The sequence below is a fragment of the Spermophilus citellus genome (assembly GCF_964194105.1).
Source record: "Spermophilus citellus genome assembly, chromosome: 18".
Lineage (NCBI taxonomy): Eukaryota > Metazoa > Chordata > Mammalia > Rodentia > Sciuridae > Spermophilus > Spermophilus citellus.
Genome location: NC_138200.1, coordinates 31,921,701 through 32,065,879, shown reverse-complemented (window position 1 = coordinate 32,065,879; position 144,179 = coordinate 31,921,701).

Sequence of the window (144,179 nt, the reverse complement as noted above, 5' to 3'; positions counted from 1 at the left end):
CTTTCAGATGAAAGTGGTTTTTCTCAGGCTGTGCTTAGGGTTACTTGAATAGGAAACAAACAGTACAGACAGAACTTAGAACTACTTTATTGTGTCATGTTTCAAGGAGCTTGCACAAACCGTGTTGGATTTAGAGTTCCAAATTCATCTATCAATATAGGAGAAAACAGAGTGAAACCTAAAAATTCAAACTGTTACTGCAGAGCAATGCTTCAAGGTATAAGAACGAAATTTGGTGAGTCAAGTGGGAATGGTGTACTGATCATTACCTCCAGGTATCATCAAGATTGGGTGAAATAACATTTGCTGAGATTTCAGGAATCTCGTAGTTTTTTGGAAGCTAGGCAACCCCTTTCAGATGAAAGTGGTTTTTCTTGGGCTGTGCTTAGGGCTACTTGAATAGGAAACAAACAGTACAGACAGAACTTAGAACTGCTTTATTTTGTCAAGTTTCAAGGGGCTATTACAAACCGTGTTGGATTTAGAGTTCCAAATTCATGTATCAATATAGGAGTAAACCTAAAGATTCAAATTGTTACTGCAGAGGAATGCTTCAAGGTATAAGAACGAAATTTGGTGAGTCAAGTGGGAATGGTGTACTGATCATTACCTCCAAGTATCATCAAGATTGGGTGAAATAACATTTGCTGAGATTTCAGGAAACTCATAGTTTTTTGGAAGCTAGGCAACCCTTTCAGACGAATTTGGTTTTCATCAGTCTCTGCTTAGGGCTACTTGAATAGGAAACAAACAGTACAGACAGAACTTAGAATTGCTTTATTTTGTCAAGTTTCAAGGAGCTAGTACAAACCGTGTTGGATTTAGAGTTCCAAATTCATGTATCAATATAGGAGTAAGCCTAAAGATTCAAACTGTTACTGCAGAGGAATGCTTCAAGCTATAAGAACGAAATTTGGTGAGTCAAGTGGGAATGGTGTAGTGATCATTACCTCCAAGTATCATCAAGATTGGGTGAAATAATATTTGCTGAGATTTCAGGAAACTCATAGTTTTTTGGAAGCTAGGCAACCCCTTTCAGACGAAGGTGATTTTTCTCAGGCTGTGCTTAGGGTTACTTGAATAGGAAACAAACTGTATAGTTAGAACTTAGACCTACATTATTGTGTCAAGTTTCAAGGAGCTAGCACAAACCGTGTTGGATTTAGAGTTCCAAATTCATCTATCTATATTGGAGAAAACAGAGTAAAACCTAAAAATTTAAACTGTTACTGCAGAGGAATGCTTCAAGCTATAAGAACGAAATTTGGTGAGTCAAGTGGGAATGGTGTACTGATCATTACCTCCAGGTATCATCAAGATTGGGTGAAATAACATTTGCTGAGATTTCAGGAATCTCGTAGTTTTTTGGAAGCTAGGCAACCCCTTTCAGATGAAAGTGGTTTTTCTCAGGCTGTGCTTAGGGTTACTTGAATAGGAAACAAACAGTACAGACAGAACTTAGAACTACTTTATTGTGTCATGTTTCAAGGAGCTTGCACAAACCGTGTTGGATTTAGAGTTCCAAATTCATCTATCAATATAGGAGAAAACAGAGTGAAACCTAAAAATTCAAACTGTTACTGCAGAGCAATGCTTCAAGGTATAAGAACGAAATTTGGTGAGTCAAGTGGGAATGGTGTACTGATCATTACCTCCAGGTATCATCAAGATTGGGTGAAATAACATTTGCTGAGATTTCAGGAATCTCGTAGTTTTTTGGAAGCTAGGCAACCCCTTTCAGATGAAAGTGGTTTTTCTTGGGCTGTGCTTAGGGCTACTTGAATAGGAAACAAACAGTACAGACAGAACTTAGAACTACTTTATTGTGTCAAGTTTCAAGGAGCTTGCACAAACTGTGTTGGATTTAGAGTTCCAAATTCATCTATCAATATAGGAGAAAACAGAGTGAAACCTAAAAATTCAAACTGTTACTGCAGAGGAATGCTTCAAGCTATAAGAACGAAATTTGGTGTCAAGTGGGAATGGTGTACTGATCATTACCTCCAGGTATCATCAAGATTGGGTGAAATAACATTTGCTGAGATTTCAGGAAACTCGTAGTTTTTTGGAAGCTAGGCAACCCCTTTCAGAGGAAAGTGGTTTTTCTCTGGCTGTGCTTAGGGTTACGTGAATAGGAAACAAACAGTACAGACAGAACTTAGAGCTGCTTTATTTTGTCAAGTTTCAAGAGCTAGCACAAACCGTGTTGGATTTAGAGTTCCAAATTCATCTATCAATATAGGAGAAAACAGAGTGAAACCTAAAAATTCAAACTGTTACTGCAGAGGAATGCTCCAAGCTATAAGAACGAAATTTGGTGAGTCAAGTGGGAATGGTGTACTGATCATTACCTCCAAGTATCATCAAGATTGGGTGAAATAACATTTGCTGAGATTTCAGGAAACTCGTAGTTTTTTGGAAGCTAGGCAACCCCTTTCAGACGAATTTGTTTTTTCTCAGGCTGTGCTTAGGGTTACTTGAATAGGAAACAAACAGTACAGACAGAACTTAGAACTACTTTATTGTGTCAAGTTTCAAGGAGCTTGCACAAACCGTGTTGGATTTAGAGTTCCAAATTCATCTATCAATATAGGAGAAAACAGAGTGAAACCTAAAAATTTAAACTGTTACTGCAGAGCAATGCTTCAAGGTATAAGAACGAAATTTGGTGAGTCAAGTGGGAATGTTGTACTGATCATTACCTCCAGGTATCATCAAGATTGGGTGAAATAACATTTGCTGAGATTTCAGGAATCTCGTATTTTTTTGGAAGCTAGGCAACCCCTTTCAGATGAAAGTGGTTTTTCTTGGGCTGGGCTTAGGGCTACTTGAGTAGGAAACAAACAGTACAGACAGAACTTAGAACTACTTTATTGTGTCAAGTTTCAAGGAGCTTGCACAAACCGTGTTGGATTTAGAGTTCCAAATTCATCTATCAATATAGGAGAAAACAGAGTGAAACCTAAAAATTCAAACTGTTACTGCAGAGGAATGCTTCAAGCTATAAGAACGAAATTTGGTGTCAAGTGGGAATGGTGTACTGATCATTACCTCCAGGTATCATCAAGATTTGGTGAAATAACATTTGCTGAGATTTCAGGAAACTCGTAGTTTTTTGGAAGCTAGGCAACCCCTTTCAGAGGAAAGTGGTTTTTCTCTGGCTGTGCTTAGGGTTACGTGAATAGGAAACAAACAGTACAGACAGAACTTAGAGCTGCTTTATTTTGTCAAGTTTCAAGAGCTAGCACAAACCGTGTTGGATTTAGAGTTCCAAATTCATCTATCAATATAGGAGAAAACAGAGTGAAACCTAAAAATTCAAACTGTTACTGCAGAGGAATGCTTCAAGCTATAAGAACGAAATTTGGTGAGTCAAGTGGGAATGGTGAAATGATCATTACCTCCAAGTATCATCAAGATTGGGTGAAATAACATTTGCTGAGATTAAGGAAACTCGTAGTTTTTTGGAAGCTAGGCAACCCCTTTCAGACGAAAGTGGTTTTTCTCAGGCTGTGCTTAGGGTTACTTGAATAGGAAACAAACTGTATAGTTAGAACTTAGAACTACTTTATTGTGTCAAGTTTCAAGGAGCTAGCACAAACCGTGTTGGATTTAGAGTTCCAAATTCATCTATCAATATAGGAGAAAACAGAGTGAAACCTAAAAATTCAAACTGTTACTGCAGAGGAATGCTTCAAGCTATAAGAACGAAATTTGGTGAGTCAAGTGGGAATGGTGTACTGATCATTACCTCCAAGTATCATCAAGATTGGGTGAAATAACATTTGCTGAGATTTCAGGAAACTCGTAGTTTTTTGGAAGCTAGGCAACCCTTTCAGACGAATTTGGTTTTCATCAGTCTCTGCTTAGGGCTACTTGAATAGGAAACAAACAGTACAGACAGAACTTAGAACTGCTTTATTTTGTCAAGTTTCAAGGAGCTAGTACAAACCATGTTGGATTTAGAGTTCCAAATTCATGTATCAATATAGGAGTAAACCTAAAGATTCAAACTGTTACTGCAGAGGAATGCTTCAAGCTATAAGAACGAAATTTGGTGAGTCAAGTGGGAATGGTGTAGTGATCATTACCTCCAAGTATCATCAAGATTGGGTGAAATGATATTTGCTGAGATTTCAGGAAACTCATAGTTTTTTGGAAGCTAGGCAACCCCTTTCAGACGAAGGTGATATTTCTCAGGCTGTGCTTAGGGTTACTTGAATAGGAAACAAACTGTATAGTTAGAACTTAGAACTACATTATTGTGTCAAGTTTCAAGGAGCTAGCACAAACCGTGTTGGATTTAGAGTTCCAAATTCATCTATCAATATAGGAGAAAACAGAGTGAAACTTAAAAATTTAAACTGTTACTGCAGAGGAATGCTTCAAGCTATAAGAACGAAATTTGGTGAGTCAAGTGGGAATGGTGTACTGATCATTACCTCCAGGTATCATCAAGATTGGGTGAAATAACATTTGCTGAGATTTCAGGAATCTCGTAGTTTTTTGGAAGCTAGGCAACCCCTTTCAGATGAAAGTGGTTTTTCTCAGGCTGTGCTTAGGGTTACTTGAATAGGAAACAAACAGTACAGACAGAACTTAGAACTACTTTATTGTGTCAAGTTTCAAGGAGCTTGCAGAAACCGTGTTGGATTTAGAGTTCCAAATTCATCTATCAATATAGGAGAAAACAGAGTGAAACCTAAAAATTCAAACTGTTACTGCAGAGGAATGCTTCAAGGTATAAGAACGAAATTTGGTGAGTCAAGTGGGAATGGTGTACTGATCATTACCTCCAGGCATCATCAAGATTGGGTGAAATTACATTTGCTGAGATTTCAGGAATCTCGTAGTTTTTTGGAAGCTAGGCAACCCCTTTCAGATGAAAGTGGTTTTTCTTGGGCTGTGCTTAGGGTTACTTGAATAGGAAACAAACAGTACAGACAGAACTTAGAACTACTTTATTGTGTCAAGTTTCAAGGAGCTTGCACAAACCGTGTTGGATTTAGAGTTCCAAATTCATCTATCAATATAGGAGAAAACAGAGTGAAACCTAAAAATTCAAACTGTTACTGCAGAGGAATGCTTCAAGGTATAAGAACGAAATTTGGTGAGTCAAGTGGGAATGGTGTACTGATCATTACCTCCAGGTATCATCAAGATTGGGTGAAATAACATTTGCTGAGATTTCAGGAATCTCGTAGTTTTTTGGAAGCTAGGCAACCCCTTTCAGAGGAAAGTGGTTTTTTTCAGGCTGTGCTTAGGGTTACATGAATAGGAAACAAACAGTACAGACAGAACTTAGAGCTGCTTTATTTTGTCAAGTTTCAAGAGCTAGCACAAACCGTGTTGGATTTTGAGTTCCAAATTCATCTATCAATATAGGAGAAAACAGAGTGAAACCTAAAAATTCAAACTGTTACTGCAGAGGAATGCTTCAAGCTATAAGAACGAAATTTGGTGAGTCAAGTGGGAATGGTGTACTGATCATTACCTCCAAGTATCATCAAGATTGGGTGAAATAACATTTGCTGAGATTTCAGGAAACTCGTAGTTTTTTTTGAAGCTAGGCAACCCCTTTTTGACGAATTTGGTTTTCATCAGTCTCTGCTTAGGGCTACTTGAATAGGAAACAAACTGTATATTTAGAACTTAGAACTACTTTATTGTGTCAAGTTTCAAGGAGCTTGCACAAACCGTGTTGGATTTAGAGTTCCAAATTCATCTATCAATATAGGAGAAAACAGAGTGAAACCTAAAAATTCAAACTGTTACTGCAGAGGAATGCTTCAAGCTATAAGAACGAAATTTGGTGTCAAGTGGTTATGGTGTACTGATCATTACCTCCAGGTATCATCAAGATTGGGTGAAATAACATTTGCTGAGATTTCAGGAAACTCGTAGTTTTTTGGAAGCTAGGCAACCCCTTTCAGAGGAAAGTGGTTTTTCTCTGGCTGTGCTTAGGGTTACGTGAATAGGAAACAAACAGTACAGACAGAACTTAGAGCTGCTTTATTTTGTCAAGTTTCAAGAGCTAGCACAAACCGTGTTGGATTTAGAGTTCCAAATTCATCTATCAATATAGGAGAAAACAGAGTGAAACCTAAAAATTCAAACTGTTACTGCAGAGGAATGCTTCAAGCTATAAGAACGAAATTTGGTGAGTCAAGTGGGAATGGTGTACTGATCATTACCTCCAAGTATCATCAAGATTGGGTGAAATAACATTTGCTGAGATTTCAGGAAACTCGTAGTTTTTTGGAAGCTAGGCAACCCTTTTCAGAGGAAAGTGGTTTTTCTCAGGCTGTGCTTAGGGTTACGTGAATAGGAAACAAACAGTACAGACAGAACTTAGAGCTGCTTTATTTTGTCATGTTTCAAGAGCTAGCACAAACCATGTTGGATTTAGAGTTCCAAATTCATCTATCAATATAGGAGAAAACAGAGTGAAACCTAAAAATTCAAACTGTTACTGCAGAGGAATGCTTCAAGCTATAAGAATGAAATTTGGTGAGTCAAGTGGGAATGGTGTACTGATCATTACCTCCAAGTATCATCAAGATTGGGTGAAATAACATTTGCTGAGATTTCAGGAAACTCGTAGTTTTTTGGAAGCTAGGCAACCCCTTTCAGACGAATTTAGTTTTCATCAGTCTCTGCTTAGGGCTACTTGAATAGGAAACAAACAGTACAGACAGAACTTAGAACTGCTTTATTTTGTCAAGTTTCAAGGAGCTAGCACAAACCGTGTTGGATTTAGAGTTCCAAATTCATCTATCAATATAGGAGAAAACAGAGTGAAACCTAAAAATTCAAACTGTTACTGCAGAGGAATGCTTCAAGCTATAAGAACGAAATTTGGTGAGTCAAGTGGGAATGGTGAAATGATCATTACCTCCAAGTATCATCAAGATTGGGTGAAATAACATTTGCTGAGATTAAGGAAACTCGTAGTTTTTTGGAAGCTAGGCAACCCCTTTCAGACGAAAGTGGTTTTTCTCAGGCTGTGCTTAGGGTTACTTGAATAGGAAACAAACTGTATAGTTAGAACTTAGAACTACTTTATTGTGTCAAGTTTCAAGGAGCTAGCACAAACCGTGTTGGATTTAGAGTTCCAAATTCATCTATCAATATAGGAGAAAACAGAGTGAAACCTAAAAATTCAAACTGTTACTGCAGAGGAATGCTTCAAGCTATAAGAACGAAATTTGGTGAGTCAAGTGGGAATGGTGTACTGATCATTACCTCCAAGTATCATCAAGATTGGGTGAAATAACATTTGCTGAGATTTCAGGAAACTCGTAGTTTTTTGGAAGCTAGGCAACCCTTTCAGACGAATTTGGTTTTCATCAGTCTCTGCTTAGGGCTACTTGAATAGGAAACAAACAGTACAGACAGAACTTAGAACTGCTTTATTTTGTCAAGTTTCAAGGAGCTAGTACAAACCATGTTGGATTTAGAGTTCCAAATTCATGTATCAATATAGGAGTAAACCTAAAGATTCAAACTGTTACTGCAGAGGAATGCTTCAAGCTATAAGAACGAAATTTGGTGAGTCAAGTGGGAATGGTGTAGTGATCATTACCTCCAAGTATCATCAAGATTGGGTGAAATGATATTTGCTGAGATTTCAGGAAACTCATAGTTTTTTGGAAGCTAGGCAACCCCTTTCAGACGAAGGTGATATTTCTCAGGCTGTGCTTAGGGTTACTTGAATAGGAAACAAACTGTATAGTTAGAACTTAGAACTACATTATTGTGTCAAGTTTCAAGGAGCTAGCACAAACCGTGTTGGATTTAGAGTTCCAAATTCATCTATCAATATAGGAGAAAACAGAGTGAAACTTAAAAATTTAAACTGTTACTGCAGAGGAATGCTTCAAGCTATAAGAACGAAATTTGGTGAGTCAAGTGGGAATGGTGTACTGATCATTACCTCCAGGTATCATCAAGATTGGGTGAAATAACATTTGCTGAGATTTCAGGAATCTCGTAGTTTTTTGGAAGCTAGGCAACCCCTTTCAGATGAAAGTGGTTTTTCTCAGGCTGTGCTTAGGGTTACTTGAATAGGAAACAAACAGTACAGACAGAACTTAGAACTACTTTATTGTGTCAAGTTTCAAGGAGCTTGCAGAAACCGTGTTGGATTTAGAGTTCCAAATTCATCTATCAATATAGGAGAAAACAGAGTGAAACCTAAAAATTCAAACTGTTACTGCAGAGGAATGCTTCAAGGTATAAGAACGAAATTTGGTGAGTCAAGTGGGAATGGTGTACTGATCATTACCTCCAGGCATCATCAAGATTGGGTGAAATTACATTTGCTGAGATTTCAGGAATCTCGTAGTTTTTTGGAAGCTAGGCAACCCCTTTCAGATGAAAGTGGTTTTTCTTGGGCTGTGCTTAGGGTTACTTGAATAGGAAACAAACAGTACAGACAGAACTTAGAACTACTTTATTGTGTCAAGTTTCAAGGAGCTTGCACAAACCGTGTTGGATTTAGAGTTCCAAATTCATCTATCAATATAGGAGAAAACAGAGTGAAACCTAAAAATTCAAACTGTTACTGCAGAGGAATGCTTCAAGGTATAAGAACGAAATTTGGTGAGTCAAGTGGGAATGGTGTACTGATCATTACCTCCAGGTATCATCAAGATTGGGTGAAATAACATTTGCTGAGATTTCAGGAATCTCGTAGTTTTTTGGAAGCTAGGCAACCCCTTTCAGAGGAAAGTGGTTTTTTTCAGGCTGTGCTTAGGGTTACATGAATAGGAAACAAACAGTACAGACAGAACTTAGAGCTGCTTTATTTTGTCAAGTTTCAAGAGCTAGCACAAACCGTGTTGGATTTTGAGTTCCAAATTCATCTATCAATATAGGAGAAAACAGAGTGAAACCTAAAAATTCAAACTGTTACTGCAGAGGAATGCTTCAAGCTATAAGAACGAAATTTGGTGAGTCAAGTGGGAATGGTGTACTGATCATTACCTCCAAGTATCATCAAGATTGGGTGAAATAACATTTGCTGAGATTTCAGGAAACTCGTAGTTTTTTTTGAAGCTAGGCAACCCCTTTTTGACGAATTTGGTTTTCATCAGTCTCTGCTTAGGGCTACTTGAATAGGAAACAAACTGTATATTTAGAACTTAGAACTACTTTATTGTGTCAAGTTTCAAGGAGCTTGCACAAACCGTGTTGGATTTAGAGTTCCAAATTCATCTATCAATATAGGAGAAAACAGAGTGAAACCTAAAAATTCAAACTGTTACTGCAGAGGAATGCTTCAAGCTATAAGAACGAAATTTGGTGTCAAGTGGTTATGGTGTACTGATCATTACCTCCAGGTATCATCAAGATTGGGTGAAATAACATTTGCTGAGATTTCAGGAAACTCGTAGTTTTTTGGAAGCTAGGCAACCCCTTTCAGAGGAAAGTGGTTTTTCTCTGGCTGTGCTTAGGGTTACGTGAATAGGAAACAAACAGTACAGACAGAACTTAGAGCTGCTTTATTTTGTCAAGTTTCAAGAGCTAGCACAAACCGTGTTGGATTTAGAGTTCCAAATTCATCTATCAATATAGGAGAAAACAGAGTGAAACCTAAAAATTCAAACTGTTACTGCAGAGGAATGCTTCAAGCTATAAGAACGAAATTTGGTGAGTCAAGTGGGAATGGTGTACTGATCATTACCTCCAAGTATCATCAAGATTGGGTGAAATAACATTTGCTGAGATTTCAGGAAACTCGTAGTTTTTTGGAAGCTAGGCAACCCTTTTCAGAGGAAAGTGGTTTTTCTCAGGCTGTGCTTAGGGTTACGTGAATAGGAAACAAACAGTACAGACAGAACTTAGAGCTGCTTTATTTTGTCATGTTTCAAGAGCTAGCACAAACCATGTTGGATTTAGAGTTCCAAATTCATCTATCAATATAGGAGAAAACAGAGTGAAACCTAAAAATTCAAACTGTTACTGCAGAGGAATGCTTCAAGCTATAAGAATGAAATTTGGTGAGTCAAGTGGGAATGGTGTACTGATCATTACCTCCAAGTATCATCAAGATTGGGTGAAATAACATTTGCTGAGATTTCAGGAAACTCGTAGTTTTTTGGAAGCTAGGCAACCCCTTTCAGACGAATTTAGTTTTCATCAGTCTCTGCTTAGGGCTACTTGAATAGGAAACAAACAGTACAGACAGAACTTAGAACTGCTTTATTTTGTCAAGTTTCAAGGAGCTAGCACAAACCGTGTTGGATTTAGAGTTCCAAATTCATCTATCAATATAGGAGAAAACAGAGTGAAACCTAAAAATTCAAACTGTTACTGCAGAGGAATGCTTCAAGCTATAAGAACGAAATCTGGTGAGTCAAGTGGGAATGGTGTACTGATCATTACCTCCAAGTATCATCAAGATTGGGTGAAATAACATTTGCTGAGATTTCAGGAATCTCGTAGTTTTTTGGAAGCTAGGCAACCCCTTTCAGATGAAAGTGGTTTTTCTCAGGCTGTGCTTAGGGTTACTTGAATAGGAAACAAACAGTACAGACAGAACTTAGAACTACTTTATTGTGTCAAGTTTCAAGGAGCTTGCACAAACCGTGTTGGATTTAGAGTTCCAAATTCATCTATCAATATAGGAGAAAACAGAGTGAAACTTAAAAATTTAAACTGTTACTGCAGAGGAATGCTTCAAGCTATAAGAACGAAATTTGGTGAGTCAAGTGGGAATGGTGTACTGATCATTACCTCCAGGTATCATCAAGATTGGGTGAAATAACATTTGCTGAGATTTCAGGAAACTCGTAGATTTTGGAAGCTAGGCAACCCCTTTCAGACGAATTTGGTTTTCATCAGTCTCTGCTTAGGGCTACTTGAATAGGAAACAAACAGTACAGACAGAACTTAGAACTGCTTTATTTTGTCAAGTTTCAAGGAGCTAGCACAAACCGTGTTGGATTTAGAGTTCCAAATTCATCTATCAATATAGGAGAAAACAGAGTGAAACCTAAAAATTCAAACTGTTACTGCAGAGGAATGCTTCAAGCTATAAGAACGAAATTTGGTGAGTCAAGTGGGAATGGTGTTCTGATCATTACCTCCAAGTATCATCAAGATTGGGTGAAATAACATTTGCTGAGATTTCAGGAAACTCGTAGTTTTTTGGAAGCTAGGCAACCCATTTCAGACTAATTTGGTTTTCATCAGTCTCTGCTTAGGACTACTTGAATAGGAAACAAACAGTACAGACAGAACTTAGAACTGCTTTATTTTGTCAAGTTTCAAGGGGCTATTACAAACCGTGTTGGATTTAGAGTTCCAAATTCATGTATCAATATAGGAGTAAACCTAAAGATTCAAATTGTTACTGCAGAGGAATGCTTCAAGCTATAAGAACGAAATTTGGTGAGTCAAGTGGGAATGGTGTACTGATCATTACCTCCAGGTATCATCAAGATTGGGTGAAATAACATTTGCTGAGATTTCAGGAATCTCGTAGTTTTTTGGAAGCTAGGCAACCCTTTCAGACGAATTTGGTTTTCATCAGTCTCTGCTTAGGGCTACTTGAATAGGAAACAAACAGTACAGACAGAACTTAGAATTGCTTTATTTTGTCAAGTTTCAAGGAGCTAGTACAAACCGTGTTGGATTTAGAGTTCCAAATTCATGTATCAATATAGGAGTAAACCTAAAGATTCAAACTGTTACTGCAGAGGAATGCTTCAAGCTATAAGAACGAAATTTGGTGAGTCAAGTGGGAATGGTGTAGTGATCATTACCTCCAAGTATCATCAAGATTGGGTGAAATAATATTTGCTGAGATTTCAGGAATCTCGTAGTTTTTTGGAAGCTAGGCAACCCCTTTCAGACGAAGGTGATTTTTCTCAGGCTGTGCTTAGGGTTACTTGAATAGGAAACAAACTGTATAGTTAGAACTTAGACCTACATTATTGTGTCAAGTTTCAAGGAGCTAGCACAAACCGTGTTGGATTTAGAGTTCCAAATTCATCTATCTATATTGGAGAAAACAGAGTGAAACCTAAAAATTTAAACTGTTACTGCAGAGGAATGCTTCAAGCTATAAGAACGAAATTTGGTGAGTCAAGTGGGAATGGTGTACTGATCATTACCTCCAGGTATCATCAAGATTGGGTGAAATAACATTTGCTGAGATTTCAGGAATCTCGTAGTTTTTTGGAAGCTAGGCAACCCCTTTCAGATGAAAGTGGTTTTTCTCAGGCTGTGCTTAGGGTTACTTGAATAGGAAACAAACAGTACAGACAGAACTTAGAACTACTTTATTGTGTCAAGTTTCAAGGAGCTTGCACAAACCGTGTTGGATTTAGAGTTCCAAATTCATCTATCAATATAGGAGAAAACAGAGTGAAACCTAAAAATTCAAACTGTTACTGCAGAGCAATGCTTCAAGGTATAAGAACGAAATTTGGTGAGTCAAGTGGGAATGGTGTACTGATCATTACCTCCAGGTATCATCAAGATTGGGTGAAATAACATTTGCTGAGATTTCAGGAATCTCGTAGTTTTTTGGAAGCTAGGCAACCCCTTTCAGATGAAAGTGGTTTTTCTTGGGCTGTGCTTAGGGCTACTTGAATAGGAAACAAACAGTACAGACAGAACTTAGAACTACTTTATTGTGTCAAGTTTCAAGGAGCTTGCACAAACCGTGTTGGATTTAGAGTTCCAAATTCATCTATCAATATAGGAGAAAACAGAGTGAAACCTAAAAATTCAAACTGTTACTGCAGAGGAATGCTTCAAGCTATAAGAACGAAATTTGGTGTCAAGTGGGAATGGTGTACTGATCATTACCTCCAGGTATCATCAAGATTGGGCGAAATAACATTTGCTGAGATTTCAGGAAACTCGTAGTTTTTTGGAAGCTAGGCAACCCCTTTCAGAGGAAAGTGGTTTTTCTCTGGCTGTGCTTAGGGTTACGTGAATAGGAAACAAACAGTACAGACAGAACTTAGAGCTGCTTTATTTTGTCAAGTTTCAAGAGCTAGCACAAACCGTGTTGGATTTAGAGTTCCAAATTCATCTATCAATATAGGAGAAAACAGAGTGAAACCTAAAAATTCAAACTGTTACTGCAGAGGAATGCTCCAAGCTATAAGAACGAAATTTGGTGAGTCAAGTGGGAATGGTGTACTGATCATTACCTCCAAGTATCATCAAGATTGGGTGAAATAACATTTGCTGAGATTTCAGGAAACTCGTAGTTGTTTGGAAGCTAGGCAACCCCTTTCAGACGAATTTGGTTTTTCTCAGGCTGTGCTTAGGGTTACTTGAATAGGAAACAAACAGTACAGACAGAACTTAGAACTACTTTATTGTGTCAAGTTTCAAGGAGCTTGCACAAACCGTGTTGGATTTAGAGTTCCAAATTCATCTATCAATATAGGAGAAAACAGAGTGAAACCTAAATATTCAAACTGTTACTGCAGAGCAATGCTTCAAGGTATAAGAACGAAATTTGGTGAGTCAAGTGGGAATGTTGTACTGATCATTACCTCCAGGTATCATCAAGATTGGGTGAAATAACATTTGCTGAGATTTCAGGAATCTCGTATTTTTTTGGAAGCTAGGCAACCCCTTTCAGATGAAAGTGGTTTTTCTCTGGCTGTGCTTAGGGTTACGTGAATAGGAAACAAACAGTACAGACAGAACTTAGAGCTGCTTTATTTTGTCAAGTTTCAAGAGCTAGCACAAACCGTGTTGGATTTAGAGTTCCAAATTCATCTATCAATATAGGAGAAAACAGAGTGAAACCTAAAAATTCAAACTGTTACTGCAGAGGAATGCTTCAAGCTATAAGAACGAAATTTGGTGAGTCAAGTGGGAATGGTGAAATGATCATTACCTCCAAGTATCATCAAGATTGGGTGAAATAACATTTGCTGAGATTAAGGAAACTCGTAGTTTTTTGGAAGCTTGGCAACCCCTTTCAGACGAAAGTGGTTTTTCTCAGGCTGTGCTTAGGGTTACTTGAATAGGAAACAAACTGTATAGTTAGAACTTAGAACTACTTTATTGTGTCAAGTTTCAAGGAGCTAGCACAAACCGTGTTGGATTTAGAGTTCCAAATTCATCTATCAATATAGGAGAAAACAGAGTGAAACCTAAAAATTCAAACTGTTACTGCAGAGGAATGCTTCAAGCTATAAGAACGAAATTTGGTGAGTCAAGTGGGAATGGTGTACTGATCATTACCTCCAAGTATCATCAAGATTGGGTGAAATAACATTTGCTGAGATTTCAGGAAACTCGTAGTTTTTTGGAAGCTAGGCAACCCTTTCAGACGAATTTGGTTTTCATCAGTCTCTGCTTAGGGCTACTTGAATAGGAAACAAACAGTACAGACAGAACTTAGAACTGCTTTATTTTGTCAAGTTTCAAGGAGCTAGTACAAACCATGTTGGATTTAGAGTTCCAAATTCATGTATCAATATAGGAGTAAACCTAAAGATTCAAACTGTTACTGCAGAGGAATGCTTCAAGCTATAAGAACGAAATTTGGTGAGTCAAGTGGGAATGGTGTAGTGATCATTACCTCCAAGTATCATCAAGATTGGGTGAAATGATATTTGCTGAGATTTCAAGAAACTCATAGTTTTTTGGAAGCTAGGCAACCCCTTTCAGACGAAGGTGATATTTCTCAGGCTGTGCTTAGGGTTACTTGAATAGGAAACAAACTGTATAGTTAGAACTTAGAACTACATTATTGTGTCAAGTTTCAAGGAGCTAGCACAAACCGTGTTGGATTTAGAGTTCCAAATTCATCTATCTATATTGCAGAAAACAGAGTGAAACTTAAAAATTTAAACTGTTACTGCAGAGGAATGCTTCAAGCTATAAGAACGAAATTTGGTGAGTCAAGTGGGAATGGTGTACTGATCATTACCTCCAGGTATCATCAAGATTGGGTGAAATAACATTTGCTGAGATTTCAGGAATCTCGTAGTTTTTTGGAAGCTAGGCAACCCCTTTCAGATGAAAGTGGTTTTTCTCAGGCTGTGCTTAGGGTTACTTGAATAGGAAACAAACAGTACAGACAGAACTTAGAACTACTTTATTGTGTCAAGTTTCAAGGAGCTTGCACAAACCGTGTTGGATTTAGAGTTCCAAATTCATCTATCAATATAGGAGAAAACAGAGTGAAACCTAAAAATTCAAACTGTTACTGCAGAGGAATGCTTCAAGGTATAAGAACGAAATTTGGTGAGTCAAGTGGGAATGGTGTACTGATCATTACCTCCAGGCATCATCAAGATTGGGTGAAATTACATTTGCTGAGATTTCAGGAATCTCGTAGTTTTTTGGAAGCTAGGCAACCCCTTTCAGATGAAAGTGGTTTTTCTCGGGCTGTGCTTAGGGTTACTTGAATAGGAAACAAACAGTACAGACAGAACTTAGAACTACTTTATTGTGTCAAGTTTCAAGGAGCTTGCACAAACCGTGTTGGATTTAGAGTTCCAAATTCATCTATCAATATAGGAGAAAACAGAGTGAAACCTAAAAATTCAAACTGTTACTGCAGAGGAATGCTTCAAGGTATAAGAACGAAATTTGGTGAGTCAAGTGGGAATGGTGTACTGATCATTACCTCCAGGTATCATCAAGATTGGGTGAAATAACATTTGCTGAGATTTCAGGAATCTCGTAGTTTTTTGGAAGCTAGGCAACCCCTTTCAGAGGAAAGTGGTTTTTTTCAGGCTGTGCTTAGGGTTACATGAATAGGAAACAAACAGTACAGACAGAACTTAGAGCTGCTTTATTTTGTCAAGTTTCAAGAGCTAGCACAAACCGTGTTGGATTTTGAGTTCCAAATTCATCTATCAATATAGGAGAAAACAGAGTGAAACCTAAAAATTCAAACTGTTACTGCAGAGGAATGCTTCAAGCTATAAGAACGAAATTTGGTGAGTCAAGTGGGAATGGTGTACTGATCATTACCTCCAAGTATCATCAAGATTGGGTGAAATAACATTTGCTGAGATTTCAGGAAACTCGTAGTTTTTTTTGAAGCTAGGCAACCCCTTTTTGACGAATTTGGTTTTCATCAGTCTCTGCTTAGGGCTACTTGAATAGGAAACAAACTGTATATTTAGAACTTAGAACTACTTTATTGTGTCAAGTTTCAAGGAGCTTGCACAAACCGTGTTGGATTTAGAGTTCCAAATTCATCTATCAATATAGGAGAAAACAGAGTGAAACCTAAAAATTCAAACTGTTACTGCAGAGGAATGCTTCAAGCTATAAGAACGAAATTTGGTGTCAAGTGGTTATGGTGTACTGATCATTACCTCCAGGTATCATCAAGATTGGGTGAAATAACATTTGCTGAGATTTCAGGAAACTCGTAGTTTTTTGGAAGCTAGGCAACCCCTTTCAGAGGAAAGTGGTTTTTCTCTGGCTGTGCTTAGGGTTACGTGAATAGGAAACAAACAGTACAGACAGAACTTAGAGCTGCTTTATTTTGTCAAGTTTCAAGAGCTAGCACAAACCGTGTTGGATTTAGAGTTCCAAATTCATCTATCAATATAGGAGAAAACAGAGTGAAACCTAAAAATTCAAACTGTTACTGCAGAGGAATGCTTCAAGCTATAAGAACGAAATTTGGTGAGTCAAGTGGGAATGGTGTACTGATCATTACCTCCAAGTATCATCAAGATTGGGTGAAATAACATTTGCTGAGATTTCAGGAAACTCGTAGTTTTTTGGAAGCTAGGCAACCCCTTTCAGACGAATTTGGTTTTCATCAGTCTATGCTTAGGGCTACTTGAATAGGAAACAAACAGTACAGACAGAACTTAGAACTGCTTTATTTTGTCAAGTTTGAAGGAGCTAGCACAAACCGTGTTGGATTTAGAGTTCCAAATTCATCTATCAATATAGGAGAAAACAGAGTGAAACCTAAAAATTCAAACTGTTACTGCAGAGGAATGCTTCAAGGTATAAGAACGAAATTTGGTGAGTCAAGTGGGAATGGTGTACTGATCATTACCTCCAAGTATCATCAAGATTGGGTGAAATAACATTTGCTGAGATTTCAGGAAACTCGTAGTTTTTTGGAAGCTAGGCAACCCATTTCAGACTAATTTGGTTTTCATCAGTCTCTGCTTAGGACTACATGAATAGGAAACAAACAGTACAGACAGAACTTAGAACTGCTTTATTTTGTCAAGTTTCAAGGAGCTAGTACAAACCGTGTTGGATTTAGAGTTCCAAATTCATGTATCAATATAGGAGTAAACCTAAAGATTCAAATTGTTACTGCAGAGGAATGCTTCAAGCTATAAGAACGAAATTTGGTGAGTCAAGTGGGAATGGTGTACTGATCATTACCTCCAAGTATCATCAAGATTGGGTGAAATAACATTTGCTGAGATTTCAGGAAACTCGTAGTTTTTTGGAAGCTAGGCAACCCCTTTCAGACGAATTTGGTTTTCATCAGTCTCTGCTTAGGGCTACTTGAATAGGAAACAAACAGTACAGACAGAACTTAGAACTGCTTTATTTTGTCAAGTTTCAAGGAGCTAGTACAAACCGTGTTGGATTTAGAGTTCCAAATTCATGTATCAATATAGGAGTAAACCTAAAGATTCAAACTGTTACTGCAGAGGAATGCTTCAAGCTATAAGAACGAAATTTGGTGAGTCAAGTGGGAATGGTGTAGTGATCATTACCTCCAAGTATCATCAAGATTGGGTGAAATAATATTTGCTGAGATTTCAGGATATTCATAGTTTTTTGGAAGCTAGGCAACCCCTTTCAGACGAAGGTGATTTTTCTCATGCTGTGCTTAGGGTTACTTGAATAGGAAACAAACTGTATAGTTAGAACTTAGAACTACATTATTGTGTCAAGTTTCAAGGAGCTAGCACAAACCGTGTTGGATTTAGAGTTCCAAATTCATCTATCTATATTGGAGAAAACAGAGTGAAACCTAAAAATTTAAACTGTTACTGCAGAGGAATGCTTCAAGCTATAAGAACGAAATTTGGTGAGTCAAGTGGGAATGGTGTACTGATCATTACCTCCAGGTATCATCAAGATTGGGTGAAATAACATTTGCTGAGATTTCAGGAATCTCGTAGTTTTTTGGAAGCTAGGCAACCCCTTTCAGATGAAAGTGGTTTTTCTCAGGCTGTGCTTAGGGTTACTTGAATAGGAAACAAACAGTACAGACAGAACTTAGAACTACTTTATTGTGTCAAGTTTCAAGGAGCTTGCACAAACCGTGTTGGATTTAGAGTTCCAAATTCATCTATCAATATAGGAGAAAACAGAGTGAAACCTAAAAATTCAAACTGTTACTGCAGAGCAATGCTTCAAGGTTTAAGAACGAAATTTGGTGAGTCAAGTGGGAATGGTGTACTGATCATTACCTCCAGGTATCATCAAGATTGGGTGAAATAACATTTGCTGAGATTTCAGGAATCTCGTAGTTTTTTGGAAGCTAGGCAACCCCTTTCAGATGAAAGTGGTTTTTCTTGGGCTGTGCTTAGGGTTACTTGAATAGGAAACAAACAGTACAGACAGAACTTAGAACTACTTTATTGTGTCAAGTTTCAAGGAGCTTGCACAAACCGTGTTGGATTTAGAGTTCCAAATTCATCTATCAATATAGGAGAAAACAGAGTGAAACCTAAAAATTCAAACTGTTACTGCAGAGGAATGCTTCAAGCTATAAGAACGAAATTTGGTGTCAAGTGGGAATGGTGTACTGATCATTACCTCCAGGTATCATCAAGATTGGGTGAAATAACATTTGCTGAGATTTCAGGAAACTCGTAGTTTTTTGGAAGCTAGGCAACCCCTTTCAGAGGAAAGTGGTTTTTCTCTGGCTGTGCTTAGGGTTACGTGAATAGGAAACAAACAGTACAGACAGAACTTAGAGCTGCTTTATTTTGTCAAGTTTCAAGAGCTAGCACAAACCGTGTTGGATTTAGAGTTCCAAATTCATCTATCAATATAGGAGAAAACAGAGTGAAACCTAAAAATTCAAACTGTTACTGCAGAGGAATGCTTCAAGCTATAAGAACGAAATTTGGTGAGTCAAGTTGGAATGGTGTACTGATCATTACCTCCAAGTATCATCAAGATTGGGTGAAATAACATTTGCTGAGATTTCAGGAAACTCGTAGTTTTTTGGAAGCTAGGAAACCCCTTTCAGACGAATTTGGTTTTCATCAGTCTCTGCTTAGGGCTACGTGAATAGGAAACAAACAGTACAGACAGAACTTAGAACTGCTTTATTTTGTCAAGTTTCAAGGAGCTAGCACAAACCGTGTTGGATTTAGAGTTCCAAATTCATCTATCAATATAGGAGAAAACAGAGTGAAACCTAAAAATTCAAACTGTTACTGCAGAGGAATGCTTCAAGGTATAAGAACGAAATTTGGTGAGTCAAGTGGGAATGGTGAAATGATCATTACCTCCAAGTATCATCAAGATTGGGTGAAATAACATTTGCTGAGATTTCAGGAAACTCGTAGTTTTTTGGAAGCTAGGCAACCCATTTCAGACTAATTTGGTTTTCATCAGTCTCTGCTTAGGACTACATGAATAGGAAACAAACAGTACAGACAGAACTTAGAACTGCTTTATTTTGTCAAGTTTCAAGGAGCTAGTACAAACCGTGTTGGATTTAGAGTTCCAAATTCATGTATCAATATAGGAGTAAACCTAAAGATTCAAATTGTTACTGCAGAGGAATGCTTCAAGCTATAAGAACGAAATTTGGTGAGTCAAGTGGGAATGGTGTACTGATCATTACCTCCAAGTATCATCAAGATTGGGTGAAATAACATTTGCTGAGATTTCAGGAAACTCGTAGTTTTTTGGAAGCTAGGCAACCCCTTTCAGACGAATTTGGTTTTCATCAGTCTCTGCTTAGGGCTACTTGAATAGGAAACAAACAGTACAGACAGAACTTAGAACTGCTTTATTTTGTCAAGTTTCAAGGAGCTAGTACAAACCGTGTTGGATTTAGAGTTCCAAATTCATGTATCAATATAGGAGTAAACCTAAAGATTCAAACTGTTACTGCAGAGGAATGCTTCAAGCTATAAGAACGAAATTTGGTGAGTCAAGTGGGAATGGTGTAGTGATCATTACCTCCAAGTATCATCAAGATTGGGTGAAATAATATTTGCTGAGATTTCAGAATATTCATAGTTTTTTGGAAGCTAAGCAACCCCTTTCAGACGAAGGTGATTTTTCTCAGGCTGTGCTTAGGGTTACCTGAATAGGAAACAAACTGTATAGTTAGAACTTAGAACTACATTATTGTGTCAAGTTTCAAGGAGCTAGCACAAACCGTGTTGGACTTAGAGTTCCAAATTCATCTATCTATATTGGAGAAAACAGAGTGAAACCTAAAAATTTAAACTGTTACTGCAGAGGAATGCTTCAAGCTATAAGAACGAAATTTGGTGAGTCAAGTGGGAATGGTGTACTGATCATTACCTCCAGGTATCATCAAGATTGGGTGAAATAACATTTGCTGAGATTTCAGGAATCTCGTAGTTTTTTGGAAGCTAGGCAACCCCTTTCAGATGAAAGTGGTTTTTCTCAGGCTGTGCTTAGGGTTACTTGAATAGGAAACAAACAGTACAGACAGAACTTAGAACTACTTTATTGTGTCAAGTTTCAAGGAGCTTGCACAAACCGTGTTGGATTTAGAGTTCCAAATTCATCTATCAATATAGGAGAAAACAGAGTGAAACCTAAAAATTCAAACTGTTACTGCAGAGGAATGCTTCAAGGTATAAGAACGAAATTTGGTGAGTCAAGTGGGATGGTGTACTGATCATTACCTCCAGGTATCATCAAGATTGGGTGAAATAACATTTGCTGAGATTTCAGGAATCTCGTAGTTTTTTGGAAGCTAGGCAACCCCTTTCAGATGAAAGTGGTTTTTCTTGGGCTGTGCTTAGGGTTACTTGAATAGGAAACAAACAGTACAGACAGAACTTAGAACTACTTCATTGTGTCAAGTTTCAAGGAGCTTGCACAAACCGTGTTGGATTTAGAGTTCCAAATTCATCTATCAATATAGGAGAAAACAGAGTGAAACCTAAAAATTCAAACTGTTACTGCAGAGGAATGCTTCAAGCTATAAGAACGAAATTTGGTGAGTCAAGTGGGAATGGTGTACTGATCATTACCTCCAGGTATCATCAAGATTGGGTGAAATAACATTTGCTGAGATTTCAGGAAACTCGTAGTTTTTTGGAAGCTAGGCAACCCCTTTCAAAGGAAAGTGGTTTTTCTCTGGCTGTGCTTAGGGTTACGTGAATAGGAAACAAACAGTACAGACAGAACTTAGAGCTGCTTTATTTTGTCAAGTTTCAAGAGCTAGCACAAACCGTGTTGGATTTAGAGTTCCAAATTCATCTATCAATATAGGAGAAAACAGAGTGAAACCTAAAAATTCAAACTGTTACTGCAGAGGAATGCTTCAAGCTATAAGAACGAAATTTGGTGAGTCAAGTGGGAATGGTGTACTGATCATTACCTCCAAGTATCATCAAGATTGGGTGAAATAACATTTGCTGAGATCTCAGGAAACTCGTAGTTTTTTGGAAGCTAGGAAACCCCTTTCAGACGAATTTCGTTTTCATCAGTCCCTGCTTAGGGCTACGTGAATAGGAAACAAACAGTACAGACAGAACTTAGAACTGCTTTATTTTGTCAAGTTTCAAGGAGCTAGCACAAACCGTGTTGGATTTAGAGTTCCAAATTCATCTATCAATATAGGAGAAAACAGAGTGAAACCTAAAAATTCAAACTGTTACTGCAGAGGAATGCTTCAAGGTATAAGAACGAAATTTGGTGAGTCAAGTGGGAATGGTGAAATGATCATTACCTCCAAGTATCATCAAGATTGGGTGAAATAACATTTGCTGAGATTTCAGGAAACTCGTAGTTTTTTGGAAGCTAGGCAACCCATTTCAGACTAATTTGGTTTTCATCAGTCTCTGCTTAGGACTACATGAATAGGAAACAAACAGTACAGACAGAACTTAGAACTGCTTTATTTTGTCAAGTTTCAAGGAGCTAGTACAAACCGTGTTGGATTTAGAGTTCCAAATTCATGTATCAATATAAGAGTAAACCTAAAGATTCAAATTGTTACTGCAGAGGAATGCTTCAAGCTATAAGAACAAAATTTGGTGAGTCAAGTGGGAATGGTGTACTGATCATTACCTCCAAGTATCATCAAGATTGGGTGAAATAACATTTGCTGAGATTTCAGGAAACTCGTAGTTTTTTGGAAGCTAGGCAACCCCTTTCAGACGAATTTGGTTTTCATCAGTCTCTGCTTAGGGCTACTTGAATAGGAAACAAACAGTACAGACAGAACTTAGAACTGCTTTATTTTGTCAAGTTTCAAGGAGCTAGTACAAACCGTGTTAGATTTAGAGTTCCAAATTCATGTATCAATATAGGAGTAAACCTAAAGATTCAAACTGTTACTGCAGAGGAATGCTTCAAGCTATAAGAACGAAATTTGGTGAGTCAAGTGGGAATGGTGTAGTGATCATTACCTCCAAGTATCATCAAGATTGGGTGAAATAATATTTGCTGAGATTTCAGGATATTCATAGTTTTTTGGAAGCTAGGCAACCCCTTTCAGACGAAGGTGATTTTTCTCAGGCTGTGCTTAGGGTTACTTGAATAGGAAACAAACTGTATAGTTAGAACTTAGAACTACATTACTGTGTCAAGTTTCAAGGAGCTAGCACAAACCGTGTTGGATTTAGAGTTCCAAACTCATCTATCTATATTGGAGAAAACAGAGTGAAACCTAAAAATTTAAACTGTTACTGCAGAGGAATGCTTCAAGCTATAAGAATGAAATTTGGTGAGTCAAGTGGGAATGGTGTACTGATCATTACCTCCAGGTATCATCAAGATTGGGTGAAATAACATTTGCTGAGATTTCAGGAATCTCGTAGTTTTTTGGAAGCTAGGCAACCCCTTTCAGATGAAAGTGGTTTTTCTCAGGGTGTGCTTAGGGTTACTTGAATAGGAAACAAACAGTACAGACAGAACTTAGAACTACTTTATTGTGTCAAGTTTCAAGGAGCTTGCACAAACCGTGTTGGATTTAGAGTTCCAAATTCATCTATCAATATAGGAGAAAACAGAGTGAAACCTAAAAATTCAAACTGTTACTGCAGAGCAATGCTTCAAGGTATAAGAACGAAATTTGGTGAGTCAAGTGGGAATGGTGTACTGATCATTACCTCCAGGTATCATCAAGATTGGGTGAAATAACATTTGCTGAGATTTCAGGAATCTCGTAGTTTTTGGAAGCTAGGCAACCCCTTTCAGATGAAAGTGGTTTTTCTTGGGCTGAGCTTAGGGTTACTTGAATAGGAAACAAACAGTACAGACAGAACTTAGAACTACTTTATTGTGTCAAGGTTCAAGGAGCTTGCACAAACCGTGTTGGATTTAGAGTTCCAAATTCATCTATCAATATAGGAGAAACCAGAGTGAAACCTAAAAATTCAAACTGTTACTGCAGAGGAATGCTTCAACCTATAAGAACAAAATTTGGTGTCAAGTGGGAATGGTGTACTGATCATTACCTCCAGGTATCATCAACATTGGGTGAAATAACATTTGCTGAGATTTCAGGAAACTCGTAGTTTTTTGGAAGCTAGGCAACCCCTTTCAGAGGAAAGTGGTTTTTCTCTGGCTGTGCTTAGGGTTACGTGAATAGGAAACAAACAGTACAGACAGAACTTAGAGCTGCTTTATTTTGTCAAATTTCAAGAGCTAGCACAAACCGTGTTGGATTTAGAGTTCCAAATTCATCTATCAATATAGGAGAAAACAGAGTGAAACCTAAAAATTCAAACTGTTACTGCAGAGGAATGCTTCAAGCTATAAGAACGAAATTTGGTGAGTCAAGTGGGAATGGTGTACTGATCATTACCTCCAAGTATCATCAAGATTGGGTGAAATAACATTGGCTGAGATTTCAGGAAACTCGTAGTTTTTTGGAAGCTAGGAAACCCCTTTCAGACGAATTTGGTTTTCATCAGTCTCTGCTTAGGGCTACATGAATAGGAAACAAACAGTACAGAAAGAACTTAGAACTGCTTTATTTTGTCAAGTTTCAAGGAGCTAGCACAAACCGTGTTGGATTTAGAGTTCCAAATTCATCTATCAATATAGGAGAAAACAGAGTGAAACCTAAAAATTCAAACTGTTACTGCAGAGGAATGCTTCAAGGTATAAGAACGAAATTTGGTGAGTCAAGTGGGAATGGTGTACTGATCATTACCTCCAAGTATCATCAAGATTGGGTGAAATAACATTTGCTGAGATTTCAGGAAACTCGTAGTTTTTTGGAAGCTAGGCAACCCCTTTCAGACGAAAGTGGTTTTTCTCAGGCTGTGCTTAGGGTTACTTGAATAGGAAACAAACTGTATAGTTAGAACTTAGAACTACTTTATTGTGTCAAGTTTCAAGGAGGTAGCACAAACCGTGTTGGATTTAGAGTTCCAAATTCATCTATCAATATAGGAGAAAACAGAGTGAAACCTAAAAATTCAAACTGTTACTGCAGAGGAATGCTTCAAGCTATAAGAACGAAATTTGGTGAGTCAAGTGGGAATGGTGAAATGATCATTACCTCCAAGTATCATCAAGATTGGGTGAAATAACATTTGCTGAGATTAAGGAAACTCGTAGTTTTTTGGAAGCTAGGCAACCCCTTTCAGACGAAAGTGGTTTTTCTCAGGCTGTGCTTAGGGTTACTTGAATAGGAAACAAACTGTATAGTTAGAACTTAGAACTACTTTATTGTGTCAAGTTTCAAGGAGCTAGCACAAACCGTGTTGGATTTAGAGTTCCAAATTCATCTATCAATATAGGAGAAAACAGAGTGAAACCTAAAAATTCAAACTGTTACTGCAGAGGAATGCTTCAAGCTATAAGAACAAAATTTGGTGAGTCAAGTGGGAATGGTGTACTGATCATTACCTCCAAGTATCATCAAGATTGGGTGAAATAACATTTGCTGAGATTTCAGGAAACTCGTAGTTTTTTGGAAGCTAGGCAACCCCTTTCAGACGAATTTGGTTTTCATCAGTCTCTGCTTAGGGCTACTTGAATAGGAAACAAACAGTACAGACAGAACTTAGAACTGCTTTATTTTGTCAAGTTTCAAGGAGCTAGTACAAACCATGTTGGATTTAGAGTTCCAAATTCATGTATCAATATAGGAGTAAACCTAAAGATTCAAACTCTTACTGCAGAGGAATGCTTCAAGCTATAAGAACGAAATTTGGTGAGTCAAGTGGGAATGGTGTAGTGATCATTACCTCCAAGTATCATCAAGATTGGGTGAAATGATATTTGCTGAGATTTCAGGAAACTCATAGTTTTTTGGAAGCTAGGCAACCCCTTTCAGATGAAGGTGATTTTTCTCAGGCTGTGCTTAGGGTTACTTGAATAGGAAACAAACTGTATAGTTAGAACTTAGAACTACATTATTGTGTCAAGTTTCAAGGAGCTAGCACAAACCGTGTTGGATTTAGAGTTCCAAATTCATCTATCTATATTGCAGAAAACAGAGTGAAACTTAAAAATTCAAACTGTTACTGCAGAGGAATGCTTCAAGCTATAAGAACGAAATTTGGTGAGTCAAGTGGGAATGGTGTACTGATCATTACCTCCAGGTATCATCAAGATTGGGTGAAATAACATTTGCTGAGATTTCAGGAATCTCGTAGTTTTTTGGAAGCTAGGCAACCCCTTTCAGATGAAAGTGGTTTTTCTCAGGCTGTGCTTAGGGTTACTTGAATAGGAAACAAACTGTATAGTTAGAACTTAGAACTACTTTATTGTGTCAAGTTTCAAGGAGCTTGCACAAACCGTGTTGGATTTAGAGTTCCAAATTCATCTATCAATATAGGAGAAAACAGAGTGAAACCTAAAAATTCAAACTGTTACTGCAGAGGAATGCTTCAAGCTATAAGAACGAAATTTGGTGAGTCAAGTGGGAATGGTGTACTGATCATTACCTCCAGGTATCATCAAGATTGGGTGAAATAACATTTGCTGAGATTTCAGGAATCTCGTAGTTTTTTGGAAGCTAGGCAACCTCTTTCAGATGAAAGTGGTTTTTCTTGGGCTGTGCTTAGGGTTACTTGAATAGGAAACAAACATTACAGACAGAACTTAGAACTACTTTATTGTGTCAAGTTTCAAGGAGCTTGCACAAACCGTGTTGGATTTAGAGTTCCAAATTCATCTATCAATATAGGAGAAAACAGAGTGAAACCTAAAAATTCAAACTGTTACTGCAGAAGAATGCTTCAAGGTATAAGAACGAAATTTGGTGAGTCAAGTGGGAATGGTGTACTGATCATTACCTCCAAGTATCATCAAGATTGGGTGAAATAACATTTGCTGAGATTTCAGGAAACTCGTAGTTTTTTGGAAGCTAGGCAACCCCTTTCAGAGGAAAGCGGTTTTTTTCAGGCTGTGCTTAGGGTTACATGAATAGGAAACAAACAGTACAGAGAGAACTTAGAGCTGCTTTATTTTGTCAAGTTTCAAGAGCTAGCACAAACCGTGTTGGATTTTGAGTTCCAAATTCATCTATCAATATAGGAGAAAACAGAGTGAAACCTAAAAATTCAAACTGTTACTGCAGAGGAATGCTTCAAGCTATAAGAACGAAATTTGGTGAGTCAAGTGGGAATGGTGTACTGATCATTACCTCCAAGTATCATCAAGATTGGGTGAAATAACATTTGCTGAGATTTCAGGAAACTCGTAGTTTTTTGGAAGCTAGGCAACCCCTTTCAGACGAATTTGGTTTTCATCACTCTCTGCTTAGGGCTACTTGAATAGGAAACAAGCAGTACAGACAGAACTTAGAACTGCTTTATTTTGTCAAGTTTGAAGGAGCTAGCACAAACCGTGTTGGATTTAGAGTTCCAAATTCATCTATCAATATAGGAGAAAACAGAGTGAAACCTAAAAATTCAAACTGTTACTGCAGAGGAATGCTTCAAGCTATAAGAACGAAATTTTTTTGAGTCAAGTGGGAATGGTGAAATGATCATTACCTCCAAGTATCATCAAGATTGGGTGAAATAACATTTGCTGAGATTAAGGAAACTCGTAGTTTTTTGGAAGCTAGGCAACCCCTTTCAGACGAAAGTGGTTTTTCTCAGGCTGTGCTTAGGGTTACTTGAATAGGAAACAAACTGTATAGTTAGAACTTAGAACTACTTTATTGTGTCAAGTTTCAAGGAGCTAGCACAAACCGTGTTGGATTTAGAGTTCCAAATTCATCTATCAATATAGGAGAAAACAGAGTGAAACCTAAAAATTCAAACTGTTACTGCAGAGGAATGCTTCAAGCTATAAGAACGAAATTTGGTGAGTCAAGTGGGAATGGTGTACTGATCATTACCTCCAAGTATCATCAAGATTGGGTGAAATAACATTTGCTGAGATTTCAGGAAACTCGTAGTTTTTTGGAAGCTAGGCAACCCCTTTCAGACGAATTTGGTTTTCATAAGTCTCTGCTTAGGGCTACTTGAATAGGAAACAAACAGTACAGACAGAACTTAGAACTGCTTTATTTTGTCAAGTTTCAAGGAGCTAGTACAAACCATGTTGGATTTAGAGTTCCAAATTCATGTATCAATATAGGAGTAAACCTAAAGATTCAAACTGTTACTGCAGAGGAATGCTTCAAGCTATAAGAACGAAATTTGGTGAGTCAAGTGGGAATGGTGTACTGATCATTACCTCCAAGTATCATCAAGATTGGGTGAAATAACATTTGCTGAGATTTCAGGAAACTCGTAGTTTTTTGGAAGCTAGGCAACCCCTTTCAGACGAAAGTGGTTTTTCTCAGGCTGTGCTTAGGGTTACTTGAATAGGAAACAAACTGTATAGTTAGAACTTAGAACTACTTTATTGTGTCAAGTTTCAAGGAGGTAGCACAAACCGTGTTGGATTTAGAGTTCCAAATTCATCTATCAATATAGGAGAAAACAGAGTGAAACCTAAAAATTCAAACTGTTACTGCAGAGGAATGCTTCAAGCTATAAGAACGAAATTTGGTGAGTCAAGTGGGAATGGTGAAATGATCATTACCTCCAAGTATCATCAAGATTGGGTGAAATAACATTTGCTGAGATTAAGGAAACTCGTAGTTTTTTGGAAGCTAGGCAACCCCTTTCAGACGAAAGTGGTTTTTCTCAGGCTGTGCTTAGGGTTACTTGAATAGGAAACAAACTGTATAGTTAGAACTTAGAACTACTTTATTGTGTCAAGTTTCAAGGAGCTAGCACAAACCGTGTTGGATTTAGAGTTCCAAATTCATCTATCAATATAGGAGAAAACAGAGTGAAACCTAAAAATTCAAACTGTTACTGCAGAGGAATGCTTCAAGCTATAAGAACGAAATTTGGTGAGTCAAGTGGGAATGGTGTACTGATCATTACCTCCAAGTATCATCAAGATTGGGTGAAATAACATTTGCTGAGATTTCAGGAAACTCGTAGTTTTTTGGAAGCTAGGCAACCCCTTTCAGACGAATTTGGTTTTCATCAGTCTCTGCTTAGGGCTACTTGAATAGGAAACAAACAGTACAGACAGAACTTAGAACTGCTTTATTTTGTCAAGTTTCAAGGAGCTAGTACAAACCATGTTGGATTTAGAGTTCCAAATTCATGTATCAATATAGGAGTAAACCTAAAGATTCAAACTGTTACTGCAGAGGAATGCTTCAAGCTATAAGAACGAAATTTGGTGAGTCAAGTGGGAATGGTGTACTGATCATTACCTCCAAGTATCATCAAGATTGGGTGAAATGATATTTGCTGAGATTTCAGGAAACTCATAGTTTTTTGGAAGCTAGGCAACCCCTTTCAGATGAAGGTGATTTTTCTCAGGCTGTGCTTAGGGTTACTTGAATAGGAAACAAACTGTATAGTTAGAACTTAGAACTACATTATTGTGTCAAGTTTCAAGGAGCTAGCACAAACCGTGTTGGATTTAGAGTTCCAAATTCATCTATCAATATAGGAGAAAACAGAGTGAAACCTAAAAATTCAAACTGTTACTGCAGAGGAATGCTTCAAGGTATAAGAAGGAAATTTGGTGAGTCAAGTGGGAATGGTGTACTGATCATTACCTCCAGGTATCATCAAGATTGGGTGAAATAACATTTGCTGAGATTTCAGGAATCTCGTAGTTTTTTGGAAGCTAGGCAACCCCTTTCAGATGAAAGTGGTTTTTCTTGGGCTGTGCTTAGGGTTACTTGAATAGGAAACAAACATTACAGACAGAACTTAGAACTACTTTATTGTGTCAAGTTTCAAGGAGCTTGCACAAACCGTGTTGGATTTAGAGTTCCAAATTCATCTATCAATATAGGAGAAAACAGAGTGAAACCTAAAAATTCAAACTGTTACTGCAGAAGAATGCTTCAAGGTATAAGAACGAAATTTGGTGAGTCAAGTGGGAATGGTGTACTGATCATTACCTCCAAGTATCATCAAGATTGGGTGAAATAACATTTGCTGAGATTTCAGGAAACTCGTAGTTTTTTGGAAGCTAGGCAACCCCTTTCAGAGGAAAGTGGTTTTTTTCAGGCTGTGCTTAGGGTTACATGAATAGGAAACAAAGAGTACAGACAGAACTTAGAGCTCCTTTATTTTGTCAAGTTTCAAGAGCTAGCACAAACCGTGTTGGATTTTGAGTTCCAAATTCATCTATCAATATAGGAGAAAACAGAGTGAAACCTAAAAATTCAAACTGTTACTGCAGAGGAATGCTTCAAGCTATAAGAACGAAATTTGGTGAGTCAAGTGGGAATGGTGTACTGATCATTACCTCCAAGTATCATCAAGATTGGGTGAAATAACATTTGCTGAGATTTCAGGAAACTCGTAGTTTTTTGGAAGCTAGGCAACCCCTTTCAGACGAATTTGGTTTTCATCACTCTCTGCTTAGGGCTACTTGAATAGGAAACAAGCAGTACAGACAGAACTTAGAACTGCTTTATTTTGTCAAGTTTGAAGGAGCTAGCACAAACCGTGTTGGATTTAGAGTTCCAAATTCATCTATCAATATAGGAGAAAACAGAGTGAAACCTAAAAATTCAAACTGTTACTGCAGAGGAATGCTTCAAGCTATAAGAACGAAATTTGGTGAGTCAAGTGGGAATGGTGAAATGATCATTACCTCCAAGTATCATCAAGATTGGGTGAAATAACATTTGCTGAGATTAAGGAAACTCGTAGTTTTTTGGAAGCTAGGCAACCCCTTTCAGACGAAAGTGGTTTTTCTCAGGCTGTGCTTAGGGTTACTTGAATAGGAAACAAACTGTATAGTTAGAACTTAGAACTACTTTATTGTGTCAAGTTTCAAGGAGCTAGCACAAACCGTGTTGGATTTAGAGTTCCAAATTCATCTATCAATATAGGAGAAAACAGAGTGAAACCTAAAAATTCAAACTGACACTGCAGAGGAATGCTTCAAGCTATAAGAACGAAATTTGGTGAGTCAAGTGGGAATGGTGTACTGATCATTACCTCCAAGTATCATCAAGATTGGGTGAAATAACATTTGCTGAGATTTCAGGAAACTCGTAGTTTTTTGGAAGCTAGGCAACCCCTTTCAGACGAATTTGGTTTTCATAAGTCTCTGCTTAGGGCTACTTGAATAGGAAACAAACAGTACAGACAGAACTTAGAACTGCTTTATTTTGTCAAGTTTCAAGGAGCTAGTACAAACCATGTTGGATTTAGAGTTCCAAATTCATGTATCAATATAGGAGTAAACCTAAAGATTCAAACTGTTACTGCAGAGGAATGCTTCAAGCTATAAGAACGAAATTTGGTGAGTCAAGTGGGAATGGTGTACTGATCATTACCTCCAAGTATCATCAAGATTGGGTGAAATAACATTTGCTGAGATTTCAGGAAACTCGTAGTTTTTTGGAAGCTAGGCAACCCCTTTCAGACGAAAGTGGTTTTTCTCAGGCTGTGCTTAGGGTTACTTGAATAGGAAACAAACTGTATAGTTAGAACTTAGAACTACTTTATTGTGTCAAGTTTCAAGGAGGTAGCACAAACCGTGTTGGATTTAGAGTTCCAAATTCATCTATCAATATAGGAGAAAACAGAGTGAAACCTAAAAATTCAAACTGTTACTGCAGAGGAATGCTTCAAGCTATAAGAACGAAATTTGGTGAGTCAAGTGGGAATGGTGAAATGATCATTACCTCCAAGTATCATCAAGATTGGGTGAAATAACATTTGCTGAGATTAAGGAAACTCGTAGTTTTTTGGAAGCTAGGCAACCCCTTTCAGACGAAAGTGGTTTTTCTCAGGCTGTGCTTAGGGTTACTTGAATAGGAAACAAACTGTATAGTTAGAACTTAGAACTACTTTATTGTGTCAAGTTTCAAGGAGCTAGCACAAACCGTGTTGGATTTAGAGTTCCAAATTCATCTATCAATATAGGAGAAAACAGAGTGAAACCTAAAAATTCAAACTGTTACTGCAGAGGAATGCTTCAAGCTATAAGAACGAAATTTGGTGAGTCAAGTGGGAATGGTGTACTGATCATTACCTCCAAGTATCATCAAGATTGGGTGAAATAACATTTGCTGAGATTTCAGGAAACTCGTAGTTTTTTGGAAGCTAGGCAACCCCTTTCAGACGAATTTGGTTTTCATCAGTCTCTGCTTAGGGCTACTTGAATAGGAAACAAACAGTACAGACAGAACTTAGAACTGCTTTATTTTGTCAAGTTTCAAGAAGCTAGTACAAACCATGTTGGATTTAGAGTTCCAAATTCATGTATCAATATAGGAGTAAACCTAAAGATTCAAACTGTTACTGCAGAGGAATGCTTCAAGCTATAAGAACGAAATTTGGTGAGTCAAGTGGGAATGGTGTAGTGATCATTACCTCCAAGTATCATCAAGATTGGGTGAAATGATATTTGCTGAGATTTCAGGAAACTCATAGTTTTTTGGAAGCTAGGCAACCCCTTTCAGATGAAGGTGATTTTTCTCAGGCTGTGCTTAGGGTTACTTGAATAGGAAACAAACTGTATAGTTAGAACTTAGAACTACATTATTGTGTCAAGTTTCAAGGAGCTAGCACAAACCGTGTTGGATTTAGAGTTCCAAATTCATCTATCAATATAGGAGAAAACAGAGTGAAACCTAAAAATTCAAACTGTTACTGCAGAGGAATGCTTCAAGGTATAAGAAGGAAATTTGGTGAGTCAAGTGGGAATGGTGTACTGATCATTACCTCCAGGTATCATCAAGATTGGGTGAAATAACATTTGCTGAGATTTCAGGAATCTCGTAGTTTTTTGGAAGCTAGGCAACCCCTTTCAGATGAAAGTGGTTTTTCTCAGGCTGTGCTTAGGGTTACTTGAATAGGAAACAAACTGTATAGTTAGAACTTAGAACTACTTTATTGTGTCAAGTTTCAAGGAGCTTGCACAAACCGTGTTGGATTTAGAGTTCCAAATTCATCTATCAATATAGGAGAAAACAGAGTGAAACCTAAAAATTCAAACTGTTACTGCAGAGGAATGCTTCAAGGTATAAGAAGGAAATTTGGTGAGTCAAGTGGGAATGGTGTACTGATCATTACCTCCAGGTATCATCAAGATTGGGTGAAATAACATTTGCTGAGATTTCAGGAATCTCGTAGTTTTTTGGAAGCTAGGCAACCCCTTTCAGATGAAAGTGGTTTTTCTTGGGCTGTGCTTAGGGTTACTTGAATAGGAAACAAACATTACAGACAGAACTTAGAACTACTTTATTGTGTCAAGTTTCAAGGAGCTTGCACAAACCGTGTTGGATTTAGAGTTCCAAATTCATCTATCAATATAGGAGAAAACAGAGTGAAACCTAAAAATTCAAACTGTTACTGCAGAAGAATGCTTCAAGGTATAAGAACGAAATTTGGTGAGTCAAGTGGGAATGGTGTACTGATCATTACCTCCAAGTATCATCAAGATTGGGTGAAATAACATTTGCTGAGATTTCAGGAAACTCGTAGTTTTTTGGAAGCTAGGCAACCCCTTTCAGAGGAAAGTGGTTTTTTTCAGGCTGTGCTTAGGGTTACATGAATAGGAAACAAAGAGTACAGACAGAACTTAGAGCTGCTTTATTTTGTCAAGTTTCAAGAGCTAGCACAAACCGTGTTGGATTTTGAGTTCCAAATTCATCTATCAATATAGGAGAAAACAGAGTGAAACCTAAAAATTCAAACTGTTACTGCAGAGGAATGCTTCAAGCTATAAGAACGAAATTTGGTGAGTCAAGTGGGAATGGTGTACTGATCATTACCTCCAAGTATCATCAAGATTGGGTGAAATAACATTTGCTGAGATTTCAGGAAACTCGTAGTTTTTTGGAAGCTAGGCAACCCCTTTCAGACGAATTTGGTTTTCATCACTCTCTGCTTAGGGCTACTTGAATAGGAAACAAGCAGTACAGACAGAACTTAGAACTGCTTTATTTTGTCAAGTTTGAAGGAGCTAGCACAAACCGTGTTGGATTTAGAGTTCCAAATTCATCTATCAATATAGGAGAAAACAGAGTGAAACCTAAAAATTCAAACTGTTACTGCAGAGGAATGCTTCAAGCTATAAGAACGAAATTTGGTGAGTCAAGTGGGAATGGTGAAATGATCATTACCTCCAAGTATCATCAAGATTGGGTGAAATAACATTTGCTGAGATTAAGGAAACTCGTAGTTTTTTGGAAGCTAGGCAACCCCTTTCAGACGAAAGTGGTTTTTCTCAGGCTGTGCTTAGGGTTACTTGAATAGGAAACAAACTGTATAGTTAGAACTTAGAACTACTTTATTGTGTCAAGTTTCAAGGAGCTAGCACAAACCGTGTTGGATTTAGAGTTCCAAATTCATCTATCAATATAGGAGAAAACAGAGTGAAACCTAAAAATTCAAACTGTTACTGCAGAGGAATGCTTCAAGCTATAAGAACGAAATTTGGTGAGTCAAGTGGGAATGGTGTACTGATCATTACCTCCAAGTATCATCAAGATTGGGTGAAATAACATTTGCTGAGATTTCAGGAAACTCGTAGTTTTTTGGAAGCTAGGCAACCCCTTTCAGACGAATTTGGTTTTCATAAGTCTCTGCTTAGGGCTACTTGAATAGGAAACAAACAGTACAGACAGAACTTAGAACTGCTTTATTTTGTCAAGTTTCAAGGAGCTAGTACAAACCATGTTGGATTTAGAGTTCCAAATTCATGTATCAATATAGGAGTAAACCTAAAGATTCAAACTGTTACTGCAGAGGAATGCTTCAAGCTATAAGAACGAAATTTGGTGAGTCAAGTGGGAATGGTGTACTGATCATTACCTCCAAGTATCATCAAGATTGGGTGAAATAACATTTGCTGAGATTAAGGAAACTCGTAGTTTTTTGGAAGCTAGGCAACCCCTTTCAGACGAAAGTGGTTTTTCTCAGGCTGTGCTTAGGGTTACTTGAATAGGAAACAAACTGTATAGTTAGAACTTAGAACTACTTTATTGTGTCAAGTTTCAAGGAGCTAGCACAAACCGTGTTGGATTTAGAGTTCCAAATTCATCTATCAATATAGGAGAAAACAGAGTGAAACCTAAAAATTCAAACTGTTACTGCAGAGGAATGCTTCAAGCTATAAGAACGAAATTTGGTGAGTCAAGTGGGAATGGTGTACTGATCATTACCTCCAAGTATCATCAAGATTGGGTGAAATAACATTTGCTGAGATTTCAGGAAACTCGTAGTTTTTTGGAAGCTAGGCAACCCCTTTCAGACGAATTTGGTTTTCATCACTCTCTGCTTAGGGCTACTTGAATAGGAAACAAGCAGTACAGACAGAACTTAGAACTGCTTTATTTTGTCAAGTTTGAAGGAGCTAGCACAAACCGTGTTGGATTTAGAGTTCCAAATTCATCTATCAATATAGGAGAAAACAGAGTGAAACCTAAAAATTCAAACTGTTACTGCAGAGGAATGCTTCAAGCTATAAGAACGAAATTTGGTGAGTCAAGTGGGAATGGTGAAATGATCATTACCTCCAAGTATCATCAAGATTGGGTGAAATAACATTTGCTGAGATTAAGGAAACTCGTAGTTTTTTGGAAGCTAGGCAACCCCTTTCAGACGAAAGTGGTTTTTCTCAGGCTGTGCTTAGGGTTACTTGAATAGGAAACAAACTGTATAGTTAGAACTTAGAACTACTTTATTGTGTCAAGTTTCAAGGAGCTAGCACAAACCGTGTTGGATTTAGAGTTCCAAATTCATCTATCAATATAGGAGAAAACAGAGTGAAACCTAAAAATTCAAACTGACACTGCAGAGGAATGCTTCAAGCTATAAGAACGAAATTTGGTGAGTCAAGTGGGAATGGTGTACTGATCATTACCTCCAAGTATCATCAAGATTGGGTGAAATAACATTTGCTGAGATTTCAGGAAACTCGTAGTTTTTTGGAAGCTAGGCAACCCCTTTCAGACGAATTTGGTTTTCATAAGTCTCTGCTTAGGGCTACTTGAATAGGAAACAAACAGTACAGACAGAACTTAGAACTGCTTTATTTTGTCAAGTTTCAAGGAGCTAGTACAAACCATGTTGGATTTAGAGTTCCAAATTCATGTATCAATATAGGAGTAAACCTAAAGATTCAAACTGTTACTGCAGAGGAATGCTTCAAGCTATAAGAACGAAATTTGGTGAGTCAAGTGGGAATGGTGTACTGATCATTACCTCCAAGTATCATCAAGATTGGGTGAAATAACATTTGCTGAGATTTCAGGAAACTCGTAGTTTTTTGGAAGCTAGGCAACCCCTTTCAGACGAAAGTGGTTTTTCTCAGGCTGTGCTTAGGGTTACTTGAATAGGAAACAAACTGTATAGTTAGAACTTAGAACTACTTTATTGTGTCAAGTTTCAAGGAGGTAGCACAAACCGTGTTGGATTTAGAGTTCCAAATTCATCTATCAATATAGGAGAAAACAGAGTGAAACCTAAAAATTCAAACTGTTACTGCAGAGGAATGCTTCAAGCTATAAGAACGAAATTTGGTGAGTCAAGTGGGAATGGTGAAATGATCATTACCTCCAAGTATCATCAAGATTGGGTGAAATAACATTTGCTGAGATTAAGGAAACTCGTAGTTTTTTGGAAGCTAGGCAACCCCTTTCAGACGAAAGTGGTTTTTCTCAGGCTGTGCTTAGGGTTACTTGAATAGGAAACAAACTGTATAGTTAGAACTTAGAACTACTTTATTGTGTCAAGCTTCAAGGAGCTAGCACAAACCGTGTTGGATTTAGAGTTCCAAATTCATCTATCAATATAGGAGAAAACAGAGTGAAACCTAAAAATTCAAACTGTTACTGCAGAGGAATGCTTCAAGCTATAAGAACGAAATTTGGTGAGTCAAGTGGGAATGGTGTACTGATCATTACCTCCAAGTATCATCAAGATTGGGTGAAATAACATTTGCTGAGATTTCAGGAAACTCGTAGTTTTTTGGAAGCTAGGCAACCCCTTTCAGACGAATTTGGTTTTCATCAGTCTCTGCTTAGGGCTACTTGAATAGGAAACAAACAGTACAGACAGAACTTAGAACTGCTTTATTTTGTCAAGTTTCAAGGAGCTAGTACAAACCATGTTGGATTTAGAGTTCCAAATTCATGTATCAATATAGGAGTAAACCTAAAGATTCAAACTGTTACTGCAGAGGAATGCTTCAAGCTATAAGAACGAAATTTGGTGAGTCAAGTGGGAATGGTGTAGTGATCATTACCTCCAAGTATCATCAAGATTGGGTGAAATGATATTTGCTGAGATTTCAGGAAATTCATAGTTTTTTGGAAGCTAGGCAACCCCTTTCAGATGAAGGTGATTTTTCTCAGGCTGTGCTTAGGGTTACTTGAATAGGAAACAAACTGTATAGTTAGAACTTAGAACTACATTATTGTGTCAAGTTTCAAGGAGCTAGCACAAACCGTGTTGGATTTAGAGTTCCAAATTCATCTATCTATATTGCAGAAAACAGAGTGAAACTTAAAAATTTAAACTGTTACTGCAGAGGAATGCTTCAAGCTATAAGAACGAAATTTGGTGAGTCAAGTGGGAATGGTGTACTGATCATTACCTCCAGGTATCATCAAGATTGGGTGAAATAACATTTGCTGAGATTTCAGGAATCTCGTAGTTTTTTGGAAGCTAGGCAACCCCTTTCAGATGAAAGTGGTTTTTCTCAGGCTGTGCTTAGGGTTACTTGAATAGGAAACAAACTGTATAGTTAGAACTTAGAACTACTTTATTGTGTCAAGTTTCAAGGAGCTTGCACAAACCGTGTTGGATTTAGAGTTCCAAATTCATCTATCAATATAGGAGAAAACAGAGTGAAACCTAAAAATTCAAACTGTTACTGCAGAGGAATGCTTCAAGGTATAAGAAGGAAATTTGGTGAGTCAAGTGGGAATGGTGTACTGATCATTACCTCCAGGTATCATCAAGATTGGGTGAAATAACATTTGCTGAGATTTCAGGAATCTCGTAGTTTTTTGGAAGCTAGGCAACCCCTTTCAGATGAAAGTGGTTTTTCTTGGGCTGTGCTTAGGGTTACTTGAATAGGAAACAAACATTACAGACAGAACTTAGAACTACTTTATTGTGTCAAGTTTCAAGGAGCTTGCACAAACCGTGTTGGATTTAGAGTTCCAAATTCATCTATCAATATAGGAGAAAACAGAGTGAAACCTAAAAATTCAAACTGTTACTGCAGAAGAATGCTTCAAGGTATAAGAACGAAATTTGGTGAGTCAAGTGGGAATGGTGTACTGATCATTACCTCCAAGTATCATCAAGATTGGGTGAAATAACATTTGCTGAGATTTCAGGAAACTCGTAGTTTTTTGGAAGCTAGGCAACCCCTTTCAGAGGAAAGTGGTTTTTTTCAGGCTGTGCTTAGGGTTACATGAATAGGAAACAAACAGTACAGACAGAACTTAGAGCTGCTTTATTTTGTCAAGTTTCAAGAGCTAGCACAAACCGTGTTGGATTTTGAGTTCCAAATTCATCTATCAATATAGGAGAAAACAGAGTGAAACCTAAAAATTCAAACTGTTACTGCAGAGGAATGCTTCAAGCTATAAGAACGAAATTTGGTGAGTCAAGTGGGAATGGTGTACTGATCATTACCTCCAAGTATCATCAAGATTGGGTGAAATAACATTTGCTGAGATTTCAGGAAACTCGTAGTTTTTTGGAAGCTAGGCAACCCCTTTCAGACGAATTTGGTTTTCATCACTCTCTGCTTAGGGCTACTTGAATAGGAAACAAGCAGTACAGACAGAACTTAGAACTGCTTTATTTTGTCAAGTTTGAAGGAGCTAGCACAAACCGTGTTGGATTTAGAGTTCCAAATTCATCTATCAATATAGGAGAAAACAGAGTGAAACCTAAAAATTCAAACTGTTACTGCAGAGGAATGCTTCAAGCTATAAGAACGAAATTTGGTGAGTCAAGTGGGAATGGTGAAATGATCATTACCTCCAAGTATCATCAAGATTGGGTGAAATAACATTTGCTGAGATTAAGGAAACTCGTAGTTTTTTGGAAGCTAGGCAACCCCTTTCAGACGAAAGTGGTTTTTCTCAGGCTGTGCTTAGGGTTACTTGAATAGGAAACAAACTGTATAGTTAGAACTTAGAACTACTTTATTGTGTCAAGCTTCAAGGAGCTAGCACAAACCGTGTTGGATTTAGAGTTCCAAATTCATCTATCAATATAGGAGAAAACAGAGTGAAACCTAAAAATTCAAACTGTTACTGCAGAGGAATGCTTCAAGCTATAAGAACGAAATTTGGTGAGTCAAGTGGGAATGGTGTACTGATCATTACCTCCAAGTATCATCAAGATTGGGTGAAATAACATTTGCTGAGATTTCAGGAAACTCGTAGTTTTTTGGAAGCTAGGCAACCCCTTTCAGACGAATTTGGTTTTCATAAGTCTCTGCTTAGGGCTACTTGAATAGGAAACAAACAGTACAGACAGAACTTAGAACTGCTTTATTTTGTCAAGTTTCAAGGAGCTAGTACAAACCATGTTGGATTTAGAGTTCCAAATTCATGTATCAATATAGGAGTAAACCTAAAGATTCAAACTGTTACTGCAGAGGAATGCTTCAAGCTATAAGAACGAAATTTGGTGAGTCAAGTGGGAATGGTGTACTGATCATTACCTCCAAGTATCATCAAGATTGGGTGAAATAACATTTGCTGAGATTTCAGGAAACTCGTAGTTTTTTGGAAGCTAGGCAACCCCTTTCAGACGAAAGTGGTTTTTCTCAGGCTGTGCTTAGGGTTACTTGAATAGGAAACAAACTGTATAGTTAGAACTTAGAACTACTTTATTGTGTCAAGTTTCAAGGAGGTAGCACAAACCGTGTTGGATTTAGAGTTCCAAATTCATCTATCAATATAGGAGAAAACAGAGTGAAACCTAAAAATTCAAACTGTTACTGCAGAGGAATGCTTCAAGCTATAAGAACGAAATTTGGTGAGTCAAGTGGGAATGGTGAAATGATCATTACCTCCAAGTATCATCAAGATTGGGTGAAATAACATTTGCTGAGATTAAGGAAACTCGTAGTTTTTTGGAAGCTAGGCAACCCCTTTCAGACGAAAGTGGTTTTTCTCAGGCTGTGCTTAGGGTTACTTGAATAGGAAACAAACTGTATAGTTAGAACTTAGAACTACTTTATTGTGTCAAGTTTCAAGGAGCTAGCACAAACCGTGTTGGATTTAGAGTTCCAAATTCATCTATCAATATAGGAGAAAACAGAGTGAAACCTAAAAATTCAAACTGTTACTGCAGAGGAATGCTTCAAGCTATAAGAACGAAATTTGGTGAGTCAAGTGGGAATGGTGTACTGATCATTACCTCCAAGTAACATCAAGATTGGGTGAAATAACATTTGCTGAGATTTCAGGAAACTCGTAGTTTTTTGGAAGCTAGGCAACCCCTTTCAGACGAATTTGGTTTTCATCAGTCTCTGCTTAGGGCTACTTGAATAGGAAACAAACAGTACAGACAGAACTTAGAACTGCTTTATTTTGTCAAGTTTCAAGGAGCTAGTACAAACCATGTTGGATTTAGAGTTCCAAATTCATGTATCAATATAGGAGTAAACCTAAAGATTCAAACTGTTACTGCAGAGGAATGCTTCAAGCTATAAGAACGAAATTTGGTGAGTCAAGTGGGAATGGTGTAGTGATCATTACCTCCAAGTATCATCAAGATTGGGTGAAATGATATTTGCTGAGATTTCAGGAAACTCATAGTTTTTTGGAAGCTAGGCAACCCCTTTCAGATGAAGGTGATTTTTCTCAGGCTGTGCTTAGGGTTACTTGAATAGGAAACAAACTGTATAGTTAGAACTTAGAACTACATTATTGTGTCAAGTTTCAAGGAGCTAGCACAAACCGTGTTGGATTTAGAGTTCCAAATTCATCTATCTATATTGCAGAAAACAGAATGAAACTTAAAAATTTAAACTGTTACTGCAGAGGAATGCTTCAAGCTATAAGAACGAAATTTGGTGAGTCAAGTGGGAATGGTGTACTGATCATTACCTCCAGGTATCATCAAGATTGGGTGAAATAACATTTGCTGAGATTTCAGGAATCTCGTAGTTTTTTGGAAGCTAGGCAACCCCTTTCAGATGAAAGTGGTTTTTCTCAGGCTGTGCTTAGGGTTACTTGAATAGGAAACAAACTGTATAGTTAGAACTTAGAACTACTTTATTGTGTCAAGTTTCAAGGAGCTTGCACAAACCGTGTTGGATTTAGAGTTCCAAATTCATCTATCAATATAGGAGAAAACAGAGTGAAACCTAAAAATTCAAACTGTTACTGCAGAGGAATGCTTCAAGGTATAAGAAGGAAATTTGGTGAGTCAAGTGGGAATGGTGTACTGATCATTACCTCCAGGTATCATCAAGATTGGGTGAAATAACATTTGCTGAGATTTCAGGAATCTCGTAGTTTTTTGGAAGCTAGGCAACCCCTTTCAGATGAAAGTGGTTTTTCTTGGGCTGTGCTTAGGGTTACTTGAATAGGAAACAAACATTACAGACAGAACTTAGAACTACTTTATTGTGTCAAGTTTCAAGGAGCTTGCACAAACCGTGTTGGATTTAGAGTTCCAAATTCATCTATCAATATAGGAGAAAACAGAGTGAAACCTAAAAATTCAAACTGTTACTGCAGAAGAATGCTTCAAGGTATAAGAACAAAATTTGGTGAGTCAAGTGGGAATGGTGTACTGATCATTACCTCCAAGTATCATCAAGATTGGGTGAAATAACATTTGCTGAGATTTCAGGAAACTCGTAGTTTTTTGGAAGCTAGGCAACCCCTTTCAGAGGAAAGTGGTTTTTTTCAGGCTGTGCTTAGGGTTACATGAATAGGAAACAAACAGTACAGACAGAACTTAGAGCTCCTTTATTTTGTCAAGTTTCAAGAGCTAGCACAAACCGTGTTGGATTTTGAGTTCCAAATTCATCTATCAATATAGGAGAAAACAGAGTGAAACCTAAAAATTCAAACTGTTACTGCAGAGGAATGCTTCAAGCTATAAGAACGAAATTTGGTGAGTCAAGTGGGAATGGTGTACTGATCATTACCTCCAAGTATCATCAAGATTGGGTGAAATAACATTTGCTGAGATTTCAGGAAACTCGTAGTTTTTTGGAAGCTAGGCAACCCCTTTCAGACGAATTAGGTTTTCATCACTCTCTGCTTAGGGCTACTTGAATAGGAAACAAGCAGTACAGACAGAACTTAGAACTGCTTTATTTTGTCAAGTTTGAAGGAGCTAGCACAAACCGTGTTGGATTTAGAGTTCCAAATTCATCTATCAATATAGGAGAAAACAGAGTGAAACCTAAAAATTCAAACTGTTACTGCAGAGGAATGCTTCAAGCTATAAGAACGAAATTTGGTGAGTCAAGTGGGAATGGTGAAATGATCATTACCTCCAAGTATCATCAAGATTGGGTGAAATAACATTTGCTGAGATTAAGGAAACTCGTAGTTTTTTGGAAGCTAGGCAACCCCTTTCAGACGAAAGTGGTTTTTCTCAGGCTGTGCTTAGGGTTACTTGAATAGGAAACAAACTGTATAGTTAGAACTTAGAACTACTTTATTGTGTCAAGTTTCAAGGAGCTAGCACAAACCGTGTTGGATTTAGAGTTCCAAATTCATCTATCAATATAGGAGAAAACAGAGTGAAACCTAAAAATTCAAACTGTTACTGCAGAGGAATGCTTCAAGCTATAAGAACGAAATTTGGTGAGTCAAGTGGGAATGGTGTACTGATCATTACCTCCAAGTATCATCAAGATTGGGTGAAATAACATTTGCTGAGATTTCAGGAAACTCGTAGTTTTTTGGAAGCTAGGCAACCCCTTTCAGGCGAATTTGGTTTTCATCAGTCTCTGCTTAGGGCTACTTGTATAGAAAACAAACAGTACAGACAGAACTTAGAACTGCTTTATTTTGTCAAGTTTCAAGGAGCTAGCACAAACCGTGTTGGATTTAGAGTTCCAAATTCATGTATCAATATAGGAGTAAACCTAAAGATTCAAACTGTTACTGCAGAGGAATGCTTCAAGCTATAAGAACGAAATTTGGTGAGTCAAGTGGGAATGGTGTAGTGATCATTACCTCCAAGTATCATCAAGATTGGGTGAAATGATATTTGCTGAGATTTCAGGAAACTCATAGTTTTTTGGAAGCTAGGCAACCCCTTTCAGACGAAGGTGATTTTTCTCAGGCTGTGCTTAGGGTTACTTGAATAGGAAACAAACTGTATAGTTAGAACTTAGAACTACATTATTGTGTCAAGTTTCAAGGAGCTAGCACAAACCGTGTTGGATTTAGAGTTCCAAATTCATCTATCTATATTGGAGAAAACAGAGTGAAACCTAAAAATTTAAACTGTTACTGCAGAGGAATGCTTCAACCTATAAGAACGAAATTTGGTGAGTCAAGTGGGAATGGTGTACTGATCATTACCTCCAGGTATCATCAAGATTGGGTGAAATAACATTTGCTGAGATTTAAGGACTCGTAGTTTTTTGGAAGCTAGGCAACCACTTTCAGATGAAAGTGGTTTTTCTTGGGCTGTGCTTAGGGTTACTTGAATAGGAAACAAACAGTACAGACAGAACTTAGAACTACTTTATTGTGTCAAGTTTCAAGGAGCTTGCACAAACCGTGTTGGATTTAGAGTTCCAAATTCATCTATCAATATAGGAGAAAACAGAGTGAAACCTAAAAATTCAAACTGTTACTGCAGAGGAATGCTTCAAGCTATAAGAACGAAATTTGGTGTCAAGTGGTTATGGTGTACTGATCATTACCTCCAGGTATCATCAAGATTGGGTGAAATAACATTTGCTGAGATTTCAGGAAACTCGTAGTTTTTTGGAAGCTAGGCAACCCCTTTCAGAGGAAAGTGGTTTTTCTCTGGCTGTGCTTAGGGTTACGTGAATAGGAAACAAACAGTACAGACAGAACTTAGAGCTGCTTTATTTTGTCAAGTTTCAAGAGCTAGCACAAACCGTGTTGGATTTAGAGTTCCAAATTCATCTATCAATATAGGAGAAAACAGAGTGAAACCTAAAAATTCAAACTGTTACTGCAGAGGAATGCTTCAAGCTATAAGAACGAAATTTGGTGAGTCAAGTGGGAATGGTGTACTGATCATTACCTCCAAGTATCATCAAGATTGGGTGAAATAACATTTGCTGAGATTTCAGGAAACTCGTAGTTTTTTGGAAGCTAGGCAACCCCTTTCAGGCGAATTTGGTTTTCATCAGTCTCTGCTTAGGGCTACTTGAATAGGAAACAAACAGTACAGACAGAACTTAGAACTTCTTTATTTTGTCAAGTTTGAAGGAGCTAGCACAAACCGTGTTGGATTAAAGTTCCAAATTCATCTATCAATATAGGAGAAAACAGAGTGAAACCTAAAAATTCAAACTGTTACTGCAGAGGAATGCTTCAAGGTATAAGAACGAAATTTGGTGAGTCAAGTGGGAATGGTGTACTGATCATTACCTCCAAGTATCATCAAGATTGGGTGAAATAACATTTGCTGAGATTTCAGGAAACTCGTAGTTTTTTGGAAGCTAGGCAACCCATTTCAGACTAATTTGGTTTTCATCAGTCTCTGCTTAGGACTACTTGAATAGGAAACAAACAGTACAGACAGAACTTAGAACTGCTTTATTTTGTCAAGTTTCAAGGAGCTAGTACAAACCGTGTTGGATTTAGAGTTCCAAATTCATGTATCAATATAGGAGTAAACCTAAAGATTCAAATTGTTACTGCAGAGGAATGCTTCAAGCTATAAGAACGAAATTTGGTGAGTCAAGTGGGAATGGTGTACTGATCATTACCTCCAGGTATCATCAAGATTGGGTGAAATAATGTTTGCTGAGATTTCAGGAAACTCATAGTTTTTTGGAAGCTAGGCAACCCCTTTCAGACGAAGGTGATTTTTCTCAGGCTGTGCTTAGAGTTACTTGAATAGGAAACAAACTGTATAGTTAGAACTTAGAACTACATTATTGTGTCAATTTTCAAGGAGCTAGCACAAACCGTGTTGGATTTAGAGTTCCAAATTCATCTATCTATATAGGAGAAAACAGAGTGAAACCTAAAAATTCAAACTGTTACTGCAGAGGAATGCTTCAAGCTATAAGAACGAAATTTGGTGAGTCAAGTGGGAATGTTGTACTGATTATTACCTCCAGGTATCATCAAGATTGGGTGAAATAACATTTGCTGAGATTTCAGGAATCTCGTAGTTTTTTGGAAGCTAGGCAACCCCTTTCAGATGAAAGTGGTTTTTCTCAGGCTGTGCTTAGGGTTACTTGAATAGGAAACAAACAGTACAGACAGAACTTAGAACTACTTTATTCGGTCAAGTTTCAAGGAGCTTGCACAAACCGTGTTGGATTTAGAGTTCCAAATTCATCTATCAATATAGGAGAAAACAGAGTGAAACCTAAAAATTCAAACTGTTACTGCAGAGGAATGCTTCAAGCTATAAGAACGAAATTTGGTGTCAAGTGGGAATGGTGTACTGATCATTACCTCCAGGTATCATCAAGATTGGGTGAAATAACATTTGCTGAGATTTCAGGAATCTCGTAGTTTTTTGGAAGCTAGGCAACCCCTTTCAGATGAAAGTGGTTTTTCTTGGGCTGTGCTTAGGGTTACTTGAATAGGAAACAAACAGTACAGACAGAACTTAGAACTACTTTATTGTGTCAAGTTTCAAGGAGCTTGCAGAAACCGTGTTGGATTTAGAGTTCCAAATTCATCTATCAATATAGGAGAAAACAGAGTGAAACCTAAAAATTCACACTGTTACTGAAGAGGAATGCTTCAAGGTATAAGAACGAAATTTGGTGAGTCAAGTGGGAATGGTGTACTGATCATTACCTCCAAGTATCATCAAGATTGGGTGAAATAACATTTGCTGAGATTTCAGGAAACTCGTAGTTTTTGGAAGCTAGGCAACCCCTTTCAGACGAATTTGGTTTTCATCAGTCTCTGCTTAGGGCTACTTGAATAGGAAACAAACAGTACAGACAGAACTTAGAACTGCTTTATTTTGTCAAGTTTCAAGGACCTATCACAAACCTTGTTGGATTTAGAGTTCCAAATTCATCTATCAATATAGGAGAAAACAGAGTGAAACCTAAAAATTCAAACTGTTACTGCAGAGGAATGCTTCAAGGTATAAGAACGAAATTTGGTGAGTCAAGTGGGAATGGTGTAGTGATCATTACCTCCAAGTATCATCAAGATTGGGTGAAATAACATTTGCTGAGATTTAAGGACTCGTAGTTTTTTGGAAGCTAGGCAACCTCTTTCAGATGAAAGTGGTTTTTCTTGGGCTGTGCTTAGGGTTACTTGAATAGGAAACAAACAGTACAGACAGAACTTAGAACTACTTTATTGTGTCAAGTTTCAAGGAGCTTGCACAAACCGTGTTGGATTTAGAGTTCCAAATTCATCTATCAATATAGGAGAAAACATAGTGAAACCTAAAAATTCAAACTGTTACTGCAGAGGAATGCTTCAAGCTATAAGAACGAAATTTGGTGAGTCAAGTGGGAATGGTGTACTGATCATTACCTCCAAGTATCATCAAGATTGGGTGAAATAACATTTGCTGAGATTTCAGGAAACTCGTAGTTTTTTGGAAGCTAGGCAACCCCTTTCAGGCGAATTTGGTTTTCATCAGTCTCTGCTTAGGGCTACTTGAATAGGAAACAAACAGTACAGACAGAACTTAGAACTTCTTTATTTTGTCAAGTTTGAAGGAGCTAGCACAAACCGTGTTGGATTAAAGTTCCAAATTCATCTATCAATATAGGAGAAAACAGAGTGAAACCTAAAAATTCAAACTGTTACTGCAGAGGAATGCTTCAAGGTATAAGAACGAAATTTGGTGAGTCAAGTGGGAATGGTGTACTGATCATTACCTCCAAGTATCATCAAGATTGGGTGAAATAACATTTGCTGAGATTTCAGGAAACTCGTAGTTTTTTGGAAGCTAGGCAACCCATTTCAGACTAATTTGGTTTTCATCAGTCTCTGCTTAGGACTACTTGAATAGGAAACAAACAGTACAGACAGAACTTAGAACTGCTTTATTTTGTCAAGTTTCAAGGAGCTAGTACAAACCGTGTTGGATTTAGAGTTCCAAATTCATGTATCAATATAGGAGTAAACCTAAAGTTTCAAATTGTTACTGCAGAGGAATGCTTCAAGCTATAAGAACGAAATTTGGTGAGTCAAGTGGGAATGGTGTACTGATCATTACCTCCAAGTATCATCAAGATTGGGTGAAATAATGTTTGCTGAGATTTCAGGAAACTCATAGTTTTTTGGAAGCTAGGCAACCCCTTTCAGATGAAGGTGCTTTTTCTCAGGCTGTGCTTAGGGTTACTTGAATAGGAAACAAACTGTATAGTTAGAACTTAGAACTACATTATTGTGTCAATTTTCAAGGAGCTAGCACAAACCGTGTTGGATTTAGAGTTCCAAATTCATCTATCTATATAGGAGAAAACAGAGTGAAACCTAAAAATTCAAACTGTTACTGCAGAGGAATGCTTCAAGCTATAAGAACGAAATTTGGTGAGTCAAGTGGGAATGGTGTACTGATCATTACCTCCAGGTATCATCAAGATTGGGTGAAATAACATTTGCTGAGATTTCAGGAATCTCGTAGTTTTTTGGAAGCTAGGCAACCCCTTTCAGATGAAAGTGGTTTTTCTCAGGCTGTGCTTAGGGTTACTTGAATAGGAAACAAACAGTACAGACAGAACTTAGAACTACTTTATTCGGTCAAGTTTCAAGGAGCTTGCACAAACCGTGTTGGATTTAGAGTTCCAAATTCATCTATCAATATAGGAGAAAACAGAGTGAAACCTAAAAATTCAAACTGTTACTGCAGAGGAATGCTTCAAGCTATAAGAACGAAATTTGGTGTCAAGTGGGAATGGTGTACTGATCATTACCTCCAGGTATCATCAAGATTGGGTGAAATAACATTTGCTGAGATTTCAGGAATCTCGTAGTTTTTTGGAACCTAGGCAACCCCTTTCAGATGAAAGTGGTTTTTCTTGGGCTGTGCTTAGGGTTACTTGAATAGGAAACAAACAGTACAGACAGAACTTAGAACTACTTTATTGTGTCAAGTTTCAAGGAGCTTGCAGAAACCGTGTTGGATTTAGAGTTCCAAATTCATCTATCAATATAGGAGAAAACAGAGTGAAACCTAAAAATTCACACTGTTACTGAAGAGGAATGCTTCAAGGTATAAGAACGAAATTTGGTGAGTCAAGTGGGAATGGTGTACTGATCATTACCTCCAAGTATCATCAAGATTGGGTGAAATAACATTTGCTGAGATTTCAGGAAACTCGTAGTTTTTGGAAGCTAGGCAACCCCTTTCAGACGAATTTGGTTTTCATCAGTCGCTGCTTAGGGCTACTTGAATAGGAAACAAACAGTACAGACAGAACTTAGAACTGCTTTATTTTGTCAAGTTTCAAGGACCTAGCACAAACCTTGTTGGATTTAGAGTTCCAAATTCATCTATCAATATAGGAGAAAACAGAGTGAAACCTAAAAATTCAAACTGTTACTGCAGAGGAATGCTTCAAGGTATAAGAACGAAATTTGGTGAGTCAAGTGGGAATGGTGTAGTGATCATTACCTCCAAGTATCATCAAGATTGGGTGAAATAACATTTGCTGAGATTAAGGAAACTCGTAGTTTTTTGGAAGCTAGGCAACCCCTTTCAGACGACAGTGGTTTTTCTCAGGCTGTGCTTAGGGTTACTTGAATAGGAAACAAACTGTATAGTTAGAACTTAGAACTACTTTATTGTGTCAAGTTTCAAGGAGCTAGCACAAACCGTGTTGGATTTAAAGTTCCAAATTCATCAATCAATATAGGAGAAAACAGAGTTAAACCTAAAAATTCAAACTGTTACTGCAGAGGAATACTTCAAGCTATAAGAACGAAATTTGGTGAGTCAAGTGGGAATGGTGTACTGATCATTACCTCCAAGTATCATCAAGATTGGGTGAAATAACATTTGCTGAGATTTCAGGAAACTCGTAGTTTTTTGGAAGCTAGGCAACCCCTTTCAGGCGAATTTGGTTTTCATCAGTCTCTGCTTAGGGCTACTTGTATAGAAAACAAACAGTACAGACAGAACTTAGAACTGCTTTATTTTGTCAAGTTTCAAGGAGCTAGCACAAACCGTGTTGGATTTAGAGTTCCAAATTCATCTATCAATATAGGAGAAAACAGAGTGAAACCTAAAAATTCAAACTGTTACTGCAGAGGAATGCTTCAAGCTATAAGAACGAAATTTGGTGAGTCAAGTGGGAATGGTGTACTGATCATTACCTGCAAGTATCATCAAGATTGGGTGAAATAACATTTGCTGAGATTTCAGGAAACTCGTAGTTTTTTGGAAGCTAGGCAACCCCTTTCAGACGAATTTGGTTTTCATCAGTCTCTGCTTAGGGCTACTTGAATAGGAAACAAACAGTACAGACAGAACTTAGAACTGCTTTATTTTGTCAAGTTTCAAGGAGCTAGCACAAACCGTGTTGGATTTAGAGTTCCAAATTCATCTATCAATATAGGAGAAAACAGAGTGAAACCTAAAAATTCAAACTGTTACTGCAGAGGAATGCTTCAAGCTATAAGAACGAAATTTGGTGAGTCAAGTGGGAATGGTGTACTGATCATTACCTCCAAGTGTCATCAAGATTGGGTGAAATAACATTTGCTGAGATTAAGGAAACTCGTAGTTTTTTGGAAGCTAGGCAACCCCTTTCAGACGAAAGTGGTTTTTCTCAGGCTGTGCTTAGGGTTACTTGAATAGGAAACAAACTGTATAGTTAGAACATAGAACTACTTTATTGTGTCAAGTTTCAAGGAGCTAGCACAAACCGTGTTGGATTTAGAGTTCCAAATTCATCTATCAATATAGGAGAAAACAGAGTGAAACCTAAAAATTCAAACTGTTACTGCAGAGGAATGCTTCAAGCTATAAGAACGAAATTTGGTGAGTCAAGTGGGAATGGTGTACTGATCATTACCTCCAGGTATCATCAAGATTGGGTGAAATAACATTTGCTGAGATTTAAGGAAACTCGTAGTTTTTTGGAAGCTAGGCAACCACTTTCAGATGAAAGTGGTTTTTCTTGGGCTGTGCTTAGGGTTACTTGAATAGGAAACAAACAGTACAGACAGAACTTAGAACTACTTTATTGTGTCAAGTTTCAAGGAGCTTGCACAAACCGTGTTGGATTTAGAGTTCCAAATTCATCTATCAATATAGGAGAAAACAGAGTGAAACCTAAAATTCAAACTGTTACTGCAGAGGAATGCTTCAAGCTATAAGAACGAAATTTGGTGTCAAGTGGTTATGGTGTACTGATCATTACCTCCAGGTATCATCAAGATTGGGTGAAATAACATTTGCTGAGATTTCAGGAAACTCGTAGTTTTTTGGAAGCTAGGCAACCCCTTTCAGAGGAAAGTGGTTTTTCTCTGGCTGTGCTTAGGGTTACGTGAATAGGAAACAAACAGTACAGACAGAACTTAGAGCTGCTTTATTTTGTCAAGTTTCAAGAGCTAGCACAAACCGTGTTGGATTTAGAGTTCCAAATTCATCTATCAATATAGGAGAAAACAGAGTGAAACCTAAAAATTCAAACTGTTACTGCAGAGGAATGCTTCAAGCTATAAGAACGAAATTTGGTGAGTCAAGTGGGAATGGTGTACTGATCATTACCTCCAAGTATCATCAAGATTGGGTGAAATAACATTTGCTGAGATTTCAGGAAACTCGTAGTTTTTTGGAAGCTAGGCAACCCCTTTCAGACGAATTTGGTTTTCATCAGTCTCTGCTTAGGGCTACTTGAATAGGAAACAAACAGTACAGACAGAACTTAGAACTGCTTTATTTTGTCAAGTTTGAAGGAGCTAGCACAAACCGTGTTAGATTTAGAGTTCCAAATTCATCTATCAATATAGGAGAAAACAGAGTGAAACCTAAAAATTCAAACTGTTACTGCAGAGGAATGCTTCAAGGTATAAGAACGAAATTTGGTGAGTCAAGTGGGAATGGTGTACTGATCATTACCTCCAAGTATCATCAAGATTGGGTGAAATAACATTTGCTGAGATTTCAGGAAACTCGTAGTTTTTTGGAAGCTAGGCAACCCATTTCAGACTAATTTGGTTTTCATCAGTCTCTGCTTAGGACTACTTGAATAGGAAACAAACAGTACAGACAGAACTTAGAACTGCTTTATTTTGTCAAGTTTCAAGGAGCTAGTACAAACCGTGTTGGATTTAGAGTTCCAAATTCATGTATCAATATAGGAGTAAACCTAAAGATTCAAATTGTTACTGCAGAGGAATGCTTCAAGCTATAAGAACGAAATTTGGTGAGTCAAGTGGGAATGGTGTACTGATCATTACCTCCAAGTATCATCAAGATTGGGTGAAATAATGTTTGCTGAGATTTCAGGAAACTCATAGTTTTTTGGAAGCTAGGCAACCCCTTTCAGATGAAAGTGGTTTTTCTTGGGCTGTGCTTAGGGTTACTTGAATAGGAAACAAACAGTACAGACAGAACTTAGAACTACTTTATTGTGTCAAGTTTCAAGGAGCTTGCAGAAACCGTGTTGGATTTAGAGTTCCAAATTCATCTATCAATATAGGAGAAAACAGAGTGAAACCTAAAAATTCACACTGTTACTGAAGAGGAATGCTTCAAGGTATAAGAACGAAATTTGGTGAGTCAAGTGGGAATGGTGTACTGATCATTACCTCCAAGTATCATCAAGATTGGGTGAAATAACATTTGCTGAGATTTCAGGAAACTCGTAGTTTTTGGCAGCTAGGCAACCCCTTTCAGACGAATTTGGTTTTCATCAGTCTCTGCTTAGGGCTACTTGAATAGGAAACAAACAGTACAGACAGAACTTAGAACTGCTTTATTTTGTCAAGTTTCAAGGACCTAGCACAAACCGTGTTGGATTTAGAGTTCCAAATTCATCTATCAATATAGGAGAAAACAGAGTGAAACCTAAAAATTCAAACTGTTACTGCAGAGGAATGCTTCAAGGTATAAGAACGAAATTTGGTGAGTCAAGTGGGAATGGTGTAGTGATCATTACCTCCAAGTATCATCAAGATTGGGTGAAATAACATTTGCTGAGATTAAGGAAACTCGTAGTTTTTTGGAAGCTAGGCAACCCCTTTCAGACGACAGTGGTTTTTCTCAGGCTGTGCTTAGGGTTACTTGAATAGGAAACAAACTGTATAGTTAGAACTTAGAACTACTTTATTGTGTCAAGTTTCAAGGAGCTAGCACAAACCGTGTTGGATTTAAAGTTCCAAATTCATCAATCAATATAGGAGAAAACAGTGTTAAACCTAAAAATTCAAACTGTTACTGCAGAGGAATACTTCAAGCTATAAGAACGAAATTTGGTGAGTCAAGTGGGAATGGTGTACTGATCATTACCTCCAAGTATCATCAAGATTGGGTGAAATAACATTTGCTGAGATTTCAGGAAACTCGTAGTTTTTTGGAAGCTAGGCAACCCCTTTCAGGCGAATTTGGTTTTCATCAGTCTCTGCTTAGGGCTACTTGTATAGAAAACAAACAGTACAGACAGAACTTAGAACTGCTTTATTTTTTCAAGTTTCAAGGAGCTAGCACAAACCGTGTTGGATTTAGAGTTCCAAATTCATCTATCAATATAGGAGAAAACAGAGTGAAACCTAAAAATTCAAACTGTTACTGCAGAGGAATGCTTCAAGCTATAAGAACGAAATTTGGTGAGTCAAGTGGGAATGGTGTACTGATCATTACCTCCAAGTATCATCAAGATTGGGTGAAATAACATTTGCTGAGATTTCAGGAAACTCGTAGTTTTTTGGAAGCTAGGCAACCCCTTTCAGACGAATTTGGTTTTCATCAGTCTCTGCTAAGGGCTACTTGAATAGGAAACAAACAGTACAGACAGAACTTAGAACTGCTTTATTTTGTCAAGTTTCAAGGAGCTAGCACAAACCGTGTTGGATTTAGAGTTCCAAATTCATCTATCAATATAGGAGAAAACAGAGTGAAACCTAAAAATTCAAACTGTTACTGCAGAGGAATGCTTCAAGCTATAAGAACGAAATTTGGTGAGTCAAGTGGGAATGGTGTACTGATCATTACCTCCAAGTGTCATCAAGATTGGGTGAAATAACATTTGCTGAGATTAAGGAAACTCGTAGTTTTTTGGAAGCTAGGCAACCCCTTTCAGACGAAAGTGGTTTTTCTCAGGCTGTGCTTAGGGTTACTTGAATAGGAAACAAACTGTATAGTTAGAACATAGAACTACTTTATTGTGTCAAGTTTCAAGGAGCTAGCACAAACCGTGTTGGATTTAGAGTTCCAAATTCATCTATCAATATAGGAGAAAACAGAGTGAAACCTAAAAATTCAAACTGTTACTGCAGAGGAATGCTTCAAGCTATAAGAACGAAATTTGGTGAGTCAAGTGGGAATGGTGTACTGATCATTACCTCCAGGTATCATCAAGATTGGGTGAAATAACATTTGCTGAGATTTAAGGAAACTCGTAGTTTTTTGGAAGCTAGGCAACCACTTTCAGATGAAAGTGGTTTTTCTTGGGCTGTGCTTAGGGTTACTTGAATAGGAAACAAACAGTACAGACAGAACTTAGAACTACTTTATTGTGTCAAGTTTCAAGGAGCTTGCACAAACCGTGTTGGATTTAGAGTTCCAAATTCATCTATCTATATTGCAGAAAACAGAGTGAAACTTAAAAATTTAAACTGTTACTGCAGAGGAATGCTTCAAGCTATAAGAACGAAATTTGGTGAGTCAAGTGGGAATGGTGTACTGATCATTACCTCCAGGTATCATCAAGATTGGGTGAAATAACATTTGCTGAGATTTCAGGAAACTCGTAGTTTTTTGGAAGCTAGGCAACCCCTTTCAGAGGAAAGTGGTTTTTCTCTGGCTGTGCTTAGGGTTACGTGAATAGGAAACAAACAGTACAGACAGAACTTAGAGCTGCTTTATTTTGTCAAGTTTCAAGAGCTAGCACAAACCGTGTTGGATTTAGAGTTCCAAATTCATCTATCAATATAGGAGAAAACAGAGTGAAACCTAAAAATTCAAACTGTTACTGCAGAGGAATGCTTCAAGCTATAAGAACGAAATTTGGTGAGTCAAGTGGGAATGGTGTACTGATCATTACCTCCAAGTATCATCAAGATTGGGTGAAATAACATTTGCTGAGATTTCAGGAAACTCGTAGTTTTTTGGAAGCTAGGCAACCCCTTTCAGACGAATTTGGTTTTCATCAGTCTCTGCTTAGGGCTACTTGAATAGGAAACAAACAGTACAGACAGAACTTAGAACTGCTTTATTTTGTCAAGTTTGAAGGAGCTAGCACAAACCGTGTTAGATTTAGAGTTCCAAATTCATCTATCAATATAGGAGAAAACAGAGTGAAACCTAAAAATTCAAACTGTTACTGCAGAGGAATGCTTCAAGGTATAAGAACGAAATTTGGTGAGTCAAGTGGGAATGGTGTACTGATCATTACCTCCAAGTATCATCAAGATTGGGTGAAATAACATTTGCTGAGATTTCAGGAAACTCGTAGTTTTTTGGAAGCTAGGCAACCCATTTCAGACTAATTTGGTTTTCATCAGTCTCTGCTTAGGACTACTTGAATAGGAAACAAACAGTACAGACAGAACTTAGAACTGCTTTATTTTGTCAAGTTTCAAGGAGCTAGTACAAACCGTGTTGGATTTAGAGTTCCAAATTCATGTATCAATATAGGAGTAAACCTAAAGATTCAAATTGTTACTGCAGAGGAATGCTTCAAGCTATAAGAACGAAATTTGGTGAGTCAAGTGGGAATGGTGTACTGATCATTACCTCCAAGTATCATCAAGATTGGGTGAAATAATGTTTGCTGAGATTTCAGGAAACTCATAGTTTTTTGGAAGCTAGGCAACCCCTTTCAGATGAAAGTGGTTTTTCTTGGGCTGTGCTTAGGGTTACTTGAATAGGAAACAAACAGTACAGACAGAACTTAGAACTACTTTATTGTGTCAAGTTTCAAGGAGCTTGCAGAAACCGTGTTGGATTTAGAGTTCCAAATTCATCTATCAATATAGGAGAAAACAGAGTGAAACCTAAAAATTCACACTGTTACTGAAGAGGAATGCTTCAAGGTATAAGAACGAAATTTGGTGAGTCAAGTGGGAATGGTGTACTGATCATTACCTCCAAGTATCATCAAGATTGGGTGAAATAACATTTGCTGAGATTTCAGGAAACTCGTAGTTTTTGGCAGCTAGGCAACCCCTTTCAGACGAATTTGGTTTTCATCAGTCTCTGCTTAGGGCTACTTGAATAGGAAACAAACAGTACAGACAGAACTTAGAACTGCTTTATTTTGTCAAGTTTCAAGGACCTAGCACAAACCGTGTTGGATTTAGAGTTCCAAATTCATCTATCAATATAGGAGAAAACAGAGTGAAACCTAAAAATTCAAACTGTTACTGCAGAGGAATGCTTCAAGGTATAAGAACGAAATTTGGTGAGTCAAGTGGGAATGGTGTAGTGATCATTACCTCCAAGTATCATCAAGATTGGGTGAAATAACATTTGCTGAGATTAAGGAAACTCGTAGTTTTTTGGAAGCTAGGCAACCCCTTTCAGACGACAGTGGTTTTTCTCAGGCTGTGCTTAGGGTTACTTGAATAGGAAACAAACTGTATAGTTAGAACTTAGAACTACTTTATTGTGTCAAGTTTCAAGGAGCTAGCACAAACCGTGTTGGATTTAAAGTTCCAAATTCATCAATCAATATAGGAGAAAACAGTGTTAAACCTAAAAATTCAAACTGTTACTGCAGAGGAATACTTCAAGCTATAAGAACGAAATTTGGTGAGTCAAGTGGGAATGGTGTACTGATCATTACCTCCAAGTATCATCAAGATTGGGTGAAATAACATTTGCTGAGATTTCAGGAAACTCGTAGTTTTTTGGAAGCTAGGCAACCCCTTTCAGACGAATTTGGTTTTCATCAGTCTCTGCTTAGGGCTACTTGAATAGGAAACAAACAGTACAGACAGAACTTAGAACTGCTTTATTTTGTCAAGTTTCAAGGAGCTAGCACAAACCGTGTTGGATTTAGAGTTCCAAATTCATCTATCAATATAGGAGAAAACAGAGTGAAACCTAAAAATTCAAACTGTTACTGCAGAGGAATGCTTCAAGCTATAAGAACGAAATTTGGTGAGTCAAGTGGGAATGGTGTACTGATCATTACCTCCAAGTGTCATCAAGATTGGGTGAAATAACATTTGCTGAGATTAAGGAAACTCGTAGTTTTTTGGAAGCTAGGCAACCCCTTTCAGACGAAAGTGGTTTTTCTCAGGCTGTGCTTAGGGTTACTTGAATAGGAAACAAACTGTATAGTTAGAACATAGAACTACTTTATTGTGTCAAGTTTCAAGGAGCTAGCACAAACCGTGTTGGATTTAGAGTTCCAAATTCATCTATCAATATAGGAGAAAACAGAGTGAAACCTAAAAATTCAAACTGTTACTGCAGAGGAATGCTTCAAGCTATAAGAACGAAATTTGGTGAGTCAAGTGGGAATGGTGTACTGATCATTACCTCCAGGTATCATCAAGATTGGGTGAAATAACATTTGCTGAGATTTAAGGAAACTCGTAGTTTTTTGGAAGCTAGGCAACCACTTTCAGATGAAAGTGGTTTTTCTTGGGCTGTGCTTAGGGTTACTTGAATAGGAAACAAACAGTACAGACAGAACTTAGAACTACTTTATTGTGTCAAGTTTCAAGGAGCTTGCACAAACCGTGTTGGATTTAGAGTTCCAAATTCATCTATCAATATAGGAGAAAACAGAGTGAAACCTAAAATTCAAACTGTTACTGCAGAGGAATGCTTCAAGCTATAAGAACGAAATTTGGTGTCAAGTGGTTATGGTGTACTGATCATTACCTCCAGGTATCATCAAGATTGGGTGAAATAACATTTGCTGAGATTTCAGGAAACTCGTAGTTTTTTGGAAGCTAGGCAACCCCTTTCAGAGGAAAGTGGTTTTTCTCTGGCTGTGCTTAGGGTTACGTGAATAGGAAACAAACAGTACAGACAGAACTTAGAGCTGCTTTATTTTGTCAAGTTTCAAGAGCTAGCACAAACCGTGTTGGATTTAGAGTTCCAAATTCATCTATCAATATAGGAGAAAACAGAGTGAAACCTAAAAATTCAAACTGTTACTGCAGAGGAATGCTTCAAGCTATAAGAACGAAATTTGGTGAGTCAAGTGGGAATGGTGTACTGATCATTACCTCCAAGTATCATCAAGATTGGGTGAAATAACATTTGCTGAGATTTCAGGAAACTCGTAGTTTTTTGGAAGCTAGGCAACCCCTTTCAGACGAATTTGGTTTTCATCAGTCTCTGCTTAGGGCTACTTGAATAGGAAACAAACAGTACAGACAGAACTTAGAACTGCTTTATTTTGTCAAGTTTGAAGGAGCTAGCACAAACCGTGTTAGATTTAGAGTTCCAAATTCATCTATCAATATAGGAGAAAACAGAGTGAAACCTAAAAATTCAAACTGTTACTGCAGAGGAATGCTTCAAGGTATAAGAACGAAATTTGGTGAGTCAAGTGGGAATGGTGTACTGATCATTACCTCCAAGTATCATCAAGATTGGGTGAAATAACATTTGCTGAGATTTCAGGAAACTCGTAGTTTTTTGGAAGCTAGGCAACCCATTTCAGACTAATTTGGTTTTCATCAGTCTCTGCTTAGGACTACTTGAATAGGAAACAAACAGTACAGACAGAACTTAGAACTGCTTTATTTTGTCAAGTTTCAAGGAGCTAGTACAAACCGTGTTGGATTTAGAGTTCCAAATTCATGTATCAATATAGGAGTAAACCTAAAGATTCAAATTGTTACTGCAGAGGAATGCTTCAAGCTATAAGAACGAAATTTGGTGAGTCAAGTGGGAATGGTGTACTGATCATTACCTCCAAGTATCATCAAGATTGGGTGAAATAATGTTTGCTGAGATTTCAGGAAACTCATACTTTTTTGGAAGCTAGGCAACCCCTTTCAGATGAAAGTGGTTTTTCTTGGGCTGTGCTTAGGGTTACTTGAATAGGAAACAAACAGTACAGACAGAACTTAGAACTACTTTATTGTGTCAAGTTTCAAGGAGCTTGCAGAAACCGTGTTGGATTTAGAGTTCCAAATTCATCTATCAATATAGGAGAAAACAGAGTGAAACCTAAAAATTCACACTGTTACTGAAGAGGAATGCTTCAAGGTATAAGAACGAAATTTGGTGAGTCAAGTGGGAATGGTGTACTGATCATTACCTCCAAGTATCATCAAGATTGGGTGAAATAACATTTGCTGAGATTTCAGGAAACTCGTAGTTTTTGGCAGCTAGGCAACCCCTTTCAGACGAATTTGGTTTTCATCAGTCTCTGCTTAGGGCTACTTGAATAGGAAACAAAGAGTACAGACAGAACTTAGAACTGCTTTATTTTGTCAAGTTTCAAGGACCTAGCACAAACCGTGTTGGATTTAGAGTTCCAAATTCATCTATCAATATAGGAGAAAACAGAGTGAAACCTAAAAATTCAAACTGTTACTGCAGAGGAATGCTTCAAGGTATAAGAACGAAATTTGGTGAGTCAAGTGGGAATGGTGTAGTGATCATTACCTCCAAGTATCATCAAGATTGGGTGAAATAACATTTGCTGAGATTAAGGAAACTCGTAGTTTTTTGGAAGCTAGGCAACCCCTTTCAGACGACAGTGGTTTTTCTCAGGCTGTGCTTAGGGTTACTTGAATAGGAAACAAACTGTATAGTTAGAACTTAGAACTACTTTATTGTGTCAAGTTTCAAGGAGCTAGCACAAACCGTGTTGGATTTAAAGTTCCAAATTCATCAATCAATATAGGAGAAAACAGTGTTAAACCTAAAAATTCAAACTGTTACTGCAGAGGAATACTTCAAGCTATAAGAACGAAATTTGGTGAGTCAAGTGGGAATGGTGTACTGATCATTACCTCCAAGTATCATCAAGATTGGGTGAAATAACATTTGCTGAGATTTCAGGAAACTCGTAGTTTTTTGGAAGCTAGGCAACCCCTTTCAGGCGAATTTGGTTTTCATCAGTCTCTGCTTAGGGCTACTTGTATAGAAAACAAACAGTACAGACAGAACTTAGAACTGCTTTATTTTTTCAAGTTTCAAGGAGCTAGCACAAACCGTGTTGGATTTAGAGTTCCAAATTCATCTATCAATATAGGAGAAAACAGAGTGAAACCTAAAAATTCAAACTGTTACTGCAGAGGAATGCTTCAAGCTATAAGAACGAAATTTGGTGAGTCAAGTGGGAATGGTGTACTGATCATTACCTCCAAGTATCATCAAGATTGGGTGAAATAACATTTGCTGAGATTTCAGGAAACTCGTAGTTTTTTGGAAGCTAGGCAACCCCTTTCAGACGAATTTGGTTTTCATCAGTCTCTGCTAAGGGCTACTTGAATAGGAAACAAACAGTACAGACAGAACTTAGAACTGCTTTATTTTGTCAAGTTTCAAGGAGCTAGCACAAACCGTGTTGGATTTAGAGTTCCAAATTCATCTATCAATATAGGAGAAAACAGAGTGAAACCTAAAAATTCAAACTGTTACTGCAGAGGAATGCTTCAAGCTATAAGAACGAAATTTGGTGAGTCAAGTGGGAATGGTGTACTGATCATTACCTCCAAGTATCATCAAGATTGGGTGAAATAACATTTGCTGAGATTTCAGGAAACTCGAAGTTTTTTGGAAGCTAGGCAACCCCTTTCAGAGGAAAGTGGTTTATCTCAGGCTGTGCTTAGGGTTACTTGAATAGGAAACAAACTGTATAGTTAGAACTTAGAACTACTTTATTGTGTCAAGTTTCAAGGAGCTAGCACAAACCGTGTTGGATTTAGAGTTCCAAATTCATCAATCAATATAGGAGAAAACAGAGTGAAACCTAAAAATTCAAACTGTTACTGCAGAGGAATGCTTCAAGCTATAAGAACGAAATTTGGTGAGTCAAGTGGGAATGGTGTATGGATCATTGCCTCCAAGTATCATCAAGATTGGGTGAAATAACATTTGCTGAGATTTAAGGAAACTCGTAGTTTTTTGGAAGCTAGGCAACCACTTTCAGATGAAAGTGGTTTTTCTTGGGCTGTGCTTAGGGTTACTTGAATAGGAAACAAACAGTACAGACAGAACTTAGAACTACTTTATTGTGTCAAGTTTCAAGGAGCTTGCACAAACCGTGTTGGATTTAGAGTTCCAAATTCATCTATCAATATAGGAGAAAACAGAGTGAAACCTAAAAATTCAAACTGTTACTGCAGAGGAATGCTTCAAGCTATAAGAACGAAATTTGGTGTCAAGTGGTTATGGTGTACTGATCATTACCTCCAGGTATCATCAAGATTGGGTGAAATAACATTTGCTGAGATTTCAGGAAACTCGTAGTTTTTTGGAAGCTAGGCAACCCCTTTCAGAGGAAAGTGGTTTTTCTCTGGCTGTGCTTAGGGTTACGTGAATAGGAAACAAACAGTACAGACAGAACTTAGAGCTGCTTTATTTTGTCAAGTTTCAAGAGCTAGCACAAACCGTGTTGGATTTAGAGTTCCAAATTCATCTATCAATATAGGAGAAAACAGAGTGAAACCTAAAAATTCAAACTGTTACTGCAGAGGAATGCTTCAAGCTATAAGAACGAAATTTGGTGTCAAGTGGTTATGGTGTACTGATCATTACCTCCAGGTATCATCAAGATTGGGTGAAATAACATTTGCTGAGATTTCAGGAAACTCGTAGTTTTTTGGAAGCTAGGCAACCCCTTTCAGAGGAAAGTGGTTTTTCTCTGGCTGTGCTTAGGGTTACGTGAATAGGAAACAAACAGTACAGACAGAACTTAGAGCTGCTTTATTTTGTCAAGTTTCAAGAGCTAGCACAAACCGTGTTGGATTTAGAGTTCCAAATTCATCTATCAATATAGGAGAAAACAGAGTGAAACCTAAAAATTCAAACTGTTACTGCAGAGGAATGCTTCAAGCTATAAGAACGAAATTTGGTGAGTCAAGTGGGAATGGTGTACTGATCATTACCTCCAAGTATCATCAAGATTGGGTGAAATAACATTTGCTGAGATTTCAGGAAACTCGTAGTTTTTTGGAAGCTAGGCAACCCCTTTCAGACGAATTTGGTTTTCATCAGTCTCTGCTTAGGGCTACTTGAATAGGAAACAAACAGTACAGACAGAACTTAGAACTGCTTTATTTTGTCAAGTTTGAAGGAGCTAGCACAAACCGTGTTAGATTTAGAGTTCCAAATTCATCTATCAATATAGGAGAAAACAGAGTGAAACCTAAAAATTCAAACTGTTACTGCAGAGGAATGCTTCAAGGTATAAGAACGAAATTTGGTGAGTCAAGTGGGAATGGTGTACTGATCATTACCTCCAAGTATCATCAAGATTGGGTGAAATAACATTTGCTGAGATTTCAGGAAACTCGTAGTTTTTTGGAAGCTAGGCAACCCCTTTCAGAGGAAAGTGGTTTTTCTCTGGCTGTGCTTAGGGTTACGTGAATAGGAAACAAACAGTACAGACAGAACTTAGAGCTGCTTTATTTTGTCAAGTTTCAAGAGCTAGCACAAACCGTGTTGGATTTAGAGTTCCAAATTCATCTATCAATATAGGAGAAAACAGAGTGAAACCTAAAAATTCAAACTGTTACTGCAGAGGAATGCTTCAAGCTATAAGAACGAAATTTGGTGAGTCAAGTGGGAATGGTGTACTGATCATTACCTCCAAGTATCATCAAGATTGGGTGAAATAACATTTGCTGAGATTTCAGGAAACTCGTAGTTTTTTGGAAGCTAGGCAACCCCTTTCAGACGAATTTGGTTTTCATCAGTCTCTGCTTAGGGCTACTTGAATAGGAAACAAACAGTACAGACAGAACTTAGAACTGCTTTATTTTGTCAAGTTTGAAGGAGCTAGCACAAACCGTGTTAGATTTAGAGTTCCAAATTCATCTATCAATATAGGAGAAAACAGAGTGAAACCTAAAAATTCAAACTGTTACTGCAGAGGAATGCTTCAAGGTATAAGAACGAAATTTGGTGAGTCAAGTGGGAATGGTGTACTGATCATTACCTCCAAGTATCATCAAGATTGGGTGAAATAACATTTGCTGAGATTTCAGGAAACTCGTAGTTTTTTGGAAGCTAGGCAACCCATTTCAGACTAATTTGGTTTTCATCAGTCTCTGCTTAGGACTACTTGAATAGGAAACAAACAGTACAGACAGAACTTAGAACTGCTTTATTTTGTCAAGTTTCAAGGAGCTAGTACAAACCGTGTTGGATTTAGAGTTCCAAATTCATGTATCAATATAGGAGTAAACCTAAAGATTCAAATTGTTACTGCAGAGGAATGCTTCAAGCTATAAGAACGAAATTTGGTGAGTCAAGTGGGAATGGTGTACTGATCATTACCTCCAAGTATCATCAAGATTGGGTGAAATAATGTTTGCTGAGATTTCAGGAAACTCATAGTTTTTTGGAAGCTAGGCAACCCCTTTCAGATGAAAGTGGTTTTTCTTGGGCTGTGCTTAGGGTTACTTGAATAGGAAACAAACAGTACAGACAGAACTTAGAACTACTTTATTGTGTCAAGTTTCAAGGAGCTTGCAGAAACCGTGTTGGATTTAGAGTTCCAAATTCATCTATCAATATAGGAGAAAACAGAGTGAAACCTAAAAATTCACACTGTTACTGAAGAGGAATGCTTCAAGGTATAAGAACGAAATTTGGTGAGTCAAGTGGGAATGGTGTACTGATCATTACCTCCAAGTATCATCAAGATTGGGTGAAATAACATTTGCTGAGATTTCAGGAAACTCGTAGTTTTTGGAAGCTAGGCAACCCCTTTCAGACGAATTTGGTTTTCATCAGTCTCTGCTTAGGGCTACTTGAATAGGAAACAAACAGTACAGACAGAACTTAGAACTGCTTTATTTTGTCAAGTTTCAAGGACCTAGCACAAACCGTGTTGGATTTAGAGTTCCAAATTCATCTATCAATATAGGAGAAAACAGAGTGAAACCTAAAAATTCAAACTGTTACTGCAGAGGAATGCTTCAAGGTATAAGAACGAAATTTGGTGAGTCAAGTGGGAATGGTGTAGTGATCATTACCTCCAAGTATCATCAAGATTGGGTGAAATAACATTTGCTGAGATTAAGGAAACTCGTAGTTTTTTGGAAGCTAGGCAACCCCTTTCAGACGACAGTGGTTTTTCTCAGGCTGTGCTTAGGGTTACTTGAATAGGAAACAAACTGTATAGTTAGAACTTAGAACTACTTTATTGTGTCAAGTTTCAAGGAGCTAGCACAAACCGTGTTGGATTTAAAGTTCCAAATTCATCAATCAATATAGGAGAAAACAGTGTTAAACCTAAAAATTCAAACTGTTACTGCAGAGGAATACTTCAAGCTATAAGAACGAAATTTGGTGAGTCAAGTGGGAATGGTGTACTGATCATTACCTCCAAGTATCATCAAGATTGGGTGAAATAACATTTGCTGAGATTTCAGGAAACTCGTAGTTTTTTGGAAGCTAGGCAACCCCTTTCAGGCGAATTTGGTTTTCATCAGTCTCTGCTTAGGGCTACTTGTATAGAAAACAAACAGTACAGACAGAACTTAGAACTGCTTTATTTTGTCAAGTTTCAAGGAGCTTGCACAAACCGTGTTGGATTTAGAGTTCCAAATTCATCTATCAATATAGGAGAAAACAGAGTGAAACCTAAAAATTCAAACTGTTACTGCAGAGGAATGCTTCAAGCTATAAGAACGAAATTTGGTGAGTCAAGTGGAAATGGTGTACTGATCATTACCTCCAGGTATCATCAAGATTGGGTGAAATAACATTTGCTGAGATTTCAGGAATCTCGTAGTTTTTTGGAAGCTAGGCAAACCCTTTCAGATGAAAGTGGTTTTTCTTGGGCTGTCCTTAGGGTTACTTGAATAGGAAACAAACAGTACAGACAGAACTTAGAACTACTTTATTGTGTCACGTTTCAAGGAGCTTGCACAAACCGTGTTGGATTTAGAGTTCCAAATTCATCTATCAATATAGGAGAAAACAGAGTGAAACCTAAAAATTCAAACTGTTACTGCAGAGGAATGCTTCAAGGTATAAGAACGAAATTTGGTGAGTCAAGTGGGAATGGTGAAATGATCATTACCTCCAAGTATCATCAAGATTGGGTGAAATAACATTTGCTGAGATTTCAGGAATCTCGTAGTTTTTTGGAAGCAAGGCAACCCCTTTCAGATGAAAGTGGTTTTTTTTGGGTTGTGCTTAGGGTTACTTGAATAGGAAACAAACAGTACAGACAGAACTTAGAACTACTTTATTGTGTCAAGTTTCAAGGAGCTTGCACAAACCGTGTTGGATTTAGAGTTCCAAATTCATCAATCAATATAGGAGAAAACAGAGTGAAACCTAAAAATTCAAACTGTTACTGCAGAGGAATGCTTCATGCTATAAGAACGAAATTTGGTGAGTCAAGTGGGAATGGTGTACTGATCATTACCTCCAGGTATCATCAAGATTGGGTGAAATAACATTTGCTGAGATTTCAGGAATCTCATAGTTTTTTGGAAGCTAGGCAACCCCTTTCAGACGAAAGTGGTTTTCATCAGTCTCTCCTTAGGGCTACTTGTATAGAAAGCAACAGTACAGACAGAACTTAGAACTGCTTTATAGTGTCACGTTTCAAGGAGCTTGCACAAACCGTGTTGGATTTAGAGTTCCAAATTCATCTATCAATATAGGAGAAAACAGAGTGAAACCTAAAAATTCAAACTGTTACTGCAGAGGAATGCTTCAAGCTATAAGAACGAAATTTGGTGAGTCAAGTGGGAATGGTGTAGTGATCATTACCTCCAGGTATCATCAAGATTGGGTGAAATAACATTTGCTGAGATTTCAGGAATCTCGTAGTTTTTTGGAAGCTAGGCAACCCCTTTCAGACGAATTTGGTTTTCATCAGTCTCTGCTTAGGGCTACTTGAATAGGAAACAAACAGTACAGACAGAACTTAGAACTGCTTTATTTTGTCAAGTTTCAAGGAGCTAGTACAAACCGTGTTGGATTTAGAGTTCCAAATTCATGTATCAATATAGGAGTAAACCTAAAGATTCAAACTGTTACTGCAGAGGAATGCTTCAAGCTATAAGAACGAAATTTGGTGAGTCAAGTGGGAATGGTGTACTGATCATTACCTCCAAGTATCATCAAGATTGGGTGAAATAATATTTGCTGAGATTTCAGGAAACTCATAGTTTTTTGGAAGCTAGGCAACCCCTTTCAGACAAGGTGATTTTTCTCAGGCTGTGCTTAGGGTTACTTGAATAGGAAACAAACTGTATAGTTAGAACTTAGAACTACATTATTGTGTCAAGTTTCAAGGAGCTAGCACAAACCGTGTTGGATTTAGAGTTCCAAATTCATCTATCTATATAGGAGAAAACAGAGTGAAACCTAAAAATTCAAACTGTTACTGCAGAGGAATGCTTCAAGCTATAAGAACGAAATTTGGTGAGTCAAGTGGGAATGGTGTACTGATCATTACCTCCAGGTATCATCAAGATTGGGTGAAATAACATTTGCTGAGATTTCAGGAATCTCGTAGTTTTTTGGAAGCTAGGCAACCCCTTTCAGATGAAAGTGGTTTTTCTCAGGCTGTGCTTAGGGTTACTTGAATAGGAAACAAACAGTACAGAGAGAACTTAGAACTACTGTATTGTGTCAAGTTTCAAGGAGCTTGCACAAACCGTGTTGGATTTAGAGTTCCAAATTCATCTATCAATATAGGAGAAAACAGAGTGAAACCTAAAAATTCAAACTGTTACTGCAGAGGAATGCTTCAAGCTATAAGAACGAAATTTGGTGTCAAGTGGGAATGGTGTACTGATCATTACCTCCAGGTATCATCAAGATTGGGTGAAATAACATTTGCTGAGATTTCAGGAATCTCGTAGTTTTTTGGAAGCTAGGCAACCCCTTTCAGATGAAAGTGGTTTTTCTTGGGCTGTGCTTAGGGTTACTTGAATAGGAAACAAACAGTACAGACAAAACTTAGAACTACTTTATTGTGTCAAGTTTCAAGGAGCTAGCACAAACCGTGTTGGATTTAGAGTTCCAAATTCATCTATCAATATAGGAGAAAACAGAGTGAAACCTAAAAATTCAAACTGTTACTGCAGAGGAATGCTTCAAGCTATAAGAACGAAATTTGGTGAGTCAAGTGGGAATGGTGTACTGATCATTACCTCCAAGTATCATCAAGATTGGGTGAAATAACATTTGCTGAGATTTCAGGAAACTCGTAGTTTTTTGGAAGCTAGGCAACCCCTTTCAGACGAATTTGGTTTTCATCAGTCTCTGCTAAGGGCTACTTGAATAGGAAACAAACAGTACAGACAGAACTTAGAACTGCTTTATTTTGTCAAGTTTCAAGGAGCTAGCACAAACCGTGTTGGATTTAGAGTTCCAAATTCATCTATCAATATAGGAGAAAACAGAGTGAAACCTAAAAATTCAAACTGTTACTGCAGAGGAATGCTTCAAGCTATAAGAACGAAATTTGGTGAGTCAAGTGGGAATGGTGTACTGATCATTACCTCCAAGTATCATCAAGATTGGGTGAAATAACATTTGCTGAGATTTCAGGAAACTCGAAGTTTTTTGGAAGCTAGGCAACCCCTTTCAGAGGAAAGTGGTTTATCTCAGGCTGTGCTTAGGGTTACTTGAATAGGAAACAAACTGTATAGTTAGAACTTAGAACTACTTTATTGTGTCAAGTTTCAAGGAGCTAGCACAAACCGTGTTGGATTTAGAGTTCCAAATTCATCAATCAATATAGGAGAAAACAGAGTGAAACCTAAAAATTCAAACTGTTACTGCAGAGGAATGCTTCAAGCTATAAGAACGAAATTTGGTGAGTCAAGTGGGAATGGTGTATGGATCATTACCTCCAAGTATCATCAAGATTGGGTGAAATAACATTTGCTGAGATTTAAGGAAACTCGTAGTTTTTTGGAAGCTAGGCAACCACTTTCAGATGAAAGTGGTTTTTCTTGGGCTGTGCTTAGGGTTACTTGAATAGGAAACAAACAGTACAGACAGAACTTAGAACTACTTTATTGTGTCAAGTTTCAAGGAGCTTGCACAAACCGTGTTGGATTTAGAGTTCCAAATTCATCTATCAATATAGGAGAAAACAGAGTGAAACCTAAAAATTCAAACTGTTACTGCAGAGGAATGCTTCAAGCTATAAGAACGAAATTTGGTGTCAAGTGGTTATGGTGTACTGATCATTACCTCCAGGTATCATCAAGATTGGGTGAAATAACATTTGCTGAGATTTCAGGAAACTCGTAGTTTTTTGGAAGCTAGGCAACCCCTTTCAGAGGAAAGTGGTTTTTCTCTGGCTGTGCTTAGGGTTACGTGAATAGGAAACAAACAGTACAGACAGAACTTAGAGCTGCTTTATTTTGTCAAGTTTCAAGAGCTAGCACAAACCGTGTTGGATTTAGAGTTCCAAATTCATCTATCAATATAGGAGAAAACAGAGTGAAACCTAAAAATTCAAACTGTTACTGCAGAGGAATGCTTCAAGCTATAAGAACGAAATTTGGTGAGTCAAGTGGGAATGGTGTACTGATCATTACCTCCAAGTATCATCAAGATTGGGTGAAATAACATTTGCTGAGATTTCAGGAAACTCGTAGTTTTTTGGAAGCTAGGCAACCCCTTTCAGACGAATTTGGTTTTCATCAGTCTCTGCTTAGGGCTACTTGAATAGGAAACAAACAGTACAGACAGAACTTAGAACTGCTTTATTTTGTCAAGTTTGAAGGAGCTAGCACAAACCGTGTTAGATTTAGAGTTCCAAATTCATCTATCAATATAGGAGAAAACAGAGTGAAACCTAAAAATTCAAACTGTTACTGCAGAGGAATGCTTCAAGGTATAAGAACGAAATTTGGTGAGTCAAGTGGGAATGGTGTACTGATCATTACCTCCAAGTATCATCAAGATTGGGTGAAATAACATTTGCTGAGATTTCAGGAAACTCGTAGTTTTTTGGAAGCTAGGCAACCCATTTCAGACTAATTTGGTTTTCATCAGTCTCTGCTTAGGACTACTTGAATAGGAAACAAACAGTACAGACAGAACTTAGAACTGCTTTATTTTGTCAAGTTTCAAGGAGCTAGTACAAACCGTGTTGGATTTAGAGTTCCAAATTCATGTATCAATATAGGAGTAAACCTAAAGATTCAAATTGTTACTGCAGAGGAATGCTTCAAGCTATAAGAACGAAATTTGGTGAGTCAAGTGGGAATGGTGTACTGATCATTACCTCCAAGTATCATCAAGATTGGGTGAAATAATGTTTGCTGAGATTTCAGGAAACTCATAGTTTTTTGGAAGCTAGGCAACCCCTTTCAGATGAAAGTGGTTTTTCTTGGGCTGTGCTTAGGGTTACTTGAATAGGAAACAAACAGTACAGACAGAACTTAGAACTACTTTATTGTGTCAAGTTTCAAGGAGCTTGCAGAAACCGTGTTGGATTTAGAGTTCCAAATTCATCTATCAATATAGGAGAAAACAGAGTGAAACCTAAAAATTCACACTGTTACTGAAGAGGAATGCTTCAAGGTATAAGAACGAAATTTGGTGAGTCAAGTGGGAATGGTGTACTGATCATTACCTCCAAGTATCATCAAGATTGGGTGAAATAACATTTGCTGAGATTTCAGGAAACTCGTAGTTTTTGGAAGCTAGGCAACCCCTTTCAGACGAATTTGGTTTTCATCAGTCTCTGCTTAGGGCTACTTGAATAGGAAACAAAGAGTACAGACAGAACTTAGAACTGCTTTATTTTGTCAAGTTTCAAGGACCTAGCACAAACCGTGTTGGATTTAGAGTTCCAAATTCATCTATCAATATAGGAGAAAACAGAGTGAAACCTAAAAATTCAAACTGTTACTGCAGAGGAATGCTTCAAGGTATAAGAACGAAATTTGGTGAGTCAAGTGGGAATGGTGTAGTGATCATTACCTCCAAGTATCATCAAGATTGGGTGAAATAACATTTGCTGAGATTAAGGAAACTCGTAGTTTTTTGGAAGCTAGGCAACCCCTTTCAGACGACAGTGGTTTTTCTCAGGCTGTGCTTAGGGTTACTTGAATAGGAAACAAACTGTATAGTTAGAACTTAGAACTACTTTATTGTGTCAAGTTTCAAGGAGCTAGCACAAACCGTGTTGGATTTAAAGTTCCAAATTCATCAATCAATATAGGAGAAAACAGTGTTAAACCTAAAAATTCAAACTGTTACTGCAGAGGAATACTTCAAGCTATAAGAACGAAATTTGGTGAGTCAAGTGGGAATGGTGTACTGATCATTACCTCCAAGTATCATCAAGATTGGGTGAAATAACATTTGCTGAGATTTCAGGAAACTCGTAGTTTTTTGGAAGCTAGGCAACCCCTTTCAGGCGAATTTGGTTTTCATCAGTCTCTGCTTAGGGCTACTTGTATAGAAAACAAACAGTACAGACAGAACTTAGAACTGCTTTATTTTGTCAAGTTTCAAGGAGCTTGCACAAACCGTGTTGGATTTAGAGTTCCAAATTCATCTATCAATATAGGAGAAAACAGAGTGAAACCTAAAAATTCAAACTGTTACTGCAGAGGAATGCTTCAAGCTATAAGAACGAAATTTGGTGAGTCAAGTGGAAATGGTGTACTGATCATTACCTCCAGGTATCATCAAGATTGGGTGAAATAACATTTGCTGAGATTTCAGGAATCTCGTAGTTTTTTGGAAGCTAGGCAAACCCTTTCAGATGAAAGTGGTTTTTCTTGGGCTGTCCTTAGGGTTACTTGAATAGGAAACAAACAGTACAGACAGAACTTAGAACTACTTTATTGTGTCACGTTTCAAGGAGCTTGCACAAACCGTGTTGGATTTAGAGTTCCAAATTCATCTATCAATATAGGAGAAAACAGAGTGAAACCTAAAAATTCAAACTGTTACTGCAGAGGAATGCTTCAAGGTATAAGAACGAAATTTGGTGAGTCAAGTGGGAATGGTGAAATGATCATTACCTCCAAGTATCATCAAGATTGGGTGAAATAACATTTGCTGAGATTTCAGGAATCTCGTAGTTTTTTGGAAGCAAGGCAACCCCTTTCAGATGAAAGTGGTTTTTTTTGGGTTGTGCTTAGGGTTACTTGAATAGGAAACAAACAGTACAGACAGAACTTAGAACTACTTTATTGTGTCAAGTTTCAAGGAGCTTGCACAAACCGTGTTGGATTTAGAGTTCCAAATTCATCAATCAATATAGGAGAAAACAGAGTGAAACCTAAAAATTCAAACTGTTACTGCAGAGGAATGCTTCATGCTATAAGAACGAAATTTGGTGAGTCAAGTGGGAATGGTGTACTGATCATTACCTCCAGGTATCATCAAGATTGGGTGAAATAACATTTGCTGAGATTTCAGGAATCTCATAGTTTTTTGGAAGCTAGGCAACCCCTTTCAGACGAAAGTGTTTTTCATCAGTCTCTCCTTAGGGCTACTTGTATAGAAAGCAACAGTACAGACAGAACTTAGAACTGCTTTATAGTGTCACGTTTCAAGGAGCTTGCACAAACCGTGTTGGATTTAGAGTTCCAAATTCATCTATCAATATAGGAGAAAACAGAGTGAAACCTAAAAATTCAAACTGTTACTGCAGAGGAATGCTTCAAGCTATAAGAACGAAATTTGGTGAGTCAAGTGGGAATGGTGTAGTGATCATTACCTCCAGGTATCATCAAGATTGGGTGAAATAACATTTGCTGAGATTTCAGGAATCTCGTAGTTTTTTGGAAGCTAGGCAACCCCTTTCAGACGAATTTGGTTTTCATCAGTCTCTGCTTAGGGCTACTTGAATAGGAAACAAACAGTACAGACAGAACTTAGAACTGCTTTATTTTGTCAAGTTTCAAGGAGCTAGTACAAACCGTGTTGGATTTAGAGTTCCAAATTCATGTATCAATATAGGAGTAAACCTACAGATTCAAACTGTTACTGCAGAGGAATGCTTCAAGCTATAAGAACGAAATTTGGTGAGTCAAGTGGGAATGGTGTACTGATCATTACCTCCAAGTATCATCAAGATTGGGTGAAATAATATTTGCTGAGATTTCAGGAAACTCATAGTTTTTTGGAAGCTAGGCAACCCCTTTCAGACAAGGTGATTTTTCTCAGGCTGTGCTTAGGGTTACTTGAATAGGAAACAAACTGTATAGTTAGAACTTAGAACTACATTATTGTGTCAAGTTTCAAGGAGCTAGCACAAACCGTGTTGGATTTAGAGTTCCAAATTCATCTATCTATATAGGAGAAAACAGAGTGAAACCTAAAAATTCAAACTGTTACTGCAGAGGAATGCTTCAAGCTATAAGAACGAAATTTGGTGAGTCAAGTGGGAATGGTGTACTGATCATTACCTCCAGGTATCATCAAGATTGGGTGAAATAACATTTGCTGAGATTTCAGGAATCTCGTAGTTTTTTGGAAGCTAGGCAACCCCTTTCAGATGAAAGTGGTTTTTCTCAGGCTGTGCTTAGGGTTACTTGAATAGGAAACAAACAGTACAGAGAGAACTTAGAACTACTGTATTGTGTCAAGTTTCAAGGAGCTTGCACAAACCGTGTTGGATTTAGAGTTCCAAATTCATCTATCAATATAGGAGAAAACAGAGTGAAACCTAAAAATTCAAACTGTTACTGCAGAGGAATGCTTCAAGCTATAAGAACGAAATTTGGTGTCAAGTGGGAATGGTGTACTGATCATTACCTCCAGGTATCATCAAGATTGGGTGAAATAACATTTGCTGAGATTTCAGGAATCTCGTAGTTTTTTGGAAGCTAGGCAACCCCTTTCAGATGAAAGTGGTTTTTCTTGGGCTGTGCTTAGGGTTACTTGAATAGGAAACAAACAGTACAGACAAAACTTAGAACTACTTTATTGTGTCAAGTTTCAAGGAGCTTGCACAAACCGTGTTGGATTTAGAGTTCCAAATTCATCTATCTATATTGGAGAAAACAGAGTGAAATCTAAAAATTTAAACTGTTACTGCAGAGGAATGCTTCAAGCTATAAGAACGAAATTTGGTGAGTCAAGTGGGAATGGTGTACTGATCATTACCTCCAGGTATCATCAAGATTGGGTGAAATAACATTTGCTGAGATTTCAGGAATCTCGTAGTTTTTTGGAAGCTAGGCAACCCCTTTCAGATGAAAGTGGTTTTTCTCAGGCTGTGCTTAGGGTTACTTGAATAGGAAACAAACAGTACAGACAGAACTTAGAACTACTTTATTGTGTCAAGTTTCAAGGAGCTAGCACAAACCGTGTTGGATTTAGAGTTCCAAATTCATCTATCAATATAGGAGAAAACAGAGTGAAACCTAAAAATTCAAACTGTTACTGCAGAGGATTGCTTCAAGGTATAAGAACGAAATTTGGTGAGTCAAGTGGGAATGGTGTACTGATCATTACCTCCAGGTATCATCAAGATTGGGTGAAATAACATTTGCTGAGATTTCAGGAATCTCGTAGTTTTTTGGAAGCTAGGCAACCCCTTTCAGATGAAAGTGGTTTTTCTTGGGCTGTGCTTAGTGTGACTTGAATAGGAAACAAACAGTACAGAGAGAACTTAGAACTACTTTATTGTGTCAAGTTTCAAGGAGCTTGCAAAAACCGTGTTGGATTTAGAGTTCCAAATTCATCTATCTATATAGGGGAAAACAGAGTAAAACCTAAAAATTCAAACTGTTACTGCAGAGGAATGCTTCAAGCTATAAGAACGAAATTTGGTGAGTCAAGTGGGAATGGTGTACTGATCATTACCTCCAGGTATCATCAAGATTGGGTGAAATAACATTTGCTGAGATTTCAGGAATCTCGTAGTTTTTTGGAAGCTAGGCAACCCCTTTCAGATGAAAGTGGTTTTTCTCAGGCTGTGCTTAGGGTTACTTGAATAGGAAACAAACAGTACAGACAGAACTTAGAACTGCTTTATTGTGTCAAGTTTCAAGGAGCTTGCACAAACCGTGTTGGATTTAGAGTTCCAAATTCATCTATCAATATAGGAGAAAACAGAGTGAAACCTAAAAATTCAAACTGTTACTGCAGAGGAATGCTTCAAGCTATAAGAACGAAATTTGGTGTCAAGTGGGAATGGTGTACTGATCATTACCTCCAGGTATCATCAAGATTGGGTGAAATAACATTTGCTGAGATTTCAGGAATCTCGTAGTTTTTTGGAAGCTAGGCAACCCCTTTCAGATGAAAGTGGTTTTTCTTGGGCTGTGCTTAGGGTTACTTGAATAGGAAACAAACAGTACAGACAGAACTTAGAACTACTTTATTGTGTCAAGTTTCAAGGAGCTTGCACAAACCGTGTTGGATTTAGAGTTCCAAATTCATCTATCAATATAGGAGAAAACAGAGTGAAACCTAAAAATTCAAACTGTTACTGCAGAGGAATGCTTCAAGGTATAAGAACGAAATTTGGTGAGTCAAGTGGGAATGGTGTACTGATCATTACCTCCAAGTATCATCAAGATTGGGTGACATAACATTTGCTGAGATTTCAGGAAACTCGTAGTTTTTTGGAAGCTAGGCAACCCCTTTCAGACGAATTTGGTTTTCATCAGTCTCTGCTTAGGGCTACTTGAATAGGAAACAAACAGTACAGACAGAACTTAGAACTGCTTTATTTTGTCAAGTTTCAAGGAGCTAGCACAAACCGTGTTGGATTTAGAGTTCCAAATTCATCTATCAATATAGGAGAAAACAGAGTGAAACCTAAAAATTCAAACTGTTACTGCAGAGGAATGCTTCAAGGTATAAGAACGAAATTTGGTGAGTCAAGTGGGAATGGTGTACTGATCATTACCTGCAGGTATCATCAAGATTGGGTGAAATAACATTTGCTGAGATTAAGGAAACTCGTAGTTTTTTGGAAGCTAGGCAACCCCTTTCAGACGAAAGTGGTTTTTCTCAGGCTGTGCTTGGGGTTACTTGAATAGGAAACAAACTGTATAGTTAGAACATAGAACTACTTTATTGTGTCAAGTTTCAAGGAGCTAGCACAAACCGTGTTGGATTTAGAGTTCCAAATTCATCAATCAATATAGGAGAAAACAGAGTGAAACCTAAAAATTCAAACTGTTACTGCAGAGGAATGCTTCAAGCTATAAGAACGAAATTTGGTGAGTCAAGTGGGAATGGTGTACTGATCATTACCTCCAAGTATCATCAAGATTGGGTGAAATAAGATTTGCTGAGATTTCAGGAAACTCGTAGTTTTTTGGAAGCTAGGCAACCCCTTTCAGACGAAAGTGGTTTTCATCAGTCTCTGCTTAGGGCTACTTGTATAGAAAGCAAACAGTACAGACAGAACTTAGAACTGCTTTATTTTGTCAAGTTTCAAGGAGCTAGCACAAACCGTGTTGGATTTAGAGTTCCAAATTCATCTATCAATATAGGAGAAAACAGAGTGAAACCTAAAAATTCAAACTGTTACTGCAGAGGAATGCTTCAAGCTATAAGAACGAAATTTGGTGAGTCAAGTGGGAATGGTGTACTGATCATTACCTCCAAGTATCATCACGATTGGGTGAAATAACATTTGCTGAGATTTCAGGAAACTCGTAGTTTTTTGGAAGCTAGGCAACCCCTTTCAGACGAATTTGGTTTTCATCAGTCTCTGCTTAGGGCTACTTGAATAGGAAACAAAGAGTACAGACAGAACTTAGAACTGCTTTATTTTGTCAAGTTTCAAGGAGCTAGCACAAACCGTGTTGGATTTAGAGTTCCAAATTCATCTATCAATATACGAGAAAACAGAGTGAAACCTAAAAATTCAAACTGTTACTGCAGAGGAATGCTTCAAGCTATAAGAACGAAATTTGGTGAGTCAAGTGGGAATGGTGTACTGATCATTACCTCCAAGTATCATCAATATTGGGTGAAATAACATTTGCTGAGATTTCAGGAATCTCGTAGTTATTTGGAAGCTAGGCAACCCCTTTCAGAACAAAGTGGTTTTTCTTGGGCTGTGCTTAGGGTTACTTGAATAGGAAACAAACAGTACAGACAGAACTTAGAACTACTTTATTGTGTCAAGTTTCAAGGAGCTTGCACAAACCGTGTTGGATTTAGAGTTCCAAATTCATCTATCAATATAGGAGAAAACAGAGTGAAACCTAAAAATTCAAACTGTTACTGCAGAGGAATGCTTCAAGCTAAAAGAACGAAATTTGGTGTCAAGTGGGAATGGTGTACTGATCATTACCTCCAGGTATCATCAAGATTGGGTGAAATAACATTTGCTGAGATTTCAGGAATCTCGTAGTTTTTTGGAAGCTAGGCAACCCCTTTCAGATGAAAGTGGTTTTTCTTGGGCTGTGCTTAGGGTTACTTGAATAGGAAACAAACAGTACAGACAAAACTTAGAACTACTTTATTGTGTCAAGTTTCAAGGAGCTTGCACAAACCGTGTTGGATTTAGAGTTCCAAATTCATCTATCTATATTGGAGAAAACAGAGTGAAATCTAAAAATTTAAACTGTTACTGCAGAGGAATGCTTCAAGCTATAAGAACGAAATTTGGTGAGTCAAGTGGGAATGGTGTACTGATCATTACCTCCAGGTATCATCAAGATTGGGTGAAATAACATTTGCTGAGATTTCAGGAATCTCGTAGTTTTTTGGAAGCTAGGCAACCCCTTTCAGATGAAAGTGGTTTTTCTTGGGCTGTGCTTAGGGTTACTTGAATAGGAAACAAACAGTACAGACAGAACTTAGAACTACTTTATTGTGTCAAGTTTCAAGGAGCTAGCACAAACCGTGTTGGATTTAGAGTTCCAAATTCATCTATCAATATAGGAGAAAACAGAGTGAAACCTAAAAATTCAAACTGTTACTGCAGAGGATTGCTTCAAGGTATAAGAACGAAATTTGGTGAGTCAAGTGGGAATGGTGTACTGATCATTACCTCCAGGTATCATCAAGATTGGGTGAAATAACATTTGCTGAGATTTCAGGAATCTCGTAGTTTTTTGGAAGCTAGGCAACCCCTTTCAGATGAAAGTGGTTTTTCTTGGGCTGTGCTTAGTGTGACTTGAATAGGAAACAAACAGTACAGAGAGAACTTAGAACTACTTTATTGTGTCAAGTTTCAAGGAGCTTGCAAAAACCGTGTTGGATTTAGAGTTCCAAATTCATCTATCTATATAGGAGAAAACAGAGTAAAACCTAAAAATTCAAACTGTTACTGCAGAGGAATGCTTCAAGCTATAAGAACGAAATTTGGTGAGTCAAGTGGGAATGGTGTACTGATCATTACCTCCAAGTATCATCAAGATTGGGTGAAATAACATTTGCTGAGATTTCAGGAAACTCGTAGTTTTTTGGAAGCTAGGCAACCCCTTTCAGATGAAAGTGGTTTTTCTCAGGCTGTGCTTAGGGTTACTTGAATAGGAAACAAACAGTACAGACAGAACTTAGAACTGCTTTATTGTGTCAAGTTTCAAGGAGCTTGCACAAACCGTGTTGGATTTAGAGTTCCAAATTCATCTATCAATATAGGAGAAAACAGAGTGAAACCTAAAAATTCAAACTGTTACTGCAGAGGAATGCTTCAAGCTATAAGAACGAAATTTGGTGTCAAGTGGGAATGGTGAACTGATCATTACCTCCAGGTATCATCAAGATTGGGTGAAATAACATTTGCTGAGATTTCAGGAATCTCGTAGTTTTTTGGAAGCTAGGCAACCCCTTTCAGATGAAAGTGGTTTTTCTTGGGCTGTGCTTAGGGTTACTTGAATAGGAAACAAACAGTACAGACAGAACTTAGAACTACTTTATTGTGTCAAGTTTCAAGGAGCTTGCACAAACCGTGTTGGATTTAGAGTTCCAAATTCATCTATCAATATAGGAGAAAACAGAGTGAAACCTAAAAATTCAAACTGTTACTGCAGAGGAATGCTTCAAGGTATAAGAACGAAATTTGGTGAGTCAAGTGGGAATGGTGTACTGATCATTACCTCCAAGTATCATCAAGATTGGGTGAAATAACATTTGCTGAGATTTCAGGAAACTCGTAGTTTTTTGGAAGCTAGGCAACCCCTTTCAGACGAATTTGGTTTTCATCAGTCTCTGCTTAGGGCTACTTGAATAGGAAACAAACAGTACAGACAGAACTTAGAACTGCTTTATTTTGTCAAGTTTCAAGGAGCTAGCACAAACCGTGTTGGATTTAGAGTTCCAAATTCATCTATCAATATAGGAGAAAACAGAGTGAAACCTAAAAATTCAAACTGTTACTGCAGAGGAATGCTTCAAGGTATAAGAACGAAATTTGGTGAGTCAAGTGGGAATGGTGTACTGATCATTACCTGCAGGTATCATCAAGATTGGGTGAAATAACATTTGCTGAGATTAAGGAAACTCGTAGTTTTTTGGAAGCTAGGCAACCCCTTTCAGACGAAAGTGGTTTTTCTCAGGCTGTGCTTGGGGTTACTTGAATAGGAAACAAACTGTATAGTTAGAACATAGAACTACTTTATTGTGTCAAGTTTCAAGGAGCTAGCACAAACCGTGTTGGATTTAGAGTTCCAAATTCATCAATCAATATAGGAGAAAACAGAGTGAAACCTAAAAATTCAAACTGTTACTGCAGAGGAATGCTTCAAGCTATAAGAACGAAATTTGGTGAGTCAAGTGGGAATGGTGTACTGATCATTACCTCCAAGTATCATCAAGATTGGGTGAAATAAGATTTGCTGAGATTTCAGGAAACTCGTAGTTTTTTGGAAGCTAGGCAACCCCTTTCAGACGAAAGTGGTTTTCATCAGTCTCTGCTTAGGGCTACTTGTATAGAAAGCAAACAGTACAGACAGAACTTAGAACTGCTTTATTTTGTCAAGTTTCAAGGAGCTAGCACAAACCGTGTTGGATTTAGAGTTCCAAATTCATCTATCAATATAGGAGAAAACAGAGTGAAACCTAAAAATTCAAACTGTTACTGCAGAGGAATGCTTCAAGCTATAAGAACGAAATTTGGTGAGTCAAGTGGGAATGGTGTACTGATCATTACCTCCAAGTATCATCACGATTGGGTGAAATAACATTTGCTGAGATTTCAGGAAACTCGTAGTTTTTTGGAAGCTAGGCAACCCCTTTCAGACGAATTTGGTTTTCATCAGTCTCTGCTTAGGGCTACTTGAATAGGAAACAAAGAGTACAGACAGAACTTAGAACTGCTTTATTTTGTCAAGTTTCAAGGAGCTAGCACAAACCGTGTTGGATTTAGAGTTCCAAATTCATCTATCAATATACGAGAAAACAGAGTGAAACCTAAAAATTCAAACTGTTACTGCAGAGGAATGCTTCAAGCTATAAGAACGAAATTTGGTGAGTCAAGTGGGAATGGTGTACTGATCATTACCTCCAAGTATCATCAATATTGGGTGAAATAACATTTGCTGAGATTTCAGGAATCTCGTAGTTATTTGGAAGCTAGGCAACCCCTTTCAGAACAAAGTGGTTTTTCTTGGGCTGTGCTTAGGGTTACTTGAATAGGAAACAAACAGTACAGACAGAACTTAGAACTACTTTATTGTGTCAAGTTTCAAGGAGCTTGCACAAACCGTGTTGGATTTAGAGTTCCAAATTCATCTATCAATATAGGAGAAAACAGAGTGAAACCTAAAAATTCAAACTGTTACTGCAGAGGAATGCTTCAAGCTATAAGAACGAAATTTGGTGAGTCAAGTGGGAATGGTGTACTGATCATTACCTCCAGGTATCATCAAGATTGGGTGAAATAACATTTGCTGAGATTTCAGGAATCTCGTAGTTTTTTGGAAGCTAGGTAAACCCTTTCAGATTAAAGTGGTTTTTCTTGGGCTGTGCTTAGGGTTACTTGAATAGGAAACAAACAGTACAGATAGAACTTAGAACTACTTTATTGTGTCAAGTTTCAAGGAGCTTGCACAAACCGTGTTGGATTTAGAGTTCCAAATTCATCTATCAATATAGGAGAAAAGAGAGTGAAACCTAAAAATTCAAACTGTTACTGCAGAGGAATGCTTCAAGCTATAAGAACGAAATTTGGTGAGTCAAGTGGGAATGGTGTACTGATCATTACCTCCAAGTATCATCAAGATTGGGTGAAATAACATTTGCTGAGATTTCAGGAAACTCGTAGTTTTTTGGAAGCTAGGCAACCCCTTTCAGACGAATTTGGTATTCATCAGTCTCTGCTTAGGTCTACTTGAATAGGAAACAAACAGTACAGACAGAATTTAGAACTGCTTTATTTTGTCAAGTTTGAAGGAGCTAGCACAAACCGTGTTGGATTTAGAGTTCCAAATTCATCTATCAATATAGGAGAAAACAGAGTGAAACCTAAAAATTCAAACTGTTACTGCAGAGGAATGCTTCAAGGTATAAGAACGAAATTTGGTGAGTCAAGTGGGAATGGTGTACTGATCATTACCTCCAAGTATCATCAAGATTGGGTGAAATAACATTTGCTGAGATTTCAGGAAACTCGTAGTTTTTTGGAAGCTAGGCAACCCCTTTCAGACTAATTTGGTTTTCATCAGTCTCTGCTTAGGGCTACTTGAATAGGAAACAAACAGTACAGACAGAACTTAGAACTGCTTTATTTTGTCAAGTTTCAAGGAGCTAGTACAAACCGTGTTGGATTTAGAGTTCCAAATTCATGTATCAATATAGGAGTAAACCTAAAGATTCAAACTGTTACTGCAGAGGAATGCTTCAAGATATAAGAACGAAATTTGGTGAGTCAAGTGGGAATGGTGTACTGATCATTACCTCCAAGTATCATCAAGATTGGGTGAAATAATATTTGCTGAGATTTCAGGAAACTCATAGTTTTTTGGAAGCTAGGCAACCCCTTTCAGACAAGGTGATTTTTCTCAGGCTGTGCTTAGGGTTACTTGAATAGGAAACAAACTGTATAGTTAGAACTTAGAACTACATTATTGTGTCAAGTTTCAAGGAACTAGCACAAACCGTGTTGGATTTAGAGTTCCAAATTCATCTATCTATATAGGAGAAAACAGAGTGAAACCTAAAAATTCAAACTGTTACTGCAGAGGAATGCTTCAAGCTATAAGAACGAAATTTGGTGAGTCAAGTGGGAATGGTGTACTGATCATTACCTCCAGGTATCATCAAGATTGGGTGAAATAACATTTGCTGAGATTTCAGGAATCTCGTAGTTTTTTGGAAGCTAGGCAACCCCTTTCAGATGAAAGTGGTTTTTCTCAGGCTGTGCTTAGGGTTACTTGAATAGGAAACAAACAGTACAGAGAGAACTTAGAACTACTGTATTGTGTCAAGTTTCAAGGAGCTTGCACAAACCGTGTTGGATTTAGAGTTCCAAATTCATCTATCAATATAGGAGAAAACAGAGTGAAACCTAAAAATTCAAACTGTTACTGCAGAGGAATGCTTCAAGCTATAAGAACGAAATTTGGTGTCAAGTGGGAATGGTGTACTGATCATTACCTCCAGGTATCATCAAGATTGGGTGAAATAACATTTGCTGAGATTTCAGGAATCTCGTAGTTTTTTGGAAGCTAGGCAACCCCTTTCAGATGAAAGTGGTTTTTCTTGGGCTGTGCTTAGGGTTACTTGAATAGGAAACAAACAGTACAGACAGAACTTAGAACTGCTTTATTGTGTCAAGTTTCAAGGAGCTTGCACAAACCGTGTTGGATTTAGAGTTCCAAATTCATCTATCAATATAGGAGAAAACAGAGTGAAACCTAAAAATTCAAACTGTTACTGCAGAGGAATGCTTCAAGGTATAAGAACGAAATTTGGTGAGTCAAGTGGGAATGGTGTACTGATCATTACCTCCAAGTATCATCAAGATTGGGTGAAATAACATTTGCTGAGATTTCAGGAAACTCGTAGTTTTTTGGAAGCTAGGCAACCCCTTTCCGAGGAAAGTGGTTTTTCTCAGTCTGTGCTTAGGGTTACATGAATAGGAAACAAACAGTACAGACAGAACTTAGAGCTGCTTTATTTTGTCTAGTTTCAAGAGCTAGCACAAACCGTGTTGGATTTAGAGTTCCAAATTCATCTATCAATATAGGAGAAAACAGAGTGAAACCTAAAAATTCAAACTGTTACTGCAGAGGAATGCTTCAAGGTATAAGAACGAAATTTGGTGAGTCAAGTGGGAATGGTGTACTGATCATTACCTCCAAGTATCATCAAGATTGGGTGAAATAACATTTGCTGAGATTTCAGGAAACTCGTAGTTTTTTGGAAGCTAGGCAACCCCTTTCAGACGAATTTGGTTTTCATCAGTCTCTGCTTAGGGCTACTTGAATAGGAAACAAACAGTACAGACAGAACTTAGAACTGCTTTATTTTGTCAAGTTTCAAGGAGCTAGCACAATCCTTGTTGGATTTAGAGTTCCAAATCCATCTATCAATATAGGAAAAAACAGAGTGAAACCTAAAAATTCAAACTGTTACTGCAGAAGAATGCTTCAAGGTATAAGAACGAAATTTGGTGAGTCATGTGGGAATGGTTTACTGATCATTACCTCCAAGTATCATCAAGATTGGGTGAAATAACATTTGCTGAGATTTCAGGAAACTCGTAGTTTTTTGGAAGCTAGGCAACCCCTTTCAGACGAATTTGGTTTTCATCAGTCTCTGCTTAGGGCTACTTGTATAGAAAACAAACAGTACAGACAGAACTTAGAACTGCTTTATTTTGTCAAGTTTCAAGGAGCTAGCACAAACCTTGTTGGATTTAGAGTTCCAAATTCATCTATCAATATAGGAGAAAGCAGAGTGAAACCTAAAAATTCAAACTGTTACTGCAGAGGAATGCTTCAAGCTATAAGAACGAAATTTGGTGAGTCAAGTGGGAATGGTGTACTGATCATTACCTCCAGGTATCATCAAGATTGGGTGAAATAACATTTGCTGAGATTTCAGGAATCTCGTAGTTTTTTGGAAGCTAGGCAACCCCTTTCAGATGAAAGTGGTTTTTCTCAGGCTGTGCTTAGGGTTACTTGAATAGGAAACACACAGTACAGAGAGAACTTAGAACTACTGTATTGTGTCAAGTTTCAAGGAGCTTGCACAAACCGTGTTGGATTTAGAGTTCCAAATTCATCTATCAATATAGGAGAAAACAGAGTGAAACCTAAAAATTCAAACTGTTACTGCAGAGGAATGCTTCAAGCTATAAGAACAAAATTTGGTGTCAAGTGGGAATGGTGTACTGATCATTACCTCCAGGTATCATCAAGATTGGGTGAAATAACATTTGCTGAGATTTCAGGAATCTCGTAGTTTTTTGGAAGCTAGGCAACCCCTTTCAGATGAAAGTGGTTTTTCTTGGGCTGTGCTTAGGGTTACTTGAATAGGAAACAAACAGTACAGACAAAACTTAGAACTACTTTATTGTGTCAAGTTTCAAGGAGCTTGCACAAACCGTGTTGGATTTAGAGTTCCAAATTCATCTATCTATATTGGAGAAAACAGAGTGAAATCTAAAAATTTAAACTGTTACTGCAGAGGAATGCTTCAAGCTATAAGAACGAAATTTGGTGAGTCAAGTGGGAATGGTGTACTGATCATTACCTCCAGGTATCATCAAGATTGGGTGAAATAACATTTGCTGAGATTTCAGGAATCTCGTAGTTTTTTGGAAGCTAGGCAACCCCTTTCAGATGAAAGTGGTTTTTCTCAGGCTGTGCTTAGGGTTACTTGAATAGGAAACAAACAGTACAGACAGAACTTAGAACTACTTTATTGTGTCAAGTTTCAAGGAGCTAGCACAAACCGTGTTGGATTTAGAGTTCCAAATTCATCTATCAATATAGGAGAAAACAGAGTGAAACCTAAAAATTCAAACTGTTACTGCAGAGGATTGCTTCAAGGTATAAGAACGAAATTTGGTGAGTCAAGTGGGAATGGTGTACTGATCATTACCTCCAGGTATCATCAAGATTGGGTGAAATAACATTTGCTGAGATTTCAGGAATCTCGTAGTTTTTTGGAAGCTAGGCAACCCCTTTCAGATGAAAGTGGTTTTTCTTGGGCTGTGCTTAGGGTTACTTGAATAGGAAACAAACAGTACAGACAAAACTTAGAACTACTTTATTGTGTCAAGTTTCAAGGAGCTTGCACAAACCGTGTTGGATTTAGAGTTCCAAATTCATCTATCTATATTGGAGAAAACAGAGTGAAACCTAAAAATTCAAACTGTTACTGCAGAGGAATGCTTCAAGCTATAAGAACAAAATTTGGTGTCAAGTGGGAATGGTGTACTGATCATTACCTCCAGGTATCATCAAGATTGGGTGAAATAACTTTTGCTGAGATTTCAGGAATCTCGTAGTTTTTTGGAAGCTAGGCAACCCCTTTCAGATGAAAGTGGTTTTCATCAGTCTCTGCTTAGGGCTACTTGAATAGGAAACAAACAGTACAGACAGAACTTAGAACTGCTTTATTTTGTCAAGTTTGAAGGAGCTAGCACAAACCGTGTTGGATTTAGAGTTCCAAATTCATCTATCAATATAGGAGAAAACAGAGTGAAACCTAAAAATTCAAACTGTTACTGCAGAGGAATGCTTCAAGGTATAAGAACGAAATTTGGTGAGTCAAGTGGGAATGGTGTACTGATCATTACCTCCAAGTATCATCAAGATTGGGTGAAATAACATTTGCTGAGATTTCAGGAAACTCGTAGTTTTTTGGAAGCTAGGCAACCCCTTTCAGACGAATTTGGTTTTCATCAGTCTCTGCTTAGGGCTACTTGAATAGGAAACAAACAGTACAGACAGAACTTAGAACTGCTTTATTTTGTCAAGTTTCAAGGAGCTAGCACAATCCTTGTTGGATTTAGAGTTCCAAATCCATCTATCAATATAGGAAAAAACAGAGTGAAACCTATAAATTCAAACTGTTACTGCAGAGGAATGCTTCAAGCTATAAGAACGAAATTTGGTGAGTCAAGTGGGAATGGTGTACTGATCATTACCTCCAAGTATCATCAAGATTGGGTGAAATAACATTTGCTGAGATTTCAGGAAACTCGTAGTTTTTTGGAATCTAGGCAACCCCTTTCAGATGAATTTGGTTTTCATCAGTCTCTGCTTAGGGCTACTTGAATAGGAAACAAACAGTACAGACAGAACTTAGAACTGCTTTATTTTGTCAAGTTTCAAGGAGCTAGTACAAACCGTGTTGGATTTAGAGTTCCAAATTCATGTATCAATATAGGAGTAAACCTAAAGATTCAAATTGTTACTGCAGAGGAATGCTTCAAGCTATAAGAACGAAATTTGGTGAGTCAAGTGGGAATGGTGTACTGATCATTACCTCCAAGTATCATCAAGATTGTTTGAAATAACATTTGCTGAGATTTCAGGAAACTCGTAGTTTTTTGGAAGCTAGGCAACCCCTTTCAGAGGAATTTGGTTTTCATCAGTCTCTGCTTAGGGCTACTTGAATAGGAAACAAACAGTACAGACAGAACTTAGAACTGCTTTATTTTGTCAAGTTTCAAGGAGCTAGTACAAACCGTGTTGGATTTAGAGTTCCAAATTCATCTATCTATATAGGAGTAAACCTAAAGATTCAAACTGTTACTGCAGAGGAATGCTTCAAGCTATAAGAACGAAATTTGGTGAGTCAAGTGGGAATGGTGTAGTGATCATTACCTCCAAGTATCATCAAGATTGGGTGAAATAATATTTGCTGAGATTTCAGGAAACTCATAGTTTTTTGGAAGCTAGGCAACCCCTTTCAGACGAAGGTGATTTTTCTCAGGCTGTGCTTAGGGTTACTTGAATAGGAAACAAACTGTATAGTTAGAACTTAGAACTACATTATTGTGTCAAGTTTCAAGGAGCTAGCACAAACCGTGTTGGATTTAGAGTTCCAAATTCATCTATCTATATTGGAGAAAACAGAGTGAAACCTAAAAATTTAAACTGTTACTGCAGAGGAATGCTTCAAGCTATAAGAACGAAATTTGGTGAGTCAAGTGGGAATGGTGTACTGATCATTACCTCCAGGTATCATCAAGATTGGGTGAAATAACATTTGCTGAGATTTCAGGAATCTCGTAGTTTTTTGGAAGCTAGGCAACCCCTTTCAGATGAAAGTGGTTTTTCTCAGGCTGTGCTTAGGGTTACTTGAATAGGAAACAAACAGTACAGACAGAACTTAGAACTACTTTATTGTGTCAAGTTTCAAGGAGCTTGCACAAACCGTGTTGGATTTAGAGTTCCAAATTCATCTATCAATATAGGAGAAAACAGAGTGAAACCTAAAAATTCAAACTGTTACTGCAGAGGAATGCTTCAAGGTATAAGAACGAAATTTGGTGAGTCAAGTGGGAATGGTGTACTGATCATTACCTCCAGGTATCATCAAGATTGGGTGAAATAACATTTGCTGAGATTTCAGGAATCTCGTAGTTTTTTGGAAGCTAGGCAACCCCTTTCAGATGAAAGTGGTTTTTCTTGGGCTGTGCTTAGGGTTACTTGAATAGGAAACAAACATTACAGACAGAACTTAGAACTACTTTATTGTGTCAAGTTTCAAGGAGCTTGCACAAACCGTGTTGGATTTAGAGTTCCAAATTCATCTATCAATATAGGAGAAAACAGAGTGAAACCTAAAAATTCAAACTGTTACTGCAGAGGAATGCTTCAAGGTATAAGAACGAAATTTGGTGAGTCAAGTGGGAATGGTGTACTGATCATTACCTCCAAGTATCATCAAGATTGGGTGAAATAACATTTGCTGAGATTTCAGGAAACTCGTAGTTTTTTGGAAGCTAGGCAACCCCTTTCAGAGGAAAGTGGTTTTTTTCAGGCTGTGCTTAGGGTTACATGAATAGGAAACAAACAGTACAGACAGAACTTAGAGCTGCTTTATTTTGTCAAGTTTCAAGAGCTAGCACAAACCGTGTTGGATTTTGAGTTCCAAATTCATCTATCAATATAGGAGAAAACAGAGTGAAACCTAAAAATTCAAACTGTTACTGCAGAGGAATGCTTCAAGCTATAAGAACGAAATTTGGTGAGTCAAGTGGGAATGGTGTACTGATCATTACCTCCAAGTATCATCAAGATTGGGTGAAATAACATTTGCTGAGATTTCAGGAAACTCGTAGTTTTTTTTGAAGCTAGGCAACCCCTTTTTGACGAATTTGGTTTTCATCAGTCTCTGCTTAGGGCTACTTGAATAGGAAACAAACTGTATATTTAGAACTTAGAACTACTTTATTGTGTCAAGTTTCAAGGAGCTTGCACAAACCGTGTTGGATTTAGAGTTCCAAATTCATCTATCAATATAGGAGAAAACAGAGTGAAACCTAAAAATTCAAACTGTTACTGCAGAGGAATGCTTCAAGCTATAAGAACGAAATTTGGTGTCAAGTGGTTATGGTGTACTGATCATTACCTCCAGGTATCATCAAGATTGGGTGAAATAACATTTGCTGAGATTTCAGGAAACTCGTAGTTTTTTGGAAGCTAGGCAACCCCTTTCAGAGGAAAGTGTTTTCTCTCTGGCTGTGCTTAGGGTTACGTGAATAGGAAACAAACAGTACAGACAGAACTTAGAGCTGCTTTATTTTGTCAAGTTTCAAGAGCTAGCACAAACCGTGTTGGATTTAGAGTTCCAAATTCATCTATCAATATAGGAGAAAACAGAGTGAAACCTAAAAATTCAAACTGTTACTGCAGAGGAATGCTTCAATCTATAAGAACGAAATTTGGTGAGCCAAGTGGGAATGGTGTACTGATCATTACCTCCAAGTATCATCAAGATTGGGTGAAATAACATTTGCTGAGATTTCAGGAAACTCGTAGTTTTTTGGAAGCTAGGCAACCCCTTTCAGACGAATTTGGTTTTCATCAGTCTCTGCTTAGGGCTACTTGAATAGGAAACAAACAGTACAGACAGAACTTAGAACTGCTTTATTTTGTCAAGTTTCAAGGAGCTAGCACAAACCGTGTTGGATTTAGAGTTCCAAATTCATCTATCAATATAGGAGAAAACAGAGTGAAACCTAAAAATTCAAACTGTTACTGCAGAGGAATGCTTCAAGGTATAAGAACGAAATTTGGTGAGTCAAGTGGGAATGGTGTACTGATCATTACCTCCAAGTATCATCAAGATTGGGTGAAATAACATTTGCTGAGATTTCAGGAAACTCGTAATTTTTTGGAAGCTAGGCAACCCATTTCAGACTAATTTGGTTTTCATCAGTCTCTGCTTAGGACTACTTGAATAGGAAACAAACAGTACAGACAGAACTTAGAACTGCTTTATTTTGTCAAGTTTCAAGGAGCTAGTACAAACCGTGTTGGATTTAGAGTTCCAAATTCATGTATCAATATAGGAGTAAACCTAAAGATTCAAATTGTTACTGCAGAGGAATGCTTCAAGCTATAAGAACGAAATTTGGTGAGTCAAGTGGGAATGGTGTACTGATCATTACCTCCAAGTATCATCAAGATTGGGTGAAATAACATTTGCTGAGATTTCAGGAAACTCATAGTTTTTTGGAAGCTAGGCAACCCCTTTCAGACGAATTTGGTTTTCATCAGTCTCTGCTTAGGGCTACTTGAATAGGAAACAAACAGTACAGACAGAACTTAGAGCTGCTTTATTTTGTCAAGTTTCAAGAGCTAGCACAAACCGTGTTGGATTTAGAGTTCCAAATTCATCTATCAATATAGGAGAAAACAGAATGAAACCTAAAAATTCAAACTGTTACTGCAGAGGAATGCTTCAAGCTATAAGAACGAAATTTGGTGAGTCAAGTGGGAATGGTGTACTGATCATTACCTCCAAGTATCATCAAGATTGGGTGAAATAACATTTGCTGAGATTTCAGGAAACTCGTAGTTTTTTGGAAGCTAGGCAACCCCTTTCAGACGAATTTGGTTTTTCTCAGGCTGTGCTTAGGGTTACTTGAATAGGAAATAAACTGTATAGTTAGAACTTAGAACTACTTTATTGTGTCAAGTTTCAAGGAGGTAGCACAAACCGTGTTGGATTTAGAGTTCCAAATTCATCTATCAATATAGGAGAAAACAGAGTGAAACCTAAAAATTCAAACTGTTACTGCAGAGGAATGCTTCAAGCTATAAGAACGAAATTTGGTGAGTCAAGTGGGAATGGTGAAATGATCATTACCTCCAAGTATCATCAAGATTGGGTGAAATAACATTTGCTGAGATTAAGGAAACTCGTAGTTTTTTGGAAGCTAGGCAACCCCTTTCAGACGAAAGTGGTTTTTCTCAGGCTGTGCTTAGGGTTACTTGAATAGGAAACAAACTGTATAGTTAGAACTTAGAACTACTTTATTGTGTCAAGTTTCAAGGAGCTAGCACAAACCGTGTTGGATAGAGTTCCAAATTCATCTATCAATATAGGAGAAAACAGAGTGAAACCTAAAAATTCAAACTGTTACTGCAGAGGAATGCTTCAAGCTATAAGAACGAAATTTGGTGAGTCAAGTGGGAATGGTGTACTGATCATTACCTCCAAGTATCATCAAGATTGGGTGAAATAACATTTGCTGAGATTTCAGGAAACTCGTAGTTTTTTGGAAGCTAGGCAACCCCTTTCAGACGAATTTGGTTTTCATCAGTCTCTGCTTAGGGCTACTTGAATAGGAAACAAACAGTACAGACAGAACTTAGAACTGCTTTATTTTGTCAAGTTTCAAGGAGCTAGCACAAACCGTGTTGGATTTAGAGTTCCAAATTCATCTATCAATATAGGAGAAAACAGAGTGAAACCTAAAAATTCAAACTGTTACTGCAGAGGAATGCTTCAAGGTATAAGAACGAAATTTGGTGAGTCAAGTGGGAATGGTGTACTGATCATTACCTCCAAGTATCATCAAGATTGGGTGAAATAACATTTGCTGAGATTTCAGGAAACTCGTAGTTTTTTGGAAGCTAGGCAACCCATTTCAGACTAATTTGGTTTTCATCAGTCTCTGCTTAGGACTACTTGAATAGGAAACAAACAGTACAGACAGAACTTAGAACTGCTGTATTTTGTTCAAGTTTCAAGGAGCTAGTACAAACCGTGTTGGATTTAGAGTTCCAAATTCATGTATCAGTATAGGAGTAAACCTAAAGATTCAAATTGTTACTGCAGAGGAATGCTTCAAGCTATAAGAACGAAATTTGGTGAGTCAAGTGGGAATGGTGTACTGATCATTACCTCCAAGTATCATCAAGATTGGGTGAAATAACATTTGCTGAGATTTCAGGAAACTCGTAGTTTTTTGGAAGCTAGGCAACCCCTTTCAGACGAAGGTGATTTTTCTCAGGCTGTGCTTAGGGTTACTTGAATAGGAAACAAACTGTATAGTTAGAACTTAGAACTACATTATTGTGTCAAGTTTCAAGGAGCTAGCACAAACCGTGTTGGATTTAGAGTTCCAAATTCATCTATCTATATTGGAGAAAACAGAGTGAAACCTAAAAATTTAAACTGTTACTGCAGAGGAATGCTTCAAGCTATAAGAACGAAATTTGGTGAGTCAAGTGGGAATGGTGTACTGATCATTACCTCCAGGTATCATCAAGATTGGGTGAAATAACATTTGCTGAGATTTCAGGAAACTCGTAGTTTTTTGGAAGCTAGGCAACCCTTTTCAGATGAAAGTGGTTTTTCTCAGGCTGTGCTTAGTGTTACTTGAATAGGAAACAAACAGTACAGACAGAACTTAGAACTACTTTATTGTGTCAAGTTTCAAGGAGCTTGCACAAACCGTGTTGGATTTAGAGTTCCAAATTCATCTATCAATATAGGAGAAAACAGAGTGAAACCTAAAAATTCAAACTGTTACTGCAGAGCAATGCTTCAAGGTATAAGAACAAAATTTGGTGAGTCAAGTGGGAATGGTGTACTGATCATTACCTCCAGGTATCATCAAGATTGGGTGAAATAACATTTGCTGAGATTTCAGGAATCTCGTAGTTTTTTGGAAGCTAGGCAACCCCTTTCAGATGAAAGTGGTTTTTCTTGGGCTGTGCTTAGGGTTACTTGAATAGGAAACAAACAGTACAGACAGAACTTAGAACTACTTTATTGTGTCACGTTTCAAGGAGCTTGCACAAACCGTGTTGGATTTAGAGTTCCAAATTCATCTATCAATATAGGAGAAAACAGAGTGAAACCTAAAAATTCAAACTGTTACTGCAGAGGAATGCTTCAAGCTATAAGAACGAAATTTGGTGTCAAGTGGGAATGGTGTACTGATCATTACCTCCAGGTATCATCAAGATTGGGTGAAATAACATTTGCTGAGATTTCAGGAAACTCGTAGTTTTTTGGAAGCTAGGCAACCCCTTTCAGAGGAAAGTGGTTTTTCTCTGGCTGTGCTTAGGGTTACGTGAATAGGAAACAAACAGTACATACAGAACTTAGAGCTGCTTTATTTTGTCAAGTTTCAAGAGCTAGCACAAACCGTGTTGGATTTAGAGTTCCAAATTCATCTATCAATATAGGAGAAAACAGAGTGAAACCTAAAAATTCAAACTGTTACTGCAGAGGAATGCTTCAAGCTATAAGAACGAAATTTGGTGTCAAGTGGTTATGGTGTACTGATCATTACCTCCAGGTATCATCAAGATTGGGTGAAATAACATTTGCTGAGATTTCAGGAAACTCGTAGTTTTTTGGAAGCTAGGCAACCCCTTTCAGAGGAAAGTGGTTTTTCTCTGGCTGTGCTTAGGGTTACGTGAATAGGAAACAAACAGTACAGACAGAACTTAGAGCTGCTTTATTTTGTCAAGTTTCAAGAGCTAGCACAAACCGTGTTGGATTTAGAGTTCCAAATTCATCTATCAATATAGGAGAAAACAGAGTGAAACCTAAAAATTCAAACTGTTACTGCAGAGGAATGCTTCAATCTATAAGAACGAAATCTGGTGAGTCAAGTGGGAATGGTGTACTGATCATTACCTCCAAGTATCATCAAGATTGGGTGAAATAACATTTGCTGAGATTTCAGGAAACTCGTAGTTTTTTGGAAGCTAGGCAACCCCTTTCAGACGAATTTGGTTTTCATCAGTCTCTGCTTAGGGCTACTTGAATAGGAAACAAACAGTACAGACAGAACTTAGAACTGCTTTATTTTGTCAAGTTTCAAGGAGCTAGCACAAACCGTGTTGGATTTAGAGTTCCAAATTCATCTATCAATATAGGAGAAAACAGAGTGAAACCTAAAAATTCAAACTGTTACTGCAGAGGAATGCTTCAAGGTATAAGAACGAAATTTGGTGAGTCAAGTGGGAATGGTGTACTGATCATTACCTCCAAGTATCATCAAGATTGGGTGAAATAACATTTGCTGAGATTTCAGGAAACTCGTAATTTTTTGGAAGCTAGGCAACCCATTTCAGACTAATTTGGTTTTCATCAGTCTCTGCTTAGGACTACTTGAATAGGAAACAAACAGTACAGACAGAACTTAGAACTGCTTTATTTTGTCAAGTTTCAAGGAGCTAGTACAAACCGTGTTGGATTTAGAGTTCCAAATTCATGTATCAATATAGGAGTAAACCTAAAGATTCAAATTGTTACTGCAGAGGAATGCTTCAAGCTATAAGAACGAAATTTGGTGAGTCAAGTGGGAATGGTGTACTGATCATTACCTCCAAGTATCATCAAGATTGGGTGAAATAACATTTGCTGAGATTTCAGGAAACTCGTAGTTTTTTGGAAGCTAGGCAACCCCTTTCAGACGAATTTGGTTTTCATCAGTCTCTGCTTAGGGCTACTTGAATAGGAAACAAACAGTACAGACAGAACTTAGAACTGCTTTATTTTGTCACTTTTCAAGGAGCTAGTACAAACCGTGTTGGATTTAGAGTTCCAAATTCATGTATCAATATAGGAGTAAACCTAAAGATTCAAACTGTTACTGCAGAGGAATGCTTCAAGCTATAAGAATGAAATTTGGTGAGTCAAGTGGGAATGGTGTAGTGATCATTACCTCCAAGTATCATCAAGATTGGGTGAAATAATATTTGCTGAGATTTCAGGAAACTCATAGTTTTTTGGAAGCTAGGCAACCCCTTTCAGACGAAGGTGATTTTTCTCAGGCTGTGCTTAGGGTTACTTGAATAGGAAACAAACTGTATAGTTAGAACTTAGAACTACATTATTGTGTCAAGTTTCAAGGAGCTAGCACAAACCGTGTTGGATTTAGAGTTCCAAATTCATCTATCTATATTGGAGAAAACAGAGTGAAACCTAAAAATTTAAACTGTTACTGCAGAGGAATGCTTCAAGCTATAAGAACGAAATTTGGTGAGTCAAGTGGGAATGGTGTACTGCTCATTACCTCCAGGTATCATCAAGATTGGGTGAAATAACATTTGCTGAGATTTCAGGAATCTCGTAGTTTTTTGGAAGCTAGGCAACCCCTTTCAGATGAAAGTGGTTTTTCTCAGGCTGTGCTTAGGGTTACTTGAATAGGAAACAAACAGTACAGACAGAACTTAGAACTACTTTATTGTGTCAAGTTTCAAGGAGCTTGCACAAACCGTGTTGGATTTAGAGTTCCAAATTCATCTATCAATATAGGAGAAAACAGAGTGAAACCTAAAAATTCAAACTGTTACTGCAGAGCAATGCTTCAAGGTATAAGAACAAAATTTGGTGAGTCAAGTGGGAATGGTGTACTGATCATTACCTCCAGGTATCATCAAGATTGGGTGAAATAACATTTGCTGAGATTTCAGGAATCTCGTAGTTTTTTGGAAGCTAGGCAACCCCTTTCAGATGAAAGTGGTTTTTCTTGGGCTGTGCTTAGGGTTACTTGAATAGGAAACAAACAGTACAGACAGAACTTAGAACTACTTTATTGTGTCAAGTTTCAAGGAGCTTGCACAAACCGTGTTGGATTTAGAGTTCCAAATTCATCTATCAATATAGGAGAAAACAGAGTGAAACCTAAAAATTCAAACTGTTACTGCAGAGGAATGCTTCAAGCTATAAGAACGAAATTTGGTGTCAAGTGGGAATGGTGTACTGATCATTACCTCCAGGTATCATCAAGATTGGGTGAAATAACATTTGCTGAGATTTCAGGAAACTCGTAGTTTTTTGGAAGCTAGGCAACCCCTTTCAGAGGAAAGTGGTTTTTCTCTGGCTGTGCTTAGGGTTACGTGAATAGGAAACAAACAGTACAGACAGAACTTAGAGCTGCTTTATTTTGTCAAGTTTCAAGAGCTAGCACAAACCGTGTTGGATTTAGAGTTCCAAATTCATCTATCAATATAGGAGAAAACAGAATGAAACCTAAAAATTCAAACTGTTACTGCAGAGGAATGCTTCAAGCTATAAGAACGAAATTTGGTGAGTCAAGTGGGAATGGTGTACTGATCATTACCTCCAAGTATCATCAAGATTGGGTGAAATAACATTTGCTGAGATTTCAGGAAACTCGTAGTTTTTTGGAAGCTAGGCAACCCCTTTCAGACGAATTTGGTTTTTCTCAGGCTGTGCTTAGGGTTACTTGAATAGGAAATAAACTGTATAGTTAGAACTTAGAACTACTTTATTGTGTCAAGTTTCAAGGAGGTAGCACAAACCGTGTTGGATTTAGAGTTCCAAATTCATCTATCAATATAGGAGAAAACAGAGTGAAACCTAAAAATTCAAACTGTTACTGCAGAGGAATGCTTCAAGCTATAAGAACGAAATTTGGTGAGTCAAGTGGGAATGGTGAAATGATCATTACCTCCAAGTATCATCAAGATTGGGTGAAATAACATTTGCTGAGATTAAGGAAACTCGTAGTTTTTTGGAAGCTAGGCAACCCCTTTCAGACGAAAGTGGTTTTTCTCAGGCTGTGCTTAGGGTTACTTGAATAGGAAACAAACTGTATAGTTAGAACTTAGAACTACTTTATTGTGTCAAGTTTCAAGGAGCTAGCACAAACCGTGTTGGATAGAGTTCCAAATTCATCTATCAATATAGGAGAAAACAGAGTGAAACCTAAAAATTCAAACTGTTACTGCAGAGGAATGCTTCAAGCTATAAGAACGAAATTTGGTGAGTCAAGTGGGAATGGTGTACTGATCATTACCTTCAAGTATCATCAAGATTGGGTGAAATAACATTTGCTGAGATTTCAGGAAACTCGTAGTTTTTTTTGAAGCTAGGCAACCCCTTTTTGACGAATTTGGTTTTCATCAGTCTCTGCTTAGGGCTACTTGAATAGGAAACAAACTGTATATTTAGAACTTAGAACTACTTTATTGTGTCAAGTTTCAAGGAGCTTGCACAATCCGTGTTGGATTTAGAGTTCCAAATTCGTCTATCAATATAGGAGAAAACAGAGTGAAACCTAAAAATTCAAACTGTTACTGCAGAGGAATGCTTCAAGCTATAAGAACGAAATTTGGTGAGTCAAGTGGGAATGGTGTACTGATCATTACCTCCAAGTATCATCAAGATTGGGTGAAATAACATTTGCTGAGATTTCAGGAAACTCGTAGTTTTTTGGAAGCTAGGCAACCCCTTTCAGACGAAGGTGATTTTTCTCAGGCTGTGCTTAGGGTTACTTGAATAGGAAACAAACTGTATAGTTAGAACTTAGAACTACATTATTGTGTCAAGTTTCAAGGAGCTAGCACAAACCGTGTTGGATTTAGAGTTCCAAATTCATCTATCTATATTGGAGAAAACAGAGTGAAACCTAAAAATTTAAACTGTTACTGCAGAGGAATGCTTCAAGCTATAAGAACGAAATTTGGTGAGTCAAGTGGGAATGGTGTACTGATCATTACCTCCAGGTATCATCAAGATTGGGTGAAATAACATTTGCTGAGATTTCAGGAAACTCGTAGTTTTTTGGAAGCTAGGCAACCCTTTTCAGATGAAAGTGGTTTTTCTCAGGCTGTGCTTAGTGTTACTTGAATAGGAAACAAACAGTACAGACAGAACTTAGAACTACTTTATTGTGTCAAGTTTCAAGGAGCTTGCACAAACCGTGTTGGATTTAGAGTTCCAAATTCATCTATCAATATAGGAGAAAACAGAGTGAAACCTAAAAATTCAAACTGTTACTGCAGAGCAATGCTTCAAGGTATAAGAACAAAATTTGGTGAGTCAAGTGGGAATGGTGTACTGATCATTACCTCCAGGTATCATCAAGATTGGGTGAAATAACATTTGCTGAGATTTCAGGAATCTCGTAGTTTTTTGGAAGCTAGGCAACCCCTTTCAGATGAAAGTGGTTTTTCTTGGGCTGTGCTTAGGGTTACTTGAATAGGAAACAAACAGTACAGACAGAACTTAGAACTACTTTATTGTGTCACGTTTCAAGGAGCTTGCACAAACCGTGTTGGATTTAGAGTTCCAAATTCATCTATCAATATAGGAGAAAACAGAGTGAAACCTAAAAATTCAAACTGTTACTGCAGAGGAATGCTTCAAGCTATAAGAACGAAATTTGGTGTCAAGTGGGAATGGTGTACTGATCATTACCTCCAGGTATCATCAAGATTGGGTGAAATAACATTTGCTGAGATTTCAGGAAACTCGTAGTTTTTTGGAAGCTAGGCAACCCCTTTCAGAGGAAAGTGGTTTTTCTCTGGCTGTGCTTAGGGTTACGTGAATAGGAAACAAACAGTACAGACAGAACTTAGAGCTGCTTTATTTTGTCAAGTTTCAAGAGCTAGCACAAACCGTGTTGGATTTAGAGTTCCAAATTCATCTATCAATATAGGAGAAAACAGAGTGAAACCTAAAAATTCAAACTGTTACTGCAGAGGAATGCTTCAAGCTATAAGAACGAAATTTGGTGTCAAGTGGTTATGGTGTACTGATCATTACCTCCAGGTATCATCAAGATTGGGTGAAATAACATTTGCTGAGATTTCAGGAAACTCGTAGTTTTTTGGAAGCTAGGCAACCCCTTTCAGAGGAAAGTGGTTTTTCTCTGGCTGTGCTTAGGGTTACGTGAATAGGAAACAAACAGTACAGACAGAACTTAGAGCTGCTTTATTTTGTCAAGTTTCAAGAGCTAGCACAAACCGTGTTGGATTTAGAGTTCCAAATTCATCTATCAATATAGGAGAAAACAGAGTGAAACCTAAAAATTCAAACTGTTACTGCAGAGGAATGCTTCAATCTATAAGAACGAAATCTGGTGAGTCAAGTGGGAATGGTGTACTGATCATTACCTCCAAGTATCATCAAGATTGGGTGAAATAACATTTGCTGAGATTTCAGGAAACTCGTAGTTTTTTGGAAGCTAGGCAACCCCTTTCAGACGAATTTGGTTTTCATCAGTCTCTGCTTAGGGCTACTTGAATAGGAAACAAACAGTACAGACAGAACTTAGAACTGCTTTATTTTGTCAAGTTTCAAGGAGCTAGCACAAACCGTGTTGGATTTAGAGTTCCAAATTCATGTATCAATATAGGAGTAAACCTAAAGATTCAAACTGTTACTGCAGAGGAATGCTTCAAGCTATAAGAACGAAATTTGGTGAGTCAAGTGGGAATGGTGTAGTGATCATTACCTCCAAGTATCATCAAGATTGGGTGAAATAATATTTGCTGAGATTTCAGGAAACTCATAGTTTTTTGGAAGCTAGGCAACCCCTTTCAGACGAAGGTGATTTTTCTCAGGCTGTGCTTAGGGTTACTTGAATAGGAAACAAACTGTATAGTTAGAACTTAGAACTACATTATTGTGTCAAGTTTCAAGGAGCTAGCACAAACCGTGTTGGATTTAGAGTTCCAAATTCATCTATCTATATTGGAGAAAACAGAGTGAAACCTAAAAATTTAAACTGTTACTGCAGAGGAATGCTTCAAGCTATAAGAACGAAATTTGGTGAGTCAAGTGGGAATGGTGTACTGCTCATTACCTCCAGGTATCATCAAGATTGGGTGAAATAACATTTGCTGAGATTTCAGGAATCTCGTAGTTTTTTGGAAGCTAGGCAACCCCTTTCAGATGAAAGTGGTTTTTCTCAGGCTGTGCTTAGGGTTACTTGAATAGGAAACAAACAGTACAGACAGAACTTAGAACTACTTTATTGTGTCAAGTTTCAAGGAGCTTGCACAAACCGTGTTGGATTTAGAGTTCCAAATTCATCTATCAATATAGGAGAAAACAGAGTGAAACCTAAAAATTCAAACTGTTACTGCAGAGCAATGCTTCAAGGTATAAGAACAAAATTTGGTGAGTCAAGTTGGAATGGTGTACTGATCATTACCTCCAGGTATCATCAAGATTGGGTGAAATAACATTTGCTGAGATTTCAGGAATCTCGTAGTTTTTTGGAAGCTAGGCAACCCCTTTCAGATGAAAGTGGTTTTTCTTGGGCTGTGCTTAGGGTTACTTGAATAGGAAACAAACAGTACAGACAGAACTTAGAACTACTTTATTGTGTCAAGTTTCAAGGAGCTTGCACAAACCGTGTTGGATTTAGAGTTCCAAATTCATCTATCAATATAGGAGAAAACAGAGTGAAACCTAAAAATTCAAACTGTTACTGCAGAGGAATGCTTCAAGCTATAAGAACGAAATTTGGTGTCAAGTGGGAATGGTGTACTGATCATTACCTCCAGGTATCATCAAGATTGGGTGAAATAACATTTGCTGAGATTTCAGGAAACTCGTAGTTTTTTGGAAGCTAGGCAACCCCTTTCAGAGGAAAGTGGTTTTTCTCTGGCTGTGCTTAGGGTTACGTGAATAGGAAACAAACAGTACAGACAGAACTTAGAGCTGCTTTATTTTGTCAAGTTTCAAGAGCTAGCACAAACCGTGTTGGATTTAGAGTTCCAAATTCATCTATCAATATAGGAGAAAACAGAATGAAACCTAAAAATTCAAACTGTTACTGCAGAGGAATGCTTCAAGCTATAAGAACGAAATTTGGTGAGTCAAGTGGGAATGGTGTACTGATCATTACCTCCAAGTATCATCAAGATTGGGTGAAATAACATTTGCTGAGATTTCAGGAAACTCGTAGTTTTTTGGAAGCTAGGCAACCCCTTTCAGACGAATTTGGTTTTTCTCAGGCTGTGCTTAGCGTTACTTGAATAGGAAATAAACTGTATAGTTAGAACTTAGAACTACTTTATTGTGTCAAGTTTCAAGGAGGTAGCACAAACCGTGTTGGATTTAGAGTTCCAAATTCATCTATCAATATAGGAGAAAACAGAGTGAAACCTAAAAATTCAAACTGTTACTGCAGAGGAATGCTTCAAGCTATAAGAACGAAATTTGGTGAGTCAAGTGGGAATGGTGAAATGATCATTACCTCCAAGTATCATCAAGATTGGGTGAAATAACATTTGCTGAGATTAAGGAAACTCGTAGTTTTTTGGAAGCTAGGCAACCCCTTTCAGACGAAAGTGGTTTTTCTCAGGCTGTGCTTAGGGTTACTTGAATAGGAAACAAACTGTATAGTTAGAACTTAGAACTACTTTATTGTGTCAAGTTTCAAGGAGCTAGCACAAACCGTGTTGGATAGAGTTCCAAATTCATCTATCAATATAGGAGAAAACAGAGTGAAACCTAAAAATTCAAACTGTTACTGCAGAGGAATGCTTCAAGCTATAAGAACGAAATTTGGTGAGTCAAGTGGGAATGGTGTACTGATCATTACCTCCAAGTATCATCAAGATTGGGTGAAATAACATTTGCTGAGATTTCAGGAAACTCGTAGTTTTTTTTGAAGCTAGGCAACCCCTTTTTGACGAATTTGGTTTTCATCAGTCTCTGCTTAGGGCTACTTGAATAGGAAACAAACTGTATATTTAGAACTTAGAACTACTTTATTGTGTCAAGTTTCAAGGAGCTTGCACAATCCGTGTTGGATTTAGAGTTCCAAATTCATCTATCAATATAGGAGAAAACAGAGTGAAACCTAAATATTCAAACTGTTACTGCAGAGGAATGCTTCAAGCTATAAGAACGAAATTTGGTGTCAAGTGGTTATGGTGTACTGATCATTACCTCCAGGTATCATCAAGATTGGGTGAAATAACATTTGCTGAGATTTCAGGAAACTCGTAGTTTTTTGGAAGCTAGGCAACCCCTTTCAGAGGAAAGTGGTTTTTCTCTGGCTGTGCTTAGGGTTACGTGAATAGGAAACAAACAGTACAGACAGAACTTAGAGCTGCTTTATTTTGTCAAGTTTCAAGAGCTAGCACAAACCGTGTTGGATTTAGAGTTCCAAATTCATCTATCAATATAGGAGAAAACAGAGTGAAACCTAAAAATTCAAACTGTTACTGCAGAGGAATGCTTCAATCTATAAGAACGAAATCTGGTGAGTCAAGTGGGAATGGTGTACTGATCATTACCTCCAAGTATCATCAAGATTGGGTGAAATAACATTTGCTGAGATTTCAGGAAACTCGTAGTTTTTTGGAAGCTAGGCAACCCCTTTCAGACGAATTTGGTTTTCATCAGTCTCTGCTTAGGGCTACTTGAATAGGAAACAAACAGTACAGACAGAACTTAGAACTGCTTTATTTTGTCAAGTTTCAAGGAGCTAGCACAAACCGTGTTGGATTTAGAGTTCCAAATTCATCTATCAATATAGGAGAAAACAGAGTGAAACCTAAAAATTCAAACTGTTACTGCAGAGGAATGCTTCAAGGTATAAGAACGAAATTTGGTGAGTCAAGTGGGAATGGTGTACTGATCATTACCTCCAAGTATCATCAAGATTGGGTGAAATAACATTTGCTGAGATTTCAGGAAACTCGTAGTTTTTTGGAAGCTAGGCAACCCATTTCAGACTAATTTGGTTTTCATCAGTCTCTGCTTAGGACTACTTGAATAGGAAACAAACAGTACAGACAGAACTTAGAACTGCTGTATTTTGTTCAAGTTTCAAGGAGCTAGTACAAACCGTGTTGGATTTAGAGTTCCAAATTCATGTATCAGTATAGGAGTAAACCTAAAGATTCAAATTGTTACTGCAGAGGAATGCTTCAAGCTATAAGAACGAAATTTGGTGAGTCAAGTGGGAATGGTGTACTGATCATTACCTCCAAGTATCATCAAGATTGGGTGAAATAACATTTGCTGAGATTTCAGGAAACTCGTAGTTTTTTGGAAGCTAGGCAACCCCTTTCAGACGAAGGTGATTTTTCTCAGGCTGTGCTTAGGGTTACTTGAATAGGAAACAAACTGTATAGTTAGAACTTAGAACTACATTATTGTGTCAAGTTTCAAGGAGCTAGCACAAACCGTGTTGGATTTAGAGTTCCAAATTCATCTATCTATATTGGAGAAAACAGAGTGAAACCTAAAAATTTAAACTGTTACTGCAGAGGAATGCTTCAAGCTATAAGAACGAAATTTGGTGAGTCAAGTGGGAATGGTGTACTGATCATTACCTCCAGGTATCATCAAGATTGGGTGAAATAACATTTGCTGAGATTTCAGGAAACTCGTAGTTTTTTGGAAGCTAGGCAACCCTTTTCAGATGAAAGTGGTTTTTCTCAGGCTGTGCTTAGTGTTACTTGAATAGGAAACAAACAGTACAGACAGAACTTAGAACTACTTTATTGTGTCAAGTTTCAAGGAGCTTGCACAAACCGTGTTGGATTTAGAGTTCCAAATTCATCTATCAATATAGGAGAAAACAGAGTGAAACCTAAAAATTCAAACTGTTACTGCAGAGCAATGCTTCAAGGTATAAGAACAAAATTTGGTGAGTCAAGTGGGAATGGTGTACTGATCATTACCTCCAGGTATCATCAAGATTGGGTGAAATAACATTTGCTGAGATTTCAGGAATCTCGTAGTTTTTTGGAAGCTAGGCAACCCCTTTCAGATGAAAGTGGTTTTTCTTGGGCTGTGCTTAGGGTTACTTGAATAGGAAACAAACAGTACAGACAGAACTTAGAACTACTTTATTGTGTCACGTTTCAAGGAGCTTGCACAAACCGTGTTGGATTTAGAGTTCCAAATTCATCTATCAATATAGGAGAAAACAGAGTGAAACCTAAAAATTCAAACTGTTACTGCAGAGGAATGCTTCAAGCTATAAGAACGAAATTTGGTGTCAAGTGGGAATGGTGTACTGATCATTACCTCCAGGTATCATCAAGATTGGGTGAAATAACATTTGCTGAGATTTCAGGAAACTCGTAGTTTTTTGGAAGCTAGGCAACCCCTTTCAGAGGAAAGTGGTTTTTCTCTGGCTGTGCTTAGGGTTACGTGAATAGGAAACAAACAGTACATACAGAACTTAGAGCTGCTTTATTTTGTCAAGTTTCAAGAGCTAGCACAAACCGTGTTGGATTTAGAGTTCCAAATTCATCTATCAATATAGGAGAAAACAGAGTGAAACCTAAAAATTCAAACTGTTACTGCAGAGGAATGCTTCAAGCTATAAGAACGAAATTTGGTGTCAAGTGGTTATGGTGTACTGATCATTACCTCCAGGTATCATCAAGATTGGGTGAAATAACATTTGCTGAGATTTCAGGAAACTCGTAGTTTTTTGGAAGCTAGGCAACCCCTTTCAGAGGAAAGTGGTTTTTCTCTGGCTGTGCTTAGGGTTACGTGAATAGGAAACAAACAGTACAGACAGAACTTAGAGCTGCTTTATTTTGTCAAGTTTCAAGAGCTAGCACAAACCGTGTTGGATTTAGAGTTCCAAATTCATCTATCAATATAGGAGAAAACAGAGTGAAACCTAAAAATTCAAACTGTTACTGCAGAGGAATGCTTCAATCTATAAGAACGAAATCTGGTGAGTCAAGTGGGAATGGTGTACTGATCATTACCTCCAAGTATCATCAAGATTGGGTGAAATAACATTTGCTGAGATTTCAGGAAACTCGTAGTTTTTTGGAAGCTAGGCAACCCCTTTCAGACGAATTTGGTTTTCATCAGTCTCTGCTTAGGGCTACTTGAATAGGAAACAAACAGTACAGACAGAACTTAGAACTGCTTTATTTTGTCAAGTTTGAAGGAGCTAGCACAAACCGTGTTGGATTTAGAGTTCCAAATTCATCTATCAATATAGGAGAAAACAGAGTGAAACCTAAAAATTCAAACTGTTACTGCAGAGGAATGCTTCAAGGTATAAGAACGAAATTTGGTGAGTCAAGTGGGAATGGTGTACTGATCATTACCTCCAAGTATCATCAAGATTGGGTGAAATAACATTTGCTGAGATTTCAGGAAACTCGTAGTTTTTTGGAAGCTAGGCAACCCATTTCAGACTAATTTGGTTTTCATCAGTCTCTGCTTAGGACTACTTGAATAGGAAACAAACAGTACAGACAGAACTTAGAACTGCTTTATTTTGTCAAGTTTCAAGGAGCTAGTACAAACCGTGTTGGATTTAGAGTTCCAAATTCATGTATCAATATAGGAGTAAACCTAAAGATTCAAATTGTTCCTGCAGAGGAATGCTTCAAGCTATAAGAACGAAATTTGGTGAGTCAAGTGGGAATGGTGTACTGATCATTACCTCCAAGTATCATCAAGATTGGGTGAAATAACATTTGCTGAGATTTCAGGAAACTCGTAGTTTTTTGGAAGCTAGGCAACCCCTTTCAGACGAATTTGGTTTTCATCAGTCTCTGCTTAGGGCTACTTGAATAGGAAACAAACAGTACAGACAGAACTTAGAACTGCTTTATTTTGTCAAGTTTCAAGGAGCTAGTACAAACCGTGTTGGATTTAGAGTTCCAAATTCATGTATCAATATAGGAGTAAACCTAAAGATTCAAACTGTTACTGCAGAGGAATGCTTCAAGCTATAAGAACGAAATTTGGTGAGTCAAGTGGGAATGGTGTAGTGATCATTACCTCCAAGTATCATCAAGATTGGGTGAAATAATATTTGCTGAGATTTCAGGAAACTCATAGTTTTTTGGAAGCTAGGCAACCCCTTTCAGACGAAGGTGATTTTTCTCAGGCTGTGCTTAGGGTTACTTGAATAGGAAACAAACTGTATAGTTAGAACTTAGAACTACATTATTGTGTCAAGTTTCAAGGAGCTAGCACAAACCGTGTTGGATTTAGAGTTCCAAATTCATCTATCTATATTGGAGAAAACAGAGTGAAACCTAAAAATTTAAACTGTTACTGCAGAGGAATGCTTCAAGCTATAAGAAGGAAATTTGGTGAGTCAAGTGGGAATGGTGTACTGATCATTACCTCCAGGTATCATCAAGATTGGGTGAAATAACATTTGCTGAGATTTCAGGAATCTCGTAGTTTTTTGGAAGCTAGGCAACCCCTTTCAGATGAAAGTGGTTTTTCTCAGGCTGTGCTTAGGGTTACTTGAATAGGAAACAAACAGTACAGACAGAACTTAGAACTACTTTATTGTGTCAAGTTTCAAGGAGCTTGCACAAACCGTGTTGGATTTAGAGTTCCAAATTCATCTATCAATATAGGAGAAAACAGAGTGAAACCTAAAAATTCAAACTGTTACTGCAGAGCAATGCTTCAAGGTATAAGAACAAAATTTGGTGAGTCAAGTGGGAATGGTGTACTGATCATTACCTCCAGGTATCATCAAGATTGGGTGAAATAACATTTGCTGAGATTTCAGGAATCTCGTAGTTTTTTGGAAGCTAGGCAACCCCTTTCAGATGAAAGTGGTTTTTCTTGGGCTGTGCTTAGGGTTACTTGAATAGGAAACAAACAGTACAGACAGAACTTAGAACTACTTTATTGTGTCAAGTTTCAAGGAGCTTGCACAAACCGTGTTGGATTTAGAGTTCCAAATTCATCTATCAATATAGGAGAAAACAGAGTGAAACCTAAAAATTCAAACTGTTACTGCAGAGGAATGCTTCAAGCTATAAGAACGAAATTTGGTGTCAAGTGGGAATGGTGTACTGATCATTACCTCCAGGTATCATCAAGATTGGGTGAAATAACATTTGCTGAGATTTCAGGAAACTCGTAGTTTTTTGGAAGCTAGGCAACCCCTTTCAGAGGAAAGTGGTTTTTCTCTGGCTGTGCTTAGGGTTACGTGAATAGGAAACAAACAGTACAGACAGAACTTAGAGCTGCTTTATTTTGTCAAGTTTCAAGAGCTAGCACAAACCGTGTTGGATTTAGAGTTCCAAATTCATCTATCAATATAGGAGAAAACAGAGTGAAACCTAAAAATTCAAACTGTTACTGCAGAGGAATGCTTCAAGCTATAAGAACGAAATTTGGTGAGTCAAGTGGGAATGGTGTACTGATCATTACCTCCAAGTATCATCAAGATTGGGTGAAATAACATTTGCTGAGATTTCAGGAAACTCGTAGTTTTTTGGAAGCTAGGCAACCCCTTTCAGACGAATTTGGTTTTCATCAGTCTCTGCTTTGGGCTACTTGAATAGGAAACAACAGTACAGACAGAACTTAGAACTGCTTTATTTTGTCAAGTTTCAAGGAGCTAGTACAAACCATGTTGGATTTAGAGTTCCAAATTCATGTATCAATATAGGAGTAAACCTAAAGATTCAAACTGTTACTGCAGAGGAATGCTTCAAGCTATAAGAACGAAATTTGGTAAGTCAAGTGGGAATGGTGTAGTGATCATTACCTCCAAGTATCATCAAGATTGGGTGAAATGATATTTGCTGAGATTTCAGGAAACTCATAGTTTTTTGGAAGCTAGGCAACCCCTTTCAGACGAAGGTGATTTTTCTCAGGCTGTGCTTAGGGTTACTTGAATAGGAAACAAACTGTACAGTTAGAACTTAGAACTACATTATTGTGTCAAGTTTCAAGGAGCTAGCACAAACCGTGTTGGATTTAGAGTTCCAAATTCATCTATCTATATTGCAGAAAACAGAGTGAAACTTAAAAATTTAAACTGTTACTGCAGAGGAATGCTTCAAGCTATAAGAACGAAATTTGGTGAGTCAAGTGGGAATGGTGTACTGATCATTACCTCCAAGTATCATCAAGATTGGGTGAAATAACATTTGCTGAGATTTCAGGAAACTCGTAGTTTTTTTTGAAGCTAGGCAACCCCTTTTTGACGAATTTGGTTTTCATCAGTCTCTGCTTAGGGCTACTTGAATAGGAAACAAACTGTATATTTAGAACTTAGAACTACTTTATTGTGTCAAGTTTCAAGGAGCTTGCACAAACCGTGTTGGATTTAGAGTTCCAAATTCATCTTTCAATATAGGAGAAAACAGAGTGAAACCTAAAAATTCAAACTGTTACTGCAGAGGAATGCTTCAAGCTATAAGAACGAAATTTGGTGTCAAGTGGTTATGGTGTACTGATCATTACCTCCAGGTATCATCAAGATTAGGTGAAATAACATTTGCTGAGATTTCAGGAAACTCGTAGTTTTTTGGAAGCTAGGCAACCCCTTTCAGAGGAAAGTGTTTTTTCTCTGGCTGTGCTTAGGGTTACGTGAATAGGAAACAAACAGTACAGACAGAACTTAGAGCTGCTTTATTTTGTCAAGTTTCAAGAGCTAGCACAAACCGTGTTGGATTTAGAGTTCCAAATTCATCTATCAATATAGGAGAAAACAGAGTGAAACCTAAAAATTCAAACTGTTACTGCAGAGGAATGCTTCAATCTATAAGAACGAAATTTGGTGAGTCAAGTGGGAATGGTGTACTGATCATTACCTCCAAGTATCATCAAGATTGGGTGAAATAACATTTGCTGAGATTTCAGGAAACTCGTAGTTTTTTGGAAGCTAGGCAACCCCTTTCAGACGAATTTGGTTTTCATCAGTCTCTGCTTAGGGCTACTTGAATAGGAAACAAACAGTACAGACAGAACTTAGAACTGCTTTATTTTGTCAAGTTTCAAGGAGCTAGTACAAACCGTGTTGGATTTAGAGTTCCAAATTCATGTATCAATATAGGAGTAAACCTAAAGACTCAAACTGTTACTGCAGAGGAATGCTTCAAGCTATAAGAACGAAATTTGGTGAGTCAAGTGGGAATGGTGTAGTGATCATTACCTCCAAGTATCATCAAGATTGGGTGAAATAATATTTGCTGAGATTTCAGGAAACTCATAGTTTTTTGGAAGCTAGGCAACCCCTTTCAGACGAAGGTAATTTTTCTCAGGCTGTGCTTAGGGTTACTTGAATAGGAAACAAACTCTATAGTTAGAACTTAGAACTACATTATTGTGTCAAGTTTCAAGGAGCTAGCACAAACCGTGTTGGATTTAGAGTTCCAAATTCATCTATCTATATTGGAGAAAACAGAGTGAAACCTAAAAATTTAAACTGTTACTGCAGAGGAATGCTTCAAGCTATAAGAACGAAATTTGGTGAGTCAAGTGGGAATGGTGTACTGATCATTACCTCCAGGTATCATCAAGATTGGGTGAAATAACATTTGCTGAGATTTCAGGAATCTCGTAGTTTTTTGGAAGCTAGGCAACCCCTTTCAGATGAAAGTGGTTTTTCTCAGGCTGTGCTTAGGGTTACTTGAATAGGAAACAAACAGTACAGACAGAACTTAGAACTACTTTATTGTGTCAAGTTTCAAGGAGCTTGCACAAACCGTGTTGGATTTAGAGTTCCAAATTCATCTATCAATATAGGAGAAAACAGAGTGAAACCTAAAAATTCAAACTGTTACTGCAGAGCAATGCTTCAAGGTATAAGAACAAAATTTGGTGAGTCAAGTGGGAATGGTGTACTGATCATTACCTCCAGGTATCATCAAGATTGGGTGAAATAACATTTGCTGAGATTTCAGGAATCTCGTAGTTTTTTGGAAGCTAGGCAACCCCTTTAAGATGAAAGTGGTTTTTCTTGGGCTATGCTTAGGGTTACTTGAATAGGAAACAAACAGTACAGACAGAACTTAGAACTACTTTATTGTGTCAAGTTTCAAGGAGCTTGCACAAACCGTGTTGGATTTAGAGTTCCAAATTCATCTATCAATATAGGAGAAAACAGAGTGAAACCTAAAAATTCAAACTGTTACTGCAGAGGAATGCTTCAAGCTATAAGAACGAAATTTGGTGTCAAGTGGGAATGGTGTACTGATCATTACCTCCAGGTATCATCAAGATTGGGTGAAATAACATTTGCTGAGATTTCAGGAAACTCGTAGTTTTTTGGAAGCTAGGCAACCCCTTTCAGAGGAAAGTGGTTTTTCTCTGGCTGTGCTTAGGGTTACGTGAATAGGAAACAAACAGTACAGACAGAACTTAGAGCTGCTTTATTTTGCCAAGTTTCAAGAGCTAGCACAAACCGTGTTGGATTTAGAGTTCCAAATTCATCTATCAATATAGGAGAAAACAGAATGAAACCTAAAAATTCAAACTGTTACTGCAGAGGAATGCTTCAAGCTATAAGAACGAAATTTGGTGAGTCAAGTGGGAATGGTGTACTGATCATTACCTCCAAGTATCATCAAGATTGGGTGAAATAACATTTGCTGAGATTTCAGGAAACTCGTAGTTTTTTGGAAGCTAGGCAACCCCTTTCAGACGAATTTGGTTTTTCTCAGGCTGTGCTTAGGGTTACTTGAATAGGAAATAAACTGTATAGTTAGAACTTAGAACTACTTTATTGTGTCAAGTTTCAAGGAGGTAGCACAAACCGTGTTGGATTTAGAGTTCCAAATTCATCTATCAATATAGGAGAAAACAGAGTGAAACCTAAAAATTCAAACTGTTACTGCAGAGGAATGCTTCAAGCTATAAGAACGAAATTTGGTGAGTCAAGTGGGAATGGTGAAATGATCATTACCTCCAAGTATCATCAAGATTGGGTGAAATAACATTTGCTGAGATTAAGGAAACTCGTAGTTTTTTGGAAGCTAGGCAACCCCTTTCAGACGAAAGTGGTTTTTCTCAGGCTGTGCTTAGGGTTACTTGAATAGGAAACAAACTGTATAGTTAGAACTTAGAACTACTTTATTGTGTCAAGTTTCAAGGAGCTAGCACAAACCGTGTTGGATTTAGAGTTCCAAATTCATCTATCAATATAGGAGAAAACAGAGTGAAACCTAAAAATTCAAACTGTTACTGCAGAGGAATGCTTCAAGCTATAAGAACGAAATTTGGTGAGTCAAGTGGGAATGGTGTACTGATCATTACCTCCAAGTATCATCAAGATTGGGTGAAATAACATTTGCTGAGATTTCAGGAAACTCGTAGTTTTTTTTGAAGCTAGGCAACCCCTTTTTGACGAATTTGGTTTTCATCAGTCTCTGCTTAGGGCTACTTGAATAGGAAACAAACTGTATATTTAGAACTTAGAACTACATTATTGTGTCAAGTTTCAAGGAGCTTGCACAATCCGTGTTGGATTTAGAGTTCCAAATTCATCTATCAATATAGGAGAAAACAGAGTGAAACCTAAAAATTCAAACTGTTACTGCAGAGGAATGCTTCAAGCTATAAGAACGAAATTTGGTGTCAAGTGGTTATGGTGTACTGATCATTACCTCCAGGTATCATCAAGATTGGGTGAAATAACATTTGCTGAGATTTCAGGAAACTCCTAGTTTTTTGGAAGCTAGGCAACCCCTTTCAGAGGAAAGTGGTTTTTCTCTGGCTGTGCTTAGGGTTACGTGAATAGGAAACAAACAGTACAGACAGAACTTAGAGCTGCTTTATTTTGTCAAGTTTCAAGAGCTAGCACAAACCGTGTTGGATTTAGAGTTCCAAATTCATCTATCAATATAGGAGAAAACAGAGTGAAACCTAAAAATTCAAACTGTTACTGCAGAGGAATGCTTCAAGGTATAAGAACGAAATTTGGTGAGTCAAGTGGGAATGGTGTACTGATCATTACCTCCAAGTATCATCAAGATTGGGTGAAATAACATTTGCTGAGATTTCAGGAAACTCGTAGTTTTTTGGAAGCTAGGCAACCCATTTCAGACTAATTTGGTTTTCATCAGTCTCTGCTTAGGACTACTTGAATAGGAAACAAACAGTACAGACAGAACTTAGAACTGCTGTATTTTGTCAAGTTTCAAGGAGCTAGTACAAACCGTGTTGGATTTAGAGTTCCAAATTCATGTATCAGTATAGGAGTAAACCTAAAGATTCAAATTGTTACTGCAGAGGAATGCTTCAAGCTATAAGAACGAAATTTGGTGAGTCAAGTGGGAATGGTGTACTGATCATTACCTCCAAGTATCATCAAGATTGGGTGAAATAACATTTGCTGAGATTTCAGGAAACTCGTAGTTTTTTGGAAGCTAGGCAACCCCTTTCAGACGAAGGTGATTTTTCTCAGGCTGTGCTTAGGGTTACTTGAATAGGAAACAAACTGTATAGTTAGAACTTAGAACTACATTATTGTGTCAAGTTTCAAGGAGCTAGCACAAACCGTGTTGGATTTAGAGTTCCAAATTCATCTATCTATATTGGAGAAAACAGAGTGAAACCTAAAAATTTAAACTGTTACTGCAGAGGAATGCTTCAAGCTATAAGAACGAAATTTGGTGAGTCAAGTGGGAATGGTGTACTGATCATTACCTCCAGGTATCATCAAGATTGGGTGAAATAACATTTGCTGAGATTTCAGGAATCTCGTAGTTTTTTGGAAGCTAGGCAACCCCTTTCAGATGAAAGTGGTTTTTCTCAGGCTGTGCTTAGGGTTACTTGAATAGGAAACAAACAGTACAGACAGAACTTAGAACTACTTTATTGTGTCAAGTTTCAAGGAGCTTGCACAAACCGTGTTGGATTTAGAGTTCCAAATTCATCTATCAATATAGGAGAAAACAGAGTGAAACCTAAAAATTCAAACTGTTACTGCAGAGCAATGCTTCAAGGTATAAGAACAAAATTTGGTGAGTCAAGTGGGAATGGTGTACTGATCATTACCTCCAGGTATCATCAAGATTGGGTGAAATAACATTTGCTGAGATTTCAGGAATCTCGTAGTTTTTTGGAAGCTAGGCAACCCCTTTCAGATGAAAGTGGTTTTTCTTGGGCTGTGCTTAGGGTTACTTGAATAGGAAACAAACAGTACAGACAGAACTTAGAACTACTTTATTGTGTCACGTTTCAAGGAGCTTGCACAAACCGTGTTGGATTTAGAGTTCCAAATTCATCTATCAATATAGGAGAAAACAGAGTGAAACCTAAAAATTCAAACTGTTACTGCAGAGGAATGCTTCAAGCTATAAGAACGAAATTTGGTGTCAAGTGGGAATGGTGTACTGATCATTACCTCCAGGTATCTTCAAGATTGGGTGAAATAACATTTGCTGAGATTTCAGGAAACTCGTAGTTTTTTGGAAGCTAGGCAACCCCTTTCAGAGGAAAGTGGTTTTTCTCTGGCTGTGCTTAGGGTTACGTGAATAGGAAACAAACAGTACAGACAGAACTTAGAGCTGCTTTATTTTGTCAAGTTTCAAGAGCTAGCACAAACCGTGTTGGATTTAGAGTTCCAAATTCATCTATCAATATAGGAGAAAACAGAGTGAAACCTAAAAATTCAAACTGTTACTGCAGAGGAATGCTTCAATCTATAAGAACGAAATCTGGTGAGTCAAGTGGGAATGGTGTACTGATCATTACCTCCAAGTATCATCAAGATTGGGTGAAATAACATTTGCTGAGATTTCAGGAAACTCGTAGTTTTTTGGATGCTAGGCAACCCTTTCAGACGAATTTGGTTTTCATCAGTCTCTGCTTAGGGCTACTTGAATAGGAAACAAACAGTACAGACAGAACTTAGAACTGCTTTATTTTGTCAAGTTTGAAGGAGCTAGCACAAACCGTGTTGGATTTAGAGTTCCAAATTCATCTATCAATATAGGAGAAAACAGAGTGAAACCTAAAAATTCAAACTGTTACTGCAGAGGAATGCTTCAAGGTATAAGAACGAAATTTGGTGAGTCAAGTGGGAATGGTGTACTGATCATTACCTCCAAGTATCATCAAGATTGGGTGAAATAACATTTGCTGAGATTTCAGGAAACTCGTAGTTTTTTGGAAGCTAGGCAACCCATTTCAGACTAATTTGGTTTTCATCAGTCTCTGCTTAGGACTACTTGAATAGGAAACAAACAGTACAGACAGAACTTAGAACTGCTTTATTTTGTCAAGTTTCAAGGAGCTAGTACAAACCGTGTTGGATTTAGAGTTCCAAATTCATGTATCAATATAGGAGTAAACCTAAAGATTCAAATTGTTACTGCAGAGGAATGCTTCAAGCTATAAGAACGAAATTTGGTGAGTCAAGTGGGAATGGTGTACTGATCATTACCTCCAAGTATCATCAAGATTGGGTGAAATAACATTTGCTGAGATTTCAGGAAACTCGTAGTTTTTTGGAAGCTAGGCAACCCCTTTCAGACGAATTTGGTTTTCATCAGTCTCTGCTTAGGGCTACTTGAATAGGAAACAAACAGTACAGACAGAACTTAGAACTGCTTTATTTTGTCAAGTTTCAAGGAGCTAGTACAAACCATGTTGGATTTAGAGTTCCAAATTCATGTATCAATATAGGAGTAAACCTAAAGATTCAAACTGTTACTGCAGAGGAATGCTTCAAGCTATAAGAACGAAATTTGGTGAGTCAAGTGGGAATGGTGTAGTGATCATTACCTCCAAGTATCATCAAGATTGGGTGAAATAATATTTGCTGAGATTTCAGGAAACTCATAGTTTTTTGGAAGCTAGGCAACCCCTTTCAGACGAAGGTGATTTTTCTCAGGCTGTGCTTAGGGTTACTTGAATAGGAAACAAACTGTATAGTTAGAACTTAGAACTACATTATTGTGTCAAGTTTCAAGGAGCTAGCACAAACCGTGTTGGATTTAGAGTTCCAAATTCATCTATCTATATTGGAGAAAACAGAGTGAAACCTAAAAATTTAAACTGTTACTGCAGAGGAATGCTTCAAGCTATAAGAACGAAATTTGGTGAGTCAAGTGGGAATGGTGTACTGATCATTACCTCCAGGTATCATCAAGATTGGGTGAAATAACATTTGCTGAGATTTCAGGAATCTCGTAGTTTTTTGGAAGCTAGGCAACCCCTTTCAGATGAAAGTGGTTTTTCTCAGGCTGTGCTTAGGGTTACTTGAATAGGAAACAAACAGTACAGACAGAACTTAGAACTACTTTATTGTGTCAAGTTTCAAGGAGCTTGCACAAACCGTGTTGGATTTAGAGTTCCAAATTCATCTATCAATATAGGAGAAAACAGAGTGAAACCTAAAAATTCAAACTGTTACTGCAGAGCAATGCTTCAAGGTATAAGAACAAAATTTGGTGAGTCAAGTGGGAATGGTGTACTGATCATTACCTCCAGGTATCATCAAGATTGGGTGAAATAACATTTGCTGAGTTTTCAGGAATCTCGTAGTTTTTTGGAAGCTAGGCAACCCCTTTCAGATGAAAGTGGTTTTTCTTGGGCTGTGCTTAGGGTTACTTGAATAGGAAACAAACAGTACAGACAGAACTTAGAACTATTTTATTGTGTCAAGTTTCAAGGAGCTTCCAGAAACCGTGTTGGATTTAGAGTTCCAAATTCATCTATCAATATAGGAGAAAACAGAGTGAAACCTAAAAATTCAAATTGTTACTGCAGAGGAATGCTTCAAGCCATAAGAACGAAATTTGGTGTCAAGTGGGAATGGTGTACTGATCATTACCTCCAGGTATCATCAAGATTGGGTGAAATAACATTTGCTGAGATTACAGGAAACTCGTAGTTTTTTGGAAGCTAGGCAACCCCTTTCAGAGGAAAGTGGTTTTTCTCTGGCTGTGCTTAGGGTTACGTGAATAGGAAACAAACAGTACAGACAGAACTTAGAGCTGCTTTATTTTGTCAAGTTTCAAGAGCTAGCACAAACCGTGTTGGATTTAGAGTTCCAAATTCATCTATCAATATAGGAGAAAACAGAGTGAAACCTAAAAATTCAAACTGTTACTGCAGAGGAATGCTTCAATCTATAAGAACGAAATTTGGTGAGTCAAGTGGGAATGGTGTACAGATCATTACCTCCAAGTATCATCAATATTGGGTGAAATAACATTTGCTGAGATTTCAGGAAACTCGTAGTTTTTTGGAAGCTAGGAAACCCCTTTCAGACGAATTCGGTTTTCATCAGTCTCTGCATAGGGCTACGTGAATAGGAAACAAACAGTACAGACAGAACTTAGAACTGCTTTATTTTGTCAAGTTTCAAGGAGCTAGCACAAACCGTGTTGGATTTAGAGTTCCAAATTCATCTATCAATATAGGAGAAAACAGAGTGAAACCTAAAAATTCAAACTGTTACTGCAGAGGAATGCTTCAAGCTATAAGAACGAAATTTGGTGAGTCAAGTGGGAATGGTGAAATGATCATTACCTCCAAGTATCATAAAGATTGGGTGAAATAACATTTGCTGAGATTAAGGAAACTCGTAGTTTTTTGGAAGCTAGGCAACCCCTTTCAGACGAAAGTGGTTTTTCTCAGGCTGTGCTTAGGGTTACTTTAATAGGAAACAAACTGTATAGTTAGAAATTAGAACTACTTTATTGTGTCAAGTTTCAAGGAGCTAGCACAAACCGTGTTGGATTTAGAGTTCCAAATTCATCTATCAATATAGGAGAAAACAGAGTGAAACCTAAAAATTCAAACTGTTACTGCAGAGGAATGCTTCAATCTATAAGAACGAAATTTGGTGAGTCAAGTGGGAATGGTGTACTGATCATTACCTCCAAGTATCATCAAGATTGGGTGAAATAACATTTGCTGAGATTTCAGGAAACTCGTAGTTTTTTGGAAGCTAGGCAACCCCTTTCAGACGAATTTGGTTTTCATCAGTCTCTGCTTAGGGCTACTTGAATAGGAAACAAACAGTACAGACAGAACTTAGAACTGCTTTATTTTGTCAAGTTTCAAGGAGCTAGTACAAACCATGTTGGATTTAGAGTTCCAAATTAATGTATCAATATAGGAGTAAACCTAAAGATTCAAACTGTTACTGCAGAGGAATGCTTCAAGCTATAAGAACGAAATTTGGTGAGTCAAGTGGGAATGGTGTAGTGATCATTACCTCCAAGTATCATCAAGATTGGGTGAAATGATATTTGCTGAGATTTCAGGAAACTCATAGTTTTTTGGAAGCTAGGCAACCCCTTTCAGACGAAGGTGATTTTTCTCAGGCTGTGCTTAGGGTTACTTGAATAGGAAACAAACTGTATAGTTAGAACTTAGAACTACATTATTGTGTCAAGTTTCAAGGAGCTAGCACAAACCGTGTTGGATTTAGAGTTCCAAATTCATCTATCTATATTGCAGAAAACAGAGTGAAACTTAAAAATTTAAACTGTTACTGCAGAGGAATGCTTCAAGCTATAAGAACGAAATTTGGTGAGTCAAGTGGGAATGGTGTACTGATCATTACCTCCAGGTATCATCAAGATTGGGTGAAATAACATTTGCTGAGATTTCAGGAAACTCGTAGTTTTTTGGAAGCTAGGCAACCCCTTTCAGACGAATTTGGTTTTCATCAGTCTCTGCTTAGGGCTACTTGAATAGGAAACAAACAGTACAGACAGAACTTAGAACTTCTTTATTTTGTCAAGTTTGAAGGAGCTAGCACAAACCGTGTTGGATTTAGAGTTCCAAATTCATCTATCAATATAGGAGAAAACAGAGTGAAACCTAAAAATTCAAACTGTTACTGCAGAGGAATGCTTCAAGGTATAAGAACGAAATTTGGTGAGTCAAGTGGGAATGGTGTACTGATCATTACCTCCAGGTATCATCAAGATTGGGTGAAATAACATTTGCTGAGATTTCAGGAAACTCGTAGTTTTTTGGAAGCTAGGCAACCCATTTCAGACTAATTTGGTTTTCATCAGTCTCTGCTTAGGACTACTTGAATAGGAAACAAACAGTACAGACAGAACTTAGAACTGCTTTATTTTGTCAAGTTTCAAGGAGCTAGTACAAACCGTGTTGGATTTAGAGTTCCAAATTCATGTATCAATATAGGAGTAAACCTAAAGATTCAAATTGTTACTGCAGAGGAATGCTTCAAGCTATAAGAACGAAATTTGGTGAGTCAAGTGGGAATGGTGTACTGATCATTACCTCCAAGTATCATCAAGATTGGGTGAAATAATGTTTGCTGAGATTTCAGGAAACTCATACTTTTTGGAAGCTAGGCAACCCCTTTCAGACGAAGGTGATATTTCTCAGGCTGTGCTTAGGGTTACTTGAATAGGAAACAAACTGTATAGTTAGAACTTAGAACTACATTATTGTGTCAAGTTTCAAGGAGCTAGCACAAACCGTGTTGGATTTAGAGTTCCAAATTCATCTATCTATATAGGAGAAAACAGAGTGAAACCTAAAAATTCAAACTGTTACTGCAGAGGAATGCTTCAAGCTATAAGAACGAAATTTGGTGAGTCAAGTGGGAATGGTGTACTGATCATTACCTCCAGGTATCATCAAGATTGGGTGAAATAACATTTGCTGAGATTTCAGGAATCTCGTAGTTTTTTGGAAGCTAGGCAACCCCTTTCAGATGAAAGTGGTTTTTCTCAGGCTGTGCTTAGGGTTACTTGAATAGGAAACAAACAGTACAGACAGAACTTAGAACTGCTTTATTGTGTCAAGTTTCAAGAAGCTTGCACAAACCGTGTTGGATTTAGAGTTCCAAATTCATCTATCAATATAGGAGAAAACAGAGTGAAACCTAAAAATTCAAACTGTTACTGCAGAGGAATGCTTCAAGCTATAAGAACGAAATTTGGTGAGTCAAGTGGGAATGGTGTACTGATCATTACCTCCAGGTATCATCAAGATTGGGTGAAATAACATTTGCTGAGATTTCAGGAATCTCGTAGTTTTTGGAAGCTAGGCAACCCCTTTCAGATGAAAGTGGTTTTTCTTGGGCTGTGCTTAGGGTTACTTGAATAGGAAACACAACATTACAGACAGAACTTAGAACTACTTTATTGTGTCAAGTTTCAAGGAGCTTGCACAAACCGTGTTGAATTTAGAGTTCCAAATTCATCTATCAATATAGGAGAAAACAGAGTAAAACCTAAAAATTCAAACTGTTACTGCAGAGGAATGCTTCAAGGTATAAGAACGAAATTTGGTGAGTCAAGTGGGAATGGTGTACTGATCATTACCTCCAAGTATCATCAAGATTGGGTGAAATAACATTTGCTGAGATTTCAGGAAACTCGTAGTTTTTTGGAAGCTAGGCAACCCCTTTCAGAGGAAAGTGGTTTTTTTCAGGCTGTGCTTAGGGTTACATGAATAGGAAACAAACAGTACAGACAGAACTTAGAGCTGCTTTATTTTGTCAAGTTTCAAGAGCTAGCACAAACCGTGTTGGATTTTGAGTTCCAAATTCATCTATCAATATAGGAGAAAACAGAGTGAAACCTAAAAATTCAAACTGTTACTGCAGAGGAATGCTTCAAGCTATAAGAACGAAATTTGGTGAGTCAAGTGGGAATGGTGTACTGATCATTACCTCCAAGTATCATCAAGATTGGGTGAAATAACATTTGCTGAGATTTCAGGAAACTCGTAGTTTTTTGGAAGCTAGGCAACCCCTTTCAGACGAATTTGGTTTTAATCAGTCTCTGCTTAGGGCTACTTGAATAGGAAACAAACAGTACAGACAGAACTTAGAACTTCTTTATTTTGTCAAGTTTGAAGGAGCTAGCACAAACCGTGTTGGATTTAGAGTTCCAAATTCATCTATCAATATAGGAGAAAACAGAGTGAAACCTAAAAATTCAAACTGTTACTGCAGAGGAATGCTTCAAGGTATAAGAACGAAATTTGGTGAGTCAAGTGGGAATGGTGTACTGATCATTACCTCCAAGTATCATCAAGATTGGGTGAAATAACATTTGCTGAGATTTCAGGAAACTCGTAGTTTTTTGGAAGCTAGGCAACCCATTTCAGACTAATTTGGTTTTCATCAGTCTCTGCTTAGGACTACTTGAATAGGAAACAAACAGTACAGAAAGAACTTAGAACTGCTTTATTTTGTCAAGTTTCAAGGAGCTAGTACAAACCGTGTTGGATTTAGAGTTCCAAATTCATGTATCAATATAGGAGTAAACCTAAAGATTCAAATTGTTACTGCAGAGGAATTCTTCAAGCTATAAGAACGAAATTTGGTGAGTCAAGTGGGAATGGTGTACTGATCATTACCTCCAAGTATCATCAAGATTGGGTGAAATAATGTTTGCTGAGATTTCAGGAAACTCATAGTTTTTTGGAAGCTAGGCAACCCCTTTCAGACGAAGGTGATATTTCTCAGGCTGTGCTTAGGGTTACTTGAATAGGAAACAAACTGTATAGTTAGAACTTAGAACTACATTATTGTGTCAAGTTTCAAGGAGCTAGCACAAACCGTGTTGGATTTAGAGTTCCAAATTCTTCTATCTATATAGGAGAAAACAGAGTGAAACCTAAAAATTCAAACTGTTACTGCAGAGGAATGCTTCAAGCTATAAGAACGAAATTTGGTGAGTCAAGTGGGAATGGTGTACTGATCATTACCTCCAGGTATCATCAAGATTGGGTGAAATAACATTTGCTGAGATTTCAGGAATCTCGTAGTTTTTTGGAAGCTAGGCAACCCCTTTCAGACGAAAGTGGTTTTTCTCAGGCTGTGCTTAGGGTTACTTGAATAGGAAACAAACAGTACAGACAGAACTTAGAACTGCTTTATTGTGTCAAGTTTCAAGGAGCTTGCACAAACCGTGTTGGATTTAGAGTTCCAAATTCATCTATCAATATAGGAGAAAACAGAGTGAAACCTAAAAATTCACACTGTTACTGCAGAGGAATGCTTCATGCTATAGGAACGAAATTTGGTGAGTCAAGTGGGAATGGTGTAGTGATCATTACCTCCAGGTATCATCAAGATTGGGTGAAATAACATTTTCTGAGATTTCAGGAATCTCGTAGTTTTTTGGAAGCAAGGCAACCCCTTTCAGATGAAAGTGTTTTTTCCTGGGCTGTGCTTAGAGTTACTTGAATAGGAAACAAACTGTATCGTTAGAACTTAGAACTACATTATTGTGTCAAGTTTCAAGGAGCTAGCACAAACCGTGTTGGATTTAGAGTTCCAAATTCATCTATCTATATAGGAGAAAACAGAGTGAAACCTAAAAATTCAAACTGTTACTGCAGAGGAATGGTTCAAGCTATAAGAACGAAATTTGGTGAGTCAAGTGGGAATGGTGTACTGATCATTACCTCCAGGTATCATCAAGATTGGGTGAAATAACATTTGCTGAGATTTCAGGAATCTCGTAGTTTTTTGGAAGCTAGGCAACCCCTTTCAGATGAAAGTGGTTTTTCTCAGGCTGTGCTTAGGGTTACTTGAATAGGAAACAAACAGTACAGACAGAACTTAGAACTACTTTATTCGGTCAAGTTTCAAGGAGCTTGCACAAACCGTGTTGGATTTAGAGTTCCAAATTCATCTATCAATATAGGAGAAAACAGAGTGAAACCTAAAAATTCAAACTGTTACTGCAGAGGAATGCTTCAAGCTATAAGAACGAAATTTGGTGTCAAGTGGGAATGGTGTACTGATCATTACCTCCAGGTATCATCAAGATTGGGTGAAATAACATTTGCTGAGATTTCAGGAAACTCGTAGTTTTTGGAAGCTAGGCAACCCCTTTCAGACGAATTTGGTTTTCATCAGTCTCTGCTTAGGGCTACTTGAATAGGAAACAAACAGTACAGACAGAACTTAGAACTTCTTTATTTTGTCAAGTTTGAAGGAGCTAGCACAAACCGTGTTGGATTTAGAGTTCCAAATTCATCTATCAATATAGGAGAAAACAGAGTGAAACCTAAAAATTCAAACTGTTACTGCAGAGGAATGCTTCAAGGTATAAGAACGAAATTTGGTGAGTCAAGTGGGAATGGTGTACTGATCATTACCTCCAAGTATCATCAAGATTGGGTGAAATAACATTTGCTGAGATTTCAGGAAACTCGTAGTTTTTTGGAAGCTAGGCAACCCATTTCAGACTAATTTGGTTTTCATCAGTCTCTGCTTAGGACTACTTGAATAGGAAACAAACAGTACAGAAAGAACTTAGAACTGCTTTATTTTGTCAAGTTTCAAGGAGCTAGTACAAACCGTGTTGGATTTAGAGTTCCAAATTCATGTATCAATATAGGAGTAAACCTAAAGATTCAAATTGTTACTGCAGAGGAATTCTTCAAGCTATAAGAACGAAATTTGGTGAGTCAAGTGGGAATGGTGTACTGATCATTACCTCCAAGTATCATCAAGATTGGGTGAAATAATGTTTGCTGAGATTTCAGGAAACTCATAGTTTTTTGGAAGCTAGGCAACCCCTTTCAGACGAAGGTGATATTTCTCAGGCTGTGCTTAGGGTTACTTGAATAGGAAACAAACTGTATAGTTAGAACTTAGAACTACATTATTGTGTCAAGTTTCAAGGAGCTAGCACAAACCGTGTTGGATTTAGAGTTCCAAATTCTTCTATCTATATAGGAGAAAACAGAGTGAAACCTAAAAATTCAAACTGTTACTGCAGAGGAATGCTTCAAGCTATAAGAACGAAATTTGGTGAGTCAAGTGGGAATGGTGTACTGATCATTACCTCCAGGTATCATCAAGATTGGGTGAAATAACATTTGCTGAGATTTCAGGAATCTCGTAGTTTTTTGGAAGCTAGGCAACCCCTTTCAGACGAAAGTGGTTTTTCTCAGGCTGTGCTTAGGGTTACTTGAATAGGAAACAAACAGTACAGACAGAACTTAGAACTGCTTTATTGTGTCAAGTTTCAAGGAGCTTGCACAAACCGTGTTGGATTTAGAGTTCCAAATTCATCTATCAATATAGGAGAAAACAGAGTGAAACCTAAAAATTCACACTGTTACTGCAGAGGAATGCTTCATGCTATAGGAACGAAATTTGGTGAGTCAAGTGGGAATGGTGTAGTGATCATTACCTCCAGGTATCATCAAGATTGGGTGAAATAACATTTTCTGAGATTTCAGGAATCTCGTAGTTTTTTGGAAGCAAGGCAACCCCTTTCAGATGAAAGTGTTTTTTCCTGGGCTGTGCTTAGAGTTACTTGAATAGGAAACAAACTGTATAGTTAGAACTTAGAACTACATTATTGTGTCAAGTTTCAAGGAGCTAGCACAAACCGTGTTGGATTTAGAGTTCCAAATTCATCTATCTATATAGGAGAAAACAGAGTGAAACCTAAAAATTCAAACTGTTACTGCAGAGGAATGGTTCAAGCTATAAGAACGAAATTTGGTGAGTCAAGTGGGAATGGTGTACTGATCATTACCTCCAGGTATCATCAAGATTGGGTGAAATAACATTTGCTGAGATTTCAGGAATCTCGTAGTTTTTTGGAAGCTAGGCAACCCCTTTCAGATGAAAGTGGTTTTTCTCAGGCTGTGCTTAGGGTTACTTGAATAGGAAACAAACAGTACAGACAGAACTTAGAACTACTTTATTCGGTCAAGTTTCAAGGAGCTTGCACAAACCGTGTTGGATTTAGAGTTCCAAATTCATCTATCAATATAGGAGAAAACAGAGTGAAACCTAAAAATTCAAACTGTTACTGCAGAGGAATGCTTCAAGCTATAAGAACGAAATTTGGTGTCAAGTGGGAATGGTGTACTGATCATTACCTCCAGGTATCATCAAGATTGGGTGAAATAACATTTGCTGAGATTTCAGGAAACTCGTAGTTTTTGGAAGCTAGGCAACCCCTTTCAGACGAATTTGGTTTTCATCAGTCTCTGCTTAGGGCTACTTGAATAGGAAACAAACAGTACAGACAGAACTTAGAACTGCTTTATTTTGTCAAGTTTCAAGGACCTAGCACAAACCGTGTTGAATTTAGAGTTCCAAATTCATCTATCAATATAGGAGAAAACAGAGTGAAACCTAAAAATTCAAACTGTTACTGCAGAGGAATGCTTCAAGGTATAAGAACGAAATTTGGTGAGTCAAGTGGGAATGGTGTAGTGATCATTACCTCCAAGTATCATCAAGATTGGGTGAAATAACATTTGCTGAGATTAAGGAAACTCGTCGTTTTTTGGAAGCTAGGCAACCCCTTTCAGACGACAGTGGTTTTTCTCAGGCTGTGCTTAGGGTTACTTGAATAGGAAACAAACTGTATAGTTAGAACTTAGAACTACTTTATTGTGTCAAGTTTCAAGGAGCTAGCACAAACCGTGTTGGATTTAAAGTTCCAAATTCATCAATCAATATAGGAGAAAACAGAGTGAAACCTAAAAATTCAAACTGTTACTGCAGAGGAATGCTTCAAGCTATAAGAACGAAATTTGGTGAGTCAAGTGGGAATGGTGTACTGATCATTACCTCCAAGTATCATCAAGATTGGGTGAAATAACATTTGCTGAGATTTCAGGAAACTCGTAGTTTTTTGGAAGCTAGGCAACCCCTTTCAGGCGAATTTGGTTTTCATCAGTCTCTGCTTAGGGCTACTTGAATAGGAAACAAACAGTACAGACAGAACTTAGAACTGCTTTATTTTGTCAAGTTTCAAGGAGCTAGCACAAACCGTGTTGGATTTAGAGTTCCAAATTCATCTATCAATATAGGAGAAAACAGAGTGAAACCTAAAAATTCAAACTGTTACTGCAGAGGAATGCTTCATGCTATAAGAACGAAATTTGGTGAGTCAAGTGGGAATGGTGTACTGATCATTACCTCCAAGTATCATCAAAATTGGGTGAAATAACATTTGCTGAGATTTCAGGAAACTCGTAGTTTTTTGGAAGCTAGGCAACCCCTTTCAGAGGAAAGTGGTTTTCATCAGTCTCTGCTTAGGGCTACTTGTATAGAAAGCAAACAGTACAGACAGAACTTAGAACTCCTTTATTTTGTCACGTTTCAAGGAGCTAGCACAAACCGTGTTGGATTTAGAGTTCCAAATTCATCTATCAATATAGGAGAAAACAGAGTGAAACCTAAAAATTCAAACTGTTACTGCAGAGGAATGCTTCAAGCTATAAGAACGAAATTTGGTGAGTCAAGTGGGAATGGTGTACTGATCATTACATCCAAGTATCATCAAGATTGGGTGAAATAACATTTGCTGAGATTTCAGGAAACTCGTAGTTTTTTGGAAGCTAGGCAACCCCTTTCAGACGAATTTGGTTTTCATCAGTCTCTGCTTAGGGCTACTTGTATAGAAAACAAACAGTACAGACAGAACTTAGAACTGCTTTATTTTGTCAAGTTTCAAAAAGCTAGCACAAACCGTGTTGGATTTAGAGTTCCAAATTCATCTATCAGTATAGGAGAAAACAGAGTGAAACCTGAAAATTCAAACTGTTACTGCAGAGAAATGCTTCAAGCTATAAGAAAGAAATTTGGTGAGTCAAGTGGGAATGGTGTACTGATCATAACCTCCAAGTATCATCAAGATTGGGTGAAATAATATTTGCTGAGATTTCAGGAAACTCGTAGTTTTTTGGAAGCTAGGCAACCCCTTTCAGACGAAAGTGGTTTTCATCAGTCTCTGCTTAGGGCTACTTGTATAGAAAACAAACAGTACAGACAGAACTTAGAACTGCTTTATTTTGTCAAGTTTCTAGGAGCTAGCACAAACCGTGTTGGATTTAGCGTTCCAAATTCATCTATCAATATAGGAGAAAACAGAATGAAACCTAAAAATTCAAACTGTTACTGCAGAGGAATGCTTCAAGCTATAAGAACGAAATTTGGTGAGTCAAGTGGAAATGGTGTACTGATCATTACCTCCAGGTATCATCAAGATTGGGTGAAATAACATTTGCTGAGATTTCAGGAATCTCGTAGTTATTTGGAAGCTAGGCAACCCCTTTCAGAACAAAGTGGTTTTTCTTGGGCTGTGCTTAGGGTTACTTGAATAGGAAACAAACAGTACAGACAGAACTTAGAACTACTTTATTGTGTCAAGTTTCAAGGAGCTTGCACAAACCGTGTTGGATTTAGAGTTCCAAATTCATCTATCAATATAGGAGAAAACAGAGTGAAACCTAAAAATTCAAACTGTTACTGCAGAGGAATGCTTCAAGCTATAAAAACGAAATTTGGTGAGTCAAGTGGGAATGGTGTACTGATCATTACCTCCAGGTATCATCAAGATTGGGTGAAATAACATTTGCTGAGATTTCAGGAATCTCGTAGTTTTTTGGAAGTTAGGCAAACCCTTTCAGATGAAAGTGGTTTTTCTTGGGCTGTGCTCAGGGTTACTTGAATAGGAAACAAACAGTACAGACAGAACTTAGAACTACTTTATTGTGTCAAGTTTCAAGGAGCTTGCACAAACCGTGTTGGATTTAGAGTTCCAAATTCATCTATCAATATAGGAGAAAACAGAGTGAAACCTAAAAATTCAAACTGTTACTGCAGAGGAATGCTTCAAGCTATAAGAACGAAATTTGGTGAGTCAAGTGGGAATGGTGTACTGATCATTACCTCCAAGTATCATCAAGATTGGGTGAAATAACATTTGCTGAGATTTCAGCAAACTCGTAGTTTTTTGGAAGCTAGGCAACCCCTTTCAGAGGAATTTGGTTTTCATCAGTCTCTGCTTAGGGCTACTAGAATAGGAAACAAACAGTACAGACAGAACTTAGAATTGCTTTATTTTGTCAAGTTTCAAGGAGCTAGCACAAACCGTGTTGGATTTAGAGTTCCAAATTCATCTATCAATATAGGAGAAAACAGAGTGAAACCTAAAAATTCAAACTGTTACTGCAGAGGAATGCTTCAAGCTATAAGAACGAAATTTGGTGAGTCAAGTGGGAATGGTGTACTGATCATTACCTCCAGGTATCATCAAGATTGGGTGAAATAACATTTGCTGAGATTTCAGGAAACTCATAGTTTTTTGGAAGCAAGGCAACCCCTTTCAGATGAAAGTGGTTTTTCTTGGGTTGTGCTTAGGGTTACTTGAATAGGAAACAAACAGTACAGACAGAACTTAGAACTACTTTATTGTGTCAAGTTTCAAGGAGCTAGCACAAACCGTGTTGGATTTAGAGTTCCAAATTCATCTATCAATATAGGAGCAAACAGAGTGAAACCTAAAAATTCAAACTGTTACTGCAGAGGAATGCTTCATGCTATAAGAACGAAATTTGGTGAGTCAAGTGGGAATGGTGTAGTGATCATTACCTCCAGGTATCATCAAGATTGGGTGAAATAACATTTGCTGAGATTTCAGGAATCTCGTAGTTTTTTGGAAGCAAGGCAACCCCTTTCAGATGAAAGTGGTTTTTCTTGGGTTGTGCTTAGGGTTACTTGAATAGGAAACAAACAGTACAGACAGAACTTAGAACTACTTTATTGTGTCATGTTTCAAGGAGCTTGCACAAACCGTGTTGGATTTAGAGTTCCAAATTCATCTATCAATATAGGAGAAAACAGAGTGAAACCTAAAAATTCAAACTGTTACTGCAGAGGAATGCTTCAAGCTATAAGAACGAAATTTGGTGAGTCAAGTGGGAATGGTGTAGTGATCATTACCTCCAGGTATCATCAAGATTGGGTGAAATAACATTTGCTGAGATTTCAGGAATCTCGTAGTTTTTTGGAAGCTAGGCAACCCCTTTCAGATGAAAGTGTTTTTTCTTGGGCTGTGCTTAGGGTTACTTGAATAGGAAACAAACAGTACAGACAGAACTTAGAACTACTTTATTGTGTCAAGTTTCAAGGAGCTTGCACAAACCGTGTTGGATTTAGAGTTCCAAATTCATCTATCAATATAGGAGAAAACAGAGTGAAACCTAAAAATTCAAACTGTTACTGCAGAGGAATGCTTCAAGCTATAAGAACGAAATTTGGTGAGTCAAGTGGGAATGGTGTACTGATCATTACCTCCAAGTATCATCAAGATTGGGTGAAATAACATTTGCTGAGATTTCAGCAAACTCGTAGTTTTTTGGAAGCTAGGCAACCCCTTTCAGAGGAATTTGGTTTTCATCAGTCTCTGCTTAGGGCTACTTGAATAGGAAACAAACAGTACAGACAGAACTTAGAATTGCTTTATTTTGTCAAGTTTCAAAAAGCTAGCACAAACCGTGTTGGATTTAGAGTTCCAAATTCATCTATCAATATAGGAGAAAACAGAGTGAAACCTAAAAATTCAAACTGTTACTGCAGAGGAATGCTTCAAGCTATAAGAACGAAATTTGGTGAGTCAAGTGGGAATGGTGTACTGATCATTACCTCCAAGTATCATCAAGATTGGGTGAAATAACATTTGCTGAGATTTCAGGAATCTCGTAGTTAATCGGAAGCTAGGCAACCCCTTTCAGAACAAAGTGGTTTTTCTTGGGCTGCGCTTAGGGTTACTTGAATAGGAAACAAACAGTACAGACAGAACTTAGAACTACTTTATTGTGTCAAGTTTCAAGGAGCTTGCACAAACCGTGTTGGATTTAGAGTTCCAAATTCATCTATCAATATAGGAGAAAACAGAGTGAAACCTAAAAATTCAAACTGTTACTGCAGAGGAATGCTTCAAGCTATAAGAACGAAATTTGGTGAGTCAAGTGGGAATGGTGTACTGATCATTACCTCCAGGTATCATCAAGATTGGGTGTAATAACACTTGCTGAGATTTCAGGAATCTCGTAGTTTTTTGGAAGCTAGGCAAACCCTTTCAGATGAAAGTGGTTTTTCTTGGGCTTTGCTTAGGGTTACTTGAATAGGAAACAAACAGTACAGACAGAACTTAGAACTACTTTATTGTGTCACGTTTCAAGGAGCTTGCACAAACCATGTTGGATTTAGAGTTCCAAATTCATCTATCAATATAGGAGAAAACAGAGTGAAACCTAAAAATTCAAACTGTTACTGCAGAGGAATGCTTCAAGCTATAAGAACGAAATTTGGTGAGTCAAGTGGGAATGGTGTACTGATCATTACCTCCAGGTATCATCAAGATTGGGTGAAATAACATTTGCTGAGATTTCAGGAATCTCGTAGTTTTTTGGAAGCTAGGCAACCCCTTTCAGATGAAAGTGGTTTTTCTTGGGCTGTGCTTAGGTTTACTTGAATAGGAAACAAACAGTACAGACAGAACTTAGAACTACTTTATTGTGTCAAGTTTCAAGGAGCTTGCACAAACCGTGTTGGATTTAGAGTTCCAAATTCATCTATCAATATATCAGAAAACAGAGTGAAACCTAAAAATTCAAACTGTTACTGCAGAGGAATGCTTCAAGCTATAAGAACGAAATTTGGTGAGTCAAGTGTGAATGGTGTACTGATCATTACCTCCAGGTATCATCAAGATTGGGTGAAATAACATTTGCTGAGATTTCAGGAATCTCGTAGTTTTTTGGAAGCTAGGCAACCCCTTTCAGAGGAAAGTGTTTTTTCTCAGGCTGTGCTTATGGTTACTTGAATAGGAAACAAACTGTATAGTTAGAACTTAGAACTACTTTATTGTGTCAAGTTTCAAGGAGCTTGCACAAACCGTGTTGGATTTAGAGTTCCAAATTCATCTATCAATATAGGAGAAAACAGAGTGAAACCTAAAAATTCAAACTGTTACTGCAGAGGAATGCTTCAAGCTATAAGAACGAAATTTGGTGAGTCAAGTGGGAATGGTGTACTGATCATTACCTCCAAGTATCATCAAGATTGGGTGAAATAACATTTGCTGAGATTAAGGAAACTCCTAGTTTTTTGGAAGCTAGGCAACCCCTTTCAGACGAAAGTGGTTTTTCTCAGGCTGTGCTTATGGTTACTTGAATAGGAAACAAACTGTATAGTTAGAACTTAGAACTACTTTATTGTGTCAAGTTTTAAGGAGCTAGCACAAACCGTGTTGGATTTAGAGTTCCAAATTCATCTATCAATATAGGAGCAAACAGAGTGAAACCTAAAAATTCAAACTGTTACTGCAGAGGAATGCTTCATGGTATAAGAACGAAATTTTGTGAGTCAAGTGGGAATGGTGTAGTGATCATTAACTCCAGGTATCATCAAGATTGGGTGAAATAACATTTGCTGAGATTTCAGGAATCTCGTAGTTTTTTGGAAGCAAGGCAACCCCTTTCAGATGAAAGTGGTTTTTCTTCGGTTGTGCTTAGGGTTACTTGAATAGGAAACAAACAGTACAGACAGAACTTAGAACTTCTTTATTTTGTCAAGTTTCAAGGAGCTAGTACAAACCGTGTTGGATTTAGTGTTCCAAATTCATGTATCAATATAGGAGTAAACCTAAAGATTCAAATTGTTACTGCAGAGGAATGCTTCAAGCTATAAGAACGAAATTTGGTGAGTCAAGTGGGAATGGTGTACTGATCATTACCTCCAAGTATCATCAAGATTGGGTGAAATAATGTTTGCTGAGATTTCAGGAAACTCATAGTTTTTTGGAAGCTAGGCAACCCCTTTCAGACGAAGGTGATATTTCTCAGGCTGTGCTTAGGGTTACTTGAATAGAAAACAAACTGTATAGTTAGAACTTAGAACTACATTATTGTGTCAAGTTTCAAGGAGCTAGCACAAACCGTGTTGGATTTAGAGTTCCAAATTCATCTATCTATATAGGAGAAAACAGAGTGAAACCTAAAAATTCAAACTGTTACTGCAGAGGAATGCTTCAAGCTATAAGAACGAAATTTGGTGAGTCAAGTGGGAATGGTGTACTGATCATTACCTCCAGGTATCATCAAGATTGGGTGAAATAAAATTTGCTGAGATTTCAGGAATCTCGTAGTTTTTTGGAAGCTAGGCAACCCCTTTCAGATGAAAGTGGTTTTTCTCAGGCTGTGCTTAGGGTTACTTGAATAGGAAACAAACAGTACAGACAGAACTTAGAACTACTTTATTCGGTCAAGTTTCAAGGAGCTTGCACAAACCGTGTTGGATTTAGAGTTCCAAATACATCTATCAATATAGGAGAAAACAGAGTGAAACCTAAAAATTCACACTGTTACTGCAGAGGAATGCTTGATGCTATAGGAACGAAATTTGGTGAGTCAAGTGGGAATGGTGTAGTGATCATTACCTCCAGGTATCATCAAGATTGGGTGAAATAACATTTTCTGAGATTTCAGGAATCTCGTAGTTTTTTGGAAGCAAGGCAACCCCTTTCAGATGAAAGTGTTTTTTCCTGGGCTGTGCTTAGAGTTACTTGAATAGGAAACAAACTGTATAGTTAGAACTTAGAACTACATTATTGTGTCAAGTTTCAAGGAGCTAGCACAAACCGTGTTGGATTTAGAGTTTCAAATTCATCTATCTATATAGGAGAAAACAGAGTGAAACCTAAAAATTCAAACTGTTACTGCAGAGGAATGCTTCAAGCTATAAGAACGAAATTTGGTGAGTCAAGTGGGAATGGTGTACTGATCATTACCTCCAGGTATCATCAAGATTGGGTGAAATAACATTTGCTGAGATTTCAGCAAACTCGTAGTTTTTTGGAAGCTAGGCAACCCCTTTCAGATGAAAGTGGTTTTTCTCAGGCTGTGCTTAGGGTTACTTGAATAGGAAACAAACAGTACAGACAGAACTTAGAACTACTTTATTCGGTCAAGTTTCAAGGAGCTTGCACAAACCGTGTTGGATTTAGAGTTCCAAATTCATCTATCAATATAGGAGAAAACAGAGTGAAACCTAAAAATTCAAACTGTTACTGCAGAGGAATGCTTCAAGCTATAAGAACGAAATTTGGTGTCAAGTGGGAATGGTGTACTGATCATTACCTCCAGGTATCATCAAGATTGGGTGAAATAACATTTGCTGAGATTTCAGGAATCTCGTAGTTTTTTGGAAGCTAGGCAACCCCTTTAAGATGAAAGTGGTTTTTCTTGGGCTGTGCTTAGGGTTACTAGAATAGGAAACAAACAGTACAGACAGAACTTAGAACTACTTTATTGTGTCAAGTGTCAAGGAGCTTGCAGAAACCGTGTTGGATTTAGAGTTCCAAATTCATCTATCAATATAGGAGAAAACAGAGTGAAACCTAAAAATTCACACTGTTACTGAAGAGGAATGCTTCAAGGTATAAGAACGAAATTTGGTGAGTCAAGTGGGAATGGTGTACTGATCATTACCTCCAAGTATCATCAAGATTGGGTGAAATAACATTTGCTGAGATTTCAGGAAACTCGTAGTTTTTGGAAGCTAGGCAACCCCTTTCAGACGAATTTGGTTTTCATCAGTCTCTGCTTAGGGCTACTTTAATAGGAAACATACAGTACAGACAGAACTTAGAACTGCTTTATTTTGTCAAGTTTCAAGAGCTAGCACAAACCGTGTTGGATTTAGAGTTCCAAATTCATCTATCAATATAGGAGAAAACAGAGTGAAACCTAAAAATTCAAACTGTTACTGCAGAGGAATGCTTCAAGGTATAAGAACGAAATTTGGTGAGTCAAGTGGGAATGGTGTAGTGATCATTACCTCCAAGTATCATCAAGATTGGGTGAAATAACATTTGCTGAGATTAAGGAAACTCGTCGTTTTTTGGAAGCTAGGCAACCCCTTTCAGACGACAGTGGTTTTTCTCAGGCTGTGCTTAGGGTTACTTGAATAGGAAACAAACTGTATAGTTAGAACTTAGAACTACTTTATTGTGTCAAGTTTCAAGGAGCTAGCACAAACCGTGTTGGATTTAAAGTTCCAAATTCATCAATCAATATAGGAGAAAACAGAGTGAAACCTAAAAATTCAAACTGTTACTGCAGAGGAATGCTTCAAGCTATAAGAACGAAATTTGGTGAGTCAAGTGGGAATGGTGTACTGATCATTACCTCCAAGTATCATCAAGATTGGGTGAAATAACATTTGCTGAGATTTCAGGAAACTCGTAGTTTTTTGGAAGCTAGGCAACCCCTTTCAGGCGAATTTGGTTTTCATCAGTCTCTGCTTAGGGCTACTTGAATAGGAAACAAACAGTACAGACAGAACTTAGAACTGCTTTATTTTGTCAAGTTTCAAGGAGCTAGCACAAACCGTGTTGGATTTAGAGTTCCAAATTCATCTATCAATATAGGAGAAAACAGAGTGAAACCTAAAAATTCAAACTGTTACTGCAGAGGAATGCTTCATGCTATCAGAACGAAATTTGGTGAGTCAAGTGGGAATGGTGTACTGATCATTACCTCCAAGTATCATCAATATTGGGTGAAATAACATTTGCTGAGATTTCAGGAAACTCGTAGTTTTTTGGAAGCTAGGCAACCCCTTTCAGAGGAAAGTGGTTTTCATCAGTCTCTGCTTAGGGCTACTTGTATAGAAAGCAAACAGTACAGACAGAACTTAGAACTCCTTTATTTTGTCACGTTTCAAGGAGCTAGCACAAACCGTGTTGGATTTAGAGTTCCAAATTCATCTATCAATATAGGAGAAAACAGAGTGAAACCTAAAAATTCAAACTGTTACTGCAGAGGAATGCTTCAAGCTATAAGAACGAAATTTGGTGAGTCAAGTGGGAATGGTGTACTGATCATTACATCCAAGTATCATCAAGATTGGGTTTAATAACATTTGCTGAGATTTCAGGAAACTCGTAGTTTTTTGGAAGCTAGGCAACCCCTCTCAGACGAATTTGGTTTTCATCAGTCTCTGCTTAGGGCTACTTGTATAGAAAACAAACAGTACAGACAGAACTTAGAACTGCTTTATTTTGTCAAGTTTCAAAAAGCTAGCACAAACCGTGTTGGATTTAGAGTTCCAAATTCATCTATCAGTATAGGAGAAAACAGAGTGAAACCTGAAAATTCAAACTGTTACTGCAGAGAAATGCTTCAAGCTATAAGAAAGAAATTTGGTGAGTCAAGTGGGAATGGTGTACTGATCATAACCTCCAAGTATCATCAAGATTGGGTGAAATAATATTTGCTGAGATTTCAGGAAACTCGTAGTTTTTTGGAAGCTAGGCAACCCCTTTCAGACGAAAGTGGTTTTCATCAGTCTCTGCTTAGGGCTACTTGTATAGAAAACAAACAGTACAGACAGAACTTAGAACTGCTTTATTTTGTCAAGTTTCTAGGAGCTAGCACAAACCGTGTTGGATTTAGCGTTCCAAATTCATCTATCAATATAGGAGAAAACAGAGTGAAACCTAAAAATTCAAACTGTTACTGCAGAGGAATGCTTCAAGCTATAAGAACGAAATTTGGTGAGTCAAGTGGGAATGGTGTACTGATCATTACCTCCAAGTACCATCAAGATTGGGTGAAATAACATTTGCTGAGATTTCAGGAAACTCGTAGTTATTTGGAAGCTAGGCAACCCCTTTCAGAACAAAGTGGTTTTTCTTGGGCTGTGCTTAGGGTTACTTGAATAGGAAACAAACAGTACAGACAGAACTTAGAACTACTTTATTGTGTCAAGTTTCAAGGAGCTTGCACAAACCGTGTTGGATTTAGAGTTCCAAATTCATCTATCAATATAGGAGAAAACAGAGTGAAACCTAAAAATTCAAACTGTTACTGCAGAGGAATGCTTCAAGCTATAAGAACGAAATTTGGTGAGTCAAGTGGGAATGGTGTACTGATCATTACCTCCAGGTATCATCAAGATTGGGTGAAATAACATTTGCTGAGATTTCAGGAATCTCGTAGTTTTTTGGAAGCTAGGCAAACCCTTTCAGATGAAAGTGGTTTTTCTTGGGCTGTGCTCAGGGTTACTTGAATAGGAAACAAACAGTACAGACAGAACTTAGAACTACTTTATTGTGTCACGTTTCAAGGAGCTTGCACAAACCGTGTTGGATTTAGAGTTCCAAATTCATCTATCAATATAGGAGAAAACAGAGTGAAACCTAAAAATTCAAACTGTTACTGCAGAGGAATGCTTCAAGCTATAAGAACGAAATTTGGTGAGTCAAGTGGGAATGGTGTACTGATCATTACCTCCAGGTATCATCAAGATTGGGTGAAATAACATTTGCTGAGATTTCAGGAAACTCGTAGTTTTTTGGAAGCTAGGCAACCCCTTTCAGACGAATTTGGTTTTCATCAGTCTCTGCTTAGGGCTACTTGTATAGAAAACAAACAGTACAGACAGAACTTAGAACTGCTTTATTTTGTCAAGTTTCAAAAAGCTAGCACAAACCGTGTTGGATTTAGAGTTCCAAATTCATCTATCAGTATAGGAGAAAACAGAGTGAAACCTGAAAATTCAAACTGTTACTGCAGAGAAATGCTTCAAGCTATAAGAAAGAAATTTGGTGAGTCAAGTGGGAATGGTGTACTGATCATAACCTCCAAGTATCATCAAGATTGGGTGAAATAATATTTGCTGAGATTTCAGGAAACTCGTAGTTTTTTGGAAGCTAGGCAACCCCTTTCAGACGAAAGTGGTTTTCATCAGTCTCTGCTTAGGGCTACTTGTATAGAAAACAAACAGTACAGACAGAACTTAGAACTGCTTTATTTTGTCAAGTTTCTAGGAGCTAGCACAAACCGTGTTGGATTTAGCGTTCCAAATTCATCTATCAATATAGGAGAAAACAGAGTGAAACCTAAAAATTCAAACTGTTACTGCAGAGGAATGCTTCAAGCTATAAGAACGAAATTTGGTGAGTCAAGTGGAAATGGTGTACTGATCATTACCTCCAGGTATCATCAAGATTGGGTGAAATTACATTTGCTGAGATTTCAGGAATCTCGTAGTTATTTGGAAGCTAGGCAACCCCTTTCAGAACAAAGTGGTTTTTCTTGGGCTGTGCTTAGGGTTACTTGAATAGGAAACAAACAGTACAGACAGAACTTAGAACTACTTTATTGTGTCAAGTTTCAAGGAGCTTGCACAAACCGTGTTGGATTTAGAGTTCCAAATTCATCTATCAATATAGGAGAAAACAGTGTGAAACCTAAAAATTCAAACTGTTACTGCAGAGGAATGCTTCAAGCTATAAGAACGAAATTTGGTGAGTCAAGTGGGAATGGTGTACTGATCATTACCTCCAGGTATCATCAAGATTGGGTGAAATAACATTTGCTGAGATTTCAGGAATCTCGTAGTTTTTTGGAAGCAAGGCAACCCCTTTCAGATGAAAGTGGTTTTTCTTGGGCTGTGCTCAGGGTTACTTGAATAGGAAACAAACAGTACAGACAGAACTTAGAACTACTTTATTGTGTCACGTTTCAAGGAGCTTGCACAAACCGTGTTGGATTTAGAGTTCCAAATTCATCTATCAATATAGGAGAAAACAGAGTGAAACCTAAGAATTCAAACTGTTACTGCAGAGGAATGCTTCAAGGTATAAGAACGAAATTTGGTGAGTCAAGTGGGAATGGTGTACTGATCATTACCTCCAGGTATCATCAAGATTGGGTGAAATAACATTTGTTGAGATTTCAGGAAACTCATAGTTTTTTGGAAGCAAGGCAACCCCTTTCAGATGAAAGTGGTTTTTCTTGGGTTGTGCTTAGGGTTACTTGAATAGGAAACAAACAGTACAGACAGAACTTAGAACTACTTTATTGTGTCAAGTTTCAAGGAGCTAGCACAAACCGTGTTGGATTTAGAGTTCCAAATTCATCTATCAATATAGGAGCAAACAGAGTGAAACCTAAAAATTCAAACTGTTACTGCAGAGGAATGCTTCATGCTATAAGAACGAAATTTGGTGAGTCAAGTGGGAATGGTGTAGTGATCATTACCTCCAGGTATCATCAAGATTGGGTGAAATAACATTTGCTGAGATTTCAGGAATCTCGTAGTTTTTTGGAAGCAAGGCAACCCCTTTCAGATGAAAGTGGTTTTTCTTGGGTTGTGCTTAGGTTTACTTGAATAGGAAACAAACAGTACAGACAGAACTTAGAACTACTTTATTGTGTCATGTTTCAAGGAGCTTGCACAAACCGTGTTGGATTTAGAGTTCCAAATTCATCTATCAATATAGGAGAAAACAGAGTGAAACCTAAAAATTCAAACTGTTACTGCAGAGGAATGCTTCAAGCTATAAGAACGAAATTTGGTGAGTCAAGTGGGAATGGTGTACTGATCATTACCTCCAGGTATCATCAAGATTGGGTGAAATAACATTTGCTGAGATTTCAGGAATCTCGTAGTTTTTTGGAAGCTAGGCAACCCCTTTCAGATGAAAGTGTTTTTTCTTGGGCTGTGCTTAGGGTTACTTGAATAGGAAACAAACAGTACAGACAGAACTTAGAACTACTTTATTGTGTCAAGTTTCAAGGAGCTTGCACAAACCGTGTTGGATTTAGAGTTCCAAATTCATCTATCAATATAGGAGAAAACAGAGTGAAACCTAAAAATTCAAACTGTTACTGCAGAGGAATGCTTCAAGCTATAAGAACGAAATTTGGTGAGTCAAGTGGGAATGGTGTACTGATCATTACCTCCAAGTATCATCAAGATTGGGTGAAATAACATTTGCTGAGATTTCAGCAAACTCGTAGTTTTTTGGAAGCTAGGCAACCCCTTTCAGAGGAATTTGGTTTTCATCAGTCTCTGCTTAGGGCTACTTGAATAGGAAACAAACAGTACAGACAGAACTTAGAATTGCTTTATTTTGTCAAGTTTCAAGGAGCTAGCACAAACCGTGTTGGATTTAGAGTTCCAAATTCATCTATCAATATAGGAGAAAACAGAGTGAAACCTAAAAATTCAAACTGTTACTGCAGAGGAATGCTTCAAGCTATAAGAACGAAATTTGGTGAGTCAAGTGGGAATGGTGTACTGATCATTACCTCCAAGTATCATCAAGATTGGGTGAAATAACATTTGCTGAGATTTCAGGAATCTCGTAGTTATTCGGAAGCTAGGCAACCCCTTTCAGAACAAAGTGGTTTTTCTTGGGCTGCGCTAAGGGTTACTTGAATAGGAAACAAACAGTACAGACAGAACTTAGAACTACTTTATTGTGTCAAGTTTCAAGGAGCTTGCACAAACCGTGTTGGATTTAGAGTTCCAAATTCATCTATCAATATAGGAGAAAACAGAGTGAAACCTAAAAATTCAAACTGTTACTGCAGAGGAATGCTTCAAGCTATAAGAACGAAATTTGGTGAGTCAAGTGGGAATGGTGTACTGATCATTACCTCCAGGTATCATCAAGATTGGGTGTAATAACACTTGCTGAGATTTCAGGAATCTCGTAGTTTTTTGGAAGCTAGGCAAACCCTTTCAGATGAAAGTGGTTTTTCTTGGGCTTTGCTTAGGGTTACTTGAATAGGAAACAAACAGTACAGACAGAACTTAGAACTACTTTATTGTGTCACGTTTCAAGGAGCTTGCACAAACCATGTTGGATTTAGAGTTCCAAATTCATCTATCAATATAGGAGAAAACAGAGTGAAACCTAAAAATTCAAACTGTTACTGCAGAGGAATGCTTCAAGCTATAAGAACGAAATTTGGTGAGTCAAGTGGGAATGGTGTACTGATCATTACCTCCAGGTATCATCAAGATTGGGTGAAATAACATTTGCTGAGATTTCAGGAATCTCGTAGTTTTTTGGAAGCTAGGCAACCCCTTTCAGATGAAAGTGGTTTTTCTTGGGCTGTGCTTAGGGTTACTTGAATAGGAAACAAACAGTACAGACAGAACTTAGAACTACTTTATTGTGTCAAGTTTCAAGGAGCTTGCACAAACCGTGTTGGATTTAGAGTTCCAAATTCATCTATCAATATATCAGAAAACAGAGTGAAACCTAAAAATTCAATCTGTTACTGCAGAGGAATGCTTCATGCTATAAGAACGAAATTTGGTGAGTCAAGTGGGAATGGTGTACTGATCATTACCTCCAGGTATCATCAAGATTGGGTGAAATAACATTTGCTGAGATTTCAGGAATCTCGTAGTTTTTTGGAAGCTAGGCAACCCCTTTCAGATGAAAGTGGTTTTTCTTGGGCTGTGCTTAGGGTTACTTGAATAGGAAACAAACAGTACAGACAGAACTTAGAACTACTTTATTGTGTCAAGTTTCAAGGAGCTAGCACAAACCGTGTTGGATTTAGAGTTCCAAATTCATCTATCAATATAGGAGCAAACAGAGTGAAACCTAAAAATTCAAACTGTTACTGCAGAGGAATGCTTCAAGCTATAAGAACGAAATTTGGTGAGTCAAGTCGGAATGGTGTACTGATCATTACCTCCAAGTATCATCAAGATTGGGTGAAATAACATTTGCTGAGATTTCAGGAATCTCGTAGTTATTTGGAAGCTAGGCAACCCCTTTCAGAACAAAGTGGTTTTTCTTGGGCTGTGCTTAGGGTTACTTGAATAGGAAACAAACAGTACAGACAGAACTTAGAACTACTTTATTGTGTCAAGTTTCAAGGAGCTTGCAGAAACCGTGTTGGATTTAGAGTTCCAAATTCATCTATCAATATAGGAGAAAACAGAGTGAAACCTAAAAATTCAAACTGTTACTGCAGAGGAATGCTTCAAGCTATAAGAACGAAATTTGGTGAGTCAAGTGGGAATGGTGTACTGATCATTACCTCCAGGTATCATCAAGATTGGGTGAAATAACATTTGCTGAGATTTCAGGAATCTCGTAGTTTTTTGGAAGCTAGGCAAACCCTTTCAGATGAAAGTGGTTTTTCTTGGGCTGTGCTTAGGGTTACTTGAATAGGAAACAAACATTACAGATAGAACTTAGAACTACTTTATTGTGTCAAGTTTCAAGGAGCTTGCACAAACCGTGTTGGATTTAGAGTTCCAAATTCATCTATCAATATAGGAGAAAACAGAGTGAAACCTAAAAATTCAAACTGTTACTGCAGAGGAATGCTTCAAGCTATAAGAACGAAATTTGGTGAGCCAAGTGGGAATGGTGTACTGATCATTACCTCCAAGTATCATCAAGATTGGGTGAAATAACATTTGCTGAGATTTCAGGAATGTCGTAGTTTTTTGGAAGCTAGGCAACCCCTTTCAGACGAATTTGGTTTTCATCAGTCTCTGCTTAGGGCTACTTGAATAGGAAACAAACAGTACAGACAGAACTTAGAACTGCTTTATTTTGTCAAGTTTGAAGGAGCTAGCACAAACCGTGTTGGATTTAGAGTTCCAAATTCATCTATCAATATAGGAGAAAACAGAGTGAAACCTAAAAATTCAAACTGTTACTGCAGAGGAATGCTTCAAGGTATAAGAACGAAATTTGGTGAGTCAAGTGGGAATGGTTTACTGATCATTACCTCCAAGTATCATCAAGATTGGGTGAAATAACATTTGCTGAGATTTCAGGAAACTCGTAGTTTTTTGGAAGCTAGGCAACCCATTTCAGACTAATTTGGTTTTCATCAGTCTCTGCTTAGGACTACTTGAATAGGAAACAAACAGTACAGACAAAACTTAGAACTGCTTTATTTTGTCAAGTTTCAAGGAGCTAGTACAAACCGTGTTGGATTTAGAGTTCCAAATTCATGTATCAATATAGGAGTAAACCTAAAGATTCAAATTGTTACTGCAGAGGAATGCTTCAAGCTATAAGAACGAAATTTGGTGAGTCAAGTGGGAATGGTGTACTGATCATTACTTCCAAGTATCATCAAGATTGGGTGAAATAATGTTTGCTGAGATTTCAGGAAACTCATAGTTTTTTGGAAGCTAGGCAACCCCTTTCAGACGAAGGTGATTTTTCTCAGGCTGTGCTTAGGGTTACTTGAATAGGAAACAAACTGTATAGTTAGAACTTAGAACTACATTATTGTGTCAATTTTCAAGGAGCTAGCACAAACCGTGTTGGATTTAGAGTTCCAAATTCATCTATCTATATAGGAGAAAACAGAGTGAAACCTAAAAATTCAAACTGTTACTGCAGAGGAATGCTTCAAGCTATAAGAACGAAATTTGGTGAGTCAAGTGGGAATGGTGTACTGATCATTACCTCCAAGTATCATCAAGATTGGGTGAAATAACATTTGCTGAGATTTCAGCAAACTCGTAGTTTTTTGGAAGCTAGGCAACCCCTTTCAGAGGAATTTGGTTTTCATCAGTCTCTGCTTAGGGCTACTTGAATAGGAAACAAACAGTACAGACAGAACTTAGAACTGCTTTATTTTGTCAAGTTTCAAGGAGCTAGCACAAACCGTGTTGGATTTAGAGTTCCAAATTAATCTATCAATATAGGAGAAAACAGAGTGAAACCTAAAAATTCAAACTGTTACTGCAGAGGAATGCTTCAAGCTATAAGAACGAAATTTGGTGAGTCAAGTGGGAATGGTGTACTGATCATTACCTCCAAGTATCATCACGATTGGGTGAAATAACATTTGCTGAGATTTCAGGAAACTCGTAGTTTTTTGGAAGCTAGGCAACCCCTTTCAGACGAATTTGGTTTTCATCAGTCTCTGCTTAGGGCTACTTGAATAGGAAACAAACAGTACAGACAGAACTTAGAATTGCTTTATTTTGTCAAGTTTCAAGGAGCTAGCACAAACCGTGTTGGATTTAGAGTTCCAAATTCATCTATCAATATAGGAGAAAACAGAGTGAAACCTAAAAATTCAAACTGTTACTGCAGAGGAATGCTTCAAGCTATAAGAACGAAATTTGGAGAGTCAAGTGGGAATGGTGTACTGATCATTACCTCCAAGTATCATCAAGATTGGGTGAAATAACATTTGCTGAGATTAAGGAAACTCCTAGTTTTTTGGAAGCTAGGCAACCCCTTTCAGACGAAAGTGGTTTTTCTCAGGCTGTGCTTATGGTTACTTGAATAGGAAACAAACTGTATAGTTAGAACTTAGAACTACTTTATTGTGTCAAGTTTCAAGGAGCTAGCACAAACCGTGTTGGATTTAGAGTTCCAAATTCATCTATCAATATAGGAGCAAACAGAGTGAAACCTAAAAATTCAAACCATTACTGCAGAGGAATGCTTCATCGTATAAGAACGAAATTTGGTGAGTCAAGTGGGAATGGTGTAGTGATCATTACCTCCAGGTATCATCAAGATTGGGTGAAATAACATTTGCTGAGATTTCAGGAATCTCGTAGTTTTTTGGAAGCAAGGCAACCCCTTTCAGATGAAAGTGGTTTTTCTTGGGTTGTGCTTAGGGTTACTTGAATAGGAAACAAACAGTACAGACAGAACTTAGAACTACTTTATTGTGTCACGTTTCAAGGAGCTTGCACAAACCGTGTTGGATTTAGAGTTCCAAATTCATCTATCAATATAGGAGAAAACAGAGTGAAACCTAAAAATTCAAACTGTTACTGCAGAGGAATGCTTCAAGCTATAAGAACGAAATTTGGTGAGTCAAGTGGGAATGGTGTACTGATCATTACCTCCAGGTATCATCAAGATTGGGTGAAATAACATTTGCTGAGATTTCAGGAATCTCGTAGTTTTTTGGAAGCTAGGCAAACCCTTTCAGATGAAAGTGGTTTTTCTTGGGCTGTGCTTAGGGTTACTTGAATAGGAAACAAACAGTACAGATAGAACTTAGAACTACTTTATTGTGTCAAGTTTCAAGGAGCTTGCACAAACCGTGTTGGATTTAGAGTTCCAAATTCATCTATCAATATAGGAGAAAACAGAGTGAAACCTAAAAATTCAAACTGTTACTGCAGAGGAATGCTTCAAGCTATAAGAACGAAATTTGGTGAGCCAAGTGGGAATGGTGTACTGATCATTACCTCCAAGTATCATCAAGATTGGGTGAAATAACATTTGCTGAGATTTCAGGAATCTCGTAGTTTTTTGGAAGCTAGGCAACCCCTTTTAGACAAATTTGGTTTTCATCAGTCTCTGCTTAGGGCTACTTGAATAGGAAACAAACAGTACAGACAGAACTTAGAACTGCTTTATTTTGTCAAGTTTCAAGGAGCTAGCACAAACCGTGTTGGATTTAGAGTTCCAAATTCATCTATCAATATAGGAGAAAACAGAGTGAAACCTAAAAATTCAAACTGTTACTGCAGAGGAATGCTTCAAGGTATAAGAACGAAATTTGGTGAGTCAAGTGGGAATGGTGTACTGATCATTACCTCCAAGTATCATCAAGATTGGGTGAAATAACATTTGCTGAGATTTCAGGAAACTCGTAGTTTTTTGGAAGCTAGGCAACCCATTTCAGACTAATTTGGTTTTCATCAGTCTCTGCTTAGGACTACTTGAATAGGAAACAAACAGTACAGACAGAACTTAGAACTGCTTTATTTTGTCAAGTTTCAAGGAGCTAGTACAAACCGTGTTGGATTTAGAGTTCCAAATTCATGTATCAATATAGGAGTAAACCTAAAGATTCAAATTGTTACTGCAGAGGAATGCTTCAAGCTATAAGAACGAAATTTGGTGAGTCAAGTGGGAATGGTGTACTGATCATTACCTCCAAGTATCATCAAGATTGGGTGAAATAATGTTTGCTGAGATTTCAGGAAACTCATAGTTTTTTGGAAGCTAGGCAACCCCTTTCAGACGAAGGTGATTTTTCTCAGGCTGTGCTTAGGGTTACTTGAATAGGAAACAAACTGTACAGTTAGAACTTAGAACTACATTATTGTGTCAATTTTCAAGGAGCTAGCACAAACCGTGTTGGATTTAGAGTTCCAAATTCATCTATCTATATAGGAGAAAACAGAGTGAAACCTAAAAATTCAAACTGTTACTGCAGAGGAATGCTTCAAGCTAAAAGAACGAAATTTGGTGAGTCAAGTGGGAATGGTGTACTGATCATTACCTCCAGGTATCATCAAGATTGGGTGAAATAACATTTGCTGAGATTTCAGGAATCTCGTAGTTTTTTGGAAGCTAGGCAACCCCTTTCAGATGAAAGTGGTTTTTCTTGGGCTGTGCTTAGGGTTACTTGAATAGGAAACACAACATTACAGACAGAACTTAGAACTACTTTATTGTGTCAAGTTTCAAGGAGCTTGCACAAACCGTGTTGAATTTAGAGTTCCAAATTCATCTATCAATATAGGAGAAAACAGAGTAAAACCTAAAAATTCAAACTGTTACTGCAGAGGAATGCTTCAAGGTATAAGAACGAAATTTGGTGAGTCAAGTGGGAATGGTGTACTGATCATTACCTCCAAGTATCATCAAGATTGGGTGAAATAACATTTGCTGAGATTTCAGGAAACTCGTAGTTTTTGGAAGCTAGGCAACCCCTTTCAGAGGAAAGTGGTTTTTTTCAGGCTGTGCTTAGGGTTACATGAATAGGAAACAAACAGTACAGACAGAACTTAGAGCTGCTTTATTTTGTCAAGTTTCAAGAGCTAGCACAAACCGTGTTGGATTTTGAGTTCCAAATTCATCTATCAATATAGGAGAAAACAGAGTGAAACCTAAAAATTCAAACTGTTACTGCAGAGGAATGCTTCAAGCTATAAGAACGAAATTTGGTGAGTCAAGTGGGAATGGTGTACTGATCATTACCTCCAAGTATCATCAAGATTGGGTGAAATAACATTTGCTGAGATTTCAGGAAACTCGTAGTTTTTTGGAAGCTAGGCAACCCCTTTCAGACGAATTTGGTTTTCATCAGTCTCTGCTTAGGGCTACTTGAATAGGAAACAAACAGTACAGACAGAACTTAGAACTGCTTTATTGTGTCAAGTTTCAAGGAGCTTGCACAAACCGTGTTGGATTTAGAGTTCCAAATTCATCTATCAATATAGGAGAAAACAGAGTGAAACCTAAAAATTCAAACTGTTACTGCAGAGGAATGCTTCAAGGTATAAGAACGAAATTTGGTGAGTCAAGTGGGAATGGTGTACTGATCATTACCTCCAGGTATCATCAAGATTGGGTGAAATAACATTTGCTGAGATTTCAGGAATCTCGTAGTTTTTTGGAAGCTAGGCAACCCCTTTCAGATGAAAGTGGTTTTTCTTGGGCTGTGCTTAGGGTTACTTGAATAGGAAACACAACATTACAGACAGAACTTAGAACTACTTTATTGTGTCAAGTTTCAAGGAGCTTGCACAAACCGTGTTGAATTTAGAGTTCCAAATTCATCTATCAATATAGGAGAAAACAGAGTAAAACCTAAAAATTCAAACTGTTACTGCAGAGGAACGCTTCAAGGTATAAGAACGAAATTTGGTGAGTCAAGTGGGAATGGTGTACTGATCATTACCTCCAAGTATCATCAAGATTGGGTGAAATAACATTTGCTGAGATTTCAGGAAACTCGTAGTTTTTTGGAAGCTAGGCAACCCCTTTCAGAGGAAAGTGGTTTTTTTCAGGTTGTGCTTAGGGTTACATGAATAGGAAACAAACAGTACAGACAGAACTTAGAGCTGCTTTATTTTGTCAAGTTTCAAGAGCTAGCACAAACCGTGTTGGATTTTGAGTTCCAAATTCATCTATCAATATAGGAGAAAACAGAGTGAAACCTAAAAATTCAAACTGTTACTGCAGAGGAATGCTTCAAGCTATAAGAACGAAATTTGGTGAGTCAAGTGGGAATGGTGTACTGATCATTACCTCCAAGTATCATCAAGATTGGGTGAAATAACATTTGCTGAGATTTCAGGAAACTCGTAGTTTTTTGGAAGCTAGGCAACCCCTTTCAGACGAATTTGGTTTTCATCAGTCTCTGCTTAGGGCTACTTGAATAGGAAACAAACAGTACAGACAGAACTTAGAACTGCTTTATTTTGTCAAGTTTGAAGGAGCTAGCACAAACCGTGTTGGATTTAGAGTTCCAAATTCATCTATCAATATAGGAGAAAACAGAGTGAAACCTAAAAATTCAAACTGTTACTGCAGAGGAATGCTTCAAGGTATAAGAACGAAATTTGGTGAGTCAAGTGGGAATGGTGTACTGATCATTACCTCCAAGTATCATCAAGATTGGGTGAAATAACATTTGCTGAGATTTCAGGAAACTCGTAGTTTTTTGGAAGCTCGGCAACCCATTTCAGACTAATTTGGTTTTCATCAGTCTCTGCTTAGGACTACTTGAATAGGAAACAAACAGTACAGACAGAACTTAGAACTGCTTTATTTTGTCAAGTTTCAAGGAGCTAGTACAAACCGTGTTGGATTTAGAGTTCCAAATTCATGTATCAATATAGGAGTAAACCTAAAGATTCAAATTGTTACTGCAGAGGAATGCTTCAAGCTATAAGAACGAAATTTGGTGAGTCAAGTGGGAATGGTGTACTGATCATTACCTCCAAGTATCATCAAGATTGGGTGAAATAATGTTTGCTGAGATTTCAGGAAACTCATAGTTTTTTGGAAGCTAGGCAACCCCTTTCAGACGAAGGTGATATTTCTCAGGCTGTGCTTAGGGTTACTTGAATAGGAAACAAACTGTATAGTTAGAACTTAGAACTACATTATTGTGTCAAGTTTCAAGGAGCTAGCACAAACCGTGTTGGATTTAGAGTTCCAAATTCATCTATCTATATAGGAGAAAACAGAGTGAAACCTAAAAATTCAAACTGTTACTGCAGAGGAATGCTTCAAGCTATAAGAACGAAATTTGGTGAGTCAAGTGGGAATGGTGTACTGATCATTACCTCCAGGTATCATCAAGATTGGGTGAAATAACATTTGCTGAGATTTCAGGAATCTCGTAGTTTTTTGGAAGCTAGGCAACCCCTTTCAGATGAAAGTGGTTTTTCTCAGGCTGTGCTTAGGGTTACTTGAATAGGAAACAAACAGTACAGACAGAACTTAGAACTACTTTATTCGGTCAAGTTTCAAGGAGCTTGCACAAACCGTGTTGGATTTAGAGTTCCAAATTCATCTATCAATATAGGAGAAAACAGAGTGAAACCTAAAAATTCACACTGTTACTGCAGAGGAATGCTTCATGCTATAGGAACGAAATTTGGTGAGTCAAGTGGGAATGGTGTAGTGATCATTACCTCCAGGTATCATCAAGATTGGGTGAAATAACATTTTCTGAGATTTCAGGAATCTCGTAGTTTTTTGGAAGCAAGGCAACCGCTTTCAGATGAAAGTGTTTTTTCCTGGGCTGTGCTTAGAGTTACTTGAATAGGAAACAAACTGTATAGTTAGAACTTAGAACTACATTATTGTGTCAAGTTTCAAGGAGCTAGCACAAACCGTGTTGGATTTAGAGTTCCAAATTCATCTATCTATATAGGAGAAAACAGAGTGAAACCTAAAAATTCAAACTGTTACTGCAGAGGAATGCTTCAAGCTATAAGAACGAAATTTGGTGAGTCAAGTGGGAATGGTGTACTGATCATTACCTCCAGGTATCATCAAGATTGGGTGAAATAACATTTGCTGAGATTTCAGGAATCTCGTAGTTTTTTGG